General features: G+C 41.3%; 2 protein-coding genes and 1 long non-coding RNA gene across 4 annotated transcripts; 2 read left to right on the top strand and 1 right to left on the bottom strand.

Moving 5' to 3' along the window:
* Nucleotides 1–28,541: 28,541 nt before the first annotated feature.
* LOC148225364 (uncharacterized) lies at nucleotides 28,542–32,905 on the bottom strand. The gene is made up of 3 exons (XR_015806367.1): nucleotides 31,647–32,905; nucleotides 29,760–29,859; nucleotides 28,542–28,853 (listed from the first exon to the last, which is right to left on the bottom strand). It is a non-coding gene; the product is annotated as an uncharacterized LOC148225364 (long non-coding RNA).
* A 1,672-nt stretch (nucleotides 32,906–34,577) lies between these two features.
* Nucleotides 34,578–63,791, top strand: NR4A3 (nuclear receptor subfamily 4 group A member 3). Its single transcript, XM_014875187.2, has 8 exons — nucleotides 34,578–34,971; nucleotides 37,460–37,615; nucleotides 40,201–41,087; nucleotides 43,243–43,372; nucleotides 44,321–44,493; nucleotides 49,801–50,000; nucleotides 51,177–51,355; nucleotides 60,723–63,791. Exons 3-8 carry the CDS (start codon nucleotides 40,203–40,205, stop codon nucleotides 60,983–60,985), a joined length of 1,830 nt encoding a protein of 609 aa, XP_014730673.1. The 5' UTR covers nucleotides 34,578–34,971; nucleotides 37,460–37,615; nucleotides 40,201–40,202; the 3' UTR covers nucleotides 60,986–63,791.
* A 27,809-nt stretch (nucleotides 63,792–91,600) lies between these two features.
* On the top strand, nucleotides 91,601–115,797 carry STX17 (syntaxin 17). 2 transcript variants are annotated; one of them, XM_014875196.2, is made up of 8 exons: nucleotides 91,601–91,696; nucleotides 97,011–97,192; nucleotides 101,135–101,200; nucleotides 107,296–107,515; nucleotides 112,601–112,719; nucleotides 112,803–112,853; nucleotides 114,383–114,469; nucleotides 115,146–115,797. In XM_014875196.2, the coding sequence occupies exons 2-8, from the start codon at nucleotides 97,070–97,072 to the stop codon at nucleotides 115,383–115,385; spliced, it is 906 nt and encodes a 301-aa protein (XP_014730682.1). In that variant the 5' UTR covers nucleotides 91,601–91,696; nucleotides 97,011–97,069; the 3' UTR covers nucleotides 115,386–115,797. The 2 variants fall into 2 exon arrangements, with proteins under 2 accessions (XP_014730682.1, XP_088028270.1); XM_088172144.1 differs by lacking the exon at nucleotides 91,601–91,696 and adding an exon at nucleotides 91,777–91,854.
* The last annotated feature ends 1,095 nt before the right edge of the window (nucleotides 115,798–116,892 follow it).

The following is a 116,892-nucleotide window of genomic DNA, read 5'->3' as shown; positions in this document are numbered from 1 at the left end:
CTGGAATCGAATACAATGATCGAACAGCTTTAGATGTTCAGTAAATTGACAACTGTGCACCACAATTCTGGTACGTCAAACCCCAAACTACATAAAACTGCAATATTTATCTCCAAAACCATAACTGTCTAAACATTTACATCAAGTTTCTTCCATAAAACACACATTGAAAGTTTAGAAATGTTGACTGAATCATTTCCTGTGACTCAGTGATTTGCTATTGCATCTGTGCAGAACGCCAGGAGAGCTGTTTTTAGCTTGACAATTTTACAATTCAGTGGAATCTTAATGGCCTCTTAAATTTCATATAAAACAGCTACTTATCACGTCCTTAATCTCTTATCAGATATCTAGAGTAAAAAACTCAAGGTCAGATTATAACCATGGAGAGAAGAAGCAAGAAAATTCTCCCATGCAGCCAATCTCAGATTAAAGATTAACAAAACTGTGTGCCAGCTATTTCCTGTGATTGATCAGATATCTAGAGAACCATTACACTGTCCCTCTGTCATATATTACCCAGCATACATGACAAGAATGGGGAGGATGCTGCTGCAGCTAGAAGTTGTAAACTTGCTCCTAGTAGCAACCAAAGTTACTTTACCATGCCTTGGGGTCACCCTCAGAGCAGTCCATAGACTCTGTCCATACAGTCTGTGGCAACCACCTCTTCAAAGCAATTACACCACAGTGAAATCTAACCAATCTCAAGGTGGTTTGAAACAGGGCAAATCCCACATCTGTCCTTAAATCTCATGGGATATTTTCTGTGGCTTTGTAGTATGGAAGCTCTACTTTTTTAACAGGTCCCACACGCCCCACTAACATATTCCATCACCATAGAAATTAAAAATACTCAGTGTACGTCTGTATAAAACTCTTATGAAAACAGTGAAATGGAATACCCACACTGTGGTGGCACATGGACAGAGTAAACAAACAGGAAGGAAGGACTCCAGGAAGGACTAAGAAAGAAAGAAAGAAAGAAAGAAAGAAAGAAAGAAAGAAAGAAAGAAAGAAAGAAAGAAAGAAAGAAAGAAGATAAATCCTTTTCCTCCCACCCACCCCCATCCAACCCTTCTACTTACTCCGAGTTTAAGTTTAAGGTAAGCTTTAAAAAATAGGTTAAAAATATTGTCAACTTGATTTCATTTACACTTCTCCATCAACACCTTTTCAAAGATACTCAGGTTTCAGAACGCACTGTTTGTTTGTATTAGGAGAAGCTCTTGCTGTGTGATTGCTTAAAGCAGATAGGATCAAGAAAACTGCGTGGCTTTTGTTGAGCCTGCCTTGAGCGAGTATCTTTGAGGCACAGCCTACTGAGAACAGCTTTTCATAGGAAACAGAAGAAACTACAGTGTGCTCGAGACAAATGGGATTTTCCTCAGGCAAGAGAGATGTAATAAACATCTCAATACTAAATAAGTAAAGAAATATGAAAGTTTGTGGGTTCATCTTTGCTTTTACAAAGACAAAGGATAAAAAGATCCATGGCAAAGGACCTACAAATTCCTCTAGAGCAGATTTCAGATATAAATAAAAAATTTAAATGAATTCTCTGATACATGCCTGCAAAGCAGCCAATATGACAAGAAAGTGTAAGGAACGGCAGAAACGTGGATCCCATTCATTCTCTGTCACACCACACCGACAGACTAAAGCAGTAGAACTGCTGTAACACATCACATTCCCATTCCCCATTTTTCCCATGCTCCTCATTTTCCATGTGCACCTTTTACCCGCTTTTCCCATTCTTCATCTTCAGTTAGTGTTCTGTGTGACCCCATCTTTGTTCCCCTGCTCCTGATATGAGGGTCTTTGACTGCAGGGCCACATTCACTGTCCCCAAGTCCAAGCGTTCTAGCTTCTTCCCTCCCAGTGGGACTGCCTGGCCCTCATCCCTTCTTGCTGACAGCTGCTGCAGTGTCCACTGATAATTATTAGTAACTATATAAAGACAAAACCTCCAGAGTCTAGTCCCAATCAAAAAGCAACCACAGTTTTGAGTTGGTGTGTAGGAGGAAAAGGAACCCTGAAATACCTGCATCGAAGTTGTATGCAAAACACTACCTAGGGCCAAGGTAAAGGTGCATGCCCAAAGGTCTGAGCTGGCACAAAATATGTTATTCTGAACACTTTTTTTTAAACATCTCTTTTTTCACTTTATGTCATGATAGACAGAACCACTCCCTGACAGATATTCTAAAGTCTAAATGTAGGATCCTTGAATCACTAATGCCCATGGCACTAAAAAGGATACTACTTATACTGCTAAAAAGAGGTCTAATTGTTTCTACTTTTTATTTTTATTCAACTAACACAATTTTTAAAAGAACAAACTATCTAGGTAGTCTAATACTCCCAAATGTAAAATTTAGTTTGTCCCAAGTTTCTGTTAGAGAGAGAAATATCTTCATCGGTAAAGAAAATTCTACAGTCATCAGTGAAAGGGACAGGTTTGTTCTGGTCAGTCATTCAAGTCAGTTTGTTCACTGAAAACAAGAATTCAGACTTACAAAAATATATTATGTGACTTTGCTCTTCCTAGTGGGCCACATAAAATTCTCTCTGTCCTTAATTATTTTGTCTGAATTCAGGAGAATGATCCTATATTTAGCTGTTAGTGTACAATCCTCATGAGTATCAAGCTAAAATTGTTGGTTGATATTTGACCTCTCTTTCCCTATTAGTCATTGCTTCTAAAGACCATTGTATTTATGGCCCATCTCTTCTTGCTCTAATCTGAATGTCCACAGGAACAAAGCACTGGGTAAAGCAGTGAAGCTTACTCCACATTTTAAATCAGAGTTCCATATGCTTGACATTCAATATTTTGTTGCTGTTTGACTTCTACTTACATATTTTTCCCTTAACTGGAGATTTTATTAGAAGTTAAGTGATTCATGAGAAAAAAAATCTACAGAAGACATGGAACATACCTCATGAAACAAGAGAAGACCAACATCTAGGTCATGGAATTCAGCAAGTTCAGAAAAATTCAGGCATGTGAGGAGCTAAAAATGCAGTTAATCTATCAATTCCTCATGCAAGTGAAAAAAAAGGAAAAATGGCATTTGCAAAAATTGGTAAGGAAAACTTCAATTTTAATTGGAAAAACTGTTTTAAGTGGCATAAAGCCACAGCATAAGTTCAATGGTAGATATAGGCAATAAATATGTCCTTGCAGCTGAAAGTATGAAGTCTGTCTGCCCTTTTCTTCTTTTCCTCCCCTCATTCTGTGCCTCAGTTCCTGTCTTTCTCCTCCCCTTCTGAAAGCCACCATAGTCCACTGTCACATTTTACGGCTGAAATTTCAGAAGACTGCCCACAACATTGATGACACAAATGGGTCTTCCATTTCAGTGAATTAAATAAGCTCCTGGAGAAATACAAGTGCCAGAGAAAGCACTAAGTATATGGTGGAAAAATAAAGGGAGAGAAAGGTAGAGGATTTCATCTTTTTGGTAGTGGTGATCTGATGTGCCTGCTCATTCTGTCTCATCACCTAAAAAGATACTGCTTGAGCAGACATATCTGTGTCTTTGTCCCACACATTCCACACCTGGTTGAGATCCACAATTTATCTCAGTGATACATTAGTTATTCTGGAATTCCATCAAAAGTAGCTTATTTACTCAGGAATCAGACTTCTTCCTATGGCTTCAGAGCACTCAATTTTGCTTTCTTAGGTGTTTGGGCATTTACTCCATAATTCAGTGGATCTGTTTTCAGTAATAAGGATAGAAAACCTTCTGTTGAGGGTTCAGAAACTCTTTTTCTGATTTTAGAGCAACAAGAACCATCTGCACTTAGACAATCCCAAAACATCACCCTCTAAAGAAGCTTCTGTTCAATATTCATCCTGGCTTCATGGTTGAGCAGATGCACAAAATTCTTCAGCTACCTCTCAGATCAGAAAGGGTTCTACACTCAGTTTCATGTTTGCAAAAGAGATCTGGAAAAAATGTTCTTTGTTTGAAAGTTATTGTTCCTTGGGGGTGGTAGAGCATGCTCCTTCTGCAAGACAGAATAGACTCCAAGGCCCCCCATGGCACACAGTAGCTTCCAGGGAATCTGTGATAGGCCAATACCCCCCATAAGCCTCTAAACCATCCACAGTCCCCGACAGCCACCATGTCAAATGACAATAGTGCAGAATCCCCAAAAGAGTTTCAGTCTTCTGACAATGAATTAAGAACTTTATTACAATAAGTAGACTAGAATTCCCGTTAAGAAGGCATTCCCAAAGTATGGTGCAGCAGGCCAGGCTAAATGCTCTAAGGCTGGCCGGCAAAAGTCTATGAAAACACTGTTTTCAACAATGTCTCTTTTAAAGGTTTGATGAGACAGCTCAGTGGTGGTACCAGAGAAAGAATGAGACTAACAAGCATCCATCCATCAGAAACCTTGGCAACTACCAACCTAAACTACATTTCCCCCTGTCCTCCTACTCCTGGCAGTTTTCTCAGACCCCTTCTGCCTGCTACACCTCTCCAGATTTTTTGTGCACACCCTTACCAGGATTCCCCTTCTCCATCAAGGCTTTGGCTCTTCTGAGGAGCAGCAGGTTCCAGAGCCACACCAATGGTCAGCTTGATGGCCACTCTGCTGATGTGGGCATCCCTGCCTAGAGAAAAAGTCTACCTTTTCAGCTCTTTTGAGTATCAAATTTCACCAGAATGGGCTTCCTTCAAGAGATCTTTTCCTAGGGTTCCAGTATGAGTAACCTTAACCTTGGCAGCACACCACAACTCAGTGAAGTTTACATATTTTGGTTGAAGGCAGTCACATACAGGCTGCCTAGAGATAGTGATGTCAACAGGTATTGCCCAACATTTTCCCTACTTGGTTTTATTGCCACTAGATTGCCTGATTTCATCTTGCGTAACATTTCTGTGGTTAAGAAAGAGAATGATGGATTTTTGACACCTACAAGTCTCCTGTCATTTACAAGAGGGCACTTGAAATTAAAGTGGTGGTGTTCCCTGCTGCTGACTATGCAGCATGCTGGACTATGTGACTGTCCCTTAACCAAGAGGAGCTCACAACAAACAAATGTTGCTACAGATGTCTGTCCTGCCCTCTCTTACCAGTCTGCTCCCTCATGGAAGGAATGACCAGGATGTTCTGTGTTTGAAACCACACTGTTTTCCGCAATGCCTAAATCATTACCTAAGAAACTGGTCTTAATCATGGCTATTCCTTCCAAGTACCAAGTGCCTTTCCAAAGCACATTCATTGTAGTTTTAAGACAGAAGAAGTGTTTCTACAAATTTGGATCAGCCAGTAACTGTGACACAGGTAGGTCACAGAAATGCAGTGTCATTCAGCAGATGGTGCTCAGGCTTGAGACTACATCTCACAGCTGGTATTACTCTGATCTCTGCTCTCAACCCAGCCTCCACTTATGAACAGGCCCAAAAAATACTCCCATGAAATTATATTTCTTCCTATCATATGCTGCTGTATTTTCTACCCATTTCTGTACTGCAACCAATATGGGGACTCTTTACATAGTTGATCCAGTCATCAAAAGAAAAAATGTGATTATGGAATTACAAATGCCATGTGAGTTGTCTGACAGGATATATCGGATCTTTGATGTTCATTTTGGGTATTTTTTGAGATGGAGATACTATAGGTTCTATTTTTCATGCAACAGCTACCATCAAATTTAGATGAAAGTTTGATGCCTGTCTCATGGTTTTACAAATTCCATGATACATGTCATTAACATCTCTAAAAGAACTAACTTTCTAATACTCCCTCCTGCATGCACAGATGGAGAACATACCACCTTTTAATGTCTTCTTGGTCAATACAACACTTAAATCTGACCTTGACCATACCTCCAAGTATGTCCCATTTAGAAGCAGAATAAAGCAAAGCTGCTTCTCAAGTTAGTGTTAGAATTTGTTTTGCTACTTCTCTGAGAATTACCATCATACCCAAGATTAGACTTGCTATCTCCTACACTTCCTCACTCATTAGAAATTTTGCCGTAATACTCTTAAAATATTATGAGGGACACATTAGAAACTTAACAAACTAGGAAAACTAGGGGCAGATCATGCATTGAGAAGATAAACCATTGAATGGGGTTTGGAACATCAAAAAGTTTTAGCTTTTCTTAATAGTTAGAGTTTCCTATCCTTTTCCTATGTTTGGCACTACTATATTCACCTTTCTGCCTTTTCCTATACTCACCAGGACATTTCTTTGCAGACACAGGCAGGAAAACTGTCATCAAGAAGAACAATGCGAAGTACTTGCCCTATATTCTGTGAATTGTCAATAATTTCAAAGAATGTCACTGTTGGAAACTACTCCATTGGAGGTCCTGAACACCCTTGAAACAGCCTCTTTCTCTAGCACAGCACAGGGAGTCCTATCATTACTGTTTTGGAGATATTAGTTGCATTAGAAGTGTTCATCAGTGAAAACAAGAGTAGAGAGTAGAGAAGCAGAAGCAGTTAACATCTGTGTTGTAAAAACCGGGGAGAAATGTGTACATAATTTTTTTAATCTTGATGATATGATAGTTGCAACCAAAAGTGCAGAACAATCTCCAGCTGCAAACAAGCAGAGCATGGTCAATATCAGAGAAACTATGCCATGTGTGCATTTTTCTTCACTTTCAGACCCATCATCACAAATCAAAACTACACTTGCTCATTGCTTCAGAATCCCCTTCAACTTGCACAGCACATGATACTATAAACCCTATCCACATTGAGCCATACTAATCTCATCATCATAGTACTTGTCCTTTTTCCTTACCTGATAAATATTAAAGCACGGTTTCTTCTTTGTTTTTTTTGCTACCTTAATAGCAATACCTTTCATTTATGGCTTTGGAGTTAATTTAAATATAAGACAAAAAGACATTGAGTTTTCATTGTACTAATACACTTGCTTTTGAAACAAGATGTGATTCAAAATAGTCTCTTGTATTAAAATTATTCTTAAATCCCCTTGTATCCCCAATGAGGTATAATTTTTTCAGCATGTGTTATGCAATATATATTTATTTATGTATATCTCATAACGGTTTTGCAATGTATTTTGAAAAGAAAAATATATAAGTATTACTGAATCCAACAGTATGAAGAAGTAAGAAAAATAGTCTGTAAACTACAGTCATCCTGAAGTACACCATTCTCCTAGTCAAAAGCCTTGAAGTGCCAAGGCCACTCCATTTGCTGATGCTAAATAAGTAAATATACAATTGTCTTTAAGTAGGTATGAAACTTTCCTTTTTAGAATATTCATGTTCCCCACAGGCTCCTGCCACAGATGTTGCAACAAGTCTGTTGGAAGTTACAACTAATTCAAGTTGTAAAATAGTTCTCACTTCCTTCTCTGAGTCTCTCTTTACAAATTGCAAAACAAAACCAATACACAGTCAACCAAGGATTAAGACACCTTTTAAATATCTGTACTCAACAAGTAAAAACAAATACCTGTCCTATTTATCCTAATACATTTATTATGAGCAGTCTCCACTACTAAAAAATCCCTCTGACTTAACATTTTAAATTATCTACCTGTCCAGAGCAACATTACTGAGAAACAACAAAAATACTCAGCTATGTAACTTTTTTTTTGTTTTTGTAGACACCTGAAGATTTCAGTAAAGGGTGTGATGTCTTAAGCAAAACTGTTAGGAGGTACAGAGATACCAATCTGGCATTACACTGGCACAGCTTATAGCTAAAACACAATATTGTACGAGTAATAACTGTATTTGGAGAAAGGGAAGTTGTATTCATTCTCCCATACCGACATAAATTGAAGCTGTAGCACTCTGGATAAGAACGAGCTCTTCTGCATGCATGCATCCTCTTTCAGATCTAGCTGTGCAGAATGAAGTTGCTACCACTCCTGGTTGCTCCTCATAGCCCATCAGGTGCAGGTTACCATTTGCAGAGCCTCGCTATCAAAAGAGACCTTCGGATATGTCACTCACATCAATCCAGTCTGCAGGTTATCACAGCTGTTTTAAACAAACCTTCTAGATAGGCCTATAGTGGATAACATAAGCTTATTTCCATTACAAGATTTACCAGCATGATACTCTTCAGCAGCAAGATGGGTTATGAATGAAGAGATGGTATTTTAACATCCCCAGCCAATCCAGCTATGCGTAAAGTCAGCAGCTGCCAACACTTTGCAAAGTGACTGTCACTCAGAAGAAAACAATGCCTGGCAGGATCCAGCATTTAGCCCTGTTCAGCCTTCAAGGCTTCCCCTCCATGGTGAACCTTTAAGGTCTGAAGAGAGTGACTGATAACCTCATATCTACATACTTTCTCAAGCATAGGTAATATCCCCTGCCATAAATATACAGATACATAGAAATCATTCTTTCCATCACTGATGGAAATCTGGCTTCTGACTCCAACAGTAGTTCCATCTTCTTAGAAGGACTGAAACATACCCTCATGTCCTCAGGTAATGGTCTAAAACGGTCAAGTGAAAGCCTGACTATTCCATTATTGTGCAATTTGATTATGGCAACCCAGGAGGAAAGTGATGTCATATGCTAATAGGTAAGAAATCATTCCGTTACATCAGTGATGCCTTTACCATTTTCAAAGTTTCCAAAAAATATTTAGTCAAACTTCTCCAGTCAAATGTACACGCCTGTTGTTTAGTTTGAAATGTTAGGACCTTACATCGTGTCATTTAAATTCTCTGCTGTGTATCCAGAGAAATAGAAAACCACTAACACTGAAGATGTCAGCTCCAGAAGTGAAGTTCATTAAATGAAACTTTTTTTTAATAAGTTGCTCTGATACACTGATTTTACATCTTTGCGATTGTGTTTTTAAACTAACAACTCTCCCCCTAGGCACGTAATATCATGACACTCATTACTATTGATGGCCAATCTTACTGAGAGCTTTTGGGAGTGTTTTTGAGTATAGTCAAAGACTACACTGCAAGGCCTAATACTTTCAGTTTAAAAAGATACTTTTTAACAAATCCTGTAGTAACAAAGCAAGTGATTAAAACAAGATAAATTTCTACTGGAAGTAAGGAATATTTTGATGATGGGTGGTGAGGCACTGGGACAGGTTGCCCAGAGAAGCTGTGGATGCCTCATCCTGGAAGTGTTCAAAGTCAGGTGAGACAGGGCTTTAAGCAACCTGATCTGAGAGGGGGTTGTACTAGATGATCTCTAAAAGTCCCTTTCAACTCATATTGTTCTATAGTTCTGTGATTCCATGATTCCATGAAAAGTAGAACACTTGCACTGACATATTCTGGTGATTGTGTCCAGAGCATGAAGATCTTTTTGCACAGCTCTGCTTAAGAAGTCAAATATTTTTTTATTTTAGTAATAATCCTGATGTTGAATAAACTGTTCTAACCAAAACTTATGGCACTGACATAAATCCTTAGTCACTGATGCAGATAATGCTTTGCATTTTTGCCTTGAACCAACAGTAAATGGTACTCAATGAACACCAGGTCAGTCCTTAGCTCAAAATCATCAGATGAAAGACTGCACTTCGGTTGCAGAGAAGATTGAATCTGTTCCTTGAAATCAAGGCCCCAAATTCTCATCTTCCTCCAAAATTTAAATGTGAGACAAGAAAAAGTCATTATTGCACAGCTTTGGTCTACATGGTGATGAGAAGGCATATAATGCATAATGCACAGAACACATGAGATCATTCTACACACTGTGTTAAGAAATCTTCAGTTAATAAGTAATTGAAATTGCAATTGTAAATAAATCTACAGGCTGCTAAGTTTTAACAACTGCATATGCTTTAGAGTCAACAATTTTTCAGTGTTACAGAATGACAAATATAAAAATAGGTTTTGGTTTCACGATACAACAATTCTGTATTTATAAAATTAAATTAGCATTGCACTGAAATATCCTCCTTTCCATGACTTCATAAATGTAGTTACAACTCCAAATCAGGCATGTGAAAACGATTTGCTGAAGTTTGCTCCAAATTTCCGCCTTCTCCTGATGTTTCATCTTCCATGTTATACCCAATTTGTGACAAAACATGTTAATGTGCCACCATTATTGACTAAAACATGAGACATTAACTAATAGAAGGTTGCTGCTCCCCAGAATACTCTTTTTCAGGTATCAGTCAGCAGGTATCTCAGAGACTGCCTTCATCTGAACTAAAGGGATTCTTCAAACTCTTTAAACTTTTCCCACACAATGCAGGTGGAATTAAAGTAATTTCAACATTACATTAATGTAAAAGAAAAAAGGACTTGCCAGTTTTAATTCTACAACATGATACTGTTTTTCTTCTTTGAATTGGTTATTTGGTGAATTGAAACAATGACTGCTAGTGGTACAATATATTTCATATATATCACACACAAGGCTATAGTCTACTGTCGTATTACAATTCAAACATATGTACATCAATTTCTGTTGGAGGAATTTGGTTTCAACCAAATGTCTTTGATTATTGGTCCAGAGAGTTATTTGTTCACTATTTCATTTTTTTCCCAAAAAGCTCTATTTAATTATACTTCAATATGGTCTTTAAAACTTCAAAAGTACTATGAAAAGTAGCTCTGTGGAAAAAGAAATTAGCTTCTTACTAGCTCTATTTTATTATATTTCGAATCCATAACCATAACTTTTTACTCCACCATATGGATATCACAGCAAACAACAAACATATTACTAGAATATAACAATTACTGCTCAGCAGCTGAGCAGCAGTAACTGACCCCACGCGTGCTTTTAACAAAACCAGATCCATTATTTTGAACACTGGTGAGGATATACACTATGCTCTTCTCACATCCCCAACAATGCAGTTATCTTTTTCCAAAATAAAAATTTGCTGTAAGACAGCAGTCTAGATTCTGCGTTTCTTCCTGAACTATCAGCAAAACCATGTACTGAGCTTCACTTCATGTATTTACTGAAAATTACTGAAGACTAAGTGTCTTCAGCACGACTAAAGGCCTACAGAAAAATTATCTGGTTCAATGTACATCAATGCCTAAAATGTTCTGCAATTTTTTACTGTGGACACAGAGTAGAAATGTGTGGTGAATTTAATCTGATCCTCAGATCTCAGGCTGCAGTAGGAAGTCTCATCCTCATCGCACATAGACAGAAATCACCTGATTTGGCTCTCTAGAGACCCAGCAAATACGGAAACAAAAGATGCCTAGCTTAGAGGATCCCTTTTTGATTGTAGGGAGAAGAGTAAGTTTTGCCATGAGCAGGTGTTTGTTACAGCTAAGTGATAAGTTTATCTTACAGCAACTACAGACTATGTTTTAGTAACTGAAAAGTATTTTTAAAATTCTATTATCCACAAAGAAAACTACTCAAAGTGTCACCAGCACTTCCAAGACTGCACTGAATGAAAACACCAGAGAGAGAGGCTCAACAACAATGCAGATCCATACATCCCTGGATTACTGTGTGCTCACCTCCACCTGTGCTAAAGAGGAGAGAGTCTTTCTCACATTTTGATTTTAGTCTGTGTAAACTGGCCATCTTTCAAATGAACTCACAGATTCAGCAATAGTGATTAAGGTTGTACAAACCAAGACAGAAAGAAACTTAGTGGGGGAGCTCCACCTAGCTGGCAATGTTTCTCAATTTGGCCCGTTTAGTTTCACACATGGTGAGCCTACCACACTGAGCAGAAACCACAAAGCCAGATGGGCACCCTCCAAATGCAGAGTCAGAACATCACACTAATAATGCGTGAGAGTCCTGAAGCAGAAGGGCCCTTTTCCAGAGATCCTGTTCAGGAGAGTATCAGGAGAAAACAATTCTGCTGAACACACTCCTCCTCTACCTTCCTGTTCTCTTGGCTCCCACTCAGAACAGAGGGAAGAAGCAAAGGAGTAAGCAGACCAAAGAGAGAGAAAGTGTTAGAAACATGGATGCTAAGTGCCTACATCCAAGTGCACATCACAGCTTTGATCCTCTGCCCCTGTAGAAAGGACACAGCAACGTCACAGTCCTTTGTGATTCAGAAAAAAGTGAAGAAAAAAAAATAGTGGAAGAGTTGCATGAAATGGATGAGCAAAGACAACTTTTACTAAAAAAACATTTTTCAGAGAAGTTCAAAATGCTGTGAGGTTAGTAAGCATTCCCCTTCTTCAACAGGTTGACTACCAGAATGAACTCTGGGAAAAGGAATTTGGGTCTTTTCTCATGACCTCCCTACCCTTTGGATTTGTTGGTTGGTTTAAGTTGTGGGGATTTTACATTATTTTAATTACAATGTAATGCAGTTACATTGTCAGAAATCACTGCTATCAGGGATGAATGAAGCTCTTTATAGAGCCATTGGAGTTTGAATAGGTCAGTGGAGTTTGAACACTAGGCCAAAACCTGGAGTCAGTTGAATCCTGTATTTTGACAGGTTAGGACAAAACCAAAGATGTAAAGGTACTTTTCCCCAAATCATAAACTATCATGTCTGTGACATAACTTTTACTTCAATCTCTGGAAATGACAGACACTGAACATGAAAGATTTTTAATGACTTGAAGAAGAATCTTAGAAACCAAAGACCAGTATGTCTCATCTACTGACCAAACCAGTAAAGGCCTCTAGTAATTGACTAAATTCTTATAAAGAGAAAGGGAAAGGGAAACGGAAAGGGAAATAGAAACAGAAACGGAAAAGGAAAAATAGCATACAGCAATAGGTCATTTGTTATAACTATAAAAATTCATGGAGTAATATTTGAACAGAACAACAGCTTTCTTACCAACTCATAACTTTCTTAGTATTGCATAAAGGAAAACTTAAACAGATTCTCTTGGTCCAGAACAATTAAATGTGATTGAATATATTGCAACAGAGTACTAGAAGAGAACTATCTCAGTCAGGCATTAGAAATACACCACTGACTATGTGGATGATTGTGGTTAGATTTACTGCTTATACAATATCTAACTATTGACAATGAAGTATAGAATATAAGCAGATCTAAAGGGTTACAATATAAGCAGGTTGAGCTAGAAATTTACAGGTTTACAGTCTTTGGCTTTGTAGAAGACACAATCACAAAGCACTTATGGAGCTACTTTATTATTTTACCTTCACATGTGACTGTATCTTAGCAGTTTTATTCACCTGTCTAAAAGTGAATGTATTCCTTAGGAGAGCATCCAGAGAGTTCCTCCTGGTATCTTGTCTTAGGACAAATCATATTGCCCACCAGAGACAATCATAAGAGAGAAGAGGTATGGCTCACATATGGCCATCTTTCATCACCAGTCACATATATGCCAGCAAGTAACTTGAAAGAGAATTTCTAGTTAATGCATGAATAAATATGCCAAGTAAGCTACTGGCAAAGTCAGCAATGTACTTGGGATAAACTGTTAGTGTCCATGCAGAGAAGGGGTTTGGAAGTTTCATTTATTTATTTTATAAGCATTAAGAATCTAAATATGTTGTTTCAAATTCCAGAGACCCTCAAAGCATTGGCAAACTCAAGTACCACAAAATCACCAAGAGAACTCTCACAGGTTTAAATTTGCTCTTCCTTCTACCACTGCACATTTTTCTGGGCCTTCCAACCAAAAAGTTGAAAATTAGTTGTCTGACAGAAGTGGATATGTGAAGGCCTCAGCAAAGACCTAGATATAGGAGATAAGTGTGACGTTAGGTTTAAAGAAAAAATAAATTCAGTAACTTGAAGAAAGAATTATTCAAACCAGAATACATATACCAAATAATTTTATTATTTTAAGAGTTAAAAGCCACTTAGCATTGTCTACTAATTGGAAAAAGTGGTATACTTGCATGGAACATCTTTGTTCCTTGTATATGGACTATTCTCCTCGTTATCTAATTACTGTGCTTTTTTTGAAGATGAGAGTCACAATACCAATTCTCAGAACTTGGTTGTAGGCAGAAGTTTTACCACAGACTCTCTCTTATTGTCTTCAGTCTGACTCAGGAGACACTTTCCATGGGGACAACTTCTTGATATTTTTTAACAGGTGCTGAGCAGGTAGGCGCTAGAAAACACGTATTTCAGCATTATCTCACTTGCTTCATACACGATGTTCTTAAATAAAAAAGGAAAAAGAACACATTGGTAAGAATAAAGTTACTTCCAGTGTGAGTGATTAAATCTTGCAAACAATAAACAATAACTTTATAAGTTTCATTTTCTCTTTTTATTATTAGCCTGTGGTCCAGCAAATGCATCTGACACACTGTACAGACATGTATTCACAAGACTGTCTTTGTTGCTAGGTTCTCCCTGAGTCAATGACGTTAACATACCCAGAAGATCAGTAAGAACAACTTTTTAATTCTTGTCTTGCCTTTTAAAGGCTTAGGGATGAAAATGAGTACACTGACATTAAGATGCACCTAAGGCTATGTTGCTTTGGACCATCCCACCAATCATCTTCCACAGCCTACAGAAAGCTTATAAACATTTTCATATTATAATCACCCATCAAACCAAGGTGTGGCAGGTAACAAACCAGGCCATGGTCTCCTGTATGATTTTACATCGAATTTGAGTAATTTACATTTCTTTACATTCAGAAAGAAAGCATTCCTTTTCTCAACTGTTACAGGCACACACCACATCCTGTGAACAAGATGCTTCCTCCACTACAGGTCACACTGGGGAGCATCACAGCAGCTTCCGATGTCAGGGCTGAGTTCCCCACAACAGGCAGCAGTTTCACCAACTCTGCCACCCCTGACAGTGGCCAACACTGGTTACTTTGTGGAAAGCATAGCACCATTCCCCTTCAGCCAGAGCCAGTTTAAGGTATTTCTGAACCAGAAGTAACATCATCACCTTTTGTTTGTGGGGCTACTTTTTTCTTTTAGAAGTACCTCCTCTTCCTTGTTTTTACGCTTTCATCCTGAAGACTTAAATTTAATTTGTGGTTTATTACAGAGAAATAAATTATTTTATGTGTCCTCTGTCCAATATTTATCACTCTCTAAAGAGCTATCAACTCCTCTCCCCTGAAATCTATTATTTAAGGGGGAAAACTCTTTTGTCCTTATACGAAAACTATTCCGATTATTCTTGTTTCTTTGCTGATGTTGGGATTTTTTTTTAATTCTACTCTACCTTCCTTTTGATAAGGTGGCTCAAAATGCATGCAGTGTTGAAGATCTCCATGGATTCATATACCAATTTGATGAAATTTTCTCCTTTTTCCCCCTTTTTTTTAAACTTTTTGCTCTTTCTGCCTCTTCCTAACATGGTTCTGTTTGCCTTTTGGACCCCTATTGAGTGTTGAGCTGGTATTTTCACATAACTATTCACAGTGAGTCCAGAATAATTTCTGAGTGATTATAGGTAAAACAGAGCACATCACTGCGTGCATATAATTATTGCACATGCACTATTTTACATTTATCAGTTCTGAATTTCCTCTGCCATTCTCTCAGTCATGCAAGAACAGCAAGATTTTCAGCATTGCTTTACAGCCAGCTTTAGGTTTGATCATTCTGTAAGCTTTGTCATTCCCCCCACTCAAGTTTAAAAGACTTATTTTAAACATAAAAATACAGACAAATGCATTGTGCCAGATCAGTGCTCCCCCAAGCATTCTGTGCAATATTGACTAAAACCAAAGATGCTTAGGCAATAGCATCAGAACACAACTCTGGAACACCTACCACTCCAAACTACTCCTGAGTTTGCATCCTGTGTTTATAGTTCTGGCTTGGTTTTCCACACTGCTGCCTCTTTGGACCCAGAGAAACTTCTAGTGTTTGTCATGTCATCGGGTGTGGAATGTCAGAGCTCAGCGACACACTGTGCAAAGAACCACCTCCTCTTGTTCTGGACGTGACACCCACCAGCTTCCTTTGGCACCACAGACACTCGGACTCTAGTCACCCTCTAACGACATCCATGATTTGGTGGACTTGTGTTTTTGAAGACTGAACCATTTGTTAGCTATTTGTGAACTGATTCAATGTTTCTTTAGGCTCAGGCTCAAAACTGAACTATCAAGCAAAAGGACAACAACAGTCAGGTGATCAACATTGTCCAATGCTTTTCTGGAAAAAATGGTAGCAAGTATTTTCTCCTTGATATTTGATCTGTAATTTATGCAAGCTGCAACAGATCAGTAAGGTTCTTGTCCCAAGAGCAGTTGCAACACTCCTGCAAATAGCTAATAAATTGGACTCTTGCATTTCAACAATATATAACACATCTGTAATTTTCAAGTATATTAAGAATAGATGTGCAGAGGAAAGAGATAAGCAGAAAAAATTAAGCTAAAATTTTTAGAAACATTTTTCTGAGTTGCCTTTTTGCTTGACTTTCTATTGTCTCCTCTTTGATTTGGATTTTTCCTCACCCAAAAAAAAACAAGCCTAAGTAACACTTTTAGTGCTGGCCAGCAAAGTGAAAGTTGTGGGGTCAGGAGTTATGAGGTAGACTACCAAAAACTGGACAGGAGGCGGAAAAAAATTACCCTATTCTTACCCTATACTTTCATATACATTGTTATCTGGGCTTTTTAAAAAGAAACGGAAATCATCCTTGTCTATGCCCTACGGATTTTTTTTGTCCTGGTCATTGCAGAAAGTCGAGGTTGAAGCAAGTGAATTTTCGCTTAATTCCGAGGACAGGGAGGTTTATAGTTGCTCTGATGTGTTCCAGGAATCAATCCCTCAGTTGTGGGCTAGTTGCAGAAGCAGTTTGTCTCTCCCATTCATTCCCCATTTCACCAACAATGCCATTGTTCCAGAGGAATGCAGCTGTCATGAGCGGCCGTGACTGCAGAAGGTGCTCCCTCGGGCAGCCTGGGCCGCTGCCATCAAGCATTGTAAAGTGCAAGACCAAAACCAAAACCTTGAACTTGCCTTGGTGCTCAGCAGGGTTACAGTGCAATGAGCAGAACTTCAGGGCAATATACTTTCAGCAGCCTGTAATAGGAAGGAGATGAATGGCTCCATTTTGCGTCAGCTTTGCAAATCTATACCATATGACTGGCTACTAAAAGTCAGTGGCCAACCCAAGCACAAGGATTTGTAGCTTCTAAAGTTGTAGTGAGATCAAGGGGGGAAGGAGTGGTTCAGTACTTATACAAGTGAGAGGCACAATCTGAATTCAGGAAACTGCTCAAATATAAACAAATCTGTACTGAGAGGAAAATCACACTGCCAAAGGCTTGTGTCCACAAAGGAGACAGAGGAGCCCTGCAGAAATCAACTTTATCCAAATAATGGGAGAGTCCACTGGGCCATACCCCTGTGGAGTCTCTTGAGTTGTTGGAGGACACAGCCTCCTTTTCTCATCAACTCCTGACTGCCTGTTGCCCTCCTCCTCTCCCAATTGGCTGAAGGTACAGGAAGGTACAGCCTTCCCAATCCTATTACTACATATCTCCCCTACACCAGCTAGCCCCACACTCATTCTTTCAGACTCTTGTTCTCAAGTCATCTGTAAAGACATACGCACCCATTCCTCCCATCAGTACAATTATGCACCCATGAATCTACTGAACCCCACACACTGTTCAGCTAAGAACTTACTTTAGCTTAGCATTTAACCCCTTTCTTCAGTTTTAAAAAACAATTAGGAGAGTTTCCAAAAAGGAAACATTTACTGTTAATGTGAAAGTGTAGCGAAAGTGTACATCGAAGCTCAAATCTTTACATCTATACAATTATTATACCAGGATGCACAAACTGATTTTATGAGGGCATTTCAAGCATCATTCCAAAGTAGTGGTTAACTATCAGGTTTTGTCTACATTATAAAATTTTGCAAAAAATAAGATCTAAATCAATCAAAAGAGCTGGAGTTGTAGAACTTCAGCATGACATTTTCCATATTTTGTTCTGGTTCTCCCAATGCACTTACTTCCATCCTTAAAACCTTTAGGAGATCTTGCCCAATATTACCAAGACTTCTTTCCTTCTATTCTTCCTGTTTTATCACTCCTACCAAATTCTATCAACAACAATTTTCAAATAATTTCTCTTGTACATCCACCCTTCCCCTACCCAACCATGTCCACCAATAATGAGCCCAATGCCCAAATGATCACAGCCAAGAACAATTACTCATATCCTCAATCACCCATTTTCTAGCTTTTCCCTCACCACTGACTGAAGTAATTCAAATGAAATTAGAACAACCTGCAGATGACTGTACTGGTTACTTCTACCTGCCATTACTTTTGCAGAATTTCTTCCACAACTAAATGCAAGCAATTAATTAAGAGCAAGATGTACTTTTAAGTATCAAATTAATTCAAAGCAAGCAATAAACTTACCCAAGCATATTTCTGTAAATAAATTACTGAGAATGCATAAAATATCAAATCACTTTGACACACAGAATTAAAAGGGCCAGCATGATAGTAAGCAGTGCTCTTCACACAAAGAAAGACCACACTGCCTCTCCTCACATAGAGGGGATTAGTCCTTCTCCAAATCAGCTCAGGGGAACAGGAAATGGAAAGCAGTCACCAGTCCTCTGTGACTACCTGCTGCTCTTTGGCTCTAAAAGCCTTAAGAATATCACATCTCAGGCTTGAGTCTTCTTCCCTGAGCAAAGCCTTGGCTTTGCCATGGAAGAGTAAGCAAGCTGCAGACCAAATAAGTGGGGAAGATCTACTCTCTAGTAGAAAAGGCCATGATAACACAAAGGCATGTGCAGATCTCATCATACATAAGTAGCTCTGTCTCCCTCACATGCCAGATCCCACAGCAGAACTCCTTACTAGTTTCAATTCATGACTGAAGTCAGTTCTGAACAACAAAGTCAGTAGAAGAGTGCATAATGAAAGCCAAATGTAGAAAAAAAAGCTTAGAAAAATGCTGAATGTAGAAAAGAAAAAGCCACACTTGCTTTAGACATTAGCAGATTTCATTAGCACTTCTCCCACAAGGAGCCCAGCTTGGAAAAAAAGGTAAATAAGTGTTATTAAAACCCTAGAAAGTTAGCATGAAATCACTTCTTAATTTTACTACATAAATGAAAAAAAAACCAGTCAATTAGGGATATGTGAAGCAGGAAAGTCCAGAACTGGGCTACTGTGGAAGAAGGAGACCCAAAACAAAGACTGGAAATTCTAGAGGTACAAGGCAGAAGAGAGATTAGAGTGAAAAGAAGAACAGAAAGCATAGAAACTGAGAAAGGCATTTTAACGTGTGACCAGACACAAGCTGAAGGCTGACATTAACAAACCACATTATCTTGTGCTTGTCTGCTTACGACTTCCCACTCTATCCCATTTTTGCTTCTCATTAAATGCAAAACAAGGGAAGAAAGAAAACAATGCCACTTAAATCTTTTTTAGAACATGGAACCCTTGCATACAGTATTGTTACAGTCATATTCAAGAAACGTACCAAGCCACGCTTGTTTGCAATTCAGATACCAAACTGGATTTTAATACAATCATGTATACTGTTATATTCCATCCAAACATGTTTTTCTAAATTAACTTTCTTCAACAAACGAAATCTTTCTAGAAAAAAACTAACAGGAATTTGCTCAAAATAAAACTTTGCAAATCTGGTCCTAAACATATATCACAGAAGGAAGAGAATGCCTTTCTTTTTTTGTATTTAGAAAATGTATCTGACACATTGAATTCTGTAAAACAGACTGGAATGACTTCACTGACAAGCATCCCAGTCTACCTGAAGTTAGAGATCAAACCTTTAGAAATAATAGATATTAAAACAAGCAAACAAACAAACAAATAGACAAAAAGCAAAACACAAAAAAACCACAAGACTTTCATTTGAAGTACTCAAAGAATGTACAATATCGTCACATTAATATCTGATTTTCTTATGACTAATTGTTGCTGCAAATCTATTTTTACTGTTTACCATTTGCAATGACAGAAACAGTTCTGATTAGCCTGATCACAGACAGCATCACCGTAGGGGATTGTTTACTCTCAACACTGAGCATTAAGAAGCATCCAAGCCAGAGGAGACAGATACAAAGGAGACGAGCTTTTTGCTTTATTAGTCTACAAAGGATCACTTTGTGTCATACTCATCTTTCTTTGCTTTTCCCTAAGCTCTATCTTTGTTCTGGCTAAATTTCTCTTCTATTCAAATGAATCACTACACTGGTAGAATTCCTGTCCATGCACATGAGATGAGAGAATTGCTATTTTTTTTGCTTTGGGCTGAGCCCCACCAAGTTCACCTCTGGCTTCCCACTTTTTTCATCCTACTTAATTCAAGGCCTTGGGACCCACCATCAAGAAGTGACATGGTATTAAAGATAGCTTTTCTTGGCCCACTCTCAAGTGTCTCAACTCTAGACTTTCTGAAAGAAGAGAGTTTACTGCACACATAAATGGTTTTGCTATCAAAAACCCTTAAATCGCCAATCAGTAAAACACTTGAACCTCAAAAAAAAAGCTCAAGATTACTTTAATGGAAGCTTGCTAAAAGTATTTTTGGTCAAATACATCTAAAGATTACATTTTGCCCACCAGTGGTACACTATACAACAGCTCTCACCAAAGTTCTCTTTGAAATTTCATAGGACATAGATCCTAAGTCAACATTTTTTGGAAAGACAGCGCTGTGACTCAACTCCACCATTTTCAGAAAGGTTGGTTGAGAGCTTGTTCATAACTAGATACTTTCATCTTCTTCTTTTGCCTCTAGACAGCTGCCAATGGCTTGGAACTCATAAGGTGGGTGACTAGGTAATGGCAATGATATCATTTGTCCCACTGATGATGTCACAGGTAATCTCTCCCATTGCAAACGGTGGAATATGCCAAAATAAATCTTGTCACAGATAACTGAGATGTTCCTAGTTCCAGTTCACCTGTGCAGCCATCTCAGTGTAGGCTGAAAATTCTCCTCTTTACAGATAAAGTAACTGCAGAACCACTGAGTTTCTCTTGATGAATGCAATTACTGAAGCAACCATTTTGCTTGAGAACTGAAGCTGATACTAGCATCAAAGACGATGGTAGAAGGCTGATGTAGTCTCTGCAGATGATGTACCTCAGAGGAGGGCATACATCCAAAACACTGTGAGATTTTTAAATGTTCACATTTGTCCAAGAAATTACTATGTAAATGTGCCCTAGAAAGCTGACTAGCAATTAGAAATTACAAGTATCACTATTCAACACAATACTAGTTGTAAAATTTTCACTTTATCTGCAGACAGAAATTAGTTTGTTCTACTCTACCAGGGCTAGAAAACACATACAAAACTCCCCAATTGCACAGAACATGGTGGAAGCCCTAAATCACCAAACTGGCAAATTCCCCGAGCAACAGAAGCTGCTTTTCTGAACTCCACTGATATAAAAGCACAAGACAAGAAAAATGTGACATCAAGTACTTGTAATTAAAGCAAACCAATCAAGTTATAGATGTTAACCTACAAAATGAAGCACAAAGAAGGTCAACAAACCACACACTAGAAAACCATTAAAATAGCTGGATTTCCTGAAACCCCAAGCACTAAAAGAGTTTTATAAAGTAAATCTGCTATTCACATTTTCTTTGTTACTGCTTTGCAAAGACTCTTTGGAAGAAACACACACCTTGGTGCTAACAGCAAGGGGTATAAGAGACAACTCCTGAATGAGCTGTGATGCTCCTGTAGCCAGAAAGCTTACAATCAAAACTAGGTTAATGATTCAATTTTAACACTACTTAGCAACAGTCTAAGCATTAGAATTGAATTTCTTTTTACAGAACTGTTTTCCATTAGGTTCTTCAGACAAGTCTTTGAACCTAGCCCTACACATTTAGGATGCAAGTGAGACGGCCAGACAGGAGAGCCAAACACACAGCCCATGTCTACACTCTCACTCAAAGAGGTTACCTGGCATACAGCCCTGCTGTGAACAGACCCAGAAATGTTACCAACCTGACTGACCTGACGATTTGTGTACCCACCCTGAACCCCAGGTATCCCACGTATTCACGGGAAAGTTGTCCCAATGCCTGAAGTGACAGGCAGGCATATTCTTTTGAGTATCACTGCAATAGGTATTATTGCAATGCAGTGCTGCCATCACAGACAGCCATAGACAACCAAGTCCAAGCCTCTGTCAGCAAGAGGGATCACAGGAATCCTCCTCAGGGCGCCTCAGGCAGTATTAGTACAGTTCATCCAGCTGCTCGCTTATCCAACATCAAGTCAAGAGCTGTGGGGGCGGTAACTCTGGCAGAGGAAAGGCAGCAAATCGCTGGGGGAGAGTTGCATCTTCAGCCAGCACAGCTGCTTGCAAAATGAGTTATCTTGCTACACTCCTAGCCCCAAGGGGCCCAGTGCCTGCTGACACACATACACCATCCATCACAGCCACTTCTATACAGCAGACCACCAGCTAAAGCACTTGCCTAGGCTATGAGAACATTCACTTCTCTCCTGGACTTAAAGGGATCAAAAAAAACCCCATTGCCCACCTTTTGGGAGATGGCTGCAACTAAGCCTTATTAAGACACCCATTGTATAGCATAGGATTATTATAAACATAGGAATACATTGCCTACGTTTATAATAACCAGTTAAAATGCACATAGATTCCCTGTAATCCTGCCTGGGTTCTCAGACTAGAGACAGAACAGCAGCACTGAACTTACTGCTTCTGCTATGTACTCCCATCTCGGCTGCACATGGGCTCAGGCTGACTGCAGAGCGATTCCTGAATTATGAACTCACAGCTAGCACTTGGGCATATAATGATTTGTGTGTCTATGAAGACATGCCAAGAATATTGCGGCTGTTCAGCCCAGAGGAGAGAAATGGAGACATTGCAACCTTCCAGTACCTAAAGTGGACCTACATGGAAGCCAGAGAAGACATTTTTATTACAAGGAGTAATGTGTTCAAACTGAAAAAAAGGGGAACTTTGAGTTAGATATATGAAACAAAATCTTTACTATGAGGTTGTGAGAAACTGAAACAAGCTGCCATGGGCAGATACGGATGCCCCCTTCAAGGCCAGTTGGATGTGGGACTGAGTGGCTTGGTCTGGTGGGAGATGCGCCTGCCCATGGTAGGGGGAGCTGGCACTGGTTGATCTTTAAGGTCCCTTCAAACTCCTTTAATATTTTATGACGCTGAACTGTGAACAGGCTGTGAACTGCCACCGCTCAGGGCCCGTTACGCCGCCGGGCGAAAGGGGGAGGCAGAGACAGCAGCACCTGCTGCCCGAGTGCACTACGGCCCTCACAGATGAGTGATCTGCCTGCCTGGGGAGGGCCTATCCGCACGCAGCCCAGAGCCCCTCAAGGGAGCAAGGCCGCCGAGGCCCGTGGCTCCCGCGGGAAGCGCGACCAGGAGAAGCAGCGGCAGCGCGCCCGCCACTGGCACCGGCCGCCGGAAGGTTATTTATAGCTTGGCCCGGATACGCGCTGACGTCACGGAGCGCACCGCCCCCGTGCGTCAGCGTAAGGCGCACGTAATGGGAACGTGACACACGCACGGCGCGCAGGAGCTATTTATAGTCGGGAGAAGGCGGAGAGGGGAAAGGGGAAAAAAATTAAAAAAAGAAGGAAAGAAAAGAAAGGAAAGGGCCGTTTGTTCGCCGTCCGCAGGCGCTGGTGGGGGGAGGGCGTGGGCGCCGTCAGGTGACAGGGCCGGGAGCGGGGGGAGCCGTGCGTGGCGGGGGCGGGGAGGCGGCGGCCGCGAGCTGGCGGCGCGCGCGGGGGGATTCCCCCTCCTCCTGCCCCCCCCCCCCCCCCCCCCGGGGAAACCCCCCCATGGAAAATAAAAAGTGTAAAAGTGGTGGTGCTTGGGTTTCCGGGAAGCGGAGCTGCGCCCGCCCGGGTCTGGTGGAGCCGCTCCTCCAGCCGCCTGCGTGGGACGAGCAGCCCTACGGCAGCTTCCAAAAGCCTTCCTCCCACCGCCATGTCCCAGCGTGGCGGGAGCGGGGCTCCGCCGCGGGGTCAGCGAGCCCCCTGTGGGAAGGGACCCGAGCAGATCCCGCGCTGGGGATGCGCCGGAGCCGGAGCGGTTCTCGCAGTTTTTCCCCGCTCTGAGAACAGACCCGAAGGGGATCTGAAGTTTCTCTCTTACGAGGAGAGACTGCGGGAGCTGAACCTGTTTAGTCTGGAGAAAACTGAAGAGGGGCTCTCGTAAATGCATGTAAATATCTCCAGGGCGGGTGCCAAGAGCGTGGGGCCAGACTGTTTTCAGCGGTGCCCATCAACAGGGTAAGAAGCAATGGCCATACATCACAAGAAGTTTCACTTCAACATGAAGACGAACTTCTTTACATTGAGGGTGGCAGAGCACTGGAACAGGCTGCCAGGAGAGATCGTGGAGTCTCCTTTGGAGGCATTCCAAACACACCTGGACGCGTTCCAGTGTCACCTCCTCTAGGTGACCCTGCCTTGGCAGAGAAGTTGGAGTAGATGATCTCCAGCGGTCCCTTCCAGCCCGGGGGCGCCCCGGGTGTCCCAGGAAGTGGCGCGGGGACACCTGTTGGCGCCGCCGCCGCCGTCACGCGGCGCTCAGCCGGGCGCGCGCGTCACGGGACCGGGCGCGCGTGCAATCGCTGTCATCTGCCCACGCGCCGCTGGGGACCGGGCGGGCGGCCGGGAGGGCCCCGAGGAAACGGGTAAAGGAAAGGTCCCCTTCCCTCCGAGGCGGCCCCCGGTGAACGGTGGGAAAGAGGGGTTAAAGCAAACAGTCCCAGCTGGCGTCCTGCCGCCGCTTGGGAACAAGCGCTTAACTTCATCCTGGCCGGGTTCCGCCCCGCGGCACGGCAAATGGCAGCAAACTCTTCGGGGAGGTGGGGAAGCCGCAGCGGCTCCGCCGGTGAAGGTTTAAAAACAGACCCGAAAGCAGCGCGTGAGGAGAAATGAGGGATTAAGGGAGTTTAGTGGAGTGTGCTGGTGTGACACAAATCCTGCAGGTAACGTGGAAATGTTACCCCCAGAAATATTTGTAACACGGCAAAGCGATTAAAGGGCCAATTGGACAGCTAGAAAGAAAGGAATCGTGAAATGGTACAATATTTAATAAAAGCCTAATTATGAACCACAGAAATACCTCTGGGATTGCAGTCCAACTTTTGACCGAGAAGGATTTTATTGGGCATCAAGAGAGATATGCATATAGGCAGAGGAAGATCCATTAATGCCTAGGTTGAAAAGTAGCAAATAGTCCAGGAGTTTGTTGATCTGCTTACTAGGTTGGTGATACTATAGGAGATGGAAAAGAGGAAATCCAAAGGCCTCCAGTGTTAGAAAGGACCCAACTGAGGGTTTTGGGTTCTTTTCATTATTTAAATACCCTGCTAGGAACAGGTATAATGAATGATAAAATTGTAAAGCTCAGTAATGTTATCTCTGTTGAAAGCATGATACTATGGCTTAATATAAGAGCAGCAGCATGGAAAAAAAGGAAATTGCCTAAACTCTTTAAGGGTAGAAATACTGAAAATTTAACTTACTACTTCATCAGCAACAAAAACAATAAAATAGAGAAATATAATAGGAAAATATATCTAATTTAGAACAGATGGCAGGAAGCTTTTTCCCCCCTTGCATGGAACCACAACTGCGCAGAATGATCAGTGGGGAATTTTGGTAGGGTGAAAACACCATGGTTGTTCTCGCACTCAGCACATGAAAGCTTTGGTGAAGAGAAAATGGAAATGAAATTTGCTTTTTAAATTGCCCAGAACTTCTAATTAGTTTCTATTGCAAATTTTAACTGCAACATGACAAAGCTTTTGCCTCATCATCCACAACAAATTTCTTATAAAAATACAAAACATATCCTAGTAAAAAATAGGAGACTGTTCAAACATTAATTCTCTTGCTGTGCAACATTCTGCTCTCTTCCTGTAAGGCAGAGTTTCGAGATTGGCCCAAACTATGCAGAACAAAGTCTTTGCAAAGACATTTGCTAGTCTTCTTGCTTTGGAAAACAAAAAGGTTTTTTTACTAGAGAAACACATAGAACCATAGAATGGTTTGGGTTGGAAGGGACCTTAAACATCGTCTAGTTTCAAACCCCCTGCCATAATCAGGGACACCTTCCACTAGGTCAGATTGATCAGGGCCCCATCCAACCCAGATTTGAACACTGCTCAGGGATGGTGCATCTGTGCAGCAGTGAGCACCTCCACTGATTTTCAGTTCCACTTGGTGCATCCTGTTTGCCTTTGTGAAGCTCAAACACTCAGAGGAGGATTTCTTAAGCAAGCAGAAGACAAGGCAAGGAATCTCTTTGCTGCCATTCTCCCCCTCATCTCATCTCCATCATTGAGACACATAGGCTTTCTGTAACTAGATCTCTGCTCTGTGTGCCCAGAAGCACTGATGATTGTTCTCTAAAACTATTTAGATGGGTTTGACTTTCGCTTATAGTTGTGATATTTCAAATTTTTTGCTATTTGAACCACACCATCATCTCATACATCACTCGACGTCTAAGTTTTTGTGTAGTTTTTGGTAACACACACTGATGTTTTGCTTGTTGCTGGGCAAGGCTTACACTAAGTTAAGGACTTTTCAGTTTCTCTCATCAACCCTCCAGTGAGTGGACTGGGCATGCAGAAGTCATGAGGGGACATGGCCAGGACAGCTGATCCCAACTGACCCAAGGGACATTCCATACCATATAGCATCATGCTGAGCACATAAAGCTGGGGAAAGCTTGGGAACAGGCTGGGCATTGGTCAGCAGGTGGTGAGCAGTTGCACTGTGCATTGCTTGTTCTGCATATTCTAAATAGTAGTGGTAGTAATAGGAGGAATGAGACTTTTCCTTCCATTTCTGTTGTATGAAACTGTCCTTATGCCAACCCATTAATTTTACCTTTTATTCCCCAATTCACTCCTCCATCTTGCTGTAGGGGGCATGTCATCGAGTGGCTGTGTGGTGCTTAGCTACCTGCCAGGTTAAACCAGGACATCTAAGCAGCACACCTGCACTCAGTGCACTTTGCTCCTTTTGTTCCTAAGTTTGTTTTGGCACTCCTCATTCCCACTATCTCCAGAGGGCTGTACAGAGTACTCGTAACACGGCTACTAGGCATGGCATTCCCAGCCCACTATGGGTTGCAGCAGCCCCAGCTTGCCAGTTTCATTCAAGTTTGGATTTCAAGATGATTTTCGTAACACGCAAGACTGGACTCTGAGCTTATCACCCTACTCCTGGAGCTGGGGCTGTAAGTTCAGGTGCATACATCACGATTTGGTCTTTCATATATAGTGCAGGGGGGTGGAAATGGAAATGGTTTCATTAGCTTGTTCTAGCAGCGTATTTCAGCTGATTCAGAGATGCCAGAAGGTTTAGACATGATTGAAGAAAGCTGATGCTTAAACTCCCTTAACCTGTGACGTGATACTAGTGCCCACTTCTGATCGTTAAGAAATGATAAGCTTGAGAGAAATAGTCTGGATCCTTTCAGGTAAATGATTCATTTCTTTGTATAAGAGAGAAAAAAAGAATTACTGCCATGGAGGGGTTTGAGGCCTTGTGCATTAGTAAGAAATAAACAATAATAGTAATTAGTTTTCATTTCTGTGCCTTTATTACCTAAACATTCTGTTGTTATTTTACAGATGGGAAACAGAGCAGGGAGAGGTAAATGAAATTGTGCAAAGGCACCAAGCCAGGACAGACATGAAGCAAAACGCAAACCTGGACAGCTGGGATCTCTCACTTCTCTCCTCAAACCCCTCATCCTACCTCTGCTGAAGAACTGCTATCCCTTGGGTCTTGGGAATGGGCAGTTCAGATAGCACAGTAGTGAGAAGACAAAGAAACAGACAGGGAAATAGTAGAAAATGCAGTCCAAGAAGAGATAAGAGAGATAGTAAATGAAATGCAATGCTCAATAAAATAGGAAGATCCATGGGTTTGGAAATCATTAGGAGCAAAACAAACAGAAAGACAATGTAATAAAAAGCAGATGAAATTGAAAAGATCTTAGAAAAAGTAAATAAGTAACAAGTTGTTGCTTTTGAGGAGCTATCCTTTATCAACAAAAATAGAAAGTGTGCAAAAAAGGCAGTGCCTGCTGAACAAGCCTAAATGATTATCTGGTATTAACTATTATTTCTTTTACAATGACAGGGTTGCATTTGTTTAGTACTTAATGTGGTAAGTAAAGAGATTCCATCTTAGGAATAAAGATTGACAATCCAGTCAAGAATAGAATGTAGAAATGAAGGGCCCAAAAGGAAGCCATAAAAATAAATAATAATTATAATTGCTGTAATTTTATTAATTATGAGATAGAAAAAATAGTTCATTTTGGGGTTTGTAAACCAGTCCCATGACCTTGATCCTTTATTAAAATCCATCTCTCTGTAATAAACATTACAGTTGGTGAGATCTTTGACTAGGATAAGATGAACTTCAGCCTTTTTCTTTTCTTCCCCACGCTCTCATTTTCTTTAAGTGAGCACAATCAAGTAAGATTGTCCTTTTGAAAGTATCAAGGCCAATGCAGTTCTTTTGTATCCATTATAAATCCAGTTTAAAGCCCCTTCATTATTACATAATTAATGTACTTAATTTAAGATCCCTCTGAATGCTCCTTCATCTCCTTATTTAATATAATCTGCTGTGCTTGCATGTCTGAACCTTGTCTGGTCCTGGCTTCTCCCATTCCTAATCAGCTCTTATGCTGGCAGTAGGAATTATACCCTCAACAGCCCCTCTGCTTAATATGATCACAGTTCAGTCTGTGGGCTTGTCTAAAAGGCAGTCGTTCCATTTGTTAATATGTGACCTCCTTTACTTTTAATTTTGGATCTCCACGACCAAGGAAGAATCGCCTATTGTCTTATAAGCCAGGCAAAGTGAACAGGCTGAGTCAGTCCAGGAATATTCAAGCCTCCCCATCTGTGGTATTGCAGAATTCCAAGGCAATTCCACCAGTTGGTGGAGCTTCTGTCTGGGAAAACAGAGCTATTGTGAACAAAGCATACTGTGCATATTTCTAACATTCATAAAAGACTGGGTTTGAATCATTTGAATCTTTCTCAAAACTTCTTCCTTTGGGGCAAAAATTTCCAATGCATGGCCACGATCCAATTATAGTCATTTGGAAAGTCTGAGCATAAACCATGCAACCATGTCTTTAACTAGTTGTGAAAAGAAAAGGTAAATGTTTGACTGTAAAAGTATGACACCAAGCTGAATTATATTGGGACTTGATTCAGTCAAGACCAGGACTCGGTTTTAGCAGGGCATGGCCTGCCAAATACACCACCAAAGACTAAGATAGGCCTTCCCCTCTTCCTCATCATGACCTCTCTATGACAAAGGCTCCATTCAAGCAAAGGAGACAGGATGAGTTCCTCTTTCAGACTGGAAACACCACAGTGATAAACTGGGTGTCCTGACAACCTTTTGTAGCATGCTACATCTCATCTGGAAATGTGCTGGCCTAACACTTTAAGGCAGCTGAGGCAGAGATGCTGTTCTAGGCTATCAAACTCTGCTAAGTTGTTGACCAAGGATCAGGATATTTTCAAGACTTTAGTCACCTTGATCAGAACCAGAGGTGTTACATTTATTTTCTGAACAACAGAATACCTCTGAAGGGCAGGATTCTGACTCAGACTATGTTTTAGATGATGAGATTAAAAGCTGCAGTGTTTTTTTCTAGTGCCCCATGCCCACAAATTCAGAAATCCAAATTAATCATCTAACCCTTCACATGCTTGCAGGGTGAGGAAAGAGTACGAAACAGACCAACTTCAACATGATGATAAAGGCCGTATCCCAAATCCCACCCATCTGGAACAAGGAAATGTAGCTCAGGACAGCAGGAAGTCTTAGGCTTGTAGAACCTTACCTCACCTATGAGATTTTTCAAAGACACAGCTGGAAGGAGACAGGTGCTAATTTCTGTTGTCTCTGTAGCTCTGACAATTACAGCACTGGAAAACATTACCCTAGAAAACAGAAGGTCGTGATTCAGCTCCTTTCTTATCTTAAGAAGACTCAAATCCACACTGACCTTTATCTGAAAGAATGGCCTCATCACCAGGTTATTGGTTGTCTAGGAAGGCATGGAGGGAAAAAGGAACTTTAACATAAAAATCATGCTCAATCAGTCAAGAAAGTTCTCTTAAGGCCATGACAGTATTTTTATACTATAGGTGTGTAATTTAAAATAATACAAGCCATCCTTGGAGCAGAAACGGATAGGATAGGCAGATCTCCATCCTAGCAGACAGCCTGAAGCACTAGACTACAGTGCTTGCACGCAAACCTGAAAGTGGTTTCACCACTTCAAACAAGGTGGTTGAGATACCACCCAGAATGATGCAGGGATTACAGCAATCTCCTGGGAGGTGGGGAATGTAGGTTGAGTTTCCCCATTTCCACCCTTGCCTCCCTGCCCCAGACAAACTAAGTGAATCTGAATGTCCTGATTTCTGTGGATGTGCTGAAACTACTGAGCTATTGTGTATTTTAGATGCACCAGCCAACTCCTCTTTGGGGTTTCCCTAAAGTCTGGCATTTAGGCAGATGAACAGTTGTTTTCTATATCCTTGAGGAAGGTAGGAAATTTTATTTTAAAAAATGCCACGGAATACTCTTTGCATAGGAGGCTAGACTAGATGCCGTTTCTATGGTACTACTGTATCATAGAATGGCCTGGGCTGGAATGGATCCTAAAGATCATGTAGTTCTAACCCCCCCGTCATAGGCAGGGAACCTTACACAAGACCAGGTTGCTCAAAGCCCTATCCAGCCTAGTCTTAAACACCTCCAGGGATGGGGAATTCATAACATCTCTGGGCAACCTATTCCAGTGCCTCAGCATCCTCACAGTAAAGAATTTCTTCCTAATACCTAACCTAAATCTGCCCTCCTTCAGCTTAAGGTCATTCCCCCTTATCTTATCACTGTCCGATTCAGGTGCCTCTGGATAGATGGCAGCCAGTCAGGATTTTAGAAGTTTGATTTGGGTATCCTAACCCTAAAGACAGTGACATTTCATTGCCTTGGCCCCAGAAATCTGCAGCCTAAAGTTTGGCTCTGGTCTTGGGGAAGCCAAGCAAATTCTGATAAGGAGTTGTCATCAAATTATTTGGCCATAAATGCAAACACGTGGCTGGGCACTGAAAGTGAACCCCTCAGCCTCTCCACACTGTCTGTTCCCAGTCTTCAGTCTCCCCAACTCTGGCAGCACCCAGCAAACATCTCTCAACAACCTTCCCCACTTCCTGGAGCTTTATTTCACCCAAGGCCTGCTTCATACTGCTGCAGGCTTCCTCCCGTTGTTGCAGTGCCTGGTTTTATTATTCCGAGTTATCCAGTAAGCCCTGGGAATGACATCCTTCTGGCCCTCACTCCTGCACGGCCGCCTCCAGCGAATCAAGCTGTGTACACACCAGTTAGACAATTTGCCTGCTGTTGTTCCTGTCCCCTTATCTCTCCCCTCCCCGCCCTGGTGTTAATGCTTAATGGATTGGGAGTTCCTTGCACGAAGAACTTCCTTTTCGCCTCATGGGAAGCACGCAGCGTATAGTGAGTGACCTCTCATGTCATAAATAACTGCAGGACAGCAGACCGTGCTCTCCCTAGAGGGAATCGCTGCCTTGGATCGGTCGGTGAGCAAGTGCCCAGCTCCCTGCACAACACCCGCATCTGCCCGAGGCATATAGTGTACTCAGTGCCACTTCCTAATCATTTTCTCCAAATATCCCATTTCCTGTTCTTTAAATAGTACCTCAAAGATTATTTTAAAGGCTTTCAAAACACTCTTGCCGCCGGTTTTGGGTTTGGAGTGGGTTTTGTTGGTTGGGGGTTTTTTTTAGCCTTCTTGCATGACGATATTTTCACGTCGTGGGAGACAGGAACAGCTCGAGGAAGCTGCGAAGTTGCACGGAGTACCCGGGGGAGGAAAGGCGGGGGGGCAATACGGTTTCTAGGACAGTCCACCTGGCACCGACGTTTTGTTCTTGCACACACTTTCAGTTCGGAGCTGCGAGTTTCGGGATGACTCTGTAACTTTGTACCCCTCTCGGGGGTAGCCCGCCCGGGGTGGGGGGGACGAGGGGCCCCGGAGGGCGGCGGCGCTCCGCGGAGTCCCTTTCCCAGCAGAGAAGTCGAGATGCAAAGAAGAAATGACAGCATGGAAAGCGGAGTATTTTTATCGGGGCCAGTGCCCCGGGTGAGGGGTGGGCGGAAAGTGCCACCCTCTCTGTGGCTCTCCTCCCTTGCCCTCAGCCGCCCACGCCGGCAGCGGCATCAAAGGGAATCTCCCTTGTCGCGCCGTGTCAGCACCGGGGATGAGCGCACCGGCCTGTCATGGCATTTTCGCTTCTCCCGGCGCTTACTCAACAGGCGGGAGGGGAGGAAGGGCTGGTTTGCAGGGGGGGCGGGGGGAGGACTCCCAACCAGCGCCGCTTCTGCCATGAGGTCACCGCGGCGCTATGCGCTGTGCCCGCCGCCGCCCCTGCTCCGCTCCGTTGCGTCAGGCAGGGGGTATCCCCGCCGCGGCCGACCGCGCGGGGCATCCCCGCCGCGGAAACACCCCGCGCTGCCACGCGTGTCCCTCGCCGGCGGGGCGGGGGGGTGACCCTGCCTCCATCCCCTCCGTCGCCTCCGCACCACCACCCCCTTCGCGCAGCGGGCGCTGGGCCGTCGCTCGGGAATGTCAACAGTGCAGTGTCGCCGGGGGCCGCGCAGGGATGGCATGCGATGCGATGGGGAGGAAAGGCAGCGCACTGTACCGAGGGAATCGCACCGAGGCGGCCACGCGGAGGGGAACTCCAGTCACAGCCACCAAGAGACTTTTTTTTAATTTTTTTTTTTCGGAGGGAGCCGGGTCTGGCAACTCCGCCGGCGTCCGGCTGCGGCATTCCCCCCCGCGGTGGGGGGGCTGCCGGGAGGATGGGTGTGCGCGCCGAGGTCCCCGTGCGCTGCCCCGCACTCCACCCCCTGCGCAGAGGAAGCCGGGCAGGGGCGTGGCCCCACGACAATGGGACTCGCCGGCGCTATAAATACCCGCCCGCATCTATATTTGGTTTGGCCGGATCACAACCGGGGGGGGGGGGGCGGGAGGGGGTGTCCCAAAAATAGCCCCGCGCACCCGCCCGCCGCCGCCGCCGCTCAATGGACTCCGGCCCCGCCCCCTCCCTCGCGCGCGATCCCGAGCGCCTCGCGCGGGGCCCGGCGGGGCTAAATTTAGCAACGCCGCTTGCGTCAATGACGCGGCCGCCGTGCGTCAGCCCCGCCGCGCCCCGCCCCTCGGAACGGGGCCCGCCGCGTCCTGTGCGTGGATTGGCCGCGGCGGCGGCACGAGGGCGGTGACGTGGGGGCGCGGGCTGGCCCCCGCCGGGGGCCGGCGGCGTCCGGAGGGGAAGCGCGGCCGCGCGGGGAGCCCGGCGGGTTCCCCCGCGGGGGGAGCGGGGTCTGGCAGAGCCGCGGCCCCGGAGGGAGGGAGCGAGGGAGGGACGCCCCGGCGTCCGCGGGAAGACGGCGCGCACCGCCTCGGGAAGGGGATCCCGGGGTCGGACGTTGCCTCCGCTCCGCCGGTCCGCGGCACCCGCCGAGCCCTGCGCCTGCCCCGACTTTGCCTCCCGAGGAGAGAGCACGCTCCGCGGTGGTGCCGGCGGCGGGATGGTGGAGCGAGAGGCAAAGCGAAAGTGCCACCGCTGCCGCCGGTCCTTCCTCCTCGGGGCGGCAGGCGCCTCGTCCGCCCCGGCTCCCGTCCGTCGGGAGATCTCTTTGGCGGAGCCCCTCTGTGCGAAGTACTAGCGCAGCACCGGCCGTCACGGCTGCGGTGACGGTCGCGAACATCCAGGCTGCCGGCGGTGGATGTAAACACGGCACCGGGCACGGCGGCGGGCGGCTGCTGCCAGCGGACACAGCGGGGGAGTCGTCCGCCGCCAGCCCGGTGCCCCGGACAGACACACGGACACCGAAAGACACTCGGACACAGGCAGTCACAAGCAGGCGGCAGCCCGGACGCTTCTCAGGGCCGCTCGCATTAGTGCCGGCTCTGTGAGCGGCACCTCTCGCAACCTGCTCCTTGCTCCTGCGCACTGGAAAGTTTCGAAAGAAAAGAAAAAGAGAGTGGAAAAAAAAGGAAAAAAGAAGAAAAAAAAAGAAAAAGTGGGAGAAGAGAAAATAATAGGGAAAAAAATTAAAAGGCAAAAAGAAAAAACGTTTTTAAAAATGAAAAATAAAAAAGTGAAAGAAACCTTTACTAATTAGTCCTAAAAGTTCCACTAAGTAATCAAGCAAAGCTCTTTTCATTTGAGCCACTTCAGTAAAGATACAATAATTTTGTTATTAGCACTATCTTAATAATAATAATGATTATTAATATTATTATCAGACTTGGGAACGAATCGCTAGGCTGCGACGGGCAGGCGGCCCCGAGGCGGCCGGCCGGCCGGCCGTGCCGTCCCGCTGCCGGCGGCTCAGCACGGCTCTGCCGGAGCTCCGCACCGCTCCACACCTCTCGGCTGTGCACGGCTCGGCTCGGCGCGGCGCGGTGCAGCGGGAGCGCGGCGCACACACTGGGGCGGGGGGGGGGGGGGGTCAGTAGCGTCAGGCTCCCATGGCGTCACTATTGACGTTTCGCATTCCAGCCGCTCTATGGAGAGGCCGCTAGGGCTCCTCTCACATAAATGACGTTCAGAGAGAGGGAGCGGGAGAGCAGCGCAGAGAGGCGCCTCCGTCCCCTCTCTCCGGCGCAGGCACACGCGCACCCCGGGGCACTCGCACCGGGACGCGGGCACAGGTCCCGGCCCGGCTCCCGCCGCACACACACAAAGGCACATCGCGGCGGCGGCGGCCGCTCGGCATCCCTCGCCCGCCCGCCTGCTCACTCCCTCCCTTCGCCCGGGGACGGGCTCCTGGCTCCTCAGGCTTTTTCAATCCTTTTCCATGCCTCGGGATAACGCACCCTCTGGACCTGCAGCTACCCGGAGTCTGAGGGATTTTGTGTCTCGGATCCTGCCGCTGGACAGCGCCTACACACGCCTTTAAGGAAGCGGGCACCTACAAACTAGATGTAAAGACGGAACCTCCACAGCAACCGAGTACGTATGCGAGTGAACGGGAGCGGCTGAGGGAGAGGGACAGCGCGGCGTGTCCCCACTCCGTGAAAGTTATGCCGCCGGGGTAGAGATGCTGGGGAGATGCCGGCGGCGAGCGATGCGGCTCAGCCGACGCGCTGCCGTGCCGGGCTCTCGCTGAAACTTTTCCCTCACCTTCCCCCCCTCCTCCCCCATCTTCCCCGTGGATGCTCAATTGCCGCTCGTCTTCCGAGCCTCGCTGCCTTCTCGGCAACTCCTGCCGTGCGCGGGGCACTGCTGCCCCTCGCAAACGGGAGGGCTATGGTTGAGCGGAGCGGGAGCCGGAGCCGGTGGTACTAAGGTATTTCTGCTAGTTGTTGTCATGGAAATGATGCTGCCGGCGGCGGCGGGGAGTTTACAGCGCCGGTGATGAATGGCAGCAATTTGTCTCCTTCCTTTAGCCGCGCTTGGGAAATAGGTGGTTCTGTTTGCACAAGTTCAGCTGTCTAATAGGGACGGCGAGGCAGGTTGAGCTCATCTCACTTTGGGAGACAGCAGCTCCCCTCGGCAGCCCAAAGAGCTCGCCCAAGAGGTAATTGCTGGAATGTGACATATTGTATTGAAATGAGACGGGATGTTTGCACGGCACGTCTGCCCGGCATCTGCTCTTCGGAAATGTGCACTTTTCCCTTCGGAGGTCAGAAGTGGTAACGAGGGGCCGCGGTGCCCCGGCACGGGCGGTACCGTGCGGGGACGCTGGGTTGCGCCGCCGCTGCCCCGCTCCCTGCCCCCGCGGCGCCTCTCGCCTTTGCCTTCTCGCCTTAATAGCTGCGAAAGAAGTTTCAGTCTTGGAAAGAGGCGAGAAAGCGCGGGCGTTGGGTTGTGATATTATGCAGAGAGACAGTTATGGGGGCAGCATTATCGCGATAGTCTGTCCCGGGCAGAGATGCCGCTCACCTTAGCCCGGCTAGTTAAGAACGCAGTTACTTAACTTGCAGTTTTTGGATACGATGGAATCCGTGCGAGAATATTTCCCAGGGAAAGGGCGTAAAACAGTGTTTTATGCAGGGAGATTGGTGTGTTGGGATAGGATTTTTTTTCTCCAGGAAAAAAAAAAGTTTGGGAATGAATCGCTAACTTTTATCCAAGCCGCTTCACTCGATTACATTCTTCGCCCTATTTTTCTCTCCTCCGTGGAGACCGTTGTATGCTGGAGTCAAGCCCCGGTAAAAAACAATGGACTAAACCAGACCAGACGATTTCTTCGGAGGTGAATCTCACGCGATCCCGTGGATATTTGCTGGAGTGACCGTGCGGCTCGGGGCGATCCCTCCCACTCCCCCCCCCAAAAAAAATCGCCAGTTAACCGGCCGTGGAAATCCAGCACGAAACTTTTTAATTGAATGGAGCTTCCCCCTCCGCAGTCCCTCCCGGGTAAATGAAGGTTTCGAAACTCGCCTGAAGAAGTCACAATCACAATGGAGTATTTCACGGTTTCCTCCTCATATTACAGGGTGGGGAGGGGTGTCACTCGGGGCTGAATGTAAAGTGCACGGAGGAAGAAAAGAGCTTTGACAAGGGTAGTTATTTCCTCCTAATTTACAGCCCTTACGGCCCTGCGCTCCTGGCTCGGGCGGCGGCAGCCCGGAGGGGTGCTGCGTGGTTAAAAGCGCAGCGAGTGTCTCTAGGTAACCGGCGGCTCGGGGGGGCAGAGGAGCCCTAGGGCGCTCCGCGCCGAGCGGGAAACCGCCTCGCAGGAGCTCGTGAGGGAACAAAACCCTCGGGAGAGAAAGGGATGAGCTGACAGGCACTTAACACCCCGGGAGCTGGCGGGGGTTCAAAGGCGAGGGGCGCGGGGAAGGCAAAAGAAAGACAAGGAGTGGGAGAAAGAGTCGCCGGGGAGCGGCTCCCGTGGGCAGGGGCCGGCGCGGCCGCGCATCCCCCGCGCTGCCGCGGAGCCCGGTTAGCAGCGCCCAGAGGGTCGGGGGGAGGCGGCTGGGCTGCGCTCTTTCCCCCGCGCCGGCGATGATGGGCCCGGAGACACCGCACAGGGTTAGCCGGGCCGGCAGGACACCCCGCAAGTCTGGCCGGTACCTTGCATAGAAACTCCCAGCCTGCTTTTCCCCGGTCTCTGCATGCCAAAAAGAGAAAGTTCTCACGGGGAAGTGGACGCTCGGGATGCTGTCCCGCTGGCTGTAGTCACCCCACCCGGGGTTCTCCTCTTGCCTTCCCCAGGCTCCTCTCTCGGAGAACAAACCGGGGGCTCGGTTGTCCCAGCCCGGTGCTCTCTGCCTTTTGTGTGATGAGGGAGCGGGAACCGGCAGGAATGCGCTCCCCGGCCGGCTCCCTCTTCCCACCCGCGGGGCGAGGCGGGGGATTGCCGTGCGATCGCCAGGGACGGTCCCCACCACGTCCCCCCGGGGCGCCGCGGCGGGAGGGAGGCGGGGGACTCCCCTCTGCCCGCCGGGCACCGCCGCCCCTGACTGTGCCTTGTCTCTCTGCCGGCGGACAGAGCCCGGGTCGGAAGAGCGCCCCCCGCCCAGGCCAGGCCCCGGGCCCGCCTCCGCAGAGAGGTCCCAGCCGGCACCCACCCCGCCGCCGCCGCCGCCCGCCGCCGCCTCCGTCCGCACCTCCAGCCCCACCATTCAGCGCGCAAGATACCCACCAGGTAAGCTGCCGCTCCGGGAGAAGGGCAGGACGAGAAGGAGGAGGAGAGGGGTGCGGGAGCTTCTGGCGCGGCCCCTATCCTTCCCAAATCCCTTTGGCATTATCGGCCCCCGACGTCCCGGGGAGCTTAAATCCCAAAAGGATCAGAGCAGCGCATGCCTTTCGCAGCGCTTTTGGTGGTGCCGTGCCTGGGCACACGAGGTTGCGAGCCCGTGCCCAAGACGTGCCAGATTTAAGGGCAAGCTGGTTGGAGGTGCTAGTGTCCCTGTGAGGAGCACAGTTTACCTGGCGTTAAGCTGAGCATCTTTTACCTCAAGTTCTCGCAAAGAAAGCAAAACGCCTTGGTAATAGCACCTGGTAATGTCCCTGCCATGATGCTTTTACCCATTCATTTAGGTTTTGATGACAGGTTGCTCTTCAATGCACCTCCTATGGGGCATATTATTTTATTGTTTTAATATTGTTGGATAAAGACAAAAAAATCCTAGGTTATTTACTTTGCAGGGGAATTAATACTGGTGCCCTAAGTGGAAAAGTAGGGGTTAGACACAGACAAGTGCGTTGGCAAAAGGCGAGGTAGGAGGAGTCCCACAGAGCCAGGAGAGACCAGACCTTTAGGTTAGGGATATTTTTTCAGTCCTCCGGTCAGAGTTATTTTAGATTTCTGTTTTTCTACTCCACTTTGCATAGAATTCAGTGGCATAACTCTGTTATGCTCAGAAAAATGCAGAAAAAAAAAGGCATAATGATCTGTTCCCTTGAACTCCTGCTTATTTTCTGAGCTAGCTAAAAAGCCTTTTTCCTTCGTAGAGCTGTGTATCAACACGTCCACTTGTGACATTAGCTGTGAGCTCATTCTGTTGTGTTCCTCCGTCAGTTCTCAGTGGAGGTGTGTGGAAAGAATGTCTTTCCCTTTTTAATTTCATTAAGCACTGATCACTATGTTTTAACAGCCAGTCCTTAAATTAACAAATGATAGTGATATGACTTGCCAGGAAATGTGTGTGCGTGGAATGGCATGGGCAGAAATTGACAGGAAAAAAAAAGAGAACAGTAAAATAATACATAAATAACATTGGGAGGCAAGGCTTAGGGGAGGGTTCCCCTGCCTTCTTCTTCAAGCTTTTGGATTTAAGGCAAGGAAGGTCTTAATTTCAGGAAACAGCACTGATTTTTTTTCTCAGATTTTAGTGTTTTCTCGAGACGAAGAAAGATGTGAATGGTTTGTGACAGCGTGATAATTCAAATTTGGTGCTTGGTTTAAATATCTTTATCTGCAAAGCGGGCAGGAAAGAATTAAAAGTTGATTTAACACAAATTATTTGGATTCCTGCATGCCAGGAGTGAATATTTTAAAATTGTAAGTGGAAAGAGCTTTCTTAAAATAATGAGGAAAATCTCATTATTTTCAAGGCAAGTTTGTTTCTTTTTTTAAACATGAATTATTTCTCAAGTGCTTCTGGAATATAAATTACCATGATTAAAAAGAGATGAACTGCACTTAATTTTGATATACATTTTATCCATATTTACTTTTCTCTTTATGAGAAGATTTATACTAATTGATGCATTTTATTCCTCTGCTGTGGAACCAAAATACACCACACACTTCGAGTTACAAATATTGGCCTAGAGTCTCACAGTGTTTAGTCAGGCAAGCCTCAGTGAATTGCAGAATTGGGTCTATTATTTCCTGTGACCAGCAAATTACATGGCAGACTAGTAGGAAATGTAAAAGAAAATAACAATCAGATCTTTTTAGCCAGGCACTGTGTTGCTTCAACCATCCCAGCTATCAGTGAATTGCATTAAGTTTCATGACTAATGAATAAAACCTACTGTATTATTGGCCTCAACCTTGCTTTCACATGAAAACAGAAATACCACATACCTTTTATCCTGCATTTTTGCAAATTGAAAGGGATGTTGTACCCTCCACTTTTTAAAGGAGAACATTCTACCAGAGATAAGCCTTAAAACTAATAATGAGACAGCAACCGTAAATTATTAGCTGACTAGAAATATTCTTCAAAGGTCAGGTCCAGAGCTGAGTAAGCAAAATTGGTGTTTGCAAGTCCTGAGTAGCAAATCTTGTGATTTGAGTAATTCCTCTGACATGCACTGCAGATGCTGCTTCTTTTAAAATAAGTATAATTTTTAATATTATGCATTTGATAATCTCGTTTACCCTTCATGAAAATTTTACAGCATGATTGCATGCATAGAGAGATAGATTTAGAGTCATAAACTGTTCTCGTTCTGCTTATCTAATTCTCATTGACACCTATGTATATTAAGCAGCAGATGTAGGGCAGCTTGAGATGGATTCTTCTCTTACTGACACTGGTATAAATGCGAGTTTCTCCCTTGGCTAGACGAGAGCAGGCTCCATAGTACCGAATGCTTAGTCGATCCCTGATACATATTTCTTGTAGAAAGGAAAAGGCTCGAGGCTAATTTAAATGTCCGAAAGGGAGCTGGGTGCCTATCTGAGCTCTGGGAAAACTTCTAGGAAAGAAGTTTGTGATGGCCTGGGCATGGCCTGGTGCGCTGGCCTTGTTGTTCACGTGCCCTTTGCCCTTGCAGATATGCCCTGTGTGCAAGCGCAGTATAGTCCTTCACCGCCCGGTTCGAATTATGCATCCCAGACCTACGCGTATGGCTCCGAGTACAGCTCAGACATCATGAACCCTGACTATGCCAAGCTGACCATGGACCTGAGCAGTACCGAAATCACTGCCACTGCCACCACCTCCCTTCCCAGCTTCAGCACCTTTATGGAGGGTTACTCTGGCAGCTATGAGCTCAAGCCTTCCTGCCTCTACCAAATGCAAACTGCCTCCTCTGGCCAGAGGCCCCTCATAAAGATGGAAGACACCCGGCTGTCGCCGTACCAGCCCTCACTGCCCCCATCTACAGACGAGGGCATGCCCAGCACTTCCATGTACTTCAAGCAATCTCCACCCTCCACGCCCACCACACCCGGCTTCCCTGCTCACCAGGGCCTGTGGGACGAGCCCCCGCTGCAGCCCACGCAGACTTGCCTGCCTCCCGGCCACCTGATGGACGCCAGCCCCATGAAGACCGTGCCTCCGCGCTTCCCTCTCTTCCACTTCAAGCACTCGCCTCCGCACACGCCGTCCGCGGCCGCCCACATGTGCTACGACCCTGCCTCCCTCAGCCTGCCCCTGGGCTCCGACAGGCCCGCCGCCAGCCAGGCTCCCATGGAGGGCCATTCCTACGGGCTTCACCTGGCCAAAAGACCAGCCACCTTAGCCTTCTCACCACTCGGCCTCAACGCAGCCACCTCCAGCCTGATGGGGGAGAGCAGCGGGAGCGGCAGCAGCGGCCTCCCGTCCCCGCCCAGCAGGAGCTCCTCGTCCGGGGAAGGCACCTGCGCCGTCTGTGGAGATAATGCCGCCTGCCAGCACTACGGCGTGCGGACGTGCGAGGGCTGCAAGGGCTTTTTCAAGGTGAGAGCTCCGCGCTGTGCTCCCCTCCCTGCTTGCTCCCACCCCCTCTGTCCCCACACGCTCCTGGTCCTGACCCGGGCCTTCGGGGACATCGTGTGTTAAAGCCCCAGCAGGGTGGAAGGGGCACCCAAAGGTTTTGAAGAAGGTCAAGGAAAGCCCTCTGTAGGATAAAAGGAACAGCCAGTCTCTGCTGAGAAGAGGCCATGGTTGTGTTCTGGGGGAACCACATCCAGCATTCCTCAATGAAACACAGGTCATCCCAGTTTAAGCTGTAAACTGCATTTATTCTGTATTGAAACTCATCTGGAGTCCATTCAGCCCGGGTTTTACTCAGTCACCAATTCCAATTATACTTTATTGTTAGATGAGAACAGAAACCCTGAAATCGTAAAGTCCACTTAATATTTAAGGTGGTGGCAGCGGTGCCGTTTTTTGTCCGGGGTAGTTGGCGTGAGGAGGAATGCAGGGTGATCAGCACCAGGAAGAAACTGGTTTCACTCATGGGACAAACCCAAGTACTTGTAGTTGCTTTTGGTTGCTGCCTTGTCCTTATCCTTCAGCTCGGGAGCCCGGGGAGTCCTCACCAGGGGAAAGCTGCCTGCAGAGCAGTGACTAAGCACTGCACAGGGTCCTGCTGCCTGCCCTGCCACGAGGGCAGCTTTGCAGCTGAATAGCAACACGAATAACTTACACACGGCAATTTCTCAGTAGAAATTTTGTGCTTATATTTTCAAGAGCTGAATATGTCTTTTGATCTTAGTTTTGGGTGCTTTGTAATTTCAGCAGACTGAGTCCAGATTCTAGTATTAATTTCAGAAATAGCTTGTTTAAGTGAAGAGCTTGTGATTGACTTTGGGTAGGATGGTTCTGGGCAGCAAGTTTAAGATTTGAAACGTTTGGGGTTGATTTTGTATATTTTTTTCTTGCTAAGATAGCAGTTATGCCAGTGTTCTGGTAAAATATACAGTGGGAACAAAAACAGTCCCAAAATATTTGGGGGGAGGGCTTACAACATTTTATTGTGGGTGGAGCTGTCAGTGTAACTTAATAATAATCCTTTGACCACATGGTAACATATACCTCTCCTATAAAACTAATTTGTTATTTAAATACAACTAGAAAAGGGAACACAAATAGCATGGAAATAGCAGCTCTTGTTATCCCAAACCTACCCCTGTGGAAATCAATAGCATATCCTTGAGTTGTAGCAGTACCTTGTTCTGCAAAATCAAACTGTTTTCAGCTCCAAATCACAATGAACAATATTTGCTGTATCTCTTATATTTAGTACATTGAGGCTGTTATTTGATAACAAACACAAATTATGGAATAAAAATTATCCATTAATTTAATTTCAGGTAAATATTTAATATTGAATGTTGAGTTGATAAATTTGTTCCTGGTGTCTTTTCTAGTAATACCTTTTTGCATGTTATTTATTGATGTATCTTTGATTTTAAGTATGGCAGCATGATACCTTTTTGCATTAATATTTGTTACATTCTTCCAAAACTTACCAGGTTTCTACAAATTTTAATTTTGTTTTATTTTTTTCAACATGACTTTAGAGTTAATTAAATTTACATAACTGTGTCATCATTCTGTCTTTTTTCCTCAGGTCAGGTTAACTTTCCCAGAGTATTTAGCCAAACATATTTTGTAGGGGTTTATGGTATTTTTATTTTTCTCCCTGATGATTTTAATGGCTAACCAAACCAGTTATTGTGGTATTTGACTAACAATAGTGATAGCAAGAGAAGTACATTGCAGATCATTTTGATTTTATTTTAATAAGGTCAGCAATAATCAAGGGAATGAACCAAGTAGAAAATTGTTCCCAAAGGGATATTAAAAGCGGAGATAATCTAATCCCCAAAGGTAGATGTGATGACCTGGTAATTTCAGATATGATTTTATCATTCAAAGTTGCCTGTCTCCAGAGACTTGCTTCAGAACAATCCTAGATGATTTTCATTGTCAGCAGCTAGCACTAATAAAATTGTTTTTCCTGCAGGCTAGTGTGTTAGGAAATTAATTTTATCTAATTATATGAATTGCACTGTCACTTTTCATGTTGTAATTAAAACACATTTTGTCAGGTTCTAAGTTGCTCAAGAAACGATCAGTTTACTATTTTTGTGTTGCATTTTCACAGAGAACAGTTCAGAAAAATGCAAAATATGTTTGTCTGGCAAATAAAAACTGCCCAGTGGACAAGAGACGTCGTAACAGATGCCAATACTGCCGGTTCCAGAAGTGTCTCAGTGTCGGCATGGTTAAAGAAGGTAAGGACTCTGGCTATTTATGATCCCAGAAAACTAAAATAATATGTTTAATGAATCTGTCTCTGCATGTGTGTGCGTGTCAACATGGATGTCTCTACAATAAATTTGACAATGATGAGATTCATAACTTACTCCAAAAAATGTGCATTTATGTAATAATATATTGATTTTGTGCTTTTCACTCCTATTATCATATTTAGACTATAGACCCCAGAGTTCAAGAACAGCAAGGTCACAAGAGGATAATTTGACAGTGGCCAAAATGTCTCCTTTATTAACTTTGAACATTGCTCGATAATGCTGTTGGCTTCCCCTTGTTATCTCACTGGGGGCTGCACTGGATTGTGTGCATTTTGACATAGGATCTTGTTCCATTCCCATAAGCTGATTGTAAATTTGCAATTAATTTAAATGGAAACAGGATCAACTCATTAGTCCCAATTCTGCAAATATTTAAGCATGTGAGTAATATTGTGTGAGCACTCCCATTGCAAATACTGACATGGATAATATAACCTATATAGTGCGGCCGTATTTTTTCAAATGCTTCAAGAAAGCTAAAATTACTTTTGAATGAATACCTCTGCCATTTAAAAGGGACGCTAGTAGCAGAAACACTAAAATCTGTGTTTTAAAGAATTCAGCTTTTTTTCGGCAGTGGAGTATCACGGGCACACTGACATGCTGCAAACAAAGCATGGACACAAGGAACACAGCTGGGCTCTCACTAAGCAGCTACATTGCTGCTTACAATCATAGATCTGACACAGTTCTGGTGCCATTTGTGTTCCTTTGCAATCAAAAGCATCAAGAGCATGTGCTGAAACTGGAGACCGCTCTTATTTTTGCTGGTCTGGCCACTGTCAGGAAAGCAAGCAGAGTGTTCATTCTGATCCATCATTTGCTGGTACCTTCACAACTGATTCCCTTGCGATTTTTTTCACCTAGTTGTCCGTACCGACAGCCTGAAAGGGAGAAGAGGTCGGCTGCCTTCCAAACCAAAGAGCCCCTTACAGCAAGAACCCTCTCAGCCCTCCCCGCCCTCTCCTCCCATCAGCATGATGAATGCCCTCGTTCGAGCTTTAACCGACTCCACGCCCAGGGAGCTGGACTATTCAAGAGTATGTCTCACTTTTCTTTCCCTCTTTGCTTTCCGCACTGAAATGATTTGCGAGCTGCATTTCTCCTTACCAGCTGGTTTGCCAAAATGAAATTGAGTGTGAAATTTGGATGAGGGTAGAAATCGGTCCAGCCAGCCGTTGTCTTTTTGCGATAGGTGGACAATGAGAGGAAAAGAAGTGCAGTAGATATTAGTGTTAGTAACTATTCATTGTGAGGATCCCAATCTCAAAATAATCTAATATTCTGCAGTATATTCAGTGGCTGAGTGAATGCAAAAATGCATGGAGAAATAGAGCATTCTTCTTGCAAAAAGGCTGTGCCAAAACACGATCAATTATGATGTCATTAATTAACCAGGAGCAGTACTTGTATGTCTAATATCTTAACTTCCATTTTCTGAAGGCTAAAATTTAATAGCACTTCCCTAATATTCAGATAGAAGGGTTGCAGAGTGTGACACTGGATGGATAAGACCATTCTTGTTGAAATCAATAGGGATTTTGCCATTATTTAAATGAGAACAGGGTTGGCTTTGGATACCCCAGCATAAATATTCCTTCAGTAAAACTCACATTTTTAAAACAAGATTGTTGAAATTAAAATTCTGAAAAATCAGCAAAGCTTTACCAAAGATTATGTATTTTTCTAACCTTGTTCTTTAATGTATCATAGTCACAATTTAAATGTTCATGGAATATTCTGAAAGTTGAAAAAAATGTTCTATAGTTATTAAAATACAGCATTGAAATGGCTTGTTAAATACAATTTTTAGGCAGGTTGATATAAGATAAGAAAAAAAAAAAACTACGGCTATGGAAAAACAAGGTCAAATTCTCCTCCCTTAAAGAAATATTATTAAATTTGAGATTGTAAAAAATAGCAGCTGTACTCAAAACAGTAACTCCATTGGCCATTTATCACTTGTTGCTAAGTAATATTTAATCCTAAAGCATATTTACTCAATTATATAAAAATTACATTATGCTATTTTAGACTTTACTTATATATATAATTTAGCAATTTAAAGCATGCTGTAACATATTTCCTCCAAACTAATCTGTAAGTATTAAATCATATAATTTTTCAAGCTATTAGCAAGAATCTAGCTGTTCAGTGTCTGACAACCTACTATGGGGAGAATGCATTAGCCATGTCTACAAGTACTTTAACTTACCCAGAATGTTTCAGGGATCACTCTGCAAATACCAAGGTGTGTGATGGGCTGTGCTCTTTGATAGAAATCTGCTGGGTTCCACAGAATTACAGGAGTCCAGAGGCCATAGTTTGTATTTATTTATGGATATAAAGTTATTTTATATTTACAGAAAATTGAACAAAAATTATGTACTTTTTATGTGACTTTTTTCTTTGTCGTACAGATATTATTTCTCTTTTAACGAAAACAACCCACAAATTTAATTGCTGAACAATTCTGTTGGACATTACAGGGAGCATATGATTGACAGTAAATTAATTTAGTCTTGGTAGCTAAAAGATTAAGTATGATTATCTGTTAGAACATATTAATATCTATGTTTTTCTTTACAGTAAAATATATAATAGTCTGATATGCCCAGCAGTACTGAAATGACAAAAATATTCTACAAGAAATTAGTAGATTCTTATGTTTTTCATAGACCCTTATTTTGAAAAGTTAGAGGAGGTCAGAAACAAATGCTGTGTAAAGAGCAAGATTAACTGAATTTAATTAATTTAATGAAACATGCCATAAACACACTGCAATGCTATAATATCCCTATGAATATTTTACCTGTAAAAACTAACGTCATGTTCAGCTAGGCTGTGATCCTGCTGAGCACCACAAATGGGCAGATCTGGAAACCTGGCTTTGGAGTTAGCCCTGACACTTCTGCAGATACGACCTTAATGTTTAGCATGGTCTTCATGTTTACAAGCTGTAATATCTTGACTGTCTTAAAAATACTGATAGACGTTTCAGAGAGAAGTGTGTATCCCTTCCATCCAGAAAACCCTGTGAACACACACACACAAGCAACCCAGGGAAAAAAACAAAACCAAAAATAAATTACATAAGCTACAAACTTTACACCAAAACATTGGAAACAGTTCTGTTCAGAACATGGCTGCTTTTCATCTCAGCACTGGTTTTAACTTACCAGTCCACAGCAGTGGTATATTTAGGTACTTGGTTTCAAAAGGCAATTGCCAAGGGCCGTAGTCTGGTCTCACACCTGTTTACTGGTACAATTCCCTGAGTTTACACTTTTAAGGGAGTGAGATGAGAAATAGACCCCATATCTTGCCATTCTTATTCATGCAGAGCAGGCACCAACGTAGATTGAAAAGTTGCCTTTTCAGAGGAGGAGTGCAATATTTAGGCAATAATCCCCCCCTTCCTGGGCCACAAAATTAAGCACATATCATGGCTTTTGGAAAAATGAGCGTAGGCTCTCGTCTGTGCAGAGAAGTTATTGTTAGGCTTTTGCAGCTGTAGCCGTCGATGAAGGACTGATGAAAGCAGGCAAAGGGCAGAGCTAAGTTGTGCTATCGGGCTTCCCAACCTCAGGCTTTCCAAATCTCTTCAGATATAAGATACAAGTTAATGTTGCTTGCTGCACATGCAACCCCCTCCTTAAGTAACAGTCACATTTCATTTAATTCCCAAAGGAGCTCCAAGAAAGGGAGGGGGGTAGAGCTTTGTCTTTTGTCTTTCTCCTGGTTTGCCTCCTGGTTTGCGTAGGGCAGGTTTAGAAATGCAGATCAGAGGGAGCCCTTCCATCCTGTGGCCTCCTGACCAAGGGCAGGATTGCCAGCTGTCTTGGTCTCAAGTTAGGTCAAATATAACTTCTTCTCCATTAAATAATAATGGAAAAAACCCACAATTGTGGTGCATGAAACAGAAACATATATATTGTTTATGGTTACTTGTGTCTTCCTAAGTCTGTTACAAGTAAATAATATTTTACTTTAACAACTCTTTGTAAATGCTAATACTTTATAGCGAGCAGTGATGTATTGCACCAGCTAAAAATTACACAATTCCATATAATCTTTTACCTTTCTTCTAAAATTGCTCCTGTGGGATAGACTATAATACAAAATACAGGTTATAATTTTTTAGATGCATTTAATTTGATTTAGTGCCCAGCGTAGGGTAAACCACACTGTAGCATTCACAGTTACACAACATAATGCAGCATTCAGCTTCATTAGAAAATGTTAAAACTTGACCTTACTTTTGCCAAAGGAATGTTTTATAAATATTGGGAACAAATTAACACCTGGCGTAATTACTCTGAGTTGTGATGAGTTATATTTAGAATGAACCCATCCAGAATGGGTAGTATCTCTTTTTTCCTTTTCCTTTTCTTTTTCTTCTTTATGGCTCAAAGGATCAAGAATATGTCTTGGCTTAGCAATAACTGTCGTGAGGCAGGAGTTTCCATCAGCCTGTTTAGTTTCCCTGTGTAGTAAGAAAGAGTCATAGGTCAGTCCCTGTGTAGCAAAGCACGTCTCCCAGAGCCAAAATGCCCACTTGTTGTGGCTTGTTCTGCAGCTTCACTTCTAGAGGGTCCAGAATATGCATGGTCTCTGAAAAGCAAATTGTCTTTTTCTACCCATTAATGACCTGTGTGTATCTTGCTGCAGTCCAGTGCCAGGACTAGTTGATTCGTGCTGCTTGAGCATCCTCAACTGCTCCATTCACATGGAGGTCTGAACACATAAATGATGAAGCATACAGATTTTTCTACTGCTGCTCCCCTTCTCTGTATTGTGGCTTCTACCTGCCTCAGTGTAACAGGATCCTTTGGAGCAGCTGAGGCAAAATTTGTCTCCATATGAACTTTATAAGAAGGACTGCACATGTTTTACCAGCTGATTAAACATGTGAGCTGGAACTTAGCGTGAGAACCTCGTGCAGTTAGGTTGGGTAAGCAGAACAGAACCACCAAGAGCTAGTACCAGGACCCAGATACAGACAGAGGTCTCTAGGATTGCTGTGGTTCTCCCATCGTCAGCAGCTCTGACATTGTGTCCTTCATTCGTTACCTGCCAACATCAACCAGCTCCAGCTAGGAGAGGCAGAGTACAGGACAGCTACCTGAGAGGTTCTGCTTACTGCCCCATCTCTCTCTGTCCTGCACAGAAGTGATTTCTGGATTGCAGTTAGCAACTTGGGTGATATCTGCAGCCCAAGGTTGTAATATGGTCCTCCCAGGCTGCCAGACCACTGTTGCTGATGGGGAAAGAATTTTTTCTGCTTCCATTCTGGCTTGGAGAGTTGCTAGAGTGACATTCAGGCTGATGGACTCAAGCCTAAGTGCACGTGGACAGTTGTTTCCAAAGGGTATGCAGGCTTCTTTTAGCTGTGGAGACTACCTCAGCCTTTCTTTGGCTGAACCCTTAAGAGAGAGTGGCTATGAAGTCTCTCCCAGAAATAACCCAGCAGGTGTCTGATGATGAGTATGTTACTACAATAAATGCCACATTATTTAGTACCTGCTCAGAAAACCAGCAGCACTTTCCAAGCACAGAATTGGACTAAGCCACAAAAGCTCCTGTTGTATTTTCTGCTGAGAGAGAGAGAGCAGTGTCAAAGGAGTGACAGGGATCCACTGGTGATGAAGTAGGAGATAGTGGGGAGGGAGCTGTCAGAGGGTCACAGGGAAGCTGAGCAAGCTGAGACTGTCAAATGGTTGCCTGGAAGAGTTATGGCCACATAAGCAGGATAATAGGTTCTGCTGAACCTCAAATGCTTCAATTTGAAGGATAAGAGGTGATATGGGGCAGCTGCTTTACTTTGAACCAATTCTGTATTCAAATGAAGCAATGCTGCATGTGTCAGATAAAACGTGATTTATCTTATGTGTCTCTATCACTGTCAGATAAAATGCACTTTGTGAGGTTTTGGAAGAAATCTGCATTTCCGACATACTGAGACAAATTCATCAATGGGAAAAGTGTTTCATTGTAGTAAGCCACATAATGTTCCTCTTCTAGTGTGATGCAAATTATCCTAGCCACCAGGTTTCTATTTCTGTTTAATAATAGTATGTAGGTACTTGTAAAATGTGATATTATATTTTAGTTATAAATTTGAAATTACTTCTATACATATGGAAATATTTTTGTAATATCTATCTGAATAGCAAAATGCCTGTAGGTAACCAAATAAGTAGGTAGATGTAGACCTATTTTTTTATGTCTTTATAAGTAATACCAGCTTTGCCACAGAAGGAAATGTTGTTGGGCAAATAATGCTGTATGTTTCACAGAATGCCCATAAATGCATATAACCTTGCTTTCTGTGGCTTTCATTTTAGTACTGTTCCACTGATCAGGCTGCTGCAGGCACAGATGCAGAACATGTACAACAGTTCTATAATCTTCTGACTGCCTCCATTGACATAACTAGAGGCTGGGCAGAAAAAATCCCAGGATTTACTGACCTCCCAAAAGAAGATCAGACATTACTCATAGAATCAGCTTTTTTGGAGCTGTTTGTACTAAGACTCTCCATCAGGTAACTATTTATTTCATTTCCTCTTAAGTTGATGTGAAAAATCATCCACCTGAATATTTTTAAGGAATAAATATGGCACTATCTTTGAACATTGTCATTTGTACCAAAAAAAAAAAGCACAAAAACCAGCAATGTCTGCATACTAAGGATATGGTGTTTAACTTGTTTCACACAGCAGGAAAAATCAAGAAGGTGATTTAAAAAGAAATCATAGATGTCACTAATGTGCTTCTATTATTTGATCTGTCCCATCTTCTTCCTACATAGTTACCAAAATTGATCCTCAGGTACTATTTGAGCAAGTCTGCTTTGTACTCATAAGTATGAAATACAGTAACACACTTCAAGTATGAAAGTTTTTTCTTTTCTCTTTGTCATCTGTTTTTGAAAGGGATGAAGAAGATTTAAAATCTTGTTCAGATTGCTTTTCTTCTTAATACCAAGTCATTTAATAGAGTGAGATGCTGTTTGTCAGTCTAGCACTAGTTAGACACTTTACCAAATCCACTTTCAGGAGCAGGCAGAATTGCAGACTGGTGATTTCAGTTATGCCCTTGTTTATTTAGGTTGAAAATGACCTTTGCATGTGGTTTTTTTTTTATTAAATATCGGTAATGGAGAGGGAAGAAGAGGAGAGCTTGGCTGTAATTTCTCTCTTGCACACAGGTTTTCATTTAAGAGTTTATGCAGTTATGTGTATTGTCCTGCATTACTGTGTGTGTTCTCCATTGTTTTTTTCCTTGCCAATTTTTACAATCTGAAAAATGCAGATGATACTAAGTAAATGCTGAGAGTTGCAGAATCTATGTTTTTATTAGTTTTGTATGTCAAAATGCACTCACTTAGTATTCCTTTGGTTCAAACATACAGTATTTAATGCAAAATGTCTTCTCTGTTTATGCCTTTGGGCAGGACCAAAATCTTAACTAATTAGACAGTCTACACCACATGCTACAGCTAACCTCAGGCTTATAACTCTACCAAGTAAGCAATCACAGAAGCTTGTTTGTTGTACTTTGGCCCCAAGGGAGAAACATATTGTCAAACGTGAATGCCCACATATGTCTCAGGATAATATGCCTTGGATTTTAAATGACAGACGCTTCAATACTGGTTATGCACTTCTCTGTAAAGTAGAAGATGCATTTATAATTTTTTCAATTGTTTTTATTTGAGGTCTGATACTGCTGAGGATAAGTTTGTATTCTGCAATGGACTCGTGCTTCATAGACTTCAGTGCCTTCGTGGATTTGGGGAGTGGCTCGACTCTATTAAAGACTTTTCCTTAAACTTAAAGAGCCTTAACCTTGATATCCCAGCCTTAGCAAGTCTATCAGCTCTAACTATGATTACAGGTGAGTGCTCCTTTGTTGACAGAAAGCTTTAGACTCTAGTGCTTTGCTTTATTGTAGATTCAAGCAATTTCAGTTAATTCAGCTATATTCAGGGTGAAGTGATTTTTAAGCATTAGCATGACCATATTGAAATTGTGGAATAACATTAGGCTATCAGACACCTCTCTTAGAATGTAATCTAACTATTTCTTTGCAGCTTCATTGTTTTCTTGGAGTAGTCTCTAAAAAGCAAACTGCTTCCAAGCAAATTGTGTAGCTCCTACAAAAATACTCAAGATACTTGCTGAAGTCCCAGGAAATCTTAATGAAATTGCCAGAGCTAGGTCTTCTGTGTACGAATAGTAATATCAAGGCAGCTTGAGACTTAGAAGCCATAGAGCTAGCATAGCTCATCTCTCTGCAAGGTAGCTAGACCAGAAAGTGTGCTCCATGAGGGCAGGAAGGCTGCTTTTGGTAGCCAGGCTAGCCTAGGTATTCAGTGCTTTTCTGAAAGAGGAAAATCAGAGAATAATGAGAAAAAAGTCACATTCCTCAGTTGTACAAAAGCTTTTGGGTGTGCATGTGACTGTATGACCCTTTCTGCCTGCTGGGGTGAACAGCAGGAAACTAATGTCAGAATTTGCCAAATCTATCCAGTAAGTACAAAATAGGGGAACATAACCTTTTAAAGTGTAATTTTTGCATTCCTGAAGCAATAAAGCCACTACATACTTTGGGCATCTTGCAATAGAAGCGTCATGGCTGATGGCAGCAGAAGGAGAGTTGGGAGGAAGGCTGTCTGACAGCCACAGAGCAGAATTTGGAGCAGAAGTCATCTCCACAAAGAACCTCACCCTCATATCAGAAAAACTGGTAGTTTAACAGTGTAATTGTGTCTTCAGTGTGCCCTGAACTGAATCTTCCCAGGGATGCTTATAAGCTCCCTTGACATCCTTCTGCTTTTCAGGCATCCATTACTTTATAGGCAGTGGCCTCAACAACACCAGCTATAGTCTTTATTTTAGTCATCATCTCAGGATGAGATGGTGTCAGGGCAACCCTGAGATAAAACACTCCATGACAGATGTGAAAAATAAATTTGGCCGATTCCCACTGACATTTGTGGGGCCAAGATTTTGGTTTCAGAGTTTGCATGGTACGCTGCCTTCCTGGTGAAGAGTTAGTGTATATATGTAGCTCTTTGTTTCTGAAGCATTTTCAGTTATTTTATTAATTTCTGTTAATTTCCTCTGCAGTTGGAAAGGGTACTTTAAGATCTAGATTCTGGGTTCCTTTGATAAAACATTTAAGACCAGAATAACTCACTGGAGCTGCTTTACTCTGTATGAAAAAATTCCCAAAATAAGTGATATGTTAAAGACAGAAAGAACAGTCCCAATTTTTTTTTCTCCTGCATATGTACATCCACTGGCATATGTTCACTCTTACTTGCATATATGTACTATAAACACCTACATATATGTGTACACATATGTGTATGTATATGCATACTTCTATACATAAATAATGTATTTAGATAGCATTATATGCATTTAGATAGCTCTAAATCAATGATAGGTGCTGCCCCTCTCTATATATATTTGCATACAGGCATATATGCTCGTATATATATAGCACATATGAATGATTTCGATTATTTACTATATATGAGATATGTCTTTTTTAGGTAGCCATAGGTAGTGTGTTCTTGATTATCCTCCTGGAGACCGAGAGTGGGAAGGTTGATGAACAGGATTCCCAGCAAGCTAAGTGAATTTAGTAAAAACAAATGTATAGGAGGAAATCTGACTCCCCTTACAAGCCCATGTTCTGTTTTAACATGGTAATTTGTTCAGTTAAGCACTGCTTCCTTGCCCTTACATAAGGAGTCAAAGTTATCCAGTGGCTGGCTAAGGATAATTAGAAATAGGTTTTAATTGGACACACCTTTCTTCCTTTCCTTGATCACAACACTTCCAGGAGTTTGCTATATTGTGCTGGTCTTCCCAAAGTTTCTAAACAAATGGAAGCAATTGTTACCTTTAAAAGGAGACAATTTCCGTACATAAAAACTTTAAGATTTTCTATGTTTGTCAAGCTTCTCTTGATTTTCTTTCCTGTGTGAGATGATATTTAAAATTAATGTTGTTTTCTGCTTATTCTTTTATTTTGTGAGGCTGGTATGTCTCTGCTGATTTGGTTTAAGGACAGCATGTATTTTCATGTGATCTAATTTAGACCAAAGCTCTAGTGACTTATATTCACAGGTTTCAGATGTCCAAGGGCAGTTAGCTAACTCAGGGACTCAGCCAGAGACTTGGTCACCTGAAAACAGATAGCATTGTATAATGATGAACAATATTAAAAATAAAACATGTAAGAGAAAATCAGGTGATTATACCTAGTGTATTGAAAGTTTTACTCAGGAAAACCTTGAGATTTGGCTCTGATGTGGTATCCCACAAGAAATGGCTTCTTTTCTCCTCTCTGAAGTTTGAGTATGACAAGCCATGTGTCTTTTCAGCTAGTCACACCAAGAGAAAAAATAGCCAAGAGAAAATTTGGAAAGATGGAACCCGAAGAAGTCTGAATCGTTGAACATTTTTAAACATTGTTTTGAGGCTTGGCTTAGATTTAGATGGGTGGTTTAGGTGCCATTCTTTGTCTCCAGGGAAGGCACCCTTTTCTCCTGTAATGGATTGCTGGAAGCAATGGGTAGTTGGCAAACTCTTCAAGCCCTTTCTTTGAGTCGGAGCAAGGAAGAGCAACCTTTCCCAAGAGCATAGGATATCCAACTATTGAGTACCACTGTCTTTTGTGTTAAGACAACTTGATATATTTCACAGGCCACAGAATGGCTGTTGTGTCTGATGGTGGTCAGAGGGACACCCAAGGCCCTATCTCTGGTCTGATTCCAACTGGAAGGGAATCTGACCATGGTTCTCCCGTGTTCTAGGTGGATATCCATGTCATTAGGCTTCAAATAAGAAGTGGGAAAGCTTTCTTTTGTGAATCTATTTGTTTGCCTTTAGTAACAACACTGCAAAACCAGAATGCTGCCTTGAGCAAAATTTTCTTGATTATCATGCAAATTGTTTATGATTTGATGGCTAAACCAAAAAAAAGGAAAAGACAACAGTCCTGTGATCTGTAGTAGTCACAGCCTGCTTTAATACTGTACAGCATCTTAGGTGCTGTACAGTATTAGCATCGAATTCAAGAATTGTCATTCCAGATAAAGAAAAATTTTTTTGTGGGAATAACGACCTGTTCATTCTTCTTGATTTCATGAATGCTGTCCTTAGCCCAAAGATACGTCCTTAGAAACAAAACCCTCTTGTATACTGCTAATCTTTGGCAGTTTTGCTGAGGGAGAAGAATAAGAGGAGTCACTACTCTCTTTCCTGTATTTTGTGCTCTTCAAGAGTGACAGGGAGAACTAACATCTGTCTCCCAGTGAAGGAAGAGGGAATAAATCTAAAATTCAGTGTTGGAATCTAAAAGACATTCCACTGGTCCCAGTGTCCTAAGATATACTGAAGGCTGTTCCTTCACTTTGAGATGTCAAATTGTCTCCCCAGTAACAGCTCCAGGAGTTCCAGTGACCTTCAATTAAACTTCCTGACTTGTTTGGAGCCGCAAAGCTCCATGTCCTATCCCAACCACAGTGCAGGTGATAGCATAGGATGCATAGTTATAGGCATGTAGGGGCATTTGTTCTTTTCAATGTAGTTCACTACATTGCTTGCTTTGAGTAAAACTAAAGGTATATACAATATTTTACATTATATATTCCATTAGAAAGTCAATATATTTTTGCTTTTTCTATCTATTTTATGGGTCCTGGAAGTCTGTGGTATGTTGCCTAGAAGGAAAAACATTATGTCAGATTGCTGATGAATTTTCAGGTCCTCTCAGATAAAACATCCACTTAAAAGAGCACCCAGGTTGAAAGAAGTGGCTTCTAGTTTACTATGGAGGTTTGCAAACAGTTAACTTTGAACTCTGTTGTGCCAAAAACCATTTTTTACTGTAAGGTGCTCCTTTAGGATCTTCCTCTCTCTGTCTCTCTTCTCTTTTTTTACTTCCTTTAGTTGGTTTAGAAAGGCTGGACACAACTTCCTCCACAGCGTATGAGTGTTGCTCTAAGCATCACCCAGAAGAAAGTAGGTAGGAAATAATGCATGACGCTCACCTCACATGCCTAAGAAAATAAAAAAAGTTAGGTCCGTCGTGTTCTTCTCCTTTAGACCACTTATTCTGTTGATATGTAGCATCTAATGAGCTGAAGAAGAGCCCCAACATGGAAAGGAAATGCTGGTCATCTTGGGTCAAGTTCTGTTGTTAATTCCACATGGATGATTTCTATGACTTTAGTGTGTTCATGGATCACAAGTGTTCCTGCACAGTCACTCCATGATGGACTGGGTAGTGTTAAAGATGAAGCTTTGCAGAGTAGACTAGATACTAACTCAGCCTATGCTTGAAAATGCTTCCTAAACTTCCCAAATGACCATTTGTTAGGTTTTTTTTTACAGTGTGAAAACAGAAAGACTGAGTCCAGTGCAGATCATCTCAAGGGCACATTCTAATTTGGCCTCAAATTTCTGCTTGCTCTGAAAACTGCTAGTGTTTTCTCTCTCTCTTATTCTCGTTGATTAGGTTTTCCTCTCTGCCCCTTCCTTTCTCTATCCACATCAAACCATTATTATTTTGCCCACTTGACACTCTCAGTGGGATGCTGCTGAGTACAGAGCATGCTAGCCCTCATTCAGCCAAGCTCTTTCAGCATATGTTTTATTTTAAGTGTGTTACAGACCAGCCCAGAACCACTGTATATATTGGGCTTATTCACACTCCTAATGCTTTGTTAGACTGGCACCAGACCACTGAAGAACGTTGTGAGGTTTCAATTAATTAGGAGTTTATGTTTGTCTTCCTGCTGTTGGGCTTTCTGTTCCAGTTTACAAACACAATTTTTAGCACCATCAGTCATACCAAGAAACAGTAATGAGACCAGTCTGGCTAAAAAGAGTATGACTGCTGCAGTTCCTTCTGCACATGAGTTTGTCCAACCTCCCAATGGAATTGAAACTTACCTACTCTTCGGAAGCAGCTATCCTTCAGTCCTCTTGCCAGGATATCCTTTGGAGTGGGTGCTTCATGTGCTGGGTCTACATACAAGCAGGTGGCAGACTGGAGGAGTGTAGGAGAGCTAGTTATAAAAAAACCCCCTCCAGATTGCATTGTCTGTCTTCCCCCCCGCCACTTAGCTGAGGGAAATACTGTCAGCATCAAAATGAAGTACTCACTCCTCCTTTTTCACTCCCACCTCTTTGTTGAGGCAAGAACTCTTTGCTTCTACAGCAACCAACAGTCTGTGTTATATTGTGGTTTTCTTAAAAGAGGGAGCAAACTATGCTGTTCTGTGTGGCCACTCATCTCACCTGACTTTAGGTACCTTGCACAGCTGATGGAGAATACAGGGCACCTCCACAAGATGATTTATCCATCTAAAATTGTAAAAATCTTCTAAAAATGCCCATCCTTACACTGATGTTAGGAGGAGTTTGAGAGGTCTGTGCACTAAGCTTGGGGACCCTTGTGAAGTGTCTGAGAGTTAGGCAGGATAAATATGGGCCAGACTGCAACAGGAAACGAGACTCTTGGATCTGCCAAATTGCAATGTTCCTGTGTAACATTTTGTGCATGAGAAAGCTGTAGGCAACTGAGCCCTGTGCTTATTTGAGTTATGGAAGGGGAAGAGGAATGTGAAGGGGGAAGAGAAAATCACATAACTACACTGAAACTAAGACAATCAAGAGGTTATTTTAAGTCTGCAGTGTTCATCCGTTGCATTTCTGGACACCTCAGAAATAATTGAGACTGAAAGTGATACCCCGTGACACAGAGTGCAGAGCCCAGGGTATTTGAGGTACTGGTGCTCTCTGAGGGGCATTTTCTGTAAGGGTAGTGCTCAGTCTGTCTGACCCTGGCATGATCTACCTCAGGTCAAAGGTTTGGGAAGGAGGGACTGGCACAGCTAGTGATGGATTTCTTTGCTTTCTTCCTGTCGAGTTTTTGCTGATGAGTGTAATGATAGCAGAAAACTACATTCAGCTTCCCAGGAAGAGGAAAAGGTGTAAAAAACTTGCTGTGTTCAGTTTACCAGGATGAGCTAAGTTTGCAGAGCTTTAGAGGCAAGACTTCTGATGAGTCATTTTGACAGCATCTTTGCTATAAATCACCATTTTTCTCACAAAAATCAGTGATATCCTAAAACACAATCTTGGTTTGTGTTTTAGGTTGTACAGGCTGAGAAATCCTAAATTCACTTTACACATGCCTTTGTCATTATAAGAAAGTCTGACTACGATAATATCTGCACATCTCGTCAATCAGTTAGCGAAAGTCTATTTTGACCAGCTATACTTCTTGGGATAAACCTTGGCCTTATTCCTATGTGGATAAGAACATCCTGTGGAAGACAGTGAATGATTAGAGGCCCTTGGCTTCAGTGCCACTGCACACCCTTACCCCAGGGGCCTCGTGCTGCTCCCTCTGGGTTGTATAAGAAACACAGTGGGTCTTTCTTTGTGCAAACATAACTGGGCATGTGAAAAAGGCAAGAAAATATGTTTTTTGTTATTTGAACCCTGTTAAATCTAAACCTTTGAGTAAATTAGGCTCTGGATGCCTCAAGTCTACCGAGGAGAGGAGCCTATTCTTAGATGAGTGTGTTCTTCAGAAAGTAGTTGTGTTCTTACACCAGAGACTGCAGTGGCAGTGCTGGTGCATGTGGTGTCCTGCCCTAACAGAAAAGCTTCCACATAGATGGCTTTGACTTTCTATGGATGCCTTAGGAATTTAAGACTGAAACCCCCAGAAGCAGTTCAAGGCATGAGGAATTAACTCTTATGGGGATTTGCAAGTAGAGAAGGCCACTATATGGCACTTCGCTCAGGGGAGGACAATTTGGTTTGTCTGGGACTGTTTTAATATTGTAGCACCAGAGTTTAAGGACAGAGTATCTCTTAATTCTGAATTCCCACGATTTTTTTATGTAAAGTAAGGCTACTAATATGATAATCTTTGCACACATGGTGTTTTGCCTCGGTATATTTCATGGCTATTCACAAAAGACATGATTTTTTCATGAAACCTTCTGAACTTGTCAGTGGGAGACAAGCTGTTTAGTTCTGGCTGGAAATGCTAACAAAGTTGCTGCATGCTCCAGAGCCAGAGATAATTTTCCATATTCTGCAGCAAGGTAGTCACCTACTGAGGTAGTGGTTTGAAAATGTGCTCAGCTAATTTGTAGTCAGGTTTTGGATCCATTCTACATTCCAGCTCCTACATCTATAAAAATATCTTCATTTACACAGCTAGGAAACAAAACAGATTAAAAGATGGGAACTCTTCAAAGATTGCAAGATTAACTTAATGTCCTGCAGATTCTCTCAGTAGGCTACTGGTAAAAAAAAAAAAAAAAAGCCCTACAGCTTTTCCAACCTGTATAAAATATTTATCTGCCAAGATTTTTAATGGCAGAATCTGCCTAAGTATTTACTCTCAGTGACCTGTATAGTTAAAGCTTACATAATTACACTATACACCATTTACTGGAAAGGCTTTAAATATTCATTGACTTCTCATGTTTTAATGTAAACAAGGCACTTAGAATACCTAGGGTTTTTAATTCCTGCAAGGTGAAAACTGTCTGAAGCAGATGTCACTGGTTGGATAAGAGTTGCTTTGAAACAACAGGGCCGACTAATGGTATTTAAATGATAGAGCACAGGAGCTTCTGGACAGAGATGTCCATGCCTGCATATCTGTGATTCTGATCCCAAACCAGTATTATTCAGGAGCTAACTGCCTAAGTAAATACAGTTGGGGGAAAAAAAAGTGTAAAATGGGTGAATATCAGTGGAAAACCAGACCTTTGCATTTCTGACTGCCCTCATTGAATCCCGTCTGTTTTATTGGTTTGTAAAGAGTACCTAAGCCAAAACAGGTGGAGTTTATATACACAGGCCTGGGCAAGGCACCACTGTGCCTGGTGCAGGCATTACTTCTGCTTCTGGAAGTAAAGAGAGCTGTACTCTTTTCACTGTTCGTTAGGGGGGACAGACAGAGGACATGTCGATTGCTAGCTCCTCCTGGCATGGAGGGGCAAGACTTGGGGACAATGGGCACAATCTGGCTGCTGGCTGCCAGGGATGGGACAGAGGCTCAGGGAACGAGATGACTTCAAAAGCATCAAACATAAGAACTGCCACAATTTCTTCTTAACCACTGCTGTCATTGTTTTATGTATCTAATTGATTTAATATAAGCTGCATTTTCTTTGATTACTGTATAGATACAGTACAATAGCACAATGTGCTATTTCACATGTAAATTATTATGACTTTGCTGTGAAGCCATTTCTTACTTACCTGTGTATTTCAAAGTCAGAGGCAAATGAATACATCACAAATTTGAGATTTTTTGAGTTGAATTTTCTTTTGTTCTGTTATCCACTAAGCCTTGAGAGCAAACAACACAGAATTCTTTCCCCTGTAAAAAGCCTACTTTTAATGAATCACAAATCTGATTCATTCTACGTATGCTTAAAGAACTGTGAATGCATTTAACATCATTGTAGTATTTTAAAAAGATATTTGAAGGGGCACAAACCCCAGCTCTCCTTCCTTTTAGGATTGCTGAGGTTTTTGTGATGGATAACATAACAGCTGTTCAGGCATTGCTCCCTCAAAGCAAAATAGTTAACTTCCAGGCTTCTTTTATCTTAGAGCTTTTAAAGATGAATAAACTAAAAAGCAGCAGCTGATCAAAATAACAAAGGGTAGTAAGGTGCCTTTAGTTTCTTTTAAGAGTGTCTGCAAATTCCTGGTGGAATTCTAGGCCGGGCGCTGATGGAGCTAGCTAAGGATATTGATCGCGACTTGAATTCACTGAATAAGTAATGGTTGCCATAGTTATTGAGCATTCACAACTGGTGGGGAAGCACGGAAATCTCCAAAACACCTCCTGTGATAGTTTTGCTGGAAAATCACCCAATTAATTCTGTCTCATATCATGAAAATTATGTCAGATACACAGGATGCTTAGATTCCTTGTACCAGAATTTCAATGATAACTGAGCATCTCTGTCGCCTGTTTTAGTAGATAAAGAGAAAAGGGCACTTGCCCTCTCTTATTTTGTGTGGCAGAAAGGTTAACTGATACCACGTAACCCCGGCCGTTCTGAGAAATCTACACTTCCAGAGCACTTTTTGTTCTGAGTTCCAGAGTATGCACCTGGGTTACACCTAAGAAAACGCGTTCTCTCCGTTTGTGATCAGGATGGTGATGTGTTTTTTTTTTTCCTTTGGCTTTGCAGAACGACATGGATTAAAAGAACCAAAGAAAGTGGAAGAGCTATGCAACAAGATCACAAGCAGTTTGAAAGATCACTTAACTTTCAGTTGCCAAAACAAAGGACAACCGCTCGAGTCTGCAGAGCCGAAGGTACTGGGTGTTCTGGCTGACTTGCGTTCTCTCTGCACACTGGGACTGCAGCGCATCTTTTACCTGAAACTGGAAGATTTGGTGCCAGCCCCTTCCATCATCGACAGGCTGTTTCTGGACACCTTACCCTTCTGAGTCAAACCACCCTCCTGAGAGGCAAACGCCCACCAGAGCAGGCAAACGGATCGTGACTTACAGCTAACATTTCTGCCCTCACTTAACAGAAAAGCCGCTCCGAGTCTAACATGAGGTCTTTTCTGGCGCTTTGTCCTTACAACCTGAGGCCTGAAACTTACTGGCTTACTGGTTTGGGGTTGTGTTCTTTGTTTTCTTTTGTGTGATTTGGGTTTTTTAAATGGCTAATATGGCACTTTTGGACAATGCTATCCCAGCAGCAGTAAAAGGTTAACATGACTGTTTTAAATCTGTTGTTTAACACCTCATGGTCTATGAGGAGTAAAATTGTAGAAGCTGTGTTTGAAAGAACAGCAAATTGTTGTTTGCCAGGGTAGTATGTGTTTTGTGAGGATACCTTTAGCATACTTCCTGCATCAAGGGCACATACATCAGCACAATCTAAACAAAAATTCACTTTTTTTAGCAAAGTACATTCAATTAAACATTTCATACAAATCAAATATAGCAAAATGACAATGGCTGTTAGCTCCCATGTTCAAGTGCAATTTTTTAAAGTGCTGTCTTACTAAGTCTCGTTTATTAACTAATTTATTTTACTAGGAAAACAAACAGAAGAAATCAAGGGAGAAAATTACATGCACTAACTTACCTGACAGAGTTTTCCAAACTTGATTCCATGTAGCGTGACTTATTGACAAATGTATGTGGAAGACACGGGAGCAATTGTGGCTCAGTTGTTCCTTAGCTAAGGAAACCCGAGTAAGTAGTGATTGGAGCATACAGGGTCAGTATCAGGGATAGTTCAGTTCTAGACTTCTAACACAAGCGACTCGTTAGTAAACAGACAGAAGATGGTTTTCAAGAACAAGCAAGTCTTGTAAAATAGTATGAATGTAAGTGCTAGGAAGGATATAGTGGGCTGCGTTTAAACATTCCGTGTTCGTACTCCTTTTTGTATGTTTATACTGTTGATGCCATATTAATATGAGATAATTTGTTGCATAGTGTCTTTATTTGTATAAATGTTTGTATGCATGGTATATTGTAATGGCTTTGCCTGTATTTATTGCAATGACTGCCAGCTCATGGGAACCCTGTTACACATGATAACTAAATGGGGTGTTCACACTGACTCAGATACACCAGTTGGAAAACTATATACATATATATAATGTGTATGTATATATATGTATATACCTATATTTGTGTGCGTGTGTGTGTGCGCGTGTCTTTTTATTAACCATTTGTATATAAAATATCTGTCAAATCACAAGCAGAGTTATTTTACAGTTTATTTGCAGTGACTTCTAAGGCAGTACTGTTTAGCACTTTGATATTAAAATCTTGCTCATGTTTTGCTAAATTCAAATAATATTTAAAAAGTTCAGTTCTAAAAAACTTTATATGCACTGTATTAAGTCAAAATTTTGTTGGTCATTTTGCTAAAGAAATTTTTGAATGTCAACCTGATGTCACTGTATCTTTTGTTAGCTTTAAACATTCTAGCTTTTGTCTTTTTTTAAACTATGCTGTTTATATGGAAATTAAATTATACAATCAAACAGATGCCAAATGAATTGCCTAATTGCTGCAAAGGATAACCCAGATATCGAGTCACTGTATGGTTTTCAAAAAGTAATCTGGTATTTTATCACTTACTATGTTTGGATGTGCTTTTATGAAAAAATTATTCTTATATCAAGATTTATAGTAGTGTCAATAGGGAAACAGACTTCTAATCACTATAGTTAATATTTCTGGTTTACCTGCAGATAATATTTGGAAAAGTATTGCTTTTTGTATTGACTTTTAAGCTTATGTGCAAACATAATAGCATAATTAAATATCAGAGAAGCTAATGTTTCTTGTAGGTTGCTGTAACAAGCCTGACCAGCAAGACAAATATATTTTGACTGAATTTGCTTTTGTATATACTAAATATATATATATACATATATATATATATACACTCACACACATGTGCGCATACAAAACATACAGACATAAAATCCAAAAAAAAAGAATATTTGCTTTTGTCTCCTTGTGTAAAACACAAGGTCCCTTGAGAAATTGCTTTTATCTAGGGACAAATCCTGCCAGGTGCTGAGCACCAGCCAGACAAGGGCTTGCAGGAGCATTTTGCAAGCGGGCCTTTATCAAGGATTTTCAAGCAAATCAGCATAGTACAGTAAAATCGCTTTTTTGTTGAGCAAGGTTAATTTATTAAGTGGAATGTGAGGAAGCAGGTTGAGAGCCCCGTGTGAGATTTCACGTAGTCTGTGTCCTCCAGTCTTCCATAGATAGTCTTAGCTGTGATACTCTCCCAAATCCCATCATCTGTGGAATAGTCCTTCATGTCAACTTCAATACACTGATTCATCCTAGAGTACAACCGGTGACCTGTCACAGTGGTAAAAGAAAGAGTTAATGCAGAATAAATCTACTACTATTCTTCGAGCTCTCTCAGTGTGAACATGCCTTTGTCTAGGCAGAATTCAGGAATATATCAGGTGTTAAGGGAGAGTGCCTTGCTTTTATTTCAGACAACAGTGTCTCAAGAGTTTCTTCACTCAGCTAACCACAGTACTTTTTTCTTTTTTATTTCTTTTCCTTTTTTTTTTTTTTTTTTGTGGTGTTAACCTGTGGGTTGAAAAAAATGCTCATGTACATATACAATGTAAATTAAAATTATTAAATTGAATAACATTTTTTTCAGAGGCCCCATGTGTGTTGAATAAGTATGCTTAATTCTGTTAAAATCTGATGTGAATTTTTTATCATTTATAAAACATTTAAAAAATTGTCTACTTGAGTCTTAAAAGTGGAAAAATTGGTGAAGCATGCTTAAGAACACTGGCGATTTAATGGCTAGTCTTTTGATTAAAATAGCTTTTATATAAATACATGCCTGCAGTATCTGGTTATGCAATCTCAATTAGATATTGAGAGCTGGACCATGGTTGTTTGTCCCAGAGGTTGAACCACATGTAGACCAGAGCAGAGAGACTATTCACCCCTCGCTGTATTTCTCCTCCATGACAAAAAGGGATTGCAGTTAATGCAGAGCTGATGCGGTCACAGAGAAGGCAGTGGATGGCTGCAGGGCTCACAGCACCTATGTCTGGCCAGAGCCAGGACAGAGCTCCCATCCCATATTCAGCCCCTTTGCGTCAGCAAATCCTGCTGAGGCATCGCTCCAGCAGGCACCTGCATCATTTTCTTCAAATGTGCATCCAGCTCCTTTTCTAACTGTGCTACTGCTTTGCAGGAGGGATTGTTTATCCCCTGCCAGACAAAACTGTTTGGCTACAAATGCATTTCCAACAAATGCAGTTTTGGGAGGCATCTGCCACTATTCTGGGCATGGCCACGAGCACCGATGGCTCCGGCACACCTCCGCAAGAGCTGTTCTGCAGGAGCTGCTCGGCTGGAGGTTACAGCAAATGATGTGCTGGGCTGGGCTGCAGCACTGACAGCCCCTTCCTTGGAAATGTGACAGAACAAAAGGTTGTGCTAACTCTTCCAGATGATTTTCTATTTGTTTTGTTGGGGGTTTTTTTGCTCTGCCGTATTTTTAAAATTTAAACTACGGATCTTAAGATTGTTGATGATAATGACAAAGAGTTTTGCATATTATCCCCCTGTTGAGCAAAATACGCAGATCTTGAGATCAAGCCACACGAGGGTCTGAACTTTCACCCTACAAGACAAAGTGTATCCTTACTAAACTTATTTTAGGGCCACGTGTCCTTAGACATGAGAACAGGTCTATCTCCTGATCTAACCTGCACTTGTGTCTTTATGTGTGCCTTGTGTGCTTATACTCCTAAACCACATCAGCAGCAGAAGCCTTGTTAAGGGATGTGATGCCCAGTGGTTAATCTTGTCAGTGGAAGGTTGGGCTGAGTCAGGAATATAATAGCAGGTTCCTCTAGCAGCACCCACCCTTGGACAAGAGACTATCACAAAGGCACCCAAAAATGAGGAACTTTGACTAGAGGTGAGTCAAATCTCTACAGCTTTCTGACTTCTACTTTTCACATTCAGGTTCATTTGCCCAATATACAAAGCTAAAATTTCAGTTATGCTGTAGAGAGGAGGGGAGAGAGGGGTTTAACTGTATAAAATTAAGCGTGGTTCTGGGAAACATTGGCAACACCCTCTGTGGACACTGAAACATGTCTTTTGATTAATTATTTGTATTATAGCAACACCTAGAGGCCACAACAGAGATCAGGACCCCATTTTGCTACCTACTCTAATTAGCACCTCCAGTACCCACCCAGGAGAAGCTCCAGTCCAAACAGACAAAATCAAAAGAAATAGGAGAATGCCAACCCAAGGGCATACAGCATCTCAGTCATAGAGTTGGGAATAAAACCTTCTGTTTGCTGAGCTAGTGTCCATTGAATGCTCTTATTTTGTTTTCGTTTTCTTTGCATTATGTTGCCACTGTATTTAATTATAAAAACATTATAAAAGCATTGACAAATTCAAAATAACCCAGGTATTCAAACTGACTTTCTTAGCCTGCTTATGAAGTCATCCTTGAGACTATTTAAAATCGTAGTCAATCACGTTTTGTCAACCAAACCAGATAGTATTTAGAAAAGAAATACATATCTGTCCTTTATTAAATTAATGAAGCCAACCATTGGGAATATTGCAAGATATGGATTAAACAATAATTACTAATGGACAAAAAGGATTAACTTTTAAAAATGCCAAACCATTGATGTAGTAATTGAATAAATGCGGTGCCAGTTAATCAAATTCTTAGCAGCAGAGGACATATTTGAGAATTGTATTCCAGACCTGCTTTTGTGAGTATTACCAATGCAGTGATTTGTCAAATAAAAGTAAAAGAAACTTGTTTACCAAATGGAAACACTTATAGCAAATTTTTTTCTGTTTTCTTTTTCAGTATTAGTGACCTTTATGTTTATATTCACAATATGGAAAGTTCTGGCTACATTTGATTACAGAAGGAGTTTGAATACTTGAAATTGTTATATGGCTGTGAAAGTCAAATGAGATAAAGATTCTGAACTAACCCCACAAAACCAAGGATTTTCTTTATAAAGAAGCATAAGATTCCACCTTATGCTGGTTTTTGTCAGGATGGAGTTAATTTTCATCACAGCAGCTGGTATGGGGCTGTGTTTTGGATTTGTGCTGGAAGCAGTGTTGGTAACAAAGGGATGTTTTCGTACTGCTGAGCAGTGCTTACACAGAGCCAAGGCTCTTTTTGCTCCCCACCCTGCAAGCAATAAAAGCTGGGGGTACATAAGGAGTTGGGAGGTGACACAGCCAAGACAGTTGTCTCCAACTGACCCAAGGGATTTTCCATACCATGCACATCATGCTCAACAATAAAAATTGGGGAAAGAAGAAGGCAGGTGGGGACGTTCAGAGTGGTGGCATTTGTCTTCCCAAATCCCAAGCGTGATAGAGGCCTGCTCTCCTGGGGATGGCTGAACACCTGCATGCCATGGGAAGGGATGAATTAATTCCTTGTTTTGCTTTGCTTGCATGCACAGCTTTTGCTTTATCTGTTAACCTGTCTTTATCTCAACCCAAGAGTTTTCTCCCTTTTACTCCTCTGATTCTGTCTCCAAGCCCACCAGTGGGGAGTGAGCAAGTGGCTGTGTGGGGCTGAGTTGCCTGCCGGGGTTAAACCATGGCACAGATGTAAATGATGTTCTCTATATGGCAAGATCCTTATGTATGTATAGTGAAACTACTCAAGTAGTACACAGTTCTGAAGTCATGCCAAAGACAAGATCGGGGGAAAAAAAAGGCACTTTTTTCACATTGTTCAATATTTTCATAGAATCATTGAAACATTTAGGTTGCAAAAGACCTCTAAGATCAAGTCCAACAGCTAACCCGGTTCTGCCAAGTCCATGAAAAATCCATGTTCCCAAGTGCCACATCTATGTGCCTTGTAAATACCCTAGAGATGGTTTCCATAATTTCTCTGGACAGCCCATTTGAGTGCTTGACTATCCTTCCAGTGAATAAATTTTTCCTATGTCCAGTCTATACCTTCCCAGGCACAACCTGAGGCCATTTCCTCTTGTCCTATCACTTGTTACCTGGGAGAAGAGACCAATCCCCACCTGGTTTCACCCTCCTTTCAGGCAGTTTTATAGAGTGATAAGGTCACCCCTGAGCCTCCTTTTCTCCCCAAACAATCCCAGCTCCCTCAGTCACTGCTTGAAGCACTTCCTACCCAGACCCTTCACCAGCTCCATTGTGCTCCTCTGGACTCACTCTGGCATCTCAATGTCATTCTTGTTCTGAGGAACCCAAAAGTGAACCCAAAAGTGAAGGGATTTGAGGTGCAGCCTCACCAGTGCCAATGGGGGGATGATCCCTCCTCTGCTCCTGCTGGCCTCACTATTGCTGACACAGGCCAGGAAGCCACTGGCCTCCTTGGCCACCTGGGCGCACACTGGCTCATGTTCAGCCACTGTCAATCAGCAGCCCCAGGTCCTTTTCCACCAGCAGCTTTCCAGCCACTCTGCCCCCCAGCCTGCAGCACTGCCTGGGTTTGTTGTGACCCAAAGGCAGGACCCAGTACTGGACTTGTTGAACCTCACACAATTGGCCCCAACCCATTGATCCAGCCTGTCCAGATCCCTCTGCAGATCCTTTCCATAAATCAATATTCCCACCCAGTAGATTGATATTCCCACCCAAGTTGGTGAGAGTCTGCAAACTTTCTGAGGGTGCACTTGATCTCCTCATCCAGATCATTGATACAAATATTAAACAGAACTGGCCCCAACAGTGAGCCCTGGGGAGCACCACTTGTCACCAGCCATCATCTGGATGTTATTCACCACTACTCTCTGGGCCTGGCCATACAGACAGCTTTTCATCCAGCAAAGAATACACGCATCCAAGACATGGGAAGACAGTTTCTCAAGGAGAATGTTGTGGGAAATGGTGTCAAAGGCTTAACTGAAGTTTAGGTAGACAACATCCACAGCCTTTCTTTAAACCACTAAGTGAGTCACCTTGTCATAGAAGATCAGTTGGTAAAGCAGGACATGCCTTTCATAAGCCCATGTTGTCTGGACCTGATCCCCCAGCGGTCCTGTATGTGACACTTGCTGGCACTCAGGATTATCTGCTCCATTTTAGATTGCTTATCAGTTTTTCTAAAAGGAACTTGGGGCTTATTTAGGTGGAATTTTATCTCAAAAAACCAAATAAATAAATAAACATGCTAAGTGACATTTAAAGAAAGAAATGGTTTTAAGCAGCTGAAATAGCTCAAATAAGCCAAAGTCTTTAACTTTACAGTTAAACTTGGCTTTAACTAAATAATGTATTAAAAAACTCTTTTCATGATAACTTCCACTGTGGTCTGTGATAAAACATTACCGTAGAATGAAAGTGAATTACAGAAATGCTTGATACTGGGGAAACTTTCAAATATAGCAAGCAGAAAACAGAAATTAATTTACCTTTTATGGGTTTTTATTATTTATCTTGCTATGTTTCCTAATTAATTGACGATATTGATGTTTACATAGGGATTTGCTCCTTTCCAACTTTGCTTGATCCTGTGAAGAAGTCAGAATGCTGCATTTGTAGTATCACATTTATTGCCATGGCAACAGCCAGGGATTTCACAAACACTAATTAGGGTTGGCAACTTGGAATGTTTTCACTATGGTCCCATATAATTTTCCCTCTTTTATCCATTTCTCATTATAGCTTACTTTAACGATTGACTTCTTCAGTCTGTGTACAGGTTTTTCCTGCATTTTCCTCAGGATTCAGCTAATACCTCCTCTGATTTGCAGCCACTTTTCTTGTATGTTCTCACACACTCAGTTAAGAAGCAACTGCAGTCCTACCTGCATTTGTGTTAAGCTCCATTTCTTCCACTTCAAATTATTCCAAGTTTCAGTACAACCAGCTGGCTTCTACACCAGCATGTCCAAAAGTAGTAGGGAAAGGTATGGAGGCTTAGCTGTAGCTTCCAAGCTACTTTTAAAGGTAGGTGCTAAATCTTGCTCAAGGCAGAATATAAGCCTTCTGTTTACAGAAGCCTGAGTTCTGTGAACATCCAAAAATCATATTAAATATGTTAATTCAAGCATATCAAAAGCATTTATAGAGAATTTATTATGCAATAATATAGAGAGCTGCGCCCACATGAGCCTCATGAAGTTTAACAGGGCCAAGTGCAAACTCTTGTGCCTGGGTAAATGCCAAACATGGATACAGGCTGGGTGACCAACTCAGAGCAGCCCTGTGGAGAAGGACCTAGCAGGACTGGCGGATGAAAAGCTGAATATGAGCCTGCAGTGTGTGCTCACAGTCCAGAAAGACAATTGTACCCTGGGATGCATCAAAAGAAGAATGGCCAGCAGGTTAAGAGAGGTGATCCTTCTACTCCCCTCCAGACCCCACCTGGAATATTGTATTCAGGTTAGAGCCCCCAGTATAAGAAGGACATGGCCCGGCTCAAGTGCATCCAGAAGAGGCCCAGAAAGATGACTGGGGGCTGGAACACTTCCCCATGAGTACTGGCTGAGAGAACTGGGGTTGCTCACATGGAAGAGACAAGATAGGGAGGGACTCCTTATCAGGGAGTTCAGTGATAGGACAAGGGACAATGGTTTTAAACTGATAGAGGATACATTTATGTTAGACATTAGGAAGAAATTCCTTATTCTGAAGTTTATGTGACACTAGATCAGGTTACCCAGAGAAGCTGTGGATGTCCCATCCCTGGAACTATTCAAGGCCAGGTTGGATGGGGCTCTGAGCAATTAGGTCTAGAGCAAGGTGTCTCTGACTATTGCAGGGAGTTTTGTACTGGATGATCTTTAAGGTCCCTTCCAACCCCAACCATTCTATTGCTCTATGACTAATTATATAATATGGTTATCCAATTGGGTTAGTGTCCCAAAGTCTTATCTTGAAAGTCTTATCAAGCCCTGTGTTGGTAGTGAACTTTCAAGCCTCTCAAAATGCAAAATGTATTCATTTGTTAACTAAGGAAGAAAGTAAATTTATGATGGTATCACCAGCAGGAGGGGAGGTTTTTATTTCATTGTGCATGCTCAGGGTAAGAAAGAGAAGTGTCTACCATTCTAAGTAAAGGATTCCCTTTCTGCAGCTCACTTGAAGACAAGTCCCAGCTGGTTGTCAAACTGCTTTCCCAATAAAAAATACAAGCAAACAAAATCAAGGAGAGAAAATCTAATTTGGAAAGGAATATGATAAATCAAATTGGATAGAATATATTTATACTCCAAGACACTACAAATTACTAGATAGAAAGAGAAAAATAATGGAACCACCAGAATCATCTTTGTTACAGATGAAGTAATATCGTTTTTTCTAATACAGAAAGGATTTGTACATTATTAATGGAAAATGCTATTTGAAGAATAAATTTTGAGTCTGATCACCATCTTCTTTCCCTGTGTGATGGGGAGGTAAAAAACCTTTAAATTCTGGAAAAATGTCTCATAAGGTATGAAGGAATTGAAAATTGGTCTTGACGGTAAATCACTGAATCTTTTTAGGAGATTATAGTTGAAACCAGGGAAGAATTACTGTACTTTATGAGAAGATCTTATTGAAATAAACAGTATGATGTGTTAAAAAAAGAAATTTAGATTGGACATTCAAGTCAAAAGTGAACCATTGGAAGAAGCTCTGTACTCCCACAGACACTGAGAAAGTTGACATTAACATCTAAAGAAAGCCTTTAACTGAAAAAAGTCTGTTGCCTCAGAAGTTTATGTTCGCCTCCCTGTTTTTTGAGGAAAGACTGGACTGTGCCAGCTTGCCCAGTTTTTGACAATGCCTCCTGCTGAAGTTCACTGCAAAGATCAGTTTTAAAACCTAGTCCTAATGCTTTGAGAAATTTGAACCCAAAGCCCTTCAGCCTTTGGGACCTTATTTGCATGTTAACTTTGTTCCCCCATCCTTAATTTCAAAGGGCATGGTCAAACTCATGACAGGGCTTTTTGCAAGTTTTGTGAACTGGGCCACAGTCAAGAATTTCCACACTGAGTAATTTTATTACATGAAGTTTCCTGCCTGCTGTACAGAGCTGTGCAATATTCAGCATGAACATCTGCTTTTTGTCTGATTGCTAAAGGAAACTCTGGTAGACTGCTGCCCCTTTGAAATTAAGGAGTTGGGGAACAAATTTAAATCATGAAAATAAAATGCCAAAGCTGGAGGGCTCTGGGTTCAAATTTTACAGAAGCAACGACACTCTGTTTTAAACTGATCTCTTGAGGGAAGCACAGTGGAAAGTATTTCCATCCACTGGGCAGGCTGGCACATTTCAGTCTTTTGGAAAGAGAACGCTGCAGAATTACACCCACTTTGGACTTAAGTTATAGCTTTCAGTGAAAGATTCTTCAAGGTAAGTTAACAAGGATGGTTGAACCTGAGAAACTAAAAACAAAGATAAACATAGATAATATATAAATAAAAATATATGTAATGAATTTCAATTAAATCTTCAATTCTCTTACGAAACAAGAAACTTTTTTTAAAAAGTTTGTTTTACTCCAAGCCTCAAAATCAGCCTCTCTTCCCATGAGATGGAGTTGTTAATGCAACCTTAAAAGGCTTCAGAATCATGCTACTGGACTCTCAGGGGCAGGAAAAATCCCTGAAATCTAATAAATATGGTGGAAAATACTATAATCTAATAAATATGGTGTAAAATACTATTTGGTGTTGGCACTTTCCACTTTTCCATACTGCATTACTCTTGCAACTCGAGTAAAGGCCTGGTTCTGTCTGGGCTACTGCATCATTTAGGCTGCAGCATTGCAGTTGTGACCAGCACACTGCAGAACAACTGTCAGCAGCAGGGACACCAACACACCACAGTCACTTCTTCCCTCTGCAGCACCTTCCTTTCCTTGGGACGAGGCAGGGACCATGTGAATGGGACGAGAAACAGCAAGAAGCTCATCTGGCTTAAAACTAATCTGGTTTTCCCGGGTTGGGGTCTTGTCTGTGCTCCTCCTGTCCAGTTTATGGGGTCCCTGGTGTAAGAAGGACATGGACCTGTAGGAGAGGGTTTAGAGGAGAGCCATGAAAATGATCAAAGGGATGGAGCACCTCTCCTCTGAAGAGAGGCTGAGAGAGCTGGAGTTGTTCAGCCTGGAGAAGAGAAAGCTCCACAGAGACCTGATTGCGTATTTTCAATGTAGAAAGAAGGCTTAGAAAAAAGACCACTTCCCATCCCTGGAAGTGTTCAAGGCCAGGCTGGATGTGACTTTGAGCAACCTGGTCTAGTGGAAGGTGTTCCTGCCCATTACAGGGATATGGAACTGGATGATCTTTAAAGGTTCCATCCAACTCCAAGACTTTCTGTGGTTCTGTGATTCCTGTCCTTTCCTTACAGGTCTGAAATGCTATTAATAGACACTTATTTACCCATTTCCTGTCAGGATACTTTGGCCAAATTTTTCCATGCGCTGCATACCCATAGCATCAAATAGAAGCAAGAATAGCCATGGGTACTTTTTGGAATCTTATTGCCATATATTATTTGCACAGGAGTAGCCTGCAGAACTCCCAGTTGAAATAAGGGGCCCATTGTGCCAAGTTCTCTTCACTTACATAATTGGAGACATTCATAGACACCTCCAGGTTCAAAGACATTTACAATAAATGAAAAGAGACAGAGGGAAAAAATATCATAGTTGCTGTATGGAGAGAACTTTTATGGACAAAGACATTTAGAGATTGGTTCTGTGCATGGCAACTTTGGGAACGTTAAGAAGTTAATCCAGATCCTACCACATTTGCCCATTGCTTTAAAAAAGAAATCCTTCCCCTCTCATGCCATGAGTCAGCATACTTTTCCAAAGTGGTGCTTTCGGACTAACAATCGTCAAATTGCTTAGGGAGACTCTAACTTGACATATTTAGTACGTTCTTCCCACATCCCTCACAGAAGCCCACAGATGTCAGCTTCAATCAGACTCAGCCAGGACTGCAAAACCCATCAGGTTTGCAGGGCTAGAAGGCATGTTAAGATGGCCTAAAAAAGTAAAATCCTCCCAAAATTACTCTGTTTTCTGCACTTAGAGAGAGAGACATGAAGCTGCAATGGACAGCATTTGTAACAGTCTGCCCTAAAATAAGAGTCTAGTTATTGGCTTCATATTGGTTTTAAATCTATAAATTTCTAGACCATAGGAACTCTTTGGAAATGGACTACTGATTTGAATCTCAAATTGTAGTTCCCCCGTATTGTGAAGAGCTGTCACCATCAAATCAGTAGAGTCCAAACCAGTTGCAGAAACCTTCAGGTCATAACATAAAAAGCAAAGGATGCCACTGTAACTGCCTGTGTATTTGTTACAATCAGACTAGGTTTAAAAAAACCCCACAAAATATCATATAATGGGTTTGTTTTCAATACTGATTATTAGAAGGGTGATTTATGATTGGACCATTTAAAATATAGTAATTCAGTAGGGAGGGAAGAGGAAGAAAAGAAGTTTAAATCAAAACCCCTATATTGTCAGAAAGCTGCAGATGATCCACAATTGCAGAAGGTTTTAATTTTATGAACTAAGACTACATAAGGAGTTCCAAGGGAAGGCCCATCTAGCCCAGCATCCTGACAGTGGCCAGGACAAACCAGAAATGGGCTGTGCAGGCTGATAATAATTTTAGGATCACTGAAACCTAACAGTGTGCTTACTCATCAAGCACTGGTCTAAACAAAAGCTTAGACTTTTGTTTTTGTGAGCCCTTATCACTAAAAAATTTTGAGCATGCACCCCCAATATACACATATTTATGTATAAGCTACATTTAGAAACTACATACCTATATTAGTGAAGTTCTGTGTTTTTCCTGCATTCCACTGGACCATTATCTTCACAGGCATTTTGCAGCCAATACAGACACTTTAAGATGGTAAAGACCTGCCTACTTGGCTACCTGTAATCACAACCCTCTTTCACCTGCTTCATGCACATTGAATGAGATACCACTCAGAAACATAAAGGGACAATTTGTCCAAGCTTAAGAAATCCTGTTGCTTTAATGTACTAGGAACATCAATTTAAAGTGGGAAATATTAATAGGAACTGGAAATTGTTCAAGAACATTCTACTGGGTATTAAAAAAACCAACAAAACAAAACGCAAATTTGCAAGTAGAAAAGAATTCATGCTGGGGAAGAAAAAATTTGTGAAATATAGATAATGCAGAAGTTCTAGTCAAACATTAGTAATACAAATATAGCAAATGCAGAAAAAGGATAATAGCAGTAAACTGCGAATTTAAAATAAATGTACCCTGCTAACAACAGCTATATCAGAAAAGATCAATGGGAACATAGTTAGAAGGGACATGAAGGAAACAGAGTAGAAAATTTCTGCACCAAATATTGGTCCATTGTTAGAAACACGTATTACAATTTTGAACAGAGGCTCAGAAAAGACAGATGTGTTCATTACTCTTTCTCTTCTGATTTCAGAAGGAAGCAGGAGGATAAATCTCCCCAATAAAACACTGTATATGGTCCAGATAACTTGGCATCTAGAATGAATAAAAATATGATACCGAGTCAGCTGCAATTACAGACGTACAAATCAAGCAGCTTAGAGGGAAACACAGCATGGAAAACAGGAAAAACCTCAAAGACCTCTGAATTGCCAGTGTATTCCAAATATTTTAAAAGAGATAATACAGGAAAATATAGATGTGTTATTCAGATGCTGAACCTGGATACATAAAGAGAAGTTTCATTTAGAAGCCTACAACATAGAATTGAACACTTCAGGTGCATTTAACAATAATCGATATGATTACATGGAATGCAGGTCTTGTAAAACAAACCTTTGTTTCATCTTCTACAACTATATTTTGGTTCACAGCTATTGCTCTGGTTGACAATGATGACTGTCCTCATACAGTATATTCACATTCCTGTACTTTAAATCATTTATCCATGGATTTTAAACATCACATTATATAGAACTAAAAGGATGTAACTCAGGAATTGGTTCCTATCCATCTGTTAGTGAATTATTTTGTCATTGCTACAGTTTCCACTGATTAAATTTGCATAATAATTTATGTGTCCCATCACGGAGCATAAAAACTGCAATGCAATTGAAGTGACAAATTATACATCACAAGCAGCAACTAGTCACAGTTAACAACTCACAAGCACTGACAACATTTTCCTTCTAAATGTTCAGGTGAGGTCCTTGAAAAATGAATCTATCCTGAGGAATGAAGATCAGTTAATGAAAGATTTGTGAATAACAACAAAAAGACTAAATGGTCCATCCAGTGCTAGTAACATCCATGCTGACACTGCATGACTGACACAGCTAGTTACTCTATTTTTAGGAAACAGCAGAGCAATCTCATCACACACCACCTTGACAAAGATTCCATGCAAACAGACAAGACTCGATTTTCCTGCTGGTGCAAGCTGCTGTCTCTATTAGCTTTGACAGAGCTGTTCCAGTTTCACCAGCTCCAAATCTAGAGTTGAGGAATTACACTAATAGCCACAACAGCAATAAAATATTTTGAATTGCCTGTTTTCTGAAGGATACAGTATATTAGCTTTTAACAGGTTTAATGGACTTTGTGTACAGCTTTTGTATACAGTTATGCACCTTCTGTATATATTTATGTTCCAATTTCTGTGCTGTTTCCCACTTGTTGCTCCAAGTTTTCTCTTCTTTTGTTCCCATAATTCAGCATTTTTGCCCTGTGCTCCTTCGTCTTTCCAGTGGTTTCCCATCTAATTATGCCCTCAACATTTTGCTTTATTTCACTGCCAGTGGTCCATACCATTTAGTACACACTGACATTTCTCTCTCCTGGGGTGATGTCATGATAGCCTGCACCCCTTGTTTGGTAGTATTCCTCTTCATGTCTGTCACCTGCACCTCAGACACGTAACTTTTTAATTTGCTGTTCTAGTCTATCCAGTATCCAACTGTGGCAATCAATCTAGTCTTTCTCCCTGTTCTGGGACTGGGGGAGATCCATGGATCAGCTATGGTGTCTGTGAGGACCAGCACCACTGTGCTTCAGAAGCACTAGGTAGAAATTGCATTAGCTGAACTCCATTTTGAGCCCATGAAGACCCAGCTGTCCAGTCTCCATGTAAGCCTTGCTATTTTTAGTTTGGTGCCTCCTACATTTTACCTCTTGCAGATTTTCTGACATTTTATTTCATTTCCTTAGTGAAAACATATGGCAAACAGATGCCTAAGCAGGGCCCCAGGCACCCATTTCTTTTTCCAGACTTTTCAGAATATCTGGGAAAATTCTGAGGCTTACCCTGATATGCATCACACTTGCAATTTATTTCAAGCGCTACCTTTTCAGTGATGGGCATCCTAAATACCATCAATTTTGAAGATATGTCATTTTAAAATCGAATTTCTGTGTCTATTTTCTTTTTCCAGAGGCAACCTTGAAAACATAAATAAACTAATCACGAGGTTTCAAAATTGTGGTAGTTGGTTATCAGTCAGGAGAAGCAAGGGTGATCTAAAGAGTGTCTTCCTCCTTCTCACATGCTCACCTCAAAATTTAGAATCATTCCTCTACAAATATCAGTTTACCAGTCCCTCCTAAACCTTAAGTAATGTTTTCCACACAATGGCTTGACCACAGCCCTGTCTGAGATAAAAGGGAAATAATCTGAAGACTTGAAAATACTAAATCTAACTCTGATTAAAAATTGCTGGTACCCCTGAGGCTAGGACTTAGCTGTTTTGCATAGATTATGGATGTGATGAGCCTGGGCAGCAGCCCCCCACTTGCTGTGGCCAAGGCATAGATTCCATGAGAGAGAGCATCTTCCAATCCACCAGGAAAGCAGGAAAGTCTTCAGAAGAGCAATCCATCTCTGTCATGTACTGCTACTCCTGGTACTTCTCCCTTTCCCATGCCTCACCCTCTGTTTTACTATCCTAAGTCAATGCATTTAAAATTAATATTTCGATATGTTGGAATTATTTCTGAATTTTAATGGTGTATGTGAATTCTGGACCAAGTTTATTTTGGTAAGGGGGCTATACACAGATATCGGCATTCTTTCTTAGGATTGCTTTGTAATTAATAGCTCACATGGGACCTGGAAGCCAAGAAATAGCATACCTGTTTTCCTTCTGCTGTGTCTCCTTCCCAGGATTCATTCATTCTAGAAACATGAACTACTGAGCGCAGAATTTATGATGCAATCATGTTGAGAAGAGAATACTGAGAGCCAAACCTGTGGAAAGCGACAGATTTACCCTAAAAATTGGATCCATCTCCCAAACATGAAGATACCCAAGGTGTGTCAAGATTTGCTTCAGATATCAGGCATCAGGATGTAGATTTATTCACAAAGTGCAAATGTTTCATTTAGAAGCTGTTTAAATGAACAGCCTCTTGAATTTATTGTCATACTTCCCTTTTTTCCTTTCTCATTAATAATGCTGCTTTTTTTTTTGCACAAAGGACGAGAATGTTGCCATGTACTGTTTTCTGTATTGATATGCAGCAATCAAATAATGCTGAATTAGATGATTTTAACATTTCTAAGACATTCAGTAGAAGCTGATACAAAGGCTGGATGAAATTGCTCTAAAAGGCACAGCACACAGAAAGAATATAAGCTCTGAGGCCACAGGGTATTTCAGAAGTGGTTTACTGGAATCATGTTTCATATTTTATATCAAAATCACACAAGTGAAGAAAAAAAAAAAGCACAACTTAATCAATGTGACCCTGATTGCTGTATGTGATGTTTCTTTTTCTTCCAGATAATCTATATCAACCTAAAATGTTTCTGACGAATGAAGGGCCCCTTTTTGTTACCAAAGGAAGGGCTAGAGAAAATAATGGAACGGCAGCCACCACAGGTAATTCCCAAGGGATGCTTACTTTTTCTATATCAAACATAATGTCCCTTTCAGATAAAAGAGCCATTTTTGCTGGTTTTACCAAGGAAGCACTAAAGAACACAGAGAATTTCATCACACCAGGTCACGAATGAGGCTGCTTGAAAGAAGTAAAGCTCTGTAGTCCTCCCAAAGATGACTTTTGAGTAACTAGGGAGCATCTTTCTCCCCAGACTCCAGCTGGTTAGCTGCTGGTTAGCTGGGCAACAGGGACAGCAGCTGTCTGTACCGAGCTGAGACTTCCCAGATGGCAGGACTGGCAGGTGCCTTTGGACTCTCCATCATTTTGCACGGGAATGGGGCAGAAGACTCCAATATGCAACCTCAGACATCTCTGCAGGTCTCCTTCTGTTCTGTGCCTAAGCCTCCCTGGTGCAGACTGTTGGACCATTTCCACAGCAATCTCTTGATAACGTGCTTCTTAATTTGCCTCAGCGCTCCTAGTCATCATTTCACTGTTAATTACCAAATGTGTGTGAGCAAAGTACTTGGTAGCCTGTCTTTTGGGGCAGCTTCAGAGCAAAGGTGCCAGGTTCCAGTGGGTGCAGGAGAACCCGAGTGCTGCCCCATCAGTGAGCACCCACTCTGCTGGCAGTCCTTTCAGCCTGTGCCAGCTTCTGTTCCATCGCTTCCTACAGCACCACAGGGGCCACAGGAGAAATCTGACTGCAAAATAATGTGATTGCTGCTTTAATTAAATGAAACACTTGTATTCGTTTCAGAAAGGTACAGACATTTCTCCCCCCACCCCCGGAATCATGGTTTTGAAAGGAAACTGATTGCCATCACATGCATTAAAAATGGTATTTAACAGTGACTTTATCAAATGTACTGAAATATCTACGTTATGTGCATAAACGTAACATGTTTCACCTTCTCTATCTAATCCAAAAGCTTCTTATTTTCTATCCACCCACTTGGGCACAGAGTTATTCATTAGGTACAAAAATGAACTGCACACCTGAAATATATTCAGATTATTGTAAAACTGCCTCCACCTTGCTACCAGAATTGCCAAGGTAAAAATATATATCTCGTTTTCAAAAGATAGATGGTGATAATACAGAAATGTTTCTACTTCCATAGCACCTATACTAATACAAGGAGTCAATTCTATTTAAAAATAAATTCACACTTGAACAGTTGCTGTACTCTATACATGTATTTCACACACTCAGAAAAAATTGTTAAAAAAGTTATGTAGCTGTAGTCAAGCATTTAGAAGTTAGGAAATAAGAGCAAAGAAGAATCTTCTGTGCCTGAAGAAAGTTTTTTCTCCCCATTCCTGTATAAACACTATGATATACTCCACAATTACACGAAAATATGCTTTTTTGCTGCAGGAATTCATCTTGTTTAAGCCCAAGAACATATTTTTCTCTTCAAATTGTTCTACTTCAGCCACCTGTGCCATGGACATCTATACTATTATTTCATGTCCTCTCTAGTCACGTTTTCTAGGCAAACAAATCTTACGCTATGATTTGTCCCCCAGACCCCACCGGGTGGGCTCAACCAAATAACAGTGGAAAAGTGGAGATTTTAAAGAAGAAAATCCTTTCCAAGTTTCAGGACAAACAGGGAAGAGTGAAAGCCTTATCAATGCCTTAATCGAAGTAAAGGCTGAAGGTAAACCCTGCTCTGCTGCTGGAATTCAGGTGGCACAGCCCTGAGGTCCTGCACCTCAGGACACCTGCTCTCACCTGTCCTGCTGCACCAGGGTCACCCACATCCCTGCTGCACCCCTCACTTGGCCTCTCTTTTCTAAGCATCTGCCTCTTTTAAAAATATCCTTTTTTTTTAATTGGAGCACTTTTTGACCCAAAAAATGCTCCAAGTGTGTTACTTTATAGCCTGGGATGATGGGAATTACACTGCAAACAGATTTACATCCAGAAATCTGGTTTCACTCTTTTCTTCTTTCCCTTGGTACTCTCATTGGCCTCAGCCTCTTGCTTTTGTCTGACTGATCATCTTTTGGTTTTGCAGTTCTCCCTCACCTTGCACACTCAGTTTGTCATCAAACTCCCCCTCTGTGCTGAACGTCTGAGCTGTGCTATTTAGGTTTGCAGCCCGGAAGCCTGCAGTAAAAACTCTACACACAAGGAGTGTCAGGGCAATTTAAGTATTAGGTGATAAAATTCCCCTTCTTTCTAGTCACCTTTCAGTCAATGCTTCCAACAACTGCCCAGTCTCTCAAAACCTTTAGTCTAGCTAGATGGAGCTGGATCACAGACCATAGCAGCAATGCCTAAGTCAGAGAAAAAAATTAGAATTAGATGTAAAAAATCAGCACACTACCTGAGGGTTCATCAGCCATCTCTGCCAAACACAGATCTTGGACAACATATTGTAATTTTGCTAAGGATTGTCAATAGAGATGTCTGCACATTGGCAGGAAATTGATTGATTCCCACTGTTCTTTTTATTCAGACTCTGCTTCCATTTTCTCTTATAAGACAGAAGTGTAGCAGTAGATGGTGGATAACCTCTGGTGTATTCACGGATGTCGTGCAATACATATATACACATTATCACATCGATTTTCCTGTATGTGCCTTTACTGTCACTCCTCATTGCTGCAAATGATTAAATGAAGTAGCAGGCAGTGAAAAACTACAAAAGCTTTCTGTTTGGCACTATCTGTAACAGCAGCTAATCTGCTTGTGTCCATGAATATCCAACTCATCTTCTAGGAATTACCATTTCCCCATTTTGTAAAGGTCCCGATGTTAATTGTCTTGTATAGAACAATCACCTTTATTTTCTCTCTCTCTTTCTCTTGCTTTTTTAAGTCCTGATTTGATGATTCAGTTTGTATCCACATGCACTTAGTGACAAATAACACTCTGCCTTAGCAGAAAATGTCTATTGAAGGGTTGCTGAGAGACTGGACATCAATCTAGGGAAGAAACACTACAAAAACTACAGAGCCCACCTGCAGTGTGAAGCAAAACCACCCCCAACCCAACCTAAATTCTAAAGTACACATCTATGCTGTACAATCATGATAAGATATTTTGCTTGAGTTCCAATATCTCAACACTGAAATAGGATATTTTTTTATTCCTAATGAGTCAAATATTGGTGACTGAAATTAATGGCAAGATTCCCACTTACTGTGATAAAATGTTACCATTATGTGAGAAATTTAAATTGAAAAATACGAGATTTAAAGCATAACATCTGCATTCTTCATGCCTCATGCTAATGAAATTATATATTATTAAAGAGTCAGTTTTGTATAGTTTGAATTTCTGTTGTTTCCAGTTTGTTTTATAACATACAAACCCACAAAAGAATAAAATAAACGGATAAAATAAATACGTTTCTATAATTACATCAATCTAACATTTGACAATAAAATTTTAACATTCATACCATTTTCTTCTGAAATGTTACGATATCTTGCAGCTTGCCTGGTCTTTGGAAGCTGCTTCAGCAACTGAAGAGGATAGAACAAAACTACTGAAGACTCCACCCTGCTAAGAGTGTTGGTGAAAGTGTATCTTTGAGACCTCTTCCTGTCCTTACAGTACTGTCCTCGTTATGTATTGTTATGAATGCTTTTAGCACTGCTGTAGTGCAGTATAGGCCCAGGACATTGGGACAGTGGAAAAGAAGGAAAAGCTTTTGGGATGAGTCATCCATAGGGTAACAGAGCTGGAGAAGGAACAAGAAGGACAGAGAGAAAAGACTAGTGGCAGAGTATTCTGAGGGTGGCAATGTAAAGAACAAGGCTATTAATAACAAGAAACACATGTAGGGTGTGGGCTGGAAGATGGCAGATCCCAGCATTCCAATCAGCAAGCTCATCCTACTGCTCTCTGAAAACTCCTTCCTTATCCAAAGGATGCAGAGCCAAACTACCATCCCACTTATGTTCTTTCTTTGCAGAGCTACCTGTGAAGACAGACTTCCACAGGAAACACGAGTCACTTCACTGCTCCTCCACTTGTATCTGCATACAGCCTTTTTCCTAGGAGCCACCACTGGTAGAGAGCTGGGTGTTGCATGAAGAGCATCAATTGGTGGGACAGCTTTTCATGCTCCATGCTTGCAATCCTGGAAAGAAAGTCATACAGAACAGAGGGTTACAGTGGGGGAGTTCATGAAATTGTTGTCCTGAAATTTATTTTGAAGGTGCTCCTGAAATGGCATAAATATATGTGTTAACATATATCTTACAATTTAATTGGAGCTTAAAGCAGGGAATCCTACAGGAATCTTGTTTATTGCATCAGAACATCAAGTTCTGCTCTGAGCCATTAACCTGAACACTAAGACCAAGGTTCAACTAGTCCCAGGAAATTTCTTTAGTGATCAGCTCTGGAACAGTCCTGAGAATCACAAGGCACTTTTATATTCACAAAAAACTTTCATCTGATTCACTAAAGAGCTAAGAATCATCTTTAGGGGAGCCAGACTCTAATTTGATAAAGCCCTGAGTCACAGCCCTAAACCAGAAGTTTAACTCACATAGCATTAGGTTAAAAACACGCCAGTGCAAAATTTTAATGCTCATTCTAGCTTGGGTCTTGAACTACTTTCCTCCCATGTGTCTTCTAGACTTCCCAGACAAACAAATTGAATCAGAACTCATTCCTACCTTCACTGCAGTCCTTTTGCCATGCAGATCAGGTTCCTGCTCTCATCCAGGAAATGCATCACTTCTGGCCTGCTTCTTGCAGCCCCCATACTTAGACGCCCAGATCAAGTTTGTCCTGGTCTTACCTCTAAATTTTCCAATACTAGAAGTGAAAATGTTGGCAGATTCCCCATGTGCTTCCAAGGCCTGATGCTGAGGAGTGAAGGGGACTAGTGAAGAGAACCTGATTATTTTTCATAAGAGAAATCAAGAATAACAGTGATGATCTCCTGAGGTACTGAATCCTGTCTCTCTCCAAATTTTTGGTGTATCTCTTGGGAAAATGTTGACAACTATTTCTGTTGAGCCATAGTTCTGTTCTAGACATAGCAGGAAACTGGAAAAGTCAGTAATAAGTACAGCAGTGGAGCAGTAAACACACAATGAAATCCTAAGATATTGAGAGTCACATTAAAAATGATAACTGAAAGGACCAACTAAGAAACACAAGAAACTACCTCCAAAGAAAGATAACTAGCACTTGGCTCGATAGAAGTGTTGTCTTGGTTTATTTTGAAGCCTAGGGCTCATAAAAGCTATCTTGTGTAGATCCCCTCCTTCCTGTTCACTTTGGGAATGCTGTCCAGCTCAGACATGGCCCTCAGCAGGAAGCAGTCAGATAGACTGAAAATAAGATCCTATCATGCTCCTAAAACTGTGCAATCAATGTGCAATATTGCCAACGCAGTCACACAACAATTAGAATTCTTTTGTTTTCCCAGTGTTTTACTTGTCTGCAGCTGATGTAGAAGACAACCATTCATAAATGATTGAAATCCATCCTGTGGACAGTATTTGCCACCAGATATAAAACTGCTAATATAACTCACTCTCTGTACCACCCCAGCATTAAGCTAATGCCCCTCTAAAGCTTCTCTGAAACTCAGAGCTTTTTCACACAAAGAAATAATCTACATTCACAGTGCCCACAGAAGTTTAATCCAATCTGCTATTTCCAAGATATTAAATGAAGCCATTTTAGTCACAATTTACGGATTAATTCAAACTGTAGTTATACTATCTTTTAAGTAGAATTGAACATATTTAACTAAAAATGGTCTTTATTACATGTTTACATTTTCCCTTTTAATATTACAGAAAGCTGCAGCAGGGAGAAAGCAATATTATCATGGCTCATCTAAATACTAAACAAAGATGCAAATATTCAGTATGATGTGCAGGGAATTAGTAGTAGCTTTCGCATTAATGGGACTTGCACAGCTAATTCTCCACATAGCTAGCTGAACATGTATTCCAAAGTACTTATCAAGAAAACCAAATTTCAACCACATTTTAAAGCAAAATAGGCTTCAGAGGCTTTCTTTCTCTGAGACAAAACTTCTAAAGTATGTTTGTCTGTACAAGACTGTACTTCAGGACTTCATACTCTTACTGCCATACTAAAGGAAAATAGAGTAAGATTCAAAGATTATTTATAAAAAGGATTCTTACTATGGAATCAAGTCCCTTTGCATATCTGTTTATGCAGTATCTTCAGTCTGTAGTGTTACAGAAGTTGAGAGCTTCACAGTTTTAGTACATACACGGCACTGCCTATGAAGTAATGAAAAGATCTGCCTGACTTCACAACTGAGTTGAAACCCTTCAGCTTTGCATCTTTGATGCTAGATCATCGATCTTCTTTTTCAATAAGTGCTTTTCTTTTTTTCTTTTTCAATAAGAGCACCTCTGCACGAAAACTGTCTATCAGGGAAGAAAGAAACAAGTTTGAAATGTGAACTTAAGCCATTCGTCTTATGCCAGCATCCCTCTTCATGTCTTAGATACATCTATGACCTACGAAGAAGCAGGAGACAGTGAAGGAGTTAATTATAAGTGACTACCTTATCATTTTGTGTCTTTCAGAGAAAAGGGTCTGACTTCTGCTAGAAGCAAATTAAACTTTTCAAGATAATACCAGCAAGCATCACTATAAAGATCCAGGTCATGAGGGGTTCCTTTGTTGCAAAGAATTTGATGATTCTGGAAAATGTGTAAGACAGAAATAATCAAAGTAGCACTGGGCAAAGAAGTTTCTCATTTGAGAAAGTACATTTTATGACATCTTTTTATCTTGCTAAGATAATTTCTCAGTTACATTTAAAATTGTATACCACTTGCCATGTATTAGAAATGACAGATACTTTCTAGCAATAGATTTTGAACTATACCTCAGCCATTCCTTCTCTTCACTTCTGACTCATCCTGACTTTCCTTTGAGCAGAAGTATTCCTCTGCACAACTGCTTTATTCATTATGTTGCCTTCAATCATTTCCAGTGCAACTGTGTGGCCCATTCTTAAGGTAAGGAGCCAACCATTTTGTTGGCCATTACCACTCCAAGTAAGTCTTTGAGGTTAGAATGAAGACTTGCAGTAAAACTTCTCAGACATGGTTAAAAAAAAAAAAAAAAAAGATATATCAAATGCTAGGAAATGTTACTAGAGTAATAGGCAACAAAATAGAAAATACAATTATAACCTTGCATAAATATGTATTTGCCCACAAAATGAATAAAGTGTGTAGCTCTGGTCTCTTCACCTCATTGAAAAAAAAAAAAATTAGAAATGGAAAACACCCAGAGAAAAACTACAAGTATGATCAAATTATTGAGTACATTGACCACAAGGAGCGATTGAGACTAACAAAAGGCAATGCAAAGCAGAAATGAGGTCATTGGAGCAATGAGTAGCAAGAGGAAGTTGGACAGCAAAGAACTGTCAGAAGAAACAGTTTCTTTATACAGACAGCAGCAGACCTGTGAAAATCTTTGTCAAAAGACCTTTCTGCCCAAAACAGCCTTACTTTCCAGGGGAGACAGGCTGAGCATTTGGAAGAGAGAGCCACTGAGATTACTGACAATCCAAACCAATTCTGGTTCAGGAAGCCCCCTCCTCCAAAAAAGGTGAAGGCTGGGAGAATAAGAAGGAGGAACTAGCACACATGGTTTCTTACTCTGAGCTCACTGTGCACTTGTGGCCACTGCTGGAGACAATCCAAGACTCTATGGCACACAAAGCCTTTGCATCAGCAGTGTGATTAATAGGTCATTGTACTGACAGGTAAATTCCTGATCAATGTGATGACAACTTGAAGGCCTTAAACTATAGGAGGGTTGATTTAGGTTAGATATTAGGAAGAAATGCTTTTCTGTGAGGGTTGTGAAGCACTCAAACAGGTTGTCCAGAGAAGCTGTTGATGCCCCATCCCTGGAAATGTTCAAGACCTTATTGGATGGACCTCTAAGCAACCTGCAGTAGTGAAAGGGTCCCTGTCCCTTTGTTTATTCACCTGTCAGCACAAGGAACCTCTTTGGCAGAGCTGAACAATGTTTTCCTGGTTATCGCATAAGGGGGAAGAGAGAAGGCAAAGACAACTCTAAAAATCTTGAAATAAATATGTAACATCAGGTCGGTGGAAAAGGACCCTAAATGAATATAAGTACTCTAAATTTTATTTTTTTCTCAAATTCCCTGAAGGTTTTATTGAACAGGCAGTTGCTCATGATCTGAACATGTTAGGGAAACAGCAGAATGAGATGTAAGCTCCTAACTAAGCAAGAAAAAGACTTTAAAATAAATTGATTATAAATGTAAGATGATGATATTACACATATGGTTCTCCATTTAGAAGACATCCTGAATCCTTCATTCATGGCTGAATGGTTTTAGAAAAGGAATATTTTCTGGTAAATATCGTGGATGAACTGGATGGATGAATGAATGCTTGTTCAGTTGATTTACCATTTTCTATTTTTTTATCCCTGAATACAGTTAGTCTTTTTTTTATTTTTGACTCAGGAAGCACTGGAACCTTGACAAAGAATGAAATCCTCACCATGCTGATTTTAATGGAAATGTTACCACTGTCTTGATTGGCACTAAGATTTGATAGAGAATTTCTAAGGCCTTGAATAAAAACCTCCAGGAAATTGACCAACTTCCTTTAATTGGTAAAACTGCCTTGTGTGTAAACTCCTTTTTTTTTTAATTGGAGTGACTTGTCGGGATTTAGCTTAAGGTGATGCCAATACAGCCCAGTACAACAAAAGAGAAATGTGCACAAAAGACATTCCCACTGAAAGCTTTTCAGATGAGTGAGCTCAACCTTCTTCTGAAACAAAAATGCTCAGATGCCTAAGAAACAAAATTGGGAATGTCTCATAAATCATTGCTACAGCACATGCTGAAAGTTGATCAGTAGCTCTGAGTGGGAGAAATCCTCTTCAGTGGGAGCAAAAAGACATTGGGAAGAAAACACCAAACGTGGATTTTAATGAAATTCCAGCCATGGGTATGGCCCAGGTATGGCCACAACCCTGGCATCACATTTTTTAATGTTTTGCCTCCATTGGTTCTGCCAGCAGCAGATAGCCAAGGCACCCCAGGCAGAGTGCCACAGGTGCACATTCCCTAAGTGCCAGCAACACGAGCTCCCATCAGCTAGTGATGCTTGTTTCACCCTGCTCTTGTCTGAAGGGAAATCCTACTGCACACCAGGTGGTGTAAGTCTCTGCACCCACCCTCTCTGTACAGGCTTTCCTCTATGACCCTTACAGGGGTAGATCAGTGGTACTATAAAGGATTCCTGCTTTAAGGTCATACTCTGAGACCTGTTAACATGCTGGAAAAGACCCAAATAATCAGTTCAACCAGTGAGGAAGTGCTTCTACCAAAACAGAATCTGCTTTGCCCTAATTTCTATCTCTCCTATTTTTACACCCTATGCAGTATTACTGCTACTGCAAAAATGTTAATTTATGATAAACCTCTTCCATTTCACTCCCATTTGAGAGCCCTACTTTCTGTAATACTGTACAAATGATCCTCAACCAAATCTGAGATGGTTTTTCCACAAAGTACAGAGAAGGAACTTTGGATCAGAATTCTGGCAACTGTCAAAAACTATAGCATAACTTTTGCCAGCATGAGGAAACAGTTTACCCCCAAATTAACCCCCAGTATTTTGCTTACATCAAGAATATGGTTTTATAAAACACTACCACATATTCCAGAGAACATCCCTCAATCAAGAATTACAGAAAGAGTTTTATTTTTTTCCAGCGATGTATGTTAAAAGGGGATCTCATTTCAAAGAAGCTTCTGCTCCTGAAAGACTGTGAGAAAGAGCAATGTTCACTGTAACAGAGTAAGGGCTGTTTTCCATGACACAGTGGAAACTTTATGAATGGTTCTTGCCAGCTCAAGCCATTTGACAGTGAAGTCAGTGTATCTGTAGTAATAATGCATTGCAAAACGCAACAGAACTTTGAAACACTGTACTGGACAAAGATACATGTTTGGGAACATAATGTAAGCATCTTGGAAGTTCTGTGTCTATTGAGCAACACTCACTGAAATATCCCCAGCATGAGTTATCTGAGAGTCTGTGTGTAAGGAAATATTACCGGAAATAGAGCTAAGCATGTTAAATTAATTGCACGTTCTGAATCCATGTATCTGAAAACTGTGAATGATCTCATGTGGAAAAAGATAAAGAAACTACTGTAATCTTTTCCTTAGTCAGATGTACAACAAAGTTCTGTGCCTTTCTGGGATTCTCCATCATTTTCTCCTACATATTTACTGGCAATACACAACAGTCTGATAACTATATAGGGATGCACATAGTCATCACATCTGTAAGAGAACCACTCAGAATTGATCATTGACTTGCAATAAAAGTCTGAGTCTGTCTGTAATTCAGGAAGTCCAACTCTGCCTACATGTTTTTTATTTTTTTCCTGAGATATCTTTTGCCATCAGAGGTAGTATTTTCCCAGACCTGAAGGTGGAACTCTTGTTCCTTTGATGATCTTTACATGAGTGACAGCATTTTGCATTGTCTTTTTTAGCTCGAGGAGATTTGGACTTCTCTGAAGTCACCGCTGGGTTGTCTGGAAAGCCGCATTAGCCCTGGTAGAAGAACTGGATAGTCAGCCATGAACTTCATGTTCACAATGGAATGTGCCAGGAGTTCTTCAGATGTTGCCTGTTAGAATTCACACAGAAAAGAATCTTTCCTTTTGGAAATATCATGATTATGTTCCTTCTTTACTGCTGTACAAGTAGACTTCTTGTTTTTTTCTGGAGCCATCCAGTGGAAGGAAAGGATTGGCTGAGTATAACCTTGAGGTTGTGCCACCTCCATATTGGACCAATGTATTCTGCTGTTTATGCTTGAACTACAGCGTATCTTTGAAAAAAAATCTCCATATTTTTACTCACAATTTTGCATTGTTTCAAAAAAGTTTCACAGACAATTTGATCCTATAGCAAACAAAGATTTATCATGGTTCTAGTCTCATTTTTATTCTAGTTTTGCTTTCAGAGTTTTGTAATTTTCTGGAAACCAACACTTCTCAAATATCTCTAAGTACTACTTAAAAAATTACTACTACTTATGTCTGCTTATGACAAAAGTACCCCCTCACCTGCATTGGATTATATTTTTAAAATACCTCATGTTAATGCACATCTTCCACACCTCTCATAACTTTCTTGTGGACTCTTTTCAGTGTTTAACATTTGTTTGAAGTGTTCATGCTCAAACTGAATGCATTATTTTGATAATGGTTTCATCAGTTCTATAAAAAGAGGGAATATCCAGTTGTATTTGATGTTCCTCTGGTTTTCTTCAGAGTATTAGCTATCAAAAGATTTGTTCTGAGACCTCATGTTTAGCTGATTAAGTCCAGGTCCTCTTTAGCACTGTCTCATGCCAGTCATTCTCCCAGATTCCAGGTGTGCCTTTAAGGCTTTATCTTGAATGCATGACCTCCAATTTGACTGGCTTGAGGGGAGTATTTTTGCAGAATAGCTTACAAAGCAATTCAAAGGAGTTTATCTAGGCTAATTGCTTTTATGTCTATTTATAAAAGCAAAGTAGTAATTTGGTGGTTTTGTCTCTGTGATTTATAACAGCACCAGGTCAAGAATAACACCAAGATAACCTTAGTCACTCCTCTCAAGAACTGTCACCTGAGTCACTTATGATCTTATTATCACTTACTATGAGAAAAGGCTGAGGGAGCTGGGATTGTTCGGCCTTGAAAAGAGACAACTGCAAGGGGACCTCATCAATTTCTACAAGTATCAGAAGGGAGGGTGTCAAGAGGATGGAGCCTGGCTCTGCTTGGTGGTGCCAAGCAACAGGACAAGAGGCCACAGGAAGAAATGGATGCATAAGGAGAGCCACCTGAACACAAAGAAAAACTTATTTTCTGTGTGGGTGACCAAGCACTAGAACAGGTTGCCCAGAGATGATGTGGAGTGTCCCTCAATAGAAACACTCAAAAACTATCTGAGTGTAATCCTGTGCCATGTGCTGTAGGATAACCTTGCTTGAGCAGGGAGATTTGACCCAGTGACCCACTGTGGTCCCTCCCAACCTGTCCCATTCTGTAATTCTATGATTCTGTGAACTACACAGCATTTGCACTCCTCATGGTATTTATGAGAATAGCATACAGCTTCACATCAGATGGAAGCTAATACTTCAACATTACCACCTTTATCTACCAAAGTTAAATTCAAACCCATTTAATAAAATATTTTTCATAAAAATATGTTGACAGGCATTTAATTATTGGCATTTAATGACTGTATCCAAGGCCAGCACTTCCACAATTCTGCCCCTAATCTGGGTCAAACTGTGAAACTGCCAGCCTGTGTCATCCTCCTTAAACTTTTTAAAATATATGTTCAATGTAAGCTTTATATTTTAGTACCCTGGCATTCCCCAGTATTCCGTTGCCATTCCAGAAGCTGTACTGTGAACGATTGAACTAATGAAGCCATGGGATTTTGTTAATTTTGATTCTTCAGCCCTTAAACAGGCTTAATTATAACTAAAATTTATTGTCCATTAGCCCTCTAAAAATCCTATCAAGCAGTCTGGAACTATGTCTACACAAAGTGGATGGCTAATACATACACACTGACTCACTATTTGTTGCTGGAAGAATGTGTAAGAGCTGGGCTTTTTGCTTGCTATTCCTTCACTGAGGAAACAAATATAGGTTTATTTCCTTGGTGACATACCAATTTGCACAAAACTTACAGGACCATAATGACTTCCTCCAAATTAGATTGGAACCGGCCAAAAAGTCACGGAACAACAGACGGACAGATAACATAAATCTTGTTTAGAACATCACAATCAACGTACATTCATATTTGTTAGTCTGGAGATCTTTCTTAACTTTGTTTTATTCATGTTTAGCTTAAAAATGGTCTGATATTGACGTAACATAGTTGCTCTACAGATATTACCAGGTAGCCAGACAGTTTTACACTTACTTCTACTCAGATGTGATAAATTGATCAGCAGTGATACCAGGCTGCCCTCGGAGGTTCTGCTCCCCCTGCCCCACAGCTGCGGGCACCTCTACAGGGGGCAGATGCTCTGCCAGCCAGGGGATGTGGTGCCGGGGCAGGATCCCACAATCAGTGTGTCAGGCACAAACAGGTTACACTTACTTTCAAATTTATTTTCAAAGCATAATAGTGGAATGGCTTGAAGTTGTAATAGGAGAGGTTTAGGCTGGCTATCAGGAAAAGGTTCCTCACCTAGAGGGTGTTTGGGCACTGGAACAGGCTCCCCAGGGCAGTGGTCACAGCACCAGCCTGGCAGAGCTCAAGAAGTGTCTGGACATCACTCTCAGGCACATGGGGTGACTCCTGGAGTGTTTCGTGCATGGCCGGGAGCTGGACTCGATGACCCTTGTGGGTCCCTTCTAGCTAAGAATACTTTATGACTCTATGAAAAGCTCTTAAAATTTTGTCGAGAATCTTTGGGTCTCTTTCAGAAGAATAAATTTAACTTTTCCAGATAAGCCCTTATCCCCGGTACTCCCGGTACCCGCTCCGTGGCCAAGACAGCTTCTCCACCTCCTTCTCTTCCTCTTCCTCCTCTTCCTCCTCTCCGTCCCCCCTCCAGCCCCCGGCCGCTGGTTCCCGAAGGGGAACCACCCCGTGGAGGATGGCCGGGGGGTGTGCGTGTGGCGGGCGGGGGCGGGGGCTGGGCCGCGCCCCGCGGCGGAGGGGGAGCCCAGCGCCGGCTCCCGCCCAGCGTCCCGGGGCCGCCGCTGAGCGCCCGTCACACGGCCGCCCCATGGTGAGGGACCGAGGGACCGAGAGCGGGAGGGAGGGGGCGGAGGGAGGGAACGGGGACCAGCGGGCAGCGGGGCCGGGGCGGCTCCGCTTTCGCTTTCGCTCTCCGCGCCAGCGAGGCGAAGGGAAGGGAAGGGCCGGCCGGGGCCTGGCGGGCGCACGGTGAGCCCTGGGCTGGGCCGCTGCGGACGGGGCCGGCGGGAGCCGCAGCGCGGAGCGAGCGCCGGGTTCCGCCCGCGACTCCCGGTTCTGGGCCCTCGGCGAGCCCGCGGCGGCCGCCGCTCCCCCGGCCGGGCCCGGGCCCGTGGCAGAGCGGCGGGGCTCGTCCCGCTCCCCCGGCCCGGCCCGTTCCCGGCCCGGCGGAGGGGCCGGGTGTGCCCAGCCGGGGGTGCCCCCAGCAGCGGCTGGGCCCGAGGGCCCCCGCGGTCGGGTTGTGGGGCGCTCATTGGGACAGAATTCGTCACACCAGCTTGGATGGTCTTGTTTATTTACTGATTTGCTTACTTACTTACTTGCTTATTCTTTGCGGCATGACAAATCGTTAAGCTTAGCATTGCCCAAGCTTTTAAAACTGTAAGTCAGAACTAGTAAAAAAGAGCTAGTTTAGTCTGTTCAAAGCCTTTATATGACTTTAAGCTTGTCTTTCTTTTTTATGCTTCTGCTTTCTTCACACTCGCCTTGCCTTTCTAGGGCACAGTACAGGCAGGGTAGGCCTCCGGTACTTGTTGGTCTTAAGCTGCACCAGGGGAGGTTTAGGTTGGACATCAAGGAGAATTTCTTCACAAAAAGGTTACTTAGACATTGAGAATGGGCTCTCCAGTAAGGTGGAGGAGTCACTGTCCTTGGAAGTGTTTGAGGAAAGACTGGCCGTGTCACTCAGTGCCATGGTCTAGTTGACAGGGCGATGTTGATGGAGTTGATCCCAAAGGTCTTTCCCAACCTAAGTGATTGTGTGGTTATGGGGTGAGACCAGAGGTGTAGTTCTGTTAATGCCAAGAGTTCAGTATTAGGGTTCTGATTGCAGGTTGGACTGTTGTGGCCTCTTATGGCAGGCGTCAGCCCACTGCAGACTTGCTCCACTGGTTCAGCTAAAGGTTTTCACATGTTAGTCATTAGGTATTTTCTGCCCTTCTGCAGCTGGCTTAAACATATAAATCCAAGACAAAGTGCCTGTTGTCCTGATTTCTCCGAATGCAGTCATGTGGCCTTGCCTTGCCTGGATCAAGTCTGTTGTCAGATGATCCACAAGAGCACAGATCTGCTGGGAGCCGCAGCCTGAAATGTATAGCTGCTGATTCTGGGTGTTCTGTGGGAGATCCCACACGTGTGGCTGTTTATCCCACTAAGCAGTTTCATGTTACTTTGTGAACACACTGGGGATGTGACTGTGCCTTATTTCAGCCTGACAAAGTTACTTTGATTCGTTTTACAGATGAAAAATATGTAATTTAGTCCCGAAGTGCAGTTTGGCTGTAGCCTACCACAGGAGCGTGTTCCTCACTAACTGCAGGCCTCAGCCAAGTGAGCGATAGTGTCACTGCAATTTTAGGGCCACTCTAGGAAGTGTTTCAGGTCACCCTAAGCAGAAAGCTGTTGTATGTCCTTATATTCTAATTGATTTTATTTACAGGGGAAAACTTTTTGGCTTTTCAACCCTTATCAACAAGGCATTTATGCTGGAGGTACTTTTTCTAGTGGCAGTGGTTGTCTAGAGTGTTGTGAGCGAATTAAAATCAAATCAGTGAATTACGTTTTGTTTCCCTGGGCAAGCAGAACTCCTGAGGTTTGTTGTGCATTGTTGTACTGGGTTTCAGTGGAGAACACTAGGCAGTTTAACAGAAGTTCATGAGTGTTAACATTTGAGGTGTGTTAGCAGCATTTTCTGAAATAACAAGTATATTACCATACCTGGGAAGAATTTTACTTCTGGTTGACTGCAGCTATGAGACTTGTGCTGCTATAGCCTGCTTTGGATGTGTCTTTTTTATTTACATAGTTTACTGAAGGTTATTCTGCATCTCAGTCTTGATCACTTCTGGATTAGTGTTGTTTCAGTCACTGATACTCAGATCCAAGGACAGAGGCAAGTCATCTTCCTAAGAAGCTGAAGTTGAGTGCAGTGTTTTCACTTGCCTGAGGAGAGTGGTTCCTAGGTCAGACAGGGATGCTGCTCAGAGGGATCTTGATGGGATGGAGATATGGGCAGACAGAAACCTCAAAAATTCCAGCAGAGGCAATAAGAAAGCCATTCACCTAGAACAGGTTGGGAAGACTTGATGGAGAGCAGCCTTACAGAAAAGGACCACATGCTGGTGAGGGGGCTGGAGCACGTGATATTCTAGGAGAAACAGAGGTGGCTTTGTTCAACCTTAAGAGAAAGGTGAGGGAGGGGGAGATCTTGCTGCTGCAGGTAAAAGCTGTAGAGCCAGGCTGCATGACAGTGGGATGAGGAGCAGTGGACACAAGCTGGTTTAGCTACAAGGAAGGTCTTTGTGGTCATGGTTTGGTTTGGTTTGGTTTGTTTATTTTTAGCCTGGACAATAGTCAAACATGGAAGGAAGGGTCTAGTGAGTGTGAAGTGTCCATCCATGGAGGTGTTAGAACTTGACTGGACAAGGGCCTGTGCAATGACATCTGATTCAGCTTGTACTGGATGGCATGTGAAAATCCCTGCCAAACTAAACTGTCCTATTACTCTGTGATTGCTGAAAGAACAGACATTATTACTTCAGAAATGAGTTGCTAAAGTTGTGTTTAGGAGAACACAAGTCAAATAAAGTATGCAAGGTTTCCTTGAAATTGCATCAGCAACAAGCAGAAATGCATAATGTTAATTTTATTTATTTAATGTTAATATTATATTAATGTGAAAAAAGTAAGATATTGCATTGGTAATTTATGGCTTAGAATTTTTGTTTCAGAAGCTACTGTACTATTTGAGAGAAAATTAGGCAGGAGACCTGATGAGAATGCAAGGAGTTTTTATATTTCTTTCTTAGTTTTTTCAAACTTGCTGCACAGTGGATTTTAGGCAGTAGTGTCTTTAAGAGATTGGTAGACACTGTCATGAAAGTTACTGTCTGGAAATTCCTAATGAGAAGAAAATTACTACCCAGAGCTCTGCATTGCAGCCAAATCTTCAAAATTCAGAATTCAGATCATCTACCCAAGGCACATGGCTGTTGTTTACATTAACTCTGCTTTCACAGTGCTCCAGATTGTAAGTCATCTAAACTATCAGTTTTGACTCTCATCAATCTCCAGATGTCACGAAAGGTTAAGGCCAAAGTTATGGTGACTTTAGCTTAGTCTCTGCTGTATTTCTTCTAAGACAGAACGGGCTGTGTGTTTCTGTGAGTTCATGTTGTGTTATATGTTTGAAGAGTTTGCATCAGTACTTCTTCAAGATGATTCAGTATTAAGGAAAAGTATGACATGGCTATTAAGTTTATCTTTTGGGAACGAATTTTTAATTAATTCTAGCTCATAAACTCATGGATTAGTGTATAAGCTGCCAGGAAATTAAATGTGTGTTTGAAGAGGAAGTACTGCAGTTTGGAGTATGATGCTTCTTATCTTTTGAACATTATTAAAAAAAAATCAGTTCTAGACTCAGAATGGAGTTCAACTGTGATACATGAGTACCTCTTTCAAAAGTTAGGGACTGTAGTGACCAAGGTATAATAGAATGTATTTTTTATCATCCTGCATTTAAACTGCTGTTTTTAGAATGGTGAAAAGAGTGAATAAAAAAGGTATAAAGTTCTTTTTGCAACCTGAGAAGTGTGAGGTCACACATCCCCTGTGTGTTTATTAGAAGGTTGTTATTATTAAATGCCTTGGGTAGAAGAGGATTTGTAAGACCGCTTGTTAGTGTGTCTTTATAATTTGAACTGGGCATGATTTAGCAATGACTGCAAAGTCAGTTGAAATAATTTCCTTTTGAGATTCTGAAAAAAGAAAAGATTTGTCATTGAAACCTTAAAGATTGACTTCCCCTAACTTGGTCTACTCTCAGTAAACATTCAGCTTTCCACAGTTTTCAATTTCTTTGTTGAGTGGGATAGATAAAGGAGCAGAGTCTCCTGTTAGCATTCTGTTGTTCTGAAAAATGCAGCATTGTTTTATTTGCAGCCATATTCCTACCTATACCAGAAGTGCTTTCCCTTTCTTGCTGGGAGATGCTTCCCAGTTGGCTCCTTTGAGTTTGGAGCAGGTTTGTACGTGTGCTCCCTGCAGCCTGCACGAGAGGGCTGGGGCTGAACGCTGTTCAGTCAAAGACCCAGTGCCATCAGCTGGCGGCTGCCTTCATGTTCTCTGCCTGCAGGAATCACAAGTCTCAGAAAAACATCAACACCCTCCCTCTGCATTTTCTCACCATAGGTAGATGTGAGAAAAGCGATGTCTAATTTCTGTTGGTAATATGTTTTTTAACCTGTTACGTTCTGCTGTGCCTCACCTGTACCAGGAGGATTATGCTGGGTTAATTATTTTAAATCAGTTTTGTTACTGAAAGAAGAAAATCAGGGAAAACATTCTGATACAGTAGCTGATGTACTTCAAGTACTTCCATAAAACCAAGTTAGCACATCTTTTTACTGACACCTGTGACAAAACTTTCTCATGTGTCTTATTTCCCTTTGTGTGCATTCAGCATAATGGAATACCTTTATGTTACTCCTGTGCTCTGTAGATAAATGCTATTACACATCTCTCTTTTAGAGAAATGAAACTCAAAAATTATGTTTTACACTATGCAGGGAGCAGAATTCAGGCTGCTTATGTACCTACTGCAGCCTGTTTATACCCCACACTAGGTGATACCTTAGTCACTGTCAGTAGGGAACATAGGCAATTTGGAGTGCAAATCTTGATTCAGGAGCTCTTAACATTTCCAGGAAACGGAATTCCAAAATTAATTTTATTCTGGTGTCTTTTCAGGACACGTTTTACAAATTTTAAGATGATTCTGAATGTGAATTGGCAAAATATGAAGTCTGATCAATCAAATCTAATTGGAAGGTTTTTTCAAACCTTTTCATGTATCATTATGCTGCAAAGCATGTTTGTCTCTGCCTTAATTACTTAGCTGTTTTTTTTTCTTGTTAGTGTTAAGTTTTATGAAAAATGATTCCCAGAGCCTGCAAATAAGTAGAGATAATAGATTTAAATGCAAACATCCAGATATTAAGTATTAAAACGACTTAATTGTGGTTTTGAGGGATATGTGATCATTAGAAAGACTGATTTATCTTATTCTGATTTCTTTAAAAAGTGATTCGAGTTTATCTTTCTTATTTAATTTTTTGGGTTTTTAGGGGTTTTTACCTTGGTGAAGTTATATTGGACAGCTGTTGACTTGAAAGCTGCTTTTAGGATGTCTGAAGATGAGGAGAAAGTTAAACTCCGCCGAATCGAACCTGCAATTCAGAAATTCATTAAAGTGGCAATTCCAACAGATTTGGAAAGGTTAAGAAAACACCAAATAAATATCGAGAAGGTTAGTGTTCACGTTTTACTAATGTAGCTCTTTTTGCCATATAGAAGCTGTCGTGCTGCAAGATTATGTAGAGTTTTCAATGAGAAGTTGATGACAAAATGCTTTGATTCAAATTTGGCTAAAGATTAAAGTTCTGTATATGTAATTATGTGCACAAAGGCCTTTACATTTATGGTAAACACCAATGTTAGCAGTAGTTTGGTTGAAATATTTGTATGGTAATTCGCATTTTATATCTTTTACATGCATTTCAGCCATAATAAATGTGTTACAGTACTTTCGTGAGCTGTCATGATGATTTTCTCTTCAATAGTTTTTGTAAAATTAACTTTCAGCCATGTAAACCAAAATCCCTAGAGGTAAAAGGATAATTTTATCGAATCTGATCCTGTTTATTTTACAGGCTACTTTTAAGCAAAAATCAGTAATAATGTCCAATTGCTTAGAGCAGCAACATTATTTACTTATGATGAAGCCAATATCTCTAACCTCATTTCATGAATATTGATTTAAACCTTAGGATCCAGAGATAGTCCAAACAATTAATCTCCTAAATCACTGTTTGAAGAAACTATAAAATCAATATATAATGAAATTTGACCTTGAATACACGTTTTCAGAGGAAATGGCTACCATAAATTCATCATCATTGCTTCTCAACTATATGAGAGTCCAACTTTCTGTATGACAATTTTGGAAGACTTAAAAGCTATAGCCTTAAGAAATAAGTTCTCTGTACTTTCTTTTTCTTTCCATGTTTTCCCCATGAAAATTCTTGTTTTCTAAAGCACATTCCATGGAGTGGATTGCCTTCCACTCCAAGAGGGAATAAAATGCATGTTTATCCAAAAGAGTTACAGCTGTCTATAAGTCTTTGTTAGACAACACCAATTGACTTGATAGTACAGGAAGGTGGAAATTTTGTTTGGCTTACTGCCCTAAACTTTGTTGGTGGTGTGCAACAATCCTTTAAAACAAAAAAAGTGCTGTAAGACGCCTTTTCTCTCTTGCTTTCAGTTTTAATTTAATTTCTTGTGACTGTGCCAGAAGATGTTGTGTGAAACATTTTTTACCTTTGGTGGGGACCATTGTTGTGGTGGGAAGATGTGTCAAGGTGACACAAAACGAGAATTGAGGGTAAATGAGTCTTCGTGCAGTCTTATCTGAGTGTGGACATTTGTGTAAGACATCTATTGAAGAGCTTTTAGCAGGAGATATTATGACCAACTTTTGAGTTCTCTCCATGTCCACTGCATACTTTCAAGGAGAAATGGAAGGGATCCAAAGCAGAAGCATGAAAGTTTCTTCCTAAAGAGTGCTCTCAAGAGAATGGACACAGAGCAAGAGAGATTGAGTGTCTGAGAGTAACCTAATGTTTTATATTTTTGTTGTGGAATACAAATTATTTGGCTATACCACAATTATGATAAAATATCACAGAAATATGGAGCTACAAAGTGATTTGGGTTGGAAGAGACGCTTTAAAGATCATCTAGTCCAATCCCCATGCCATGGGCTGGGAATACATTTCATTACATCAGGTTGCTCAAAGCTCCATCCAGCCTAGGGTTCCAGGGTTGGGGCATCCACAGCTTCTCTGGGCAACCTGTTCTGATTCCTCATCACCCCAATAAAAAAAAATTCTTATGTCCATTCTCAACTTACCCTCTAAACGTTTAAAGCATTGCCCCTTATGCCGTCACTAAAGGCCTTAGTAAAAAGTCTTCATCTTTCTCCTATCCCTCTTTATTTATGGAAAGGCTGCAGTAGGGTCTCTCAAGAGCCTTCTCTTCTCCAAGCTGAACAGCCCCAACTTTCTCAGCCATTCTTCACAGGAGAGCTGTTCCAGCCCTTGGACCATTTTTGTGGCCCTCCTCTGGACCTGACATAACAGGTTAGGATTCCATAGATGTTTTTACTCCATGGACCTCCCTTAGTTTTACACACATTTGTTCAGGAAAAAATCATAGAACGCTAAGGGGTAGGAATGGACCTTAGAGATCATCTAGTCCCAGCCCCCCTGCCATGGACAGGAACACCTTCCACTAGGCTCAAGGCCTTACCCAAATTGGCTTTGAACACTGCCAGGGTTGGTTGGGGCATCCACTACCACCCCAGGCAACCTATTCCAGTGTCTCACCACTCTCACAGTAAAAATTTCCTTCTTAATCTCTAACCTAAATTTCCCCTCTTGCAATTTGTACCCATTGCTCCTTGTCCTATCACTACAGCTCCTGATAATGATTCCTTCTCTGGCTACCTGGTAGGCCCCCTTCAGATACTGCAAGGTTGCAATGAGGTCTCCATGCAACCTTCTCTTCTCCAGGCTGAACAGCTTCAACTTCCATGATAAATAATGTCAATACCTTCTCTTTTCAAGCTTTACTACTATCCTCGAGGCCCCCAGGGTGAACATTGTCCAGGAGTGTGGCCTACTTTGGGTCGCATGACAAAGAGAAGTCAACAAGGAGGAATTCTCTGACCACGTGCATGTCAGTGTGCAAAGTAATTGGATCCTTTGAGCTTGTCACTAGCATATTCTGAGTAAAGGTTTCCTGAGGAATTTTTCTTAACAAGATTTTTTATGATTGGTTATTTGGACAATGTATTACAGTCAGCTGAAATCAAATAGGTGATTTTCCCCTAAACCCCTTCTGTTAAAACCTCAGAAATTCCTGTTTCAGTACTCTTTCAGGGATGACTAAACTGGAAGATCTACTGTTGATGCAGGGCTTTTCGTCCATTTTTCTTTAAAGAACACTGGCAGTAATTTTACTGGCATAGCAACTTATTCAGAGGTTGTTATTATTCATTTTCCTAGAAGAATGACATTAATCTGACTTTGTTGAACACTAAACCTTTTATCTTCCATAGCACTACAAAATCCTAACATGAAAGAACTTTTTGCTCTGAAAATAAGTAATAACTTTAGATTTCACCTTGTATTTTAGGAAACTGAGTAACTTTGTGATCCTTATTTTTGTGGCATCTAAAATTATGAAAATAATTATGTAAAGATAGAGGCTGTAGATAGGTTTTTATTGATAACTAAGCTTATTAAGAAATTGATGATTTAAACTTTACATAAAAATACCTTACAAATCATAGTAAATACTTTGCCTTATCTAAAAATTAAATAAATATTCTAATATTGTAAATTAATCAATGTGTGATATTGTAAATACATTCTTTATAGTTTCAGCACACATTCCAGGAATCACAGCTTCTACTTCTATTATTTTACTACTCTTTTTCATGTTAAATCTATATATTGTGTCAACTCCCTGTAGCAGGGACTGATTTATTTTAATTATGAAAAGGTTGATATATGATAATATGCAGTTCTTTTGCCAAACTTGCTCTCTGCTAATGTAATAGTTCGTCTGGTCTGTCCTGTGGGAAGTACTGTACTGTGTGGATAGTTTCCCACTGAAGTTAGTGGAGCCTGGTGGCGGTGCCAAATCTGGCTGATGGTTCTTGTAGCTGTGTTTGTAACTATTTAGAAATGTTCAGTGTAAATGTAGACAGCAGCATTGTGTAATGAATGCTATTTTCTTTGTCAATAGTATCAGATACCTCGTTGTCCTATATGACCAGTACTGCTTATCCATTATTCCATTCTTTACTCCTTCTTCTGCCATTTATTCTACTGTCCACCAAGGGATTTATTCCACAGCAGTGTCAGGATGCAATATCACTTGGGTGTTAAAAACTGATGCTGAAACCCTAGTTGTCTGTAATCCACTAAAATACATTGTACAATTTTTTCACAAAACATACTGCTATTTACCTCTCTAATTTTGCAGTGGAATTGTTTATGACTTAACTTCCTTACTTTCAGTTTTGGAAAATTTAAGTGATCATTTACCAAAGGTGGTTTTTTTTCTGCATAGCCACTTGGTAAAACTAGCAATTCTAAGGAATCTTTTTCCTCTGTTTTAGTATCAGAGATGCAGGCTCTGGGACAGATTGCACGAAGAGCACATCAATGCAGGACGAACGGTTCAGGTAAGGAGATGAAAATGGCTGTGCTACTGATGGGACTGAATTACACACATAGTTCTGGTTACCTCAGGGATGGACCTTCAGAGAGACATACACTTGACAGGTGGGTTTGACAAGCAAGCACACAGTTTCCCTTTGCTTCATTTATAAGTTAGAGGTTTCCTAATTGCATCCTATGAAGCAAATACAGTCAGAAATGTTTCCATATTCTTGAAGAAAGCAAAAGTTTGGAGACTGATCTTTTGCAAACTATCCTCTTACTTTATTAAATTAGAAGACAACTCTTGCAGTAAGGGATACTGCTAATTTTAAAGCATGATTTCAGGCGTAGAGAACATCTGGACTACTAGTTTGGTGTGCACATCTGTTGTTAGGTACATGATATCATCAAGACAGGAAATACCAATGCATTTGTCAGCACAGGCATCATCTCAGTGACTTCATCCATAACTCAGCACACAGGGAATCATACACCATTTTTAAAAATACCTATGTCTTGATGACAATGATGCAGAAACTCAGACAAACATCAGCTAAATAGCACACAGACAAAGTAGGTTATCAGTACAGAAGAACACAAAGACCACATCTGCAGCACAAAGTTTGCTGAGGCAGATACAGTATCTGGTGGCTGTAACAGCTGCACTGCCAATATTCTGGGGACAGACGTGTTGGCCAGGAGAGGCATCTTGTGTTGGTTTCATAGGTGGTGTTCAGGAGGGACCTGTCTTTGCTACTGGAAGTGACCTACACTGCACGTAGACAAGCAGGATTTGCCAGCACAGGTGGCACAGTCCTAAATCATTGCTCACAATTCTAATGCTGTGAGTTCCCATGTTTGTTTCAGTGTCTTACCTGACTCTTGTGGGAAATTAGACCAGGCTAAAAATAAAAAACCAAACAGAAACAACTCACCTTAGAAAGAAGAACTTAATCCTCATTGAACAACAGAACTAGATGGTAGGCAGAGCTGGAGTTACGTGTCTTTTTTGAGGAATAGAAGGTGCTAGTGAGCTTTTTGTTTAGTGTGGATGATATGCAGTGACACATGGAATCCAGTTGATATTCCTGCTCATTGGAGGTTTGAGTGTGTATTTTGATTTTTCACCAAGTACTTTTGAAATTCTAATACAAGTTTATTCTTCATATTCAAAGAGACATCCAAAGGTGGAAGTTCTGTTAAAACAATGTCATTTTAACAGGTGTGATGTTGTAAGCATGTGTTTGCTTATGTCTCTTCTCTAATCTGTTCTTACATCTGAGTTATGGGAAAGGCTTCTCTTGTAACTTTAAATTACCAGTATCGTTTCTTTAGCAAGACGAAAATCTGTCAATAATTAGAGAGAAAATAATTGTATTGAAAATGTTATTTTTAGATATTTTAAGTGCTTTAATAAGAAAACTGCTTATTTGCCTCTAGAAACATTTATATTTGTCTTGAATCTAAAGCTTGCTGTTTTCGCTTTCAGTCAAAGTAAATTTTCTTGGGTTTTATTTAATGCTTATTGCTTCTAGCTCTGGATACATATCTAGATGTATTAAAGTGGTTCACATTCTGATACCCAGAGAGCAGAATAAGTATCCGGGTCCATGCAAGAAGAGCAGACTGGCTCTTTGTTTTAATTAAATAGTTAGGAGTCTGGAGTACTTGATAATACATTATATGACATGTAGAATGTGTTTGCTGTAAGCTGTTTAAATGTTTACCGATGGACTTGTGATCTGTTTGTTTGCAAAGAAATCAGATTAATTATTGTGATACCAAATGTTCTCTGCAGCACACACTTTGCTCTCAAAATTAGATGTTGTAAAAATACATTAGGAATCCCTAAGTCAATATTGACCCAAGGCATCCGCCACAGGTTTTAGACAAATATATGCACAGCCATTCTACATTTAATCCATGTGCACATAATTAGCCATTTTTCTGAATTTTCAGTTTACCCAGAATAATTACTTCTGTTGTAATTTTGATGATGGTCAAAATTAGAATAGAAGTATAGATGAGTGTAAATCTGTTGCTCTGCTTTCAAGTGACTGTGTGCCACATCAGAAACTTCTATAAAGGAAAGCGAATAAAACAGATAAATCTTTGCACAGGGCATAAATGGACCATTTAAAAAATATTGAGAAAATAGCTCTTGTATATCACGTATTAGTTTTTCTGAATGTGGTCTTGTATATTTTCATTTTTAGGGACAGTCCATGGATGTTATTCCTGAATGAATTTGCAGTTTTCTAGGCTTTGTGTGCATTCATACTGACTGTACCACACAATTATTTAATTATTGCAAGGTTTAAGCTAATTTCAATGAAATGGCAGTATTTTGTTGTAACATCTAAGGACTGCCCTGATCATTTTGGTGGTGAGAGGAAGGGAAATGCTTCAGTTACTAGAGAGGAAATAAGATATTAAACCAAAAATAAAAGAAGAATGCAGTGGATGAACAATCTGGCTTTAGTCTGTATTCAGCCCACAAAAAGAGACTCTGTTCTGCAAAACATATTTGGGCTGACATAGCCTCTCCACTATATTATTCTGAACTGGAAAGCTGCTTGAAAAATGTTAATCTATTTTTTCTTTCTCACTTCTATGGTTTCTAGCTCAGCTGAAAATTATTTACAAGTCAAAGGTGGTTTCTGATGAGCTCTTTTTTGCATAAATCTTCAAAGCTTTGTTGTAAGGCTCAGGTCTTCTGTAACATGGCCCTCAAATTAGCTACCTCTCTGGCACACTGTGTAGATATGCTGTGAGGGCATGAGGAGTAGTGTAGAAAACTTTATTTCTGCAGGAGATTCTTCGTGATATCAGTGAAGGATTGTGTAAAATCAGTTCTTTATTGCAGCCTGTGGCCATCTGCAGGGTAAAGATATCCTTAAACTCAGAGTTCCTTTGACTTAGGCCAAGAATTTTGTAAGACTTGAGGGACATGGAGTAGAAGGGAACTGATTGTGGGGTAGTGGTCCAAAAAAGCCAGATAGTTTAGTGGGATATATTAACAGGAGAGCAGTCAGTGTGGTCTCTCTTACAATCTCTTCAGTCAGCAGTAGTAAGATTCCAGGTAGAATAGTCTGTCCAGTTTGGGCACCACACTTCTAAGGAAGGCATGAAGAGAATAGGGAGACACGAGTGAATGCAGGCAGAAATTGAGAAAACAAGACTTCCTGTAAAGATCAACAAATTAGTTATTTGCCCAAAGAGCACCCAACAGCATCATGCTGTCTGTCTGCAAACGTGGAGAGGATGGTTGCAAAGAGGACAGGGCTTGTCTTTCCCTGTTTTGAACAAAGAGGATTAGAAATACCTGGTTTAAACTGAGGCCACAGAGATTTGGTAGACATAAGGAAATCCTATAGCATTCTGAATTCTGCATAGCATTCTGAATTCTGGCAGTGAGGTATAAAGGGGGTTGTAGCTCTTCATGAAGAAGTCCTTTTAAGACCAGATGAGATAAATAACTGACAGAAATAATGTAAGGACAGCGGATCCTTCATTGAAGAGATAACTTCCCAAGGTTTTCACCAGTTCTATTTTCCTACAGTTTTCGTGAGAAAGCCACTTGAAACAAAGATTGTTGTTTGATTTTGGAAGTTAATGGACCAAAACTGCAATTATTATAAAGAAAAATTCTTTGTCTTTTGGATTGAATTTGCAGAATTCGAAACTCAGGAGTTCCCACAAATGACAAGAAAATCCTTGCTAAGGAAGTTGGGATGAGAGTGATACACTTTTATGCTCTACCTAGAAGTTAAACTCAGTGCCATTAAAATTATTATGAGAAGAAGTCCCAGTCATTTACATATCCATAACATTTATGATGTTACACCCTGGTGAGCTTCTGGGATGTGACTCCTCACAGCAGGGCTGAACTTTCTTGCTAGGCTGCATCCATTCACATTCTGTTTAATTGACAGTAAGTAGAACATGAATCCCCTCTTCAAAACCACAAAGGAAGAGCTACTAAAATTAAATTTCACTAAATAGGCAAATATCATCATCTGATTCCTCCATTTTCTTGCTCAGAAATATTTCTCTTTGATTAGCAAGGTAAGAATGAGCAGTGGAAATGTGGATCTGGTTTAGCCATTCCTTCGGGTGAGCATTCTTGAAGCTTCTGTTCAGGATTTGTGCAAACTTCCATCAGCCAGCTGTGTTGTGTTGGTCACTGCACAAACTTGTAATTTGCCCCAGCAGCAGCCACGATGGTACAGATCCCAAGCAGAACTATGTTTTAACTCAATTTCAACTGCAAAAGTCTCCTTTTTCTTCAAAAAAGCTGTTGTGGAACCGTTGTTATCTCACCCCAAACTCACTGTTGCCACTGTTTCAGTAGTTTTTGTTACACGTTTTGGTTTTTTGGGGGGTTTGTTTGTTTGTTTGTTTGGGGTTTTTTTGGTCTCCGTTGTTGCCAAAGACAGTAACAATTTTCTTTACTGAAATAAAACAGCATGATCAACCTCTGTCCCTTGCATATAGTTCTAAGAAATTAGATGATTGAGTGTTGTGTTTAGATAGTTCCATTTTGTTTCTTAAATTAAATTCCAGGATTCTATAAACCAAGAATTTTGGCATGTGTGCAGCATGAAAATGGTGATATTCTCCATTTTCAGTACTTAGGGGCAGGCCATGGGGGGAAGATACCAGGAAGCAGGAGGCAGACTGAGATGAGAAATGTATGAGGAAAGTTACTAGCTGCCATGTTTCTAATTTAGCTCAGTGTCTTCCAGAGTTGGGTTTTTTTTGTATCTCCCTTTTTTAAAAATTGTCAATCAGTGGTTTTACCTGGGGTTAGTCTTTAATAATTCACCCTAATTTTGCTAATAACACTCTTAATTTAAGCATACGATCTAATCTAATCTTATTTTAGTAATTTGACACAATTTTAACGAATCAATAGTTCTTTCTTTGGAAGCTTGTGCAATGTTACTTCAACATGTTGAATAATTTCCTTCCTTCTTCTCTAATTATATTTTCTACTATTTTTTAATAAATATGAAAAGCAATTAATTCCACTAGTGTATATAAATAAAATTAGTTCCATCTAGATCTTGTTTTTCTAGATAGTCAGTTTTACCTTTCTAAGGCATTACCTCTATCTGGTTTGTATTCTGGAAGAAAGCCTTTCTGTTTCTAACTACTCATGGGTGTCAATTCATTCTCTTATTCTGTTGTGAGAAGAATATTCAAAACAATTGGTAAATAATGTGGCAAAGAAGAATAGAATTAAATTTAAAGTATCACTGTAAAGTAATGCAGAGAATATATTTTTATTACAGATTTAAAAAAAATAAATTAGATAAAAACTCTGTCCTAAAACAATAAGTGGTGTAATTTAAACTGTAAATTTCTTCCTTTCATTTATAGGAAGAGAAAATTTGCGTGCATTTTTAAAGCCCAGGCAATAAAAAACCCTTTATTTTTAATGCAGAAAGAAATTTATGTCATGGGAAATGTCTGCACATACACTTTTCTTGTTAGTTGTGAACAGTTTATATCTTCTCAGAAGTCTTGTAAGTAAAGAAGTATTTGTATGTTTTATTAAAATTGATATCCCAATCAAACAAATATTTGTCCTTCATCTGAAAAGAAAAATTAAAAGAAAAAAGTAATCCTTGTCCTTTGTCCGTGAAGTTGTCTTCACAAAACAAAAATGAAAGTTTTGGGGGAGTTGGGGTTATAAATGACTGTATCCTGTGATCACCACAGTCACTTATTATATTTTAAAAAGCAAATTTTGAGAAGCAGTCACTTACTTTACTTGGATTTTATTGCAACTTGTGCAAATATTTTGGCAAAAACCTAAATTGACCAGAGAAACAGAAATAACTCCAGCAATTACACAGTGAAATAGTTAATTATTACACAGAATAATTGATTAAATACTTTAATTGAAACCCAAAAAAAAAAAAAATAAACTGACTTGGAGAAGTGGATAAAGTACAAAATTGACTGCCAGAAAAATCAAAACGGTGGTGGCGATGGCTTCAAAAATGTTTCTCCCTTGATCATAAAGATGATAGATGCTTCCCAGGCACTGAAGCTGTCTGGTGTTCTCACACACCACTAAGATACAAAATAACTCTTAATATTGTTGCAGCAACTCCGTGCCAATATGAGAGAGATGGAAAAGCTCTGTTTGCGAGTCCGGCAGGAAGATATCCCAGTTCTGTGGAGAATGATAAATCCCATTAAAGAGGAAGCTTCAACTGCTGTTAAAGACTTCCTGCAGCTGCATTCTGAATCTGCAGAAGAACTTAAAAGGCAACTGAAAGAACAGGAGGATGCCTCTTTAACCAGATCTGCAACTCTCGGTCAAGGTAGTAGAATTTAATTTCTGGATTTATTGTATCTTTGTTGTTGTATCCAGTATGCAGTTTCTCTGACCACATATAAATGAAATAAACAAACAGGATTTCAGTTGAAGAGTATTGTTAATGAAGTAGATTTCTTTCCCTACACCACACTTTGTCCTGCTCTGTGACTGAATTTTGATAGGCAGAAAATGCTTAAGTATCTTAAAAAATTAAATATCTATGGCCTTCCATGAGAAAGATCCTGTAGCCTTGGATCCTGAAATAGTGGACTTCATAAGAAGCAGAATACTTACATTCACGTTTCAAGATAGCTTGGCTTCTTTTCCCCTGCCCTGCAAATCCTTGATCATGTGCAAATAATAATTTTGGCCATTTTCATTGAATTAATGAAGAAATGCCAAGAAGACTTTTATATGACAGTGAAATACAGTATTGCTAAAATATATGGAAAAGAGGAGCAAGTCTCTAGGTAAAGGAGAAAATCTCTTCCTGTAGCATTTTAACCTGGTAACTGACAAGAAAGAAGAAAAGAGTATAAATCTATTTAAATAAAAGATTTGGAAAACACACTGTGACGTGCTAGAAATCAGATACGTTTGCTGCTCTTTTTTCCTTTCTGTATAAAATGTCTTTCAATCTTTGTTCTACCATTCTATCTTCAGGAGAAGTCTCTATTATGCCCTTGTGCTGGCTAGTGATCTGTCCTGATGATCTGTGAGAAGGTTGGTTACATCAGGATTAAACCCTTCCACAGATCTGTAATTAGTTTGATTGCTGCAGTAGCAGTATTACTTTAAATGATTTCATGTGTCTTAAAATCGAAAGAGCATTCTTAGTCAGTAGCACTGTAGAAGAACCTGCTGTCGGATTGGATATCACGACCCTTCTTGTTGCTGCATGCAGAACTACAAGAACTCCTTCAAGTGTGATTAACAAGCCAGTGAGCCTCGTGGTTGAGCAGGGAGAAAAGGAGGTTTGACAACTGGGCTTGCTTTCAAGAATGTAAGGTGAGAAAAACCTTGTGAACATGAAGATAAATCAAACACAGTCATACAGCTGTTTGGGTTAGAAGGGACCCTTTGACAATCATCTAGATCCAAGCTTCCTGCCACAGACGGGAATACTTCCAACAGACCAGGCTGCTCAGAGCCCCGTCCAACCTGGCCTTGAACTCCTCCAGTGATGGGGGCATCCACAGCTTCTCTGGGAAGCCTGTGCCACCCTCGCCACCCTCACCACCCTTATTGTAAAAGACTTTCTTAAAAGGCTTCTGACATAAAAATCTCTACCTCTTCAACACCTTCAACATGTTGTAGTTGGTGGTTCAGTAGTTTGTTCTAATATTTGTGAATTTTGTAGTCTCTTCTCTTGTAGTCCTCTGGGACCTCCTTATTCAAGTTCTCAAAAATAGGCTTGAAATTTCAGAGGCCGTTTCTTAAAAATGCTCTAGAGTGAATTTCATCAAACCTTCAGCCCCTAAATAAGTTTAGCTCATCTAAATATTTTTAACCTGTTCTCTTTATGTTTCAGCCTATCTCTCTCTTTCTTTCTTAAATTAATTGCAGTAAATACATGCTTAAAGCTACCTTTTTATCTTACAATGCATTTCCATGTCCTTCGTCTTACTCTAACTTCAGAACATTCACAGAAACTTCCCTGCACCATTTATGCCTCTTGGTAGTTGCAATGTATTTATGTCCTGGTCTTCCTGATATTAACTTTCTGTGCTTATGTTTTTCTTTATACTCATATTGTGGGTCAAATTCTTGGCATCCAGGGCATTGAAGAGCTCTTGCTGAAGCATGAACATCTTCTTCTGCATCAGGACAATTTGATGTCATCTTCAGCACAGCCTGTTTTTTAGTGTCTGCCAGCCATTCTGCAGTCCTTTATCTTTTAGGAACTTCTTTCACATAATTTCTGTTAATCATTTTACCCAATTTTGTGAACATCTCTTTTGTGGAGAGCTCATAGTCTTCAATATTCAGTGATTCCCTTCATATATATTAGCCATTACTTTCAGTCTTCTTTGTGAGCTCTTCTCTGTTATGATCAGAAATAAATTTAGGATACCTCTTCTGTTTGTGACTTTCTGCAGTTATTCTCAGTACATTCCAATATTTCATTGGAAAGGCTTTGACCTGGCTTACTGCTTCTCTTTTTTATACAATTACATAGGTGGCAAATGGGAACTAGAGTTTAATTTCAAAGAATAGGACTGCTTCTGAAATCTGGAATACCTTTGAAGTACAAAGGACATTGAGAATAACAGCACTTCAGAAGGCCAAATAAATTGATTAGAAAGATAGGGATGAGAAGAACAGAAAAAATATTACTGGAATGACAGGCAAGTCTGCTCAGGAATGTGGAAATAATTCACCCCATTTAAAGTAAAACAGACAGGCAGACAACTAAATACAATTAAACAGGGTTTTTTTAAGTTTGCCTGCCTGTGCAAGCAGCCCTGTTGAATTGCTAACCCAGACACAGTATATTGCCTGTTCTTTTGTGCTTAGAGGCTGCAGTTCTGACAGCAAATCTTGGCTGTTGATCTTAATCAAAGGAGGTTCAATACGTGCCTGTTCTTTGTAGCATGTTGCTTCCCATCTGGTAGAGAAGGAAGGAGTTTACAAATTCAAATCTCCCATTTAGAAGGCATGTCAGTGATATGATACAGCTCCTTCCCCCATTCACATCTGCAATTGAGGGCCAATAGAAATGGAATTTAATTGCATATTAAACAAATATTAACAAAAGGTGAGACTCTACTCTTAAAATTACTAAAATCTTTTAAGCAACATATTGAATCCTCCAGAGCATTAGATTTTTATCTTGAGTGTAATGACGTGTAAAGCTCCTCTGTGAAATCTGCAGAGGTGTTCTGTATTATTGTATTTCTGTGGAGATGCTGTATAAATGAACTGGTGGAGTCACTTTCATTCTCAATTCTATTAAAATTGGTTAGACTTGATAAAAAGTGAAGTAGTGAATATAAATTTCTTCCTCAAACTTTCAGCCCAAATGTGACCACCTCTTACCCTTCTTGTTCTTTATCTGAAGTGAATAAAGAATTTTCATGAGGAATTTTTTCTCACTTATTTTTAGTTATTACAAAATGATAACATGTAAGCTCTATTACAGTTTTAATTTCTCTGGAATATGTGTCATGCAAAACTTTGGTATCATTTACACACTTTCAAGGATATGCTTTTCTACAGTAGGAACAGACCAGAGCAAGGTCTTGGGAGGAGACAGTTTTGCTTAGTTAATTTTTTATTTTGCTTTTGAATTATGAATACTTTCATTTTAACCAATTTAACATGCATGTGGCATGTGACTGGGGAAGAGTACACTTTTCTGGGCAGAAGAAATTTGATTTTTAAATAGGATTGTGTAGGATTGAAATGAAATAAAATCCTCAAAATCTGTGATAAATGTCAGAGTATGTGGCAGAAGAGTTTTCTCCAAAAATGCACGCATTTGGATATGTAATTAATTATATTGAAAAGGGGAAAGGAATATTTTAGAACTGAGTATACAACCTTAATTAATTCGAGGTTATTAATCAAAAATATGTTCTGGAAGAACAGGTGATGATTGTAGAACATGAAGTGCCTTCCGTGTCTGGATTCTTAAAGAAAAAGGGGTAGAAATAATTAGGAAGAAAAAGAAGCCTAAATTAAGCCCCCAAATTGCTTAGTGCATTCTTGTTACTCTGCTTACTTAGCAATTATGTCTAAATATCAACTTCACTCATATTAGATTTCTACTTAGCTGAGAGTAGGAAGACTGGTCCTTAATCTGCTATGAGATATTGGGATAAAAATGTTGAGAAATGGACAAGTATTATGAAAATGTATCATTTTTATTTTATCTTAAATTAATTCCATGAATAAGCATGCACTATTACTGATTCTTTTATAAATATGATTATATTCATTTGTTTTCCATTGGTCATATCTGTTGTTGTAACAGTTATATAATATTATTATCGTACCTTGGCACAATCATTGTATCTAAAGATTTTAATACAATATTTACACTTTAGTATTGTTAGACATATCTAACCAGCCTTCCCCATAATAAGCTTTCTCTTGGGACTGCCATCCCAAGGAAGAAAATACCAGTGTCCTACTGAAGGAGCCATCTCCCTTCAGAAATTGAAGTCGTTTGCATTGAGATGATCTTTGCACTGTGCTTACATAGACACCTTCTCCAGTCTGCCTTTCAGATTCCCAAGCTCTTCCTCAGTCCTTGTATTGACAAGCCAAACTTGTTTGTTAATTTTCTTTATTGCCACTCTATTTGTTGTCCACAATTACTGGCATGTCTGTGACATCCACAGCGGGCTCTCACTGGAGGAGGGGTGTGTGTGCCTGTTCGTTGTTTCTGCTCTCCCCAGTGCCACCTCACTGTCTGTCATTCCCTGTTTTTAACACCATACATTGTCCTAAAGTCTTCTGCATTCAGTCCAGGTGATTTAGGGAGGCACATACTTGAGAGTATCTCCTGTACGGCACTAAGCTGCAAATATCTGCCATCCTCAGTACCATTTACCCAACTGATACAGCATGGAATGCTGGGCACCACTTGACTTGGGTTTCACTGCTTTTGCTTTGAAAGCTTTTTCCTCCAGTTTCTTTTAGCTCCCAATGGCTGAAAATCAAACCACTAGCATGATAATCAATCATAAAATGAATAACTGTCTGTTCAGTTTTGGGAGCACAGCATTTTTATGTGTTGTAGGTAAATGAAAAGTTTTTGTCCCAAGCTCAGTTTTCTCAGCCTGGTCAATACAAAAAGAATTCAATGACCTTGAATGCAGGAGTATAATTTAGTATCATTTCAGGACTGGTTGTGAAAATGTGATAATAGAAATGAATCTATTTCTTCGTCAAGAACATCCTTTTAAGAAACTGTGTAGTGCTGTAAGGCTTATCCCTGTATGATCATTTTGGGGCTGTTTCTTGGCTTGAATTAGGTTAAGTATTGGGTTACCCTTGAGAGACTTCAAGAGTGAGAAAGTCTGCACAACACCTGCATCCTGATTCAGTGCATTTATTTATAAACATCATGTTTCTCATTCAGAAACTTTACATAACACGGAAGTGAAGGATGGCTCCCAAAGTTTGATCCAGATCTACTCCCAACTTCCAGAAATACCTCAGGAAGAAAATGCAGCTGAGTCCTGGGAAAGTTTAGAAGGGGTATGTTGGAACTCCCTCCCTGCCATGTTGGCGCTCTTGGTTTTAGCAACTATCATAGAATAACATTTGTTTTTTATTTGCAGGACTTGATTGAGCTCAGCCAGTTGGTGACTGAGTTTTCTCTCTTAGTCTGTGTAAGTATTAATTCTGCATTCTGTCCTACAATCCCCTACAAAAATAGGGTGAATGGATAACTCCTAGGTGAGGACAAAAATAAAAGCTGAGGACGTGTCTCTCCTGTGATTCAGGCTCTGCCAAGGCGACACTTTGAGGAGGCAGCAGTCTCCTCTTTCAGCACTAGTGCTGGGAGCTGCTCCCAAGTTCTTGTCACTGGAGCAGCTACAACATTCCAGCCAGAGCACGTGGCCACGAGCTGAACCTTAGCAGAAGCTCTGCAGTGTTGATTGCAGACTTCTACCCAGGTCCTGATCGTTTTTACAATTTCTAATTGTAATAGTGGTGACGGCTTTTACTGCACAGGGTGTGTGTTTGTCAGGTCCCTTTTCTCAATCAGGAGTGCTAGAATAATCCTTTATTACCTTTATCATGACCTTTCTCTGCTCTCACCACATTGCCAAAATGTTGGTTCCCAATGTTTAGTTCTCTCATGCCACAGGGAATTTAAATGCACAGTACTCATCTCCTAGGAGGGTTCTTTAAACTCCTTGCTACTGGATTAGTAGGAATAAATAAACTAGCTTTTATCTTTTCTGCTGAGTATGTGCTGCTTCATCTATACAAAAGAACTCTAAGTAAGAACCATTAGACTAGAGGGGGACTGCAAAAATGCTCATTCAGTATTCTAAAGGTTAAAGGAAGACGTCCTGTTTCCAGGACTTCCTGGATTTTGCACTTAACCATCATTAGATGCAGTAGGTGGGTGGACTGCATTGTAGATGAATACCAGAGCTGGTGTACTCAGCAGTTTCTGAATTAGAAAGAGGCAAAAAGTTCAGAATGCCTTTTATTTTAAGCTGAACATCAGCCATCTCATTATTTTGTGACATAAAACAGCCTGCGTACTGCTGAGATTAGAATAAGGACAAACCCACAGACCCCTTTATCTTCTGCTCCAGTGTTCCCTGGGAGAGACTGCAGGGAAACCTGACTGACTGCATTTGGAGAAAGGATGGAATGCTGTTGTAAAATCAAACAGTAAAATACTAAGCAACATCAAGTATATTTTCAGTGCTGTCACTACTTCTGAAGTCGTTTTTCTGTAATGTCATAATTATACACTTCTTAGATTTCTTGATGCAGCTTTGTATGTTGGAGTTAGTACTGATCTTATAAATGCCCTTTACAGAATTTTTTTTTGAACGTGAGACTCAGCAGGAAATAAAACAGGCTAATTTGGATTATTTTTCCTTTTGGAATGTGAATGAAAAGATTTAGAAATCATTTGTTTTGAGTTGTTTTCTCTAACTGCAGCAAGACATTGTCTAATATCCACTCCATATTATTACTTAATAGTTTAGATTTTTTTAAAGTAAGTCTGTAGTTTCAGCAGAGTTTATCAGATGCTAATCATGGAGCATCACTAAGGCTGCCGGGTGCAGATGAAAGCTGCTGTGGGGCCCTGATTACAGGCATTAAAATGGTGTGTATTGGCTCACTGCTGCTTCCCAGCAGGTTCCCTCACTCATAATTCCTTTGCATCTAGTCCCAGCAGGAGAAGATTGACAGGATTGAAGACCATGTCAACAGTGCTGCTGCGAATGTTGAAGAGGGAACCAAAAACTTGGGGAAGGTAGGGATCTGCTCCTGCTGGTGAATCAATGGTGCTCTGCCTCCCAGCCACCCTCTGTATTAACCCCATTGATCTGCCGTCTTTAATGCTGAGGGAACCAGCAATTAAGGAAATAAGGAAGAAATGACCCACAGGTAGCAGGGAAAAAAAATCAATCTCTCTTGTAATTTTCTGTCGCATCCAGGCTGCTAGAAAATACAGTTATTTAATTTTGGGGGGCCTTTTTAAACACTGTTCTGATGGTTACTTTGGTTTATCTGCAAAGACAAGTGCAGTCAGTGACTGGCTCACAAGAATCACATAAACATTAAACAAGAGGCTGATGATAACCTGTCATTTCCATCCTGTTCCATGTCACTTGCTAAATAAACCCCAAAGCTGGAGTCAGGCCCATCACTGAAAAGTCTGAACGTTTTCTGTTTCTGATTTAACGATGTTGACCAGGTAGCATCCAGTATATACAGCAGCCAGAAGTATGTGAAAAGATCTGGTTCACAACCGCATACACAAGTCAGCTTATTTTGAATTGGTTTTAGCATGCTCTGTCATACTTTTTTAAAATGCTAATTTGTAAAGTTTATTTATCACTGAGCATTCAAGTCATTGCCAAGAGCAGTGAGGGGAAAATGCACATCGCCACAGGCAAGTATTCTAACTATTTTTTTTTCCTTTACAGGCTGCAAAATACAAGCTGGCAGCTCTGCCTGTGGCAGGTGCAGTCATTGGTGGAGTAGTGGGGGGTCCTATTGGTCTCCTTGCAGGCTTCAAAGTAGCAGGAGTTGCAGCTGCACTTGGTGGTGGGATTTTGGGCTTCACAGGTGGAAAATTGATACAAAGAAAAAAGCAAAAAATGATTGAGCAGGTCTCTTCCAGCTGTCCAGAGCTTTCTCACCAAAGTGCCAAAAAATCCAGCTGAAGTATAGATTCATTATGGCCAGGAACAACAGTGTAGCAGCTGAACTAATGACAGACTTGCAGCCTTATGCTTTATATACAAGGCTGTGTTGTGTGAATTTTGATGACAGTTCTGTTCCTTGGGAGGGCTGAAACAGTCATGTCGGAATTTCTCTTTTCAGACATGGTGACATCAGTCCTTTGAAAATTATATGGAAACTTTTAATTACATAATTCTTAGGTAAGCTATATTCACAGCTGTAATAATGGGTGACAGGTGCTTCATGCCAAATTTGCACAAAGTTTTTTTCCAGACAATGCAAAGAGATACTTGGAAAATCCTAGTGCTTTCCCATGAATGCCATGAGAAGCTGGAGCTTTTATTGTTGTGCTCCAAAGAAAAGGAAATAAATGGCATCATTCTTTCACACTTATAGTATTCTAAATTTAATTTATGTGGATTCCCAAACTCTTCTTGTGATTCCCCAGGATATGACTGACTGTGCCTATTTAATAATGCACGGGGAAGCATGTGCCGTTGTAAGAAAAGATGAGAATGTTGGGTGAGCAAAGTGGAAAAAAGTTACGTCTATATCACATCTGCCTCTATCAGCCATATCAGACGAGCACTGGAAGCAGCCTCTCCCCCTTCCAGGCAAGGCAGTTAATTTGTAAACTCCTCACCTTGCTCAAAGTGTAGTTCTGAATTCAGCAGTCTAAGCAGCAACCCTGCAGCACTGCTACTGGATGGTAATCATTTTCCATAGATGTTCAGCTCCTCGGCTTGTCCGGAGAACACCGTACAGGATGAAAAGCCAAGCTCTGGCATTCTGAACTTGAAGCCTCACATTGCTGAAGCAGCACTTACTGCAAGATGTTGCCTTTGCTTCTCCTGGAGCCCAGAGCGCCCTAGTGGGAGAGCTGAACAACTTCCCTGGAAGGCCATGCTGGAGTCAGGCCCACTCCCTCCACAGGCTCTTGTCCCTCAGGGGTGGTGTGAGGCCCCAGGTTAGCCAGAGAAGCAGAGGCGCCATTTCATGCTGGCAGTCCCAGAGATGGGGACAGGCTTGGAAATCTCAACCTGATAGAGCTTACAGCATAAACCACCCTTGCTTGGGCAGCTGCACTCTTGCATTACTCTCCCGTGCCAAACCTTCTGCTTCCACCCACACTGCAGTGTAGCTGCTCAGCCTCTTCAAGATTTTGGGACATGCTGGAGCCTGTATGGGATGCTGGCAGTGCTTTTGCTTGCTCTTTATAGTGGACACCTGTTATCTTATCCTCCTTAAGAAGCCTTTTGCTTCTGGAACTTCCATTGTTAAATGCAAAAGTGTTAACGTGTCAAGTAATTAATTGTTTAGGTAATTGTCAAATAATTGTACAATTGTCACATAATTTACTGTTACTGGTCCTGATGCCTTGAGGAGCTGGAACAGAGGCCTCCACCCTTTCAGGACACTTCCCACACTACTGCTGCTACTGTTTGGGGGAACAGAAATTGAGGTTGGGAAGCGGCTTTTTGAAGTTTT

This window comes from Sturnus vulgaris, chromosome 1, assembly GCF_052056855.1.
Source record: "Sturnus vulgaris isolate bStuVul1 chromosome 1, bStuVul1.hap1, whole genome shotgun sequence".
NCBI lineage: Eukaryota > Metazoa > Chordata > Aves > Passeriformes > Sturnidae > Sturnus > Sturnus vulgaris.
Note: the sequence above shows the minus strand (reverse complement) of the source record. Positions and strands in the feature narration are given on the sequence as shown.

Coding starts and splice junctions, on each gene's coding strand:
- NR4A3 (XM_014875187.2), top strand. CDS start 40,203: ATGCCCTGTGTGCAAGCGCAGTATAGTCCTTCACCGCCCGGTTCGAAT. Junction 41,088..43,242: donor GCTGCAAGGGCTTTTTCAAG/GTGAGAGCTCCG, acceptor GCATTTTCACAG/AGAACAGTTCAGAAAAATGC. Junction 43,373..44,320: donor TGTCGGCATGGTTAAAGAAG/GTAAGGACTCTG, acceptor TTTTTCACCTAG/TTGTCCGTACCGACAGCCTG.
- STX17 (XM_014875196.2), top strand. CDS start 97,070: ATGTCTGAAGATGAGGAGAAAGTTAAACTCCGCCGAATCGAACCTGCA. Junction 107,516..112,600: donor ATCTGCAACTCTCGGTCAAG/GTAGTAGAATTT, acceptor TTTCTCATTCAG/AAACTTTACATAACACGGAA. Junction 112,854..114,382: donor AGTTTTCTCTCTTAGTCTGT/GTAAGTATTAAT, acceptor CTTTGCATCTAG/TCCCAGCAGGAGAAGATTGA.